The sequence below is a fragment of the Drosophila innubila genome (genome assembly GCF_004354385.1).
Source record: "Drosophila innubila isolate TH190305 chromosome 2L unlocalized genomic scaffold, UK_Dinn_1.0 4_B_2L, whole genome shotgun sequence".
Lineage (NCBI taxonomy): Eukaryota > Metazoa > Arthropoda > Insecta > Diptera > Drosophilidae > Drosophila > Drosophila innubila.
In genome coordinates, this window is record NW_022995372.1 from 12712827 (window position 1) to 12832468 (window position 119642).

At 35.8% G+C, this 119642-nt stretch overlaps 11 protein-coding genes across 15 annotated transcripts; 3 read left to right on the forward strand and 8 right to left on the reverse strand.

Moving 5' to 3' along the window:
• Positions 1–8806: 8806 nt before the first annotated feature.
• Positions 8807–9628, forward strand: LOC117781104 (cilia- and flagella-associated protein 299-like). The gene is made up of 2 exons (XM_034617819.1): positions 8807–9155; positions 9215–9628. Exons 1-2 carry the CDS (start codon positions 9117–9119, stop codon positions 9596–9598), a joined length of 423 nt encoding a protein of 140 aa, XP_034473710.1. The 5' UTR covers positions 8807–9116; the 3' UTR covers positions 9599–9628.
• A 3644-nt stretch (positions 9629–13272) lies between these two features.
• On the reverse strand, positions 13273–13737 carry LOC117779824 (protein nemuri). The gene has a single exon (XM_034616144.1). It carries the CDS (start codon positions 13735–13737, stop codon positions 13273–13275), a length of 465 nt encoding a protein of 154 aa, XP_034472035.1.
• A 2092-nt stretch (positions 13738–15829) lies between these two features.
• Positions 15830–16927, forward strand: LOC117779827 (cysteine and histidine-rich protein 1-like). The gene has a single exon (XM_034616149.1). It carries the CDS (start codon positions 15830–15832, stop codon positions 16925–16927), a length of 1098 nt encoding a protein of 365 aa, XP_034472040.1.
• A 1081-nt stretch (positions 16928–18008) lies between these two features.
• Positions 18009–18988, reverse strand: LOC117780662 (cilia- and flagella-associated protein 299-like). The gene is made up of 2 exons (XM_034617286.1): positions 18532–18988; positions 18009–18455 (listed from the first exon to the last, which is right to left on the reverse strand). Exons 1-2 carry the CDS (start codon positions 18847–18849, stop codon positions 18066–18068), a joined length of 708 nt encoding a protein of 235 aa, XP_034473177.1. The 5' UTR covers positions 18850–18988; the 3' UTR covers positions 18009–18065.
• A 279-nt stretch (positions 18989–19267) lies between these two features.
• On the reverse strand, positions 19268–20219 carry LOC117780658 (cilia- and flagella-associated protein 299-like). The gene is made up of 2 exons (XM_034617283.1): positions 19752–20219; positions 19268–19689 (listed from the first exon to the last, which is right to left on the reverse strand). Exons 1-2 carry the CDS (start codon positions 20064–20066, stop codon positions 19297–19299), a joined length of 708 nt encoding a protein of 235 aa, XP_034473174.1. The 5' UTR covers positions 20067–20219; the 3' UTR covers positions 19268–19296.
• Positions 20220–20657: 438 nt separating this feature from the next.
• Positions 20658–21512, reverse strand: LOC117780858 (cilia- and flagella-associated protein 299-like). The gene is made up of 2 exons (XM_034617533.1): positions 21140–21512; positions 20658–21082 (listed from the first exon to the last, which is right to left on the reverse strand). The coding sequence occupies exons 1-2, from the start codon at positions 21452–21454 to the stop codon at positions 20690–20692; spliced, it is 708 nt and encodes a 235-aa protein (XP_034473424.1). The 5' UTR covers positions 21455–21512; the 3' UTR covers positions 20658–20689.
• A 13407-nt stretch (positions 21513–34919) lies between these two features.
• Positions 34920–36253, reverse strand: LOC117780189 (E3 ubiquitin-protein ligase NRDP1). Its single transcript, XM_034616618.1, has 2 exons — positions 36101–36253; positions 34920–36040 (listed from the first exon to the last, which is right to left on the reverse strand). Exon 2 carries the CDS (start codon positions 36002–36004, stop codon positions 35000–35002), a length of 1005 nt encoding a protein of 334 aa, XP_034472509.1. The 5' UTR covers positions 36005–36040; positions 36101–36253; the 3' UTR covers positions 34920–34999.
• Positions 36254–47676: 11423 nt separating this feature from the next.
• LOC117779828 (Down syndrome cell adhesion molecule-like protein 1 homolog) lies at positions 47677–96566 on the forward strand. Its single transcript, XM_034616150.1, has 13 exons — positions 47677–47821; positions 81930–81971; positions 82307–82512; positions 82718–82783; positions 82852–82891; positions 82963–83118; positions 83187–83315; positions 84827–84964; positions 88789–88953; positions 89358–89417; positions 90457–90543; positions 95710–96148; positions 96512–96566. The coding sequence occupies exons 1-13, from the start codon at positions 47677–47679 to the stop codon at positions 96564–96566; spliced, it is 1728 nt and encodes a 575-aa protein (XP_034472041.1).
• LOC117779488 (glycerol-3-phosphate dehydrogenase, mitochondrial) lies at positions 49210–55850 on the reverse strand. Its single transcript, XM_034615704.1, has 2 exons — positions 53268–55850; positions 49210–49340 (listed from the first exon to the last, which is right to left on the reverse strand). Exons 1-2 carry the CDS (start codon positions 55843–55845, stop codon positions 49210–49212), a joined length of 2709 nt encoding a protein of 902 aa, XP_034471595.1. The 5' UTR covers positions 55846–55850.
• A 4864-nt stretch (positions 96567–101430) lies between the features above and the next one.
• Positions 101431–102801, reverse strand: LOC117780727 (angiopoietin-related protein 1-like). The gene is made up of 3 exons (XM_034617366.1): positions 102724–102801; positions 101623–102665; positions 101431–101563 (listed from the first exon to the last, which is right to left on the reverse strand). Exons 2-3 carry the CDS (start codon positions 102165–102167, stop codon positions 101437–101439), a joined length of 672 nt encoding a protein of 223 aa, XP_034473257.1. The 5' UTR covers positions 102168–102665; positions 102724–102801; the 3' UTR covers positions 101431–101436.
• Positions 102802–108154: 5353 nt separating this feature from the next.
• On the reverse strand, positions 108155–115960 carry LOC117780779 (uncharacterized protein YMR317W). 5 transcript variants are annotated; one of them, XM_034617433.1, is made up of 6 exons: positions 115169–115960; positions 112553–112958; positions 111813–111928; positions 111220–111741; positions 110185–110344; positions 108155–108380 (listed from the first exon to the last, which is right to left on the reverse strand). In XM_034617433.1, exons 1-6 carry the CDS (start codon positions 115520–115522, stop codon positions 108355–108357), a joined length of 1584 nt encoding a protein of 527 aa, XP_034473324.1. In that variant the 5' UTR covers positions 115523–115960; the 3' UTR covers positions 108155–108354. The 5 variants fall into 5 exon arrangements, with proteins under 5 accessions (XP_034473324.1, XP_034473321.1, XP_034473323.1 ...); XM_034617430.1 differs by lacking the exon at positions 108155–108380 and adding an exon at positions 109043–109270; XM_034617432.1 differs by lacking the exon at positions 108155–108380 and adding an exon at positions 109378–109657.
• Between the last annotated feature and the right edge of the window lie 3682 nt (positions 115961–119642).

A 119642-nucleotide genomic window follows, 5' to 3' on the forward strand; every position in this document is an offset into this window, starting at 1 on the left:
AATAAGTCACTGTGTAACATTCGTTATCTTATCTGCAGTATTCAATAACTTTACCATTGAAAATATTGCAAAATTTTCTAAAATAATACTACATATATAAAATTTCATTTAAACAGAAACTTATATTTAATGCGAAGAAAAAAATCTATATTTAAATCTGCAAGTCAAAAGTAATTTTAGCTGAACTAAGCTTCCAAATCAAAAATGCTATTTTTCAATTTACAAAAATTATACAGTCAGTCAGAACTTTGACATAGACAAAAAAAGAGCTGTCAACGGATCTGTAAAAAAAGGCATAGTAAATAAACACAACTGGCGGTATAATAAACAGAATAAATATTATAACTTCATCAAGTGTCAACAGTCGAAAACACTCTGTCAGTCCCAAAAAATTGGAAGCAAGTGTTGAAGCGCAAAGATTGATGATAAAAATGAAAACGAAAATGAAAATGTGGCCCATAATAACTTTGCTCATTTAGGTCTAAAATATTTTGACCGGCAAAGGCTCTTTTTCCTTTTCCTTTTGCTTTGCTCCTGCTGCTTGACATCATCATAATGCGTAGCTAATGTTGACATTTTTCCAACGGTTCAATGGGCATTAGAATTCCAACGTGTTTGGGTTCTTATCTACGCCCACGGCCACGCCCACCAGCTGGCAGCAAAACTGAGGAAACTGACCAGTTGTTGTTGTTGTTACTGCTGGTGCTGCTTCTGCTGCTGCTGTCCCATTGTTTGATTGACTTGACTTGGCCTTTGTTTCAATGACTCAAAACATCTTCATGATAACTTGTCAAAACAGTCGGAGCAAACAGAGACTGAGATAATGCCGAAATGGAAAGAGGGAGTCGAGTCGTCGTTTGGAACGTGCTGTTTGATTTGTTGGGTCTCTTTCATTTGCTGGTTCACTGCATGGAAAAGTAGTTCAATATTTTCAACGTCATTTACTTGTCATTAAACGAATATTGAGAGAAAAATTTCATTGGCTGTCAGCCCATTTTGTGTTCTTATCGCGCCGTCACATCATTAGGTATCGCCCCCCGCAATCCGCAATCCGCAGTCCGCAGTCTGCAGTCCACCGTAAGACCCTCAGACAATGGAAAAACTGTCAAGTACGGGTGCTTTTCTTTTTCTCTGCTTCTGTCTGTGGGTTTGTTTGCCCGGCAATTATTGTCCTTATCATTGACACAAATCGTCATTTAATTAGTCCAATGCTTTGGGTGTCTTATTTGTGCTTCTCATTGATTTGTTGACATTGTCCTTGTCCCTATTTCTATACATTTAGATTTTAGTGTACTGACAGCTTAGACTTCTGAGCCTGACAGTTAAGCAGAATAATCGCAAATTATTTGCATTGCTTCCAAAAGTTATAGAAGCTCATAAGTTGCTTACGATTATATTTATAGTTTAAAGTATATATCATAATATCGGTAACATTATATCTGCATCTATCTCAGCTTCTTTTTTGTATTCTGCTGTTAAAGCTAGTGCTGAAAATTAATCTCAACAGGATATAAATTAGTAAAGAATAAAGAAATTAATGTAATGTTAATGTAATTAATGTAATTCCTTATTATGTTAAATTCCTTTTATGATTTGATGATACAATTGCCAATATAATTTTATATGAGCCACATTCTAATTGATTGAAGTTCGAAAAATGATTTCACATTTAATTATATCCTTCAGATGCCAAGTGCCAAAGTGAGTTACTATTGCTGACCAGCTATTCACATACTCGAACACTACCAACTGTGTTAATAAATCACAGAAGCCTGAAGCAAAAACATAAATTACAATTAAAACTAAAGGTATAATTATGTTATCTCTGTTTTGCAGACGGAGAGACAGAGAAGCATAGAAAACATTTCACACATACAATGCCCTTGTCGATTCGCTCTCTCTCTCTCTCCCTCTCTTTCTCTCTCTATTTGGTTATGTAACCTTTATGTTTCACCTTTTGCATCTATTAATTATGTGAGAGTGTGTATTAATACGACTGTAGATACCATATAATAGAAACTATACTTTTAGCAAAGTTTTGCTGTAGTTGCAGCTCCATATATGAGTATAAAATATAATTTAAATGCCCCATGCCAAGGCCAAAAGTCCAACTGGTTGTCTTTTGTTGTCGCTTGTCGACTTAATTAACATCATGTGTGGCACAAATAATTTATCCCACCTGTCGAGTGCCATGCACCCTTCATCTGGTTAATTTCAATGCAATTACATTAGCTTGCTGTATGTATGTATCTTTAAGATACAACTTTTTACGGGTAGTCGTATCTAAGCCGCTTAAAGTGGCGCCAATGCGATTAGCAGACATCGTCGACTTTTAGCACTTAAAATGCAGTTGCCATACTCCTAAACCCAAAGCAAGTCAAGCATATGGTCAACGGGATACATTCATGTCCCCATTTCCATTTCCATCTCCATTTACCATCCACATCCGTATCCGCCTCCGTTTTCGTATCTGTTGTATGTGTCGCCGTATTTTATAGTTAAACTTTCGCCTGGACACGCCCAGTTTAGAGTGTATGTTGTTGTTTTGTTATCTCCTTTGACATTCCCTGCCACAGTTCATTTTGTTTTCACTGCAATTTCTTCCTTGTTGTACACAATTAACAGCTATTGCTGCTGTGGCACTTGCTGCTCCTCCTCCTTCGTCCCTCATCCGACGTCTGTTTGCTTTTGAGAGGAGCGGAAAGAGGGGACTATGTTTGCGTACTCAGTTGCTTTAGTGGGCGTGGGTGTGGGCGTGGGCGTGTCCCACTGTAATATGCGCATTCGCTAGCAACCAGTCAACCAGACCAGCCCCAATTGTTGCCCTGAGCCTGTTGAGTTTTGATCCTTTCGATGCTCCTTGCTGAGACTTGCATAATGAGTTACATGTTTGTTGTGGTTTCGGTTGCTTTGAGGTCTTCTGTTGCCTTTGTTACTATGTAGGACTAACGATTTGAACGATTAGCCGCAATCTCAATGCGCCCAATTTAATGCCAAATTCGAATTATATAAATTATTTAAAATTAAATTAATAAACATTAAAAATCAATTGAGTGATTTTGTTATAATTTTTTTTTTTTTAGCATAATTAAAGGTGCATTGAGATTGCCCTTTTTGGTAATTATAGTTATTATAATTTATTAAAAATATTAAATTTGATTGAGTAATTTAAATATAAAATTTCAATCCCTTTTACAATAAAATAAATCGAACTATTTTGACCCACTTTAAGTGTATTTAAATACTTATAAATATAAATGTTATTTATAAGAAATTTTCCTATGAAATTTTATGTAAGTATTATTATCTATAATCTATTATTTCTTAAATTCTTTAAAATTGATTTGTTTATCTTTAAAAATAATTTTTATAATTATCAAAATTATTTTAGCAGTAATAAAAATAAAAATATTTTTTGCATTTTTTACAGTTTATATTATTTTTAATATAAACGAATAAATACAGATTCTCGTCGACGGCCCTAGAAGCTAGTGACACATAAGCTTGAGTATTTTTTTTAAATTTTCTAATCAGTTTCTTTTTCATACATGATAAATATAAATTTCTTATGCTTTGTTTGTTTTATAAATTAAAAGTAAGGCAACTAAATCACAAAAATATCACATAAGTTTATTTTAATCAAAAATAGTTTAGCATATGACTGCATTCTCTTTGGGGACGGAAATATTTTAAATCAAAAACGTTATCAGTCAGAGAACAGTTCTGAGCAGAGCCGATTCAAGCTGGGGGCTATCAAGATCTATTGCAAGTGACAACTGGCAACAAATGATTTAGAAAATGATTTATGGCACATTCATCTAATTACCACAACGCCCGCAGAGCAGGACAGAGCAGGGAGCCGAGAATTTGGACTCTGGACTGGTGGACTCTGCTACTGACCATGAACGATACATGGATAGAACTCAGGCAAAAAGGCAAACCAAACAATGCTGATGACAATTGTGAACGTTTTGTTGTGCGTAACTGTGACTGTATCCTTGAATGTGTATATGTGTTGGTGGTGCAATATGTGTACAACACCATTGCTGACATTAATGACGCATGCCATCAGTCAGTATATGGAGGAGGAACAAGTGGAAAGTGGCATGTGGCATGTGGAAAGCCTGTTGCTAAGCCTTTTTCCGCGAATGCAGCGCATCAATCTCAACATCAGCTGTCTGTTCCGGGGGACTGAGACAGCTAAGGGATTGAGGAACAAATTCCGGTCCTAGCACCCGTATTAATATCGCATCAATTATAATTTTCATCTGGCAGCAAACTACGTTGACAACCAAATGCGTTTTAGTTATGTGATTTGTTGCAATTTTTGCTCCCATTTTCCCCAAACTGTTGATTGTTGTTGATATGCTTCTGCTTTCCATTTTCATCCAGATCATGTATCAATTTTGCACTGACAATTTAGCCTTTATTGATATTTCATTTTGGTTTGTTGGAAAAACAATATCGAAATGAAATAAAAGTAACATGCTTTTCTATTGATTTATCATTATGGTCGTCGTGTTTGTTTGACATTTGTTTTGGCCCAACCATTGCAATGGTATTGACAGTTTTGGCTAATGATTTCTTGTCAACTACACCGTATTGTGTGTCCTGTGTTCTTTGTGCAATTGTTAATAGTTTTGATTGAAGTGCTTAATTGGCTTCAAATCCAAGCAATAACTTAAATTTGTTCAACTTTAAGTTGATGCAACAATAAATACCCAGTACTTTGTTAGTATCTGTGATACCATAAAACATATTAACACAGATTAAAAATGGGGGACACAAGCAAGGTAACTTTTGTGTTTCTTATCAGAGACTGTTGAAACTTTTAGAATAGTTGTGATGCACATTTTCAATTAGCACTGGATCAAACAAAATGACTAAATCAGAGTTTCCTTCTTAGTTTGCAAACGAAACAATTTTCATAAATCTGAGCTAAGGCAAGGAATATTTAATAATAATACATTAAAAAAAAAAAAAATATAATAACAAATATCAACTTGGTATAATGCAATAATGTAATTATTAGTTTTTCTTTTGTTATCAATCTAAAATTAAACTTGAAATTAAGTTCTTGGCACTGATGTTAAGTGTAAAGTATAAAGCCGCTTTTCCTTTCGAACTGCGCCTGACAACTGCTTAGCGTATCAGACGCAGAAATAAATTCAAAATTTAATTCAAATCAAAACTTCTCATAGCGTGGAGAGGAAGAGCAGAGTTTCAAAGCTTTTCAATGCTGTTTTTCCAGCATCTGTCAGAAAAATAAACAAAACTGCAAATTTTATCGTGCTGAACGTTTATGCGCAAATTGCTTCCAGGTTTCCGTCGCGTTGTCTGTCCGCTTGTCGCCTTATCGAATTTCAGGCAACGATGCGGCGAACAGTGTGAGGAGGATGATGCCAGGACTCAGGACTCAGGACTCAGGACGAGAGTGGAGACTTGAAGGCACCAGTCGCTGGATATAGAGACGCCGTGTTGTTGCCAGTTGACAATGGGCACCGATTTCTTCATGGCGTGCTCCCTAGCATAGTAAAGAAGTTTCTCTGCTCAAGGCGTGAAATGAAATCGACAGTAATTTGTGTTTATCTCTCTTTATGTGTATGAGTTTGTGTTTGTGTGTGTGTTAAAATAACAATTGTCACAACTTTTGCTTGGGTTTTGCAATGTGAAAAGTTCTACGACGCGAAATTACTTTAATTTGTGAACTTGACTTTATCAAACTATAAGATCCAACGACTTGTGTTAATGTAACCAACAAATATTTCATCTTTGACTTTGATTTGAAGTCAATAAGCCAGCTTTATCATATCGCCATATGTCTATTTGGGCAGAGGTAGGGCAAGGAAAGGAAGTGGAAATGGAGCTCCCAATGTCGCTTTGATGGCGCATAAGTAAGTGCCTATGAATAATTCATGTCCTATTTATACAAAATCGAAATGATAATCGTGCACTTTAGCATTTAAATCAGAGACGCTGACTAGAAACGGGACAGGGAACTTTTGCAGGGTGTCCCTGAGAAGAAGGGGTAAAAGGGAGTGAAAAAACAAACAAATTTACATAGATGCGGTGTGAGTGAATTGTAAAATGGTTAAGCTATTGTAGATTGTAGACTTGACGATTGGTTAAGACTTTTTTTTAAGCTTGCAAATCGCTAACAAAACACAATAATCGACTCTTGGTTTACGAGGGATAAATTATTTATTGAGTCTTAATAGGAGAGTCAATTTGAAATTAATATGACACTGCAATTAATGTTTTAAGTGAACTACACAGAATTTTAGACAATTCAACAGAGTATTCATTAAAACTTACTTTAATGAATAGGTAGACGTATAATTTTGAATGATTAATCCACAGTGATAAAAATTATTTCCTTATATATTTTTATACTATTTAAAATTATTTGGTCATGTTTCTTTTCTTTGTCATGTTGCTGCTGCTGTTCATATTTAGATTGTTTAATGGTATACGACCATAATTAAAATACCAAGCATAAATCAAGTTCATCAAATTGATAAGCTTTTAATTATTTGAAATAGACTGTAAAATTGTTTCGTTATGCCTTTATAGAGCACAAGTAATTCACATGCAATGTCGTTTGATTTGGCAATTTGCAAAGTGTCTCAGCATGAAATTGATTAACCATATCAAGTCATATGAAGTGATAACCATCTGTAATTATGATACTGCAAGCAGCTGCAACCGCTATTCATTTCCTTGCCATTACCGTTACCCAACCAGACTTGTTGCCGCTTGCCGCTTGCCGCTTGCCGCTTGCCGCTTGCCACTTGCCACTTGCGTGGGGCCAATTGACATTTATGGCTTGTGCGGGCATGCAAACCCGGCGATAACACGCCTCACTGAGCCCCAAGGAAAACTCGCACTGAACTCATGTTCAAAATGCCCGCTGCAGATGCGAGGCGAGTGTTCAATATGTTTTCAAGAGTTCAAGTTTCACTACCTCCAGATACAAGTACCTATTTATTCATAACTGTAGTGGCGTTTAACCCGTTTTGCCACGCCCACGCCACCCTCGGAGCGCCCTGCAGCACTTACGCACTGGCAGCCTGTCAAGCATGCATTTTTGCATTAAATTGTCTTGTTGAAGGGGAAATCGCATACACTTAATGCCATAGTAAGACCGATTTGCATGGGACTTCAGTACGGTCTGGATGAATGATAAGGGATACGGGAAGAGAAAGAAGCAGGAGAAATTCACTTGGCATTGTTGTCAGCAGCTCTTGAAATGCATTTCGCCTGACAGTTGATAAACGACATGAGCACTGAAGGACTGAGTGCTTACATATGTATGTACTATATAGTATATAGTCGAGTTTACTTTGCCTTTGCCGAATCCGAAATTCTAAAATACATTCACACATTTTTCTATTCGTGAATCTTTCAAGTGCCCAACTGAGTGATGATTGTCAGACGTTTCCATCTTCATCTTCATTTTCATTTCTTTTTTTTATTTTTTTGTTGGCGGCTTATCGCACACTTGTTGCAGGGGCTTTGCATAATTTATGATCTTTAGTGTAATTGCCCTATTTTATGTCGGCATCCAAAGATTTAACGACCCTCCCATATTTTTAGGCGTCGTCGTCGTCGTCGTCGTCTTCTTATCATGTACCACATTATGTGGACCAGGGCCCAAACCAAAAGGAAAGGGTTGTGGCACTTAAGCCCTTTAAAATTTATGTCAAATGCATTTGTAAAATATGCCAAACGAACGAGTGGCAATACCGATTTCTACGCCATTTAAACTAACTCAGTGCTTAGCACAGTGGGACAAACTTAGACAAAGTATTCTAATTAACGGAATTTATTTAAATCGTTTTATTTGATACATGATTTATTTTAATTTATTTAATTATTAATAAATTATTAATGTGGAAACCTTCTCAACTATATAGCTTACAAGATATTCTGAAATCTGTGTTTTTAAAGATACTAATCAAGATATTTATTCTACATATATTATAATACAAATTACTACAAAATATTGTATATTAAAAGACTATGTTATACGTTTATGGGACACTTTTAAATTAAAGTTAATCAAAGTTGGAAATATATTCACTTCAAATTTTATATATTCATAATATTATTATGTTTTCAGTAAGACATTTTCACAAGATAAGGACAATTTATCCTTAAGTATGTTATTATAATTATTGCTAGTAATATACTTGACGTTTAAGCCATAATTTACCATTGTACAGGAAAATCCTCCAACCGCCAATGTCGCTGCCAATGGAAAACGTTTTCTGCCAACATTCGAGTAAAAACAAAGCACGATAAAAAAATAAAAAAATCTTTGTGCATTTTCGTGCAGTTGTTGGTTGTGGCAAATGTTCGTGCAAGGAAAATGTAATTTTTACTGCACGTTTGAGTTTGGAAGTGGCAATGTTCCTACACATATGTATATACCATACATACTCATATGTATGAATGTATGTGTACACTGTACACGTATATGCATATAAGTCGCAAATGCAACAAAATGGCGACAAGCGACCACGTTCCTTGTCTTTCAGTGTGTGTTGTCTTTATCAGCATCGTCCTCATCGTCGTAGTTTTTGTGTTTTTGTATGTTTCTTGGCTTTTATAGGAAATACATTTTCACTATTTTCCCTGTAAGCACTCGCCAGCGTCTTGGGTTGTGTATACTCTGTTGCTCATACGTAGGATATTTTAATTTGAAATATTTAAATATCTAAGCATATTAAGTCAGAAATATATTGTACATCAACGAATACACATCACCGTAAAATATATAACTCTAATTCGACTCAAATATATATTTATATACTCGATTATAAAAAGAGCATATTAACCATGTCGGCCAATTTGGATCTTAGCCTATTGAATTTTTCAAGCTACAGCGATTACTTGAATTCCTTTATAAAGGCCGATGACTATCTTTATTTGGGCAGTATGTCAACTGTAAGAAGATTTGTAAAACTTGGTTATCGCAGCTCCGGAAGGTGTGTGAGGAGATTGAATTCGACAAGATAAGAAGCCAGCTAGCTGCTATTCTTAATCCGAGGGTCTCATCTGATATCCTTTATGGAAGATACTTCAAAGGAACTGATGCTGCTTTAAAAGCCTTAATGGAACGCGAGGAACCAAATTTGCTTCTGAAATTATCAGTAAGCTGTTGGCATGGATAATTACAATGATTGATTTATTGACTCCTTTATCTTTCTAGACCATTATATTCTTACAGGTACGACAACGTAGTGGCTTCGACATATCGGGCTATATTGACTTTGAGAAGAGTCTGCGTGACTGTCATTTTAAAAAAGCAGATAGAACCAATTGGAAAGCCGTTTTTGAGGGTAAAACCCTTTTACGACCAAAACCAACAGACTTAAGTTATTATGACTGGCACAAGGGACACGTATACCACAATAATACTGACAACTTCCATGCCGTTAATGGAGGAGAAAGTCTAGTATTTATGCATAAAGCGGATCATAAGCTTATTCCGGTTACCGATAAACCCAGTATGTATTCACAAAATGTTGACCGTTTTATGATAAAATCTGAATTGTACGGATTTATGACTTTATATGATCACGTTGTTAGATGAGTTCTAAATAAATTGAAAACTTGGGGAAGATTTTCTTTTTTTAAACTATGTTTTTTTGATCGAATAATATCAATATTTTTGGATTTCCATTACGACAATTTAATAATTTAATCTTTAACTTCGCTTGCTGAGTATCTTTCCGTTGAGCATCAAATTATTATGCATTTTTGGTTATTTTATTCTTTTATCCTTTTGCAAATAATGCATGCAGAATGCGAAAATTTCCTACCATAGCTTATGGCAGGCTGACTGGATGGCTGACTGGATAGGCAGGTGAGTGTGGCATTTACACACGTGATAGTGTGCTCTAAATTTGGTCACGAAATGCCAAAAATGTTTTTGGCGTTAAAGAAGTGCAAACGATGTTGCTCAGACAACCAACAACAAATTTAAAGATCCATCCATCCTTTTTGTCCTAACTAAAGTTCGGTCTTAAATTTGATTTTTAAAATTAAAAGGATGATAAAGTCGAGAAAAATTAAAATAAGGAATTCAGTTGTGCATATAAATCAATACGCACTTCTGTGCAAATACTCGTACTCGTATGCTTGTGCGTGCATGCGTGCTCAATATATATTGCGCAAATAAAATGACGCCAACAAGCACGCACCATATTGTATTTATGTAAATTTATTTCCGTTACATTTCCGCCGTTCAATTGAAAATCGTCGTGTGATTTTCCTTCTCTCTTTTTAAGCTTGTGTGTATATTTGTTTTGCTGTTCACGCTGAAGACTGAATGCTGCCCCCAAAAATCACTTCGGCGTGGAAATCACAGCAGCCTGCCAAAATATATATTAACACAAAGCGAAAGAAAACAAAAATTTTCTCGAAAAAAAACTACAAATATGCATCATTTATTTATAATATATTCGTTTGGGTAGCCTCGGTTCGAAGGTCTCATTACGAGGCTGTTCACTCGGGCATGTAAAACTGTAACAAGAAAATTATTTTTTAAATTTATGTATAAGCAAAATAAAATGTTGAAATGTACGACAAAATGCTGCGAAATATTTTAAAATAGTATTTTTAAATTGAAAAAATTATATTCACGAAATATTATTATTGCTTTAAAGAAAAATCACACTTAAAAAATTAAAATTTCAATTTCTATTCGGTTTAATAAACTATAAATTGATTGTATACCATTATAAGACACTAGCTTAATAACTTTTTTTAACGACACAAAAATTCAACAACAATTTCTATTTCATAATAAAGTGTTTAAAATGTTTTCTGAAAGAAAATAAAATCATTTTAATCCATTATAATACTTAAATAACTTGAGATTTGACTTACATAAGAATAAAATTATGCATTATTACTGGTCAAAAATGTATTCTGAACTTAATTATGTGAATAGAGTACTTGGTATAATTTTTTTATTAAACAATATTTATATAGATGATGATGATTTCAAAACTGTGTAAAAGGTAGAACGTTATTGTAACATCGGCACAAAATAAATACATGACCTATAGAGACCTTTAGTGAAGAAAGCAATTGATTCAGCTGCCAAGAAAGTGCTTAAGCTTCGATTGCTCTATTTTGAAATGTTTTCTTCAGCTATATAAAAATGTTGATCATAAGAGGCTGCCTGAATATTCATGCAATATCTTTTACAATTCAACAGCTTTCTTTGCACACTTTAGACGATAAGTTCTTCAGACTCGACCACATAAAATGGCAGCCAAATTCAATTTATTTACCTTATTGTCATATCTAAATTGTTTGACTTTGGCTTTTGTTGTTGCTCAAAAAGGCAAACAATGGGATAGCTTATTGTTTTTCAAACAGATGCACACAACGGCAGACTTTTGTTACACATACACACACACACACACACTTATACACATACACAAGTAAATACATGAATATGTGAGAGCAACATTTCTTTGTCTATTCATCAGAGCAAAAGGCCGATAAGCACAAACGTTGAGCTGATGAATAGGAAATTACAAAATTCTCAATGCATATTGTGCGCTTAATTAAACGTCGAGAAAGAACTTGTGCCTTCTCTCTCCAAAATCGTAGTAACGAGTAGCGATTTTCAAGTAACGAGTACTGAATAACGATGAATTATGAGCAGCGAGGCATCAGCTCAGATGAAGCTCTCAATGCGAGTATCGTTCTGATTATTTTTGGGACCTGTCTAGGTCCTGAACCATATCGAGTTGATGTCCCCTCCTGATGCCTATAAAACAATAACAATAGAAATGCTCATCAATGCGGTTGGCTGCTCATCAAAATGTTGATGTTGCAGCTGCCTCAACACATGGATTTAATTTCCTGCAATGTCCCGGTCCCTGTCTATGCCCCTCATCAGATGCATCTACAAACTTTTTGAAGTTTAGTGTGCGTGTGGAAGTTTAGAGGCCTGACAAACTCATTTACCATTTTCCATTTATGCAACGGATCGTCTCATCTGGTTCAACCAGAAGAACTTTTCTGTTGATATACTTGCAGCATAATGGCCTGACTGGTTTGCCTGCAACGCGGTTTGGTTGTATGCGAATGTTGCGCCAAGTGTTGCCTAATAATCCAAAAATGGACCATCTTGGCGGCCGCAAAACTTTTGTCCGCCAAGTGTATACACTGACAAAGAAGTTTCCTAGAGTGTATAGCCAGGATAAGTTGAGACAGCTCGACTGCTGCTGCTGCTGTTGCTGTTGTTCCTTTAGCAGCTGCAGGCCAGAAACATTGGCACATTCATCATTTTTGAGGCCGGGCAGAAGGCAGCAGAGTGTGACAACAACAACCACAGCAGCAACAACGGCAACGGCAACAGCAACAGCAACAGATGTTGCAGGCAGCCGCGGCAATTTCTTGTCACACGTCACGTCGCCTGCTTCAATCAGAGAAAGAGGAGCTGGTGCTGACGAGAGAACAGGCTTCCAGCATTTTCACCACAGGCATTTTTCGCATACTGCTGAAAAGTTTTCCATGTTGGCCAAAGAATTTTAGCATGCTGTGTATTAACAAACGATTTAAAGTTGCTTTCATTTTAAACGTATGCGACAACTGCTTGAAAGCCACTTTAATGGGGATTGCGAAATAGCAAGTTGTTAAAATGCATAAATTGGTTCAAACGTAGAAAAGAAAAAGCATTTAAATCTTAAAGGGTAAGGTTCAAAACTCATTTTTAAAGATATTAGTTAAAATAAATTTAGGCATTAAGTTCCAAACTTAAATTTTTATGTTAATAATTTTACACTCAATTATTTAATTTGAAACTCACTCTTAAAACATTTATTAATTTCATTTTATATTTAAATCAGTAAATAATAAAAAATTCAAGATTAAAAAAGTATAAATTCTGAAAACGAATTGGAAATATTTTATCCTGTGAAGCTGTCCAAAATTTGCATAAATCTGAGCTCTAGCTAAATGCATTTTACAGACTTCCTAACTGTTATTTAATTCATTTAAATCATTGTTCAAGAAATAAAGAAGTATTTTATTAAGTTAAAATGTGAAAATATATTTTGACAATTTTTTTTTTACAGATGTACAGTATAGGGTGAAATAAATATAACACAAATCATTACACAAGTCAGTTCGGTGTTTAAATGTTTTACATGTATGTGTGTGTGTGTATTTGTGTGCCTGTGTCGGTGTGTCTTTGTTTATCTCCATGTGTGTGTGTGTGTGTGGTCTTTGAGTCTGGGCAATTGCTTAACCGCGGAGGGGTCTGCCACCACGTCTCCTGATCGTGCTACGACGACGGTTGCGGTTGCCACCACGACGCCTGCGGTTGCCACCACGACGTCTGCGGTTGCCGCCACGACGACGACGACGGGAGTTGCGGCTGCGACGAGGACCACGACGACGACGCACAACACGACGGGCACGGGCATCATCCTTATTGGAGCGCACAACGGTCTCCCTCACATTATCCTGTTTGCTGACAGCCGCATTGTGATTCTCATTCAGTTGCAGCTGATTGTTGTCACCTGCATCTTGATCCTGCTCCTGCTCCTCCTCCGGTTCTCGCTTCACCTCAACATCACTGGAATCCTTGGTGTCCCTCGACTCCTCTGATGACAGTACGGCGCCGTTGCGACGTTGGGCAGCTGCCTCGGTGGCCACCAGGCAGCAAAGTGCCGCTAGGACAAAGATCAGTGCGTACTTGGATGACATGCTCAGTCCGTTGGTTGCTTGGGGAACAACGGAAGTGTTTGTGATGCTTTCTCTGCGCCATGATGGGCGTTTTATAGTGGGCTTCATCTGGTTTTTCGGATGCAGCCAACTGCTTAAATATTTGTCCACTGCAAGTGACGATCCCCCGCACTCTTCACCCATTTGGTAACTTGCCTTCAGCTGTGTTTGATGTTTGTGTCTGTTCTTAGCCAAAGTTGTTGGTCATGTTATTAATTTGATCTTTTGTTTGGTGTTGCCTCTCAGCTGCCAGATATTTATTTTCTTTTCAATGCATTTCCCCTTCCCCATCTCGCGCTCTGCCTTCGCTTTATTTCCTTGCAAATCGCTTGTGGCCTTTACCAGGCTCTGCTCCTTGTTCCAGATAATTGGTTTCTCCAGCTCCATTGCAGTTCAAACACGCTAACCCGTTTGCCAACGGAAAATATCATTTAAAAAGAATAACGTAAATAATCGAATTGTGCACAAAAGCGATTTGAGTTGCGCTTTCCTTCTCCTATTTTCCGATGCTCTTTGCTCCCTGCGCCTTAACCCTCGTGGTGGCCCATTGTTTCCTGATTGTCGTCCTGCGAATATGGGAGATAAAAGACTGTGAAAAAAACAAGTGCAAATATAATTTATTTCTATGGCTTATATAGATGAAATATTAAATGTGTAACAGGAAACAAAGTTAGAAAAGTTTTCCTCTATTTTTGAGAAATTAAATACCATTCTAAAGTTTTATAATGCATTTTAAAAAATGTTTCAGTAAGTAAGATATATATTTAAATATATTTTAGGAATATATATATATTTTTATTATATTATTCAGTTTCTTAATGGGTGATTATTGAAATTCTATCTTAGTTTCTGCTTGGTTCTCATATCTTATATTTAATTTCGAGTTTTACTCTGCGACAGTATAACATTAAGAAAACGCTAAGAAAAAATATTTACAGAAGTGTGGAATACTATGTCATTCTAATAAAGTAGCCTATAAATTAATAGAATCGATTATTAAGTTTTGTAACAGAATCTACAGCTAAAGTGAAGAGTGAGAAGATGAATGGCTGTTAGCTCACTCGATCTCTATTTCCAGGGTATTTCTCTGTCGAGCATTTTCAACTAAACCGTCGCGCTGCATACCATTTGAAAAGCAGTTGGGTTGCAGATTGGAATCACCGCCTATTAAAAACTGCAGAGCAAACAGCATGCAGCGATTTACTTGTGACTTCAAATGAACTACAAATTGACGGCAGGATATAGACGATATGAACATAAAGGAGATTGCAGGACACACCGAATGCTGAATGTACTCGCCTCTCTTTTTGGCCAGCTGCCAGTAATCAAGCGTATTTATTGCGCTTAAGCGAGTTGCCAATAATTTCTGCTTTGGCAGCTGCTGGCATTAAGGCGTGTGGGCAAGTGGGCGTGACAACACGGGCAATGCCGGCGCCAATGTTGTGGCACGTACAGCAAGCGGAAATCACGTGGCGAGCATTTGTTGAAATGATTTAGCACTGTTTATTATTTAGCCAAAATAAGTTTATTTTTCGTTGCCTTTGTCTCTTCAGTTTTTACTACTTTTTGGTAGTTTGTCAAACAGTGAAGTTTTGAGTGAAAACAAAACTACTTTTACCAAGGCAAAACTAATTTAAATAACTTATGTATGTGTTCTAATTGGCAGTGAGCTAAGTTGTGCCACTTTGGTCAAACTCTAAAAGTTGAAAATTAAAAAAAAAAAACATTTTTAAAATAACAATATTGTATATTTGATATTTTATTCACAATCGCAGAAAGTTTACATATGTATTTCAATGCAAAAATACGCTTACTAAAGCGGGAAAAGCCGCTCTGGCGCCATCTAGCGCCTACAATTTTATTTATTTTATTATTTTTATGAGATGTGAGATAAGGTCTCGTAGGGTGCTTCGTCGAGCACATTCAAATAGTTCGATATACTTGTTATCTAAGTGGGAGCTGTCTTAGTCAACATATAACTTACGATTAAATTGTAAGGTTGATCCTAGACCTGAACACATTCTCAGAAATCTTTTGATAATCATTGCCTAAATATATTTTTGTTACAATCAACATGTCGTCTGAGGATTTCCACTTCGTTCAGGTACGCGGGACAAGTCCTCAATGGCCCACTGAAGAAATCAATCAACCATCCATAAATCGCGATGTGGTGATCGACACAGATGATGAGGTGAACAATGTGCCGGCAGGGAACGGGTTGTTCATAAATGGAGGAGAAGATCCCGCAGATCTAGATATCTTCCGTTGTATTGTGTGCGACACATTGCCATTTGTCGAGGTGCTTCACTGCCAACAAGGACATCCCATTTGTGCCGGCTGCTATCAGATTCGCGTGCTGGACAAGATGCTGGGCGCCCAGTTGGGCACCTGTCCACTGTGCGGAGTGCGGATCTATCGTCATCAGCCGTTTCGTCACCTGATTGCTGAACGTAGACTGTATGATGCTGTTGTGGCCTGTGAGAGATGCGAGATGCATTTGCCACGTGGTCGGCTGCGTCTTCATGGAATCAAGGAATGCCCCAAGAGACTGATCACATGCAAATACAAGCGCATAGGCTGCAAGTGGAAAGGCGAATTGGGTGTGCTAGAAGAAGCACATAGGGAGAACTGCGAGTATCGTCATAAGACAGGCTTAGAATTGTTGGATGAACTGCGTCAGATTCAAGAGAAGCGCGATGCCAAGCGCTGTCAACTGGTTAATATTATGAAGTTGTTGCAGCTGCCACATATCACTGCACGCCTGCTACACCAGCTGCCCCACTTGGAAACCTTTCCACGCAACCACTTTGTTACTGGCCCCATCTTTAAGGCTTTCGGTCAAAGCTGGTCAGTTAAACTCAAGTGGCAGGCACCCAACAACTCCGATGAACCATATGACCAGCAATCCGACAATTGCTCCTTGCTCTTCCAACTGTGCCTGGAGGAATCCGACTGCCTGCAACTGCGAACTCCTCTTGGTCTTACATACACTTTGATCAGTGGCGTCTACTCGGATGTACGATTCCAGCCGAATCTCTGCGAGAAGTACGATTTCACTACGGATAACATGGATGGTCCACCGACTCTTCTCTATGAAAACTCTTGGCAGAATCTCGCCATTCTTCTAAATAAGCGTGGTTTTTACGCCCGTCTACTGATGGCTCGTCTCTAATACCTACAGACCATAAATGATATGCATGCTGTTTGATACACATATACTTAAACATAAGGTTTTCCTATTGCATGTGTTATATGATCAAGAGTTTCGTTAGGAAATATATCGTTAGCCAAGACTAAGATTGAAATAAAAAACTCAAAGTTATCTTATATTTAGTCAACTTATTCACAGATAAAAAATTGGATTTTTAAAATCAGACAGTTTTAATAGGCTATTTCCATGAGCACTCACATTTGCCACATTTGCTCACATTTGAATGTGTCAGATTTTTGGCTTTTCACGACCAAATGTGAAACTGTTAAAACATTTTCCATTCAAACGAAATGAATCAGCAGTTCGATTTCTGTGCAAAAATTATAAAAAGCTGAAAATAATTACATTTTCATTATTATTTTGCAGTTATAATTCGCACAAATTTTATGCTGACTTATATTTATTGAGCAGAACAGCTGGTAAAAGTGTTAATACCTTTTTTTTCACGATTTTATCGATAAACATCGCGTGTTCGATAAAAAAATACTAAAATTCACCGGGGTGAATGGCAAAAAATCTTAACATTCATTATGAATGAGTCATAATGATCATTCGGATTTTGTACTGAAATGAATTCCACATTCGGCCGGAATGATGAACATGGATTCGCATGTGTCAAATGTGCTGTCGTGGAAATAGGCTATAAAACAAACACTTTATTACAATTAGGATGTGGAATTTTTGCCTATAAATGCGTCTGGAGCCAAACTTAAGAAAATGGATTTACTAAACTATTGTATTAAAAAAAAAATTGTTTTTTTATACCAATTTGCTGTTACACATTTTCAACCAAAAATATGCTTCTCCGATTCTAGGAAATGGAACTGGAAAAGCTTATTTTAGTTTAATCCTTGATATAGTCACCCCTAAAGCTATACATAAAGTGATTCAAAAACAGGTTTCAATAAATCATTTAAATATCTAAAATTCTAATATAAACAACTTTCTGTAACTCAATCCAAATGCAAGCAATTTAATTAGTAGACAGTTGCCACCTATAAACTCATTAAAAATGTTACTTAAAATAAGGATTAACTTTGAAGATTTCTGATACTCAACTTTATCTGCTAGTCATCATATACACTCAAGTGATTATTTCTTACACAGGTTTTCGTACAATGTGATCGTATAATATTATAGTACCCAAAACTGGAGACAAAAACATTGTTCGCTTGGCAGTTGTTTGGAGAGATGGTTTTTGCTCTGGCACAATCATCTTGTGATCACCCTTGTGCAGGAATAATAACGAATGTCCTATTGACAACGTATGATAATTATCACTGTCATTATAGGTGACATATTTTTTTTGCGTATCGTAGAAGCTCAAGTCGCTTGGCCTGGGACGCAATTTATGGGTTCCCTGAAAAACTCCCTTCCAATTTGTTGACCCACGAGTGCTCATATCGAATTGCCGCAAACTGTGCTCATAATCCTTGTAACTGGATACATCAAACCCGCTTGGCAGTCGTACAACTATGAAGATAATGGTCTTGAATGAACGAGAAAAAGAGAATTGTTCTTGAAAATTTGATAGTTATTAAATATTCGTTATGTGTAGTGTTTACCGAAAGTTTTTTCAATAAGTTGGGTTTTTCACGTTCCGCCAATGCCAATAAAGCTGGATCATCTCCTTTTACCAGATGGCCACTCGTCAGACACAGCTTAATTTTTGGATTAATCACTTCGAGTGTCATTTCTTTGCATTTTTTAAACTCATCCTCCTCGTAGATTCTGCCAGCATTGCTGTATCCAAGCTTTACCAAAGCATTTATGGTTTTCTCATCATCGATATATCGTTGATCCTTGATGCTTTGGAATGATTTAAGATATTCGGAATACGTATTAAAATTAAGTAAAGTGAAGTCTGGTCGTAAGGCAGCCATTTTCTTCCTATTTTTTTTTGGTGTTCTTAAGATTATAATTTTTTTTAATGTATTTTTCGTATTTTTATTTATTTTTTTTTTTTAAATATTTTTAGTGTGTGTATGTTAGAGGTTCCAATGTAGAATTGTAACTGTAATAATTTTTTGGCTTTAGCCTGCTAAGTTGACGTTCGGAAAAAATCTACACAAAAAATTTCCGTTTCAAATTGACAGAAGATCGAAGAATGATTCAACATAAGATCGATCTAGATTAGCGTACATATCAAATTTGCTGCTTTTAGCATCGAGGATCTCATTATTTAAAGAACCAATCGATATTTTAAAATCGCACAACCGATTATTGCTATTAAAAAATAGATATAATTAAGAACAGATTCTAACACGTTAAAAAAAATGTCAAAGCCCATTAAAACAATAATTCATCCTAAATATGCGGTTTAATTATCTTTAGCTAGGTTTCCTAACAATATGATCATAAAAGACTATATAACCATACAATGGCGAGTAAAGAAATGTACGCTTGACAAAGTCATTGTCGGGAAAATCAGAGGGATTCACAGATATAATCTTGTGGTCACCAATGTGCTTGAACATTAAAGAAGTGCCAACATGCATAACTTCAAAGTTGTCAGTGTTATTAAAGTGAATGTTTCCCGATTCCCAGTCATAGAAGCTCAGGTCATTACGATTGGGACACAACAATTTTCGACCTTCAAAGACAGCCCTCCAGTTGGTTGCCCCAAGTCTATGAACGGCACAACCGAGCAGACTATCCGCATAGTCAATATAGCCCGATATGTCGAAGCCAGTTCTCTTTCGTTTTTGCATGAAGATTATTGTCTAAGAAACGGAAAGTATTACTTAGAGACTACAACTTAAAGATTTATAATCATATAGCTTACTGATAACTTCTTATGCGCGTTGCGTTCCTCACGCTCTGCCAATGCTCTTAAAGCTGGATCATCTCCCACAAGGTACTGACTGTACAGCTTACTTACTATGGACTTTGGATTGATCAATTCCTGCAGGTGTTTCTTTGCTTCATAGAACTCTTGCTCTTCGTATATTACAGCATTACTGCAATATCCAAGTTTCACAAGGGATTTAATCACATTCATGCTTGACAAGTATCGATACTCCTCAATCTTAGTGAAGGATCGCAGATAAGCGGAATATGTATCGAACTTAAGCAGGTTAAAATCGCCTCGTCCCGCCATTGTACTTAAGTTTAGTTATGTAATGTATGAGTATGGGTGAAAAATGTTATATTTTTTATTTTATTTTGTGTAGTATTATTAGTGTTGTCTGTGTAGTTATTTGTTTATGAATAAATAGAGCGTACGAACATCTTTCTAGGATATGTGTACAAAGCTTACTAGATTATTAAAAATTACATTATTATAATCAAGTAAAAAATATTAACGAACAAAATTTGGAAGTAATGAATGTTTTTAATGTCGATTGAACATTGATTGAAATTTCAGTGTGATTTGTCTCGACCGAATGTTGACTTTTCCACGTTTCTATTTATTTTTGACATAGATCTATAAATTATTGTTCCTTCTCTTTTGACATGGCGTTACTTTTATCTAAGAAGAGTGCCCATTTGTAATGAGCCAATCCGTTTAAAATAAACTATTAAGCAACCAGAAATAAAGCATAACAACTCTGCTTGAAACTCCTCTGCATACCAGATATATTCCTCTATACACACGAGTACTAAACTCGCGTACCTTCTGGTATTTGACTGTGATATAATTTCCACTATGATCAACCAATTAGAAAAGAAGAAAAACAAAATATATTTCTTATAATTACTATTATGTTTAATAATGATATGCTAGGAAGCTTTCCTAACAATGTGATCGTAAATTGCCACACAACCATACATTGGCGATTGAATAAATGTGCGCTTTACGTTATCCTTAAAGAGAGAGTCCGCAGTTGTTACAGGAATGATCTTGTGGTCTCCAATGTGCTTGAACATTAATGAGGATCCGTAATTCACTATCTCAAAATTATTACTATTATTAAAACTAACGGCTCCCGTGTGCCAATCATAGAAACTTAAGTGATTGCGATTCGGTCGTAGCAGAATTCGACCTTCAAAAACAGCCTTCCAGTTGGTGGCTCCAAGACTGCGGGTTGTACATTTTTGCAGACTGTCGGCATAGTCTATATAGCCGGATATGTCGAAGCCATTACGCCGTCGTATTTGAAGAAATATAATTGACTAAGGGTAGAGTATTTGATTTGATTTGTAATTTAAATAAATAATCACAGTGCTTACTGCTAACTTTTTCTGCACATTGCGCTCCTCTCGATCTGCAAATGCAACTAGAGCAGGATCATCTCCCACAAGGTGTCGGCTAAAGAGCTGACTTCGTATGCTTTTAGGATTAATCAATTCCAATAAACGTTTCCTTATTTTATGAAAGTCATCCTCGTCGTATATTGTTGCGCTTGTACGATATCCAAGTTTCACAAAGGAATTGATTACCTTCATGCTTCCTAAATATCGATATTCATCAACCTTTGTAAAGGATTTCAGGTAATCCGAATAGCTATCGAATTTCAGCAAATTGAAGTCACCTCTTGTTGCCATTGTTATTGATGTATTTTAATGTTTCAATTGTTTCCTGATTGTAAGATTGTAGTATTTATTATAGATGTGGTTAGTAGTCTGTTTGGGAGTGTAATGAAGTAATCGAGCTAGAATTATTCCAGTACAAGCATACAAACCTACTTAGATTTAAAGTGTAAATCTAATAAAAATTCTTAAAGTATTGATATTTATTTAAGGCTCGTTCACACATCATTATGTAGTTCTTTTTGGCAAAATAAATTAAAGTACTCGTATATCCGAGACACAAATGAGACTCACGCACTTCGCCTTTGTCTCGCAACGTAAATTACGCGCATAAAATGAACATTAGATTCATATTTTAATGTGCCAATGCGACATTCACACACACATAGACAGGCACACACTCATGGGCACATTCGTAGTCATAAATAAAAGTAGGCTAACTGCACACACATGGAGCCCTATTCCTGAAAATGGCAACGACAGCTACAAAAAAGGTTATGCCAAATAACCTGCAGCTATTACAAACACAAACAAGCTTCCCACACACACGTCTAAATAAGTATATAAATGTCTGAGTGTGTGTGTCTACTTATTTCCTTTACAAATGAGCTTATTATGCGCCCGAGTCACAAAGTCATTGCGACTTAAAAGGATTTGCATGTGATTAGCAGCACGAAATGTAAACAAAATTCTTACGCCAAAAGACAAAAGCCAGCAAGTAATAAAGGACTTTTAATTTTAGTTATACGTTCTTTGGTTACTCTTCCATAATTAATTAAAAACGTATTAATTTGTTTGAAACAATTTTACGATGCTGTACATCTTATATGCAATTTTTTTTCATAAACATTCACACTTACGCACATTACGAATTTAGAAAACAAATGTTCAAGTAGTGTATTGTCAACTTAGGCAAAGTTACTGTGTTGAAACTTAATGATTATATAAAGCCCCAATATAAATTCATCAGATAATTTCAATATTTTATGTAGAAGATAAGCGACATGAAGAAACGGGAGAAGAATTCAATAAATAAAAGGATAAGTAAATCGAAGATGGTAAATAACCAGTAAAATAAATTAAATTTAATTGTATTAAATAAGTGTAATCCAGCTTCTTCTTCACTCAGTATTACAAAAGCCTTGATCTAGTTGATGTAGCCAGACAAAGGATACTTCCAAACAAAAGACGATTTGTAAACGCTTGAGAAGTTGAGCACCCAAAGAAAGGTCTCTTATGCTTTTGTGTGTGCTTTTGTAGGTACTTGATATTTGTGTTTGTATTGCGTATTTGGCAAATTGCCTTTCGGCGTCAGGAGGTATTAAAACAATGAACACATCATAATCATAATTTGTCTTGCCTAATTTCAGGAGCAGAACATATTTAACGTATACTTCTTTAAGAGAAAGAGTGAAAAAATATATGTATGTGTCTGAGTGTTGAAATACAATGCATAATTTAGCCATGCTTTAGGCCCGACTCAAACCAACTTAACTCAAGCTGGCAATATTAAATCGAAATTCTAAAACTCAATTGACTGACGCCTTGAAATTGACTTTGAGTGGCGCTGTGCGCTTCGATTGTCCTGCATAATGGAGACTGATTTAGCTTAAGCCGTGAACATCTGCACAAAAGCATCACAGAACAAATAGAAAAACCACTTTGCATTTTAGCCAAGCTGCTGACGTCTAATTGAAGCTGACTTAAAATAAAAGTGCTGCCGATGGACAGCAAAAGAATTGCTCAAAAAATCACTATCGATTAGCTGGGCATGTTGATAAACTTTAGACTGAAAAATAGATGATAAACTAAATCTGTATACGAAGAAATGGAAAGAATTTGTGCAGCTTAAACTGTGACTTCATCATTGCAACTTTGGGTAAGCTGTTGTGCGAATACATATTTAAAATGTGTATGTGTCTACTTATAATGACGTCAAATGCTCTGTCATACTTGTACAAAATATAACGGCAATGACTTGCTCTTCACACACAAATACAACATTTACTTTATGTGAGCATTCATTCAACCTCTGTGCAGACATCCATAAAAAAGCAAACAAACCAAAAAAAAAGAGGAACGAATCCAGACAGCCCATGAATGCAGCCCATTGAATTGGCATTTGTCAGAAAAGACTAGACTCCAAGTTTAGCTAAAAGTCAAATATGTAAATATATGAAAAAGTTGTTGTGCTTTTGAATAAATAAATCGCAGCGCAAATAAAGGTGAATGGCAAAAATAAAGAAGGAGATAAAATACTCAACATACTCTCTTCATCTAACTGAGAATGATGACGTCAAAGTTCAAGTTGGTTCAGCACTTGGCCAAGTTTATGATGAAGCGAGTTTTTGGTGGCAATATTTTAAATTGAATGCTGGCAATTTAAGGCACTGAAAGAACTTCAAAAGGTTTCAAAGTTTATCAACGTAGCGTCACTTAAATTAAGCATGTATGCCACGTGGCTTAAGGCCGACGGCTATTAGGCGACACGGGAACGCGGGAGCAAGGGAGAGTAAACTGTGCATAAAACTCAATCAAGTCGAGACAAGAAAGGAGAACAACAACAACAACAACACACACATATACATCAATGGCCTTAAGATACCTCAACACTCCGCCTGCTCGGTAGCATTGTGTCCTGGCATTGTCCCTGCAGGCATGTCAGCTCTAATGCCAACACTGACACGCTCTTCGTATTCCCTAGCTGCCTTGCTTATAAAATCGGAATCAGTGTGCAAGACAAAAACACAATCCATGTCCCGAAAATTCCACTGTTTTGGCAACACAACAAAATGTAACCCAGTGTGTCTGTCGAGTGTGTGTTGCAACAGCATCTTTTGCCCTTTTGCTGCTCGGGGCCTTTGCGAATACTGCAAAAAAATAACACAAAAACAAAAATAAGAGAAAAAGTCAAATAACTTAAGTAAATGTGCGAGGGCCTTAAGAGCTGAACTTAAGTGTTGGAACAGCCAGGCAAGCCCTCTCCTCTCCCCTCACAATACCCTGAAGCATTTGTTGTCCCCTTGTTGAGAGCCTTAAATAAACATGTGCAACTTTCTTATGTTAATTTCATTTAGTTTCCGCTTTTGCCTAAGCCGAGGACTTAAATGTATTTAATTCGTTGTAGTTGGGCGTTAAATTCGTAAGTCCTGAATATCTGGGTGAGAAATTATGTAAGTGAGAACGATAGTAGTTTCCAAACAAGGGATGTGCATTATTAAGAAATTTAAATATATTAAAATTGTTTTAGATTAAACAATTTCTAATAAAATCGAAAATCTAATATTGTTTTCTTACAGTAATAAATATATAATATATAAGCTATAATGTAATATTGTGAACTCCAAACACACTGAAATAAAAATGGCTAAACTGTAAGTTTGAACGATGTAAATAAATTAAAAAGTAATTAACAAATTGTGAGCAACATTACACCCGACCAAGTATAAAGATTTCTAAACCACAGCAAGTGGTTAAAGATATCGTAGTCACAGCATATTAAAAAACAAAAAAAAGATTCTAAATTAAAGCTTATCTCTCTCACATATATAATAAGTAAAAACTGTTTGTTGTTTGTCAGTGGAAATTGATCATTTCGTTCATAAACAATTATTGAAACCCTCTTAAATTAAATGCCACGATTGAATGATTTATTTGCCGTGTGTTGTCCTCGACTGCAGCCATCCACATATGTTTCCAATGCGAATTTTCCATTTTAAATGTGAGCTAATTTATTTGCCAGCATCGACGAACAACAAACGTAGAACAATCGAAGGCAGCACCTTAAAATTTGTAATAAATGTCACACATGCCGTGGCAGACCAAAGTTATTGCCACACATTTGTCACACGCATTTCGCAGTAGCTAAAACAGAGACAAAAAAAATGCATATAAAGAAAAATGGAAACGTTCGAAAAAAAAACGATATATTTGAAAGTGTTTTTAATTAAAACTTCACAAAAACACAAACGTATTGTAGTTTTGACATTAAATAAAAATATTAATATTTTCGTTTTCTGCAAAAAATACTTTACGCTACTACTTATTTCGACAATTTTCCAATTCAGTTAGTTAAATATAAATATTAATTAAATTTGTATTTGTTATTATTGAATTTTTGTTTTTCGTTCAACCTGATTTACAGATAAGGCAGATAAGTATGCTATACAAGTTTAAAGTTCTTTGAAGAAGATTCCTGTTATGAATTTGTTTTGTTTTTATCAAAAATAAATATATGTGTGTATGACAATTATCAAGAGAAACTGAAGCTTTTTAAGCTTATAGCCCATGTTAAATGAAATGCGAAATACGTAGCATTTTCATTGTCACGTTTCCATTTCGTAACGTGTCGGAATTGAAATATGTGTTGCCTTATTTCTTCGATGGTTGCAGCAGCTGTTGCATTTTTAACGCCTGATTATATAGTTTTCATTTTATACGCCCACTCGGACCGTTGTCATAAAAGTCAATATGAGCAAACGCCTTGACCCTTTCTGGAGCTCACATGTGGCATGCCACGCATATGCCGCATACAGGAATTGTATACAACTTAATCGCAGCATTTTCATAAAATTTTATTGAATTTAAAGCCGATGCCTAACCAGTCAGCCCTGGCAGCCACTTGGGCAAATATCATTTATTTTATTGTTCAATTCCGGAGACCGTAACGGACGACTGGCGATTTCAGTTACATTCCCACTGCGTCTCCTTGTTACAAGACTCTTAAGATATTGTGTATGTGCGTGGCCATCAGTATGTCTGTGTCTGTGTGTGCGTGTGTGTGTGTGTGAAAGTGTGTGCATTGCTCTGATTTCCTGACTGTCTGCTGGCAAGTGGCAGCTGTGCCATAAAAACTAAGGCATAGCGATTTCCTTCGTTTCCTCAATGCTGAGAATCCGAGAATGTGTTGTTGCCCGTCTCTGTTTGTGGCATGCGACCATACGTAATGAATGTTTATTGCACCGGACATGGACATGTTTTGCTCAGTGCTCGTCTTTTGTTGGGCTGCCCAACAAGTCTGCGTAATTGCTTTTGGTTTTTGTGTACACATTTTCCATCTTAACGATTCTTCAATGTAAACAACAAGGCTAACGGGACACGGTTCTTCTACAACTAGACAATCAGATAAGGTTTATTTAATTATGTAGATTTACCGTTTACTATTCCCATGACAGTCTAGAGAATCAACTATCAATTTCGGAAGATCGAACATTTAGTTAGCTTCTTAAAATATTGAATAGATTGCCCTGAAGATTCTTAATGAAAAAGTCTGTCTGCTTTAAAACTTATTTTAATTTTAGTTTAGTTTATATATAAAAAACTGACTGACTGTCTGACTGGCCTTTGTGCAAGCCAAATGTTATTTGCTAGGATTCTGGAATTTTGGCACAACAAAAATATATTAATATATTTTAAAGGTTTGTTAAAATCCAGAATATTATTTTTAGTAATAAATTGCTTTCAATAACTTATTTTTGTGAATTTTTTATCGAAGAAAAATTCAGATTAAATAATTAAACCTATACAAATTAATTAAGAGAAGATGAATATGATTAATATATGATATACAACCTTCACAAGTTCATTTAAAATTATTAAATTTCCGCTTAATTTCGATTTAAAGTGAATACAATTTCATAATATTTGCGTAAAATCGCCTAGGAAATATTGTCGACGAACTTAATGCGCCCAAGATACGCATAAAACATATGTGTGTAACATTTTAATAATCATAAAAGCAAACAACAAAAGCCAAAATGCCAGCCCACAAGGAGAATTTAGAGAATCTAGCTTGTTATGGAAAGAAGGAGACAAACGTTTACACATACACACACGAACACACACACATACACACACGCATACACACATACACACACACACACTTATCCTCATACTCATATTAAAATGGCTGAAACTTGAAAACTCAGTGGCAGGCATCGACAACGTGGCTAAGAAGTTGGCTTCTCTCACACACAAGTCATTGTTATGCATGACGCCAACTGGCAAAGCCAAAGCCAAGCTGGTTAGCTTGGCTGGCAACTCGAGATACTTCTGTCATTTCCATAAACAGCAACAACAAGCTGTCGAAGCAACAAGAAAAAAAATATTAAAGATTCTCAAAACCATAATCTTATTGACGTGATAGGATTACACTTTGCTAAGTGAATTAATAAAGTATGTGTTGTTGCTGCTGTTGCTGTTGTTATTGTTGTTGGAGTTGCCTCCTTGCCGCCGCGTTGGTGGCAAAAAGTGTGTGGCCAACTACTTAGGGAGACCACTCAATATGAGATGCACACAAAATTATGCTCGACAATGAGGTGACAGGGTAGATGAGAATTCAGAGGGGCAACTGAACGTGGCCTGATTCTTGACAAGCGCTGGGGATGAGCTGCTTGCAATGCTTTGAGCAAACTTTTGTAGTGCTCAACTTTTGTGGCAAGTTTCCCGGACGAACATTATTAACATAATTTATCACGACAGCGACAAAAGTGCGCTAAGCAGCTCAATAAGGTAACACTTTTGTCGCTCCCTCCATCCGAAAAGTTTGCCGCAGAAAAAACTTTGCAACAGCCGAAAGTAAAACATATTCATTACATAATCATTATTGAGAATCAAAAATTTCTCTATTGAGCTCTCCTTCAACCTGTCAATGGGTTTCATTAAGTTGCTGCCAGAAATAATTATGTCATGCTGTCAATGATTAATCATTGTTCGTTTTGCCTGCCTTCAAATAAATTGGCACTTCGGCACATTTTGTATAGACCAAACAATTCGATGGCTTAGGTCAAAGTATCCAGCAACCTATTGCACCCCAGAGACCACTTGGATATTTATTGACAAATTTTTGTTTTATAAATGTGTTAAAACTTGTCAATTTGTTGTATCCTGCTGTCTTATTTATTTCAATTGAAATATATATGGGGATATAATATCAGAGCAAAGTTGCAATTAGGCGTGGGTGCCTTAGCAAAGTTAGAAAGATTTGAAGAGAGAAAAGTTTCGAAACGAAATCAACAAAAATCAAAAGAAACTAATTTTAATTTAAAATAATTTGCAATAACGATAAATTTATATTTTAAATATTTAATAATTGTTAATTATCCACATTATAATATTGGAAAATTTTGTTATTCAGATTGTTTTGAGTTAAGAATAATAATAATATGCTTTTTATTTATAAAGAGATATTACCAAAAAAAAATTATTCAATAACATTAAACTATATTTGACAGTTTAATTACATGCTTAAAAGGAAAAAAAATTGAAGCCGTTTTCAAGCTACAACTCCCAATGTACTGTGACCTTGAAAAAAGGGCTATAAAATCGTTGACAAAACTTAGGAAGTTCCAGTGCGACAGTCATAATTCGAAAAGTTTTTACAACTGGCCAAAAGAAGTCCAGAAATCTTGAAGTTCCTCAAGTTCTGGCTATTAAAAAGTTACACTTTTCATTTGACAATTGTAAAAGTCGGCCGGTCCAAGTTGCAAGTTGCAAGCTGGAACAAATTACAGAACTACTCGTTGAAAATTTTACAGTTGGCCACCGAATGCCAAAACCATGAACGACATTGGCCCTTCGACATGGCGTTAAAAGTGCTGCGCCAATTTTAGTGATTGTTGGCAACAGAAGTTGGCCAAGAAGTTAGCTGCCAATAAATGTGAATGCAAATTGCTAGCCAATTAGTTGCAAGTGCAAATCGCAATAATGTTTATTAATTGGCCAGCAAAGACTACAACTCGCATAAAGCCCTCTGATATTTAGTTAACAAAAAATAAAAGCCCTCGAAGATGATTTCTAGTTTTTTGTTGGCACTCTTAATTAATGCAAATTAGATATGCAGCAGCATTTTAGCATTTTGTTAGCAGCTGGCAGCGAAGCGCTCCAAATGAGTTTTTCATCAAGTATAACAACTTAATTAGCTCATAAAAATGACGCCCCGAAGCTGTTAACCCGGCCAACGATATCACAGCCCCCCTCCTGCCTCTTGCCAAACCGCCTACTGCGTGTTGTGGCCACTTAAACGCTGCACAGATTGACTCCGAATCCGGCAGGAAGTGCCGGGCCGCCAGGTCGTAGGTCACAACGTAGGCGCAAAGCTAATTAGTATTAAGTGCTCTTGTGGCACTTGAAACCGACCGCACAACTCCCTTACCATGTTATTATTATTCTTGTTGCTGTTACTGTTCTCATTGTGGTCTTCTTTGTTGTTGTTGTTGGCCGCGCGTCGCCTCGGGTGTGGCAAAATATTTTTGTGTGTGCGGTCACTTGTGAAATTCCAGCAAAACGGTCGCTTCCCTCAAATAAAAAAAAGAAAAAGAAAAATCAAATAATCCAATGAATCTGGTATACGCTTCCATGCCATGATTGCAAAATATTAAAATTAATACTATATACTATATATATATAATAATTATTATTATTTATTTCTGTACATTTGTGTGTGATATTCAGATTTTAGTTTATAATTTTACAATATCCAAAGTTTGGTTAATAACTATATAAATTATTTAAATCAGGCAATTACACCTTAACCGGTATCGGAAACTAACCGTTTTATTTTTTGTACCGGAACTGAAACTGTAACATTGAAATTGATTCTCTTTTAAGAATCGAAAACCGAAACGCTTGTACCGGTACAGTTGTGGTAAGATTGCTAGGTTAAAGAGTTGACAAACTTCCAACTGTCATAACTTGAAGACAACTAGCCCGATTTTAAATCGGAATGCCAATTTGATCATGATTCGGTCTCTTAATTCATTCTGCATTTAGAAAATTTTATTATTTTTCGACCATCATAGACATGGTTCCACGTTAATGGTAAGGGTCTCCCCTTTGTAATAAAGAATATTCAAAATTTTAAATCTCAAGTTTTTACTTTTAATAAACTCCTTATTTCGTAATTAATACAAAACAACAGTTTAAATTTGTTTCTGAAACTTTTAATTTTCTTGTCAAAGATCACGGAAAATTGAACGAAAAATTTGACTTGTAAAGTGCTAGATCCGAAGCCTGACCAAAGTCAAACAGTCATAACTTTGTCAAATCGATTTTCAAGCGGAATGTCATTGTGATAGTGGTTTGGCATCTTTATTTATTCTGCATTCAAATTTTATATAATTCGCTAAAAAAAAATGTATTCCTCTGGATCTAGAATTTTACTTCGGTGTCGTAATTATTATGAAACGACACGTTAACTTTAACTGACTCTAGAAAATGTATCAATATTTCCTGTACATAGTTTTAACAAAATCAGAAATAAACAAATTTATATAATTTTATACAACACAATTTGTTCTAAAATGTCTAAATAAGTTTATTATTTTTTTTTAAAGAAATGCCTTCCGAACGGTCGCGATCTGTATGACAAATTAATGTTACCCAGTCGAAGTAAATTCAAATAAATTTCGTGCATAAAGTCCATTTCCGAGGCGTACTTGTAAATACAAGCGATTTAATGCCGGTTGAGTGAGCAATGATCCAGCACCAAGTCGAGTTGGCTTTTTGCCTAATTTGTGTGCTGTTCTTTTTTCCTGCTTCCTTTTTTTTTGGGAACCTCCAATTGGCCGGCCTCGCAGGTCAGAGAAAAGGTCAGTTAAAATATGTTTGATGTTTTTGGACGCAATTGTTTGTGGCGCTGACACATTTTAAAGTGAATGTCAAATTAACGTTTAAATAAGAGTTTAAAACAAAATTATTTTTCTTCAAAATATACGCTAGAGTTTAATATTTACTAGAAGTCTCCATCCAAACTTACTTTTGTCGCTCATATTTATTTCAAACCTTCAACTACTGTTTGTCTCACTTCTTAAATTATATCACCATCGTAAATGACGTTAAGCTTATCCGCAATTTAACAAGCACTTACATCAATCCGCAAACAAGTCAATTATCTTATTAGAATCCATTTCAGTACCTCTCCATCCTCCATACTCCTGGGTCCACTTGCCATCTTCATTCCCGTCTCAGTCTTCATCTCTGTCTGCCTGGCACGTAACGTTTTACTTTAGTTCAACTCATTTCCGCTGCTCACATGACTTTATGCAATAACAGCCAAATAAAATTATCTTATCAGCGAGTGAAGGAGCATTCTATTGCGTGTCTTGTGCGTTTTTCCGTTTGGCTAATTTTATTGCATAAAACTTGTGCTTATTGGGCTGGCATCTGTCCTCAATGCTTGCCCTTTGGTCCAGACTTGTGTCCAGCTAAAAATTGCACGTTTCGGTCATACAATATGAACGTGACCGCTTGGTCAGAGTACTGATGTGAACTGACATGTGCTCCCCCTCTCCACCCCTGCATTTCTCGTGGCATTTCATTTCTCCCGTGATGATGTGCTGTGGACTATATTCACATGCACGTTCCCATGTAATGTGCACGACTTAGAACAAACAAACAAAAACGCAAAATGACAGTTATTCATGGTAATTTTTGTACTAGGAGCAAAATTTAGTTAGTTTTGAGCATAAACGTAACCAGATACGCTACGAAATGAAGTTTAGAAAATAGGTTTCTTATTTTAAAAAAATATAGTTTTTTACAAACGAGTTGCATACGTACAATAAAATCGTGGTTAAGATCTTAAGTGAATTTAATTAAGTAAACATATATTAGTTTTTAGTAGAATGAAGATTGTTATGTTTTAATTCTTTTTATGTAGAATTTATTTAATAGAAATTATGGTTTTGTACTTGTAAGCAAATGCACTGATTACAGTATTCTTGCTTAATATTGATTAAATATTTATAGATCGGAAGTCTTTTTAGGCAAACTTCAAAAATTGTATTAATATAGATTTTTAAAACTCTCTTAAGATTAAGTTTTTTCTTTTTTATTGTAAGTGATAAAGATGGTTTTTACATTTTTCACTATTGATATTAGTTCAGTTCAAAATCTTATCATGAAATACATTAATGATTTATATAATACATTTACTTAAACTTTTTTATGAAATTATTTCTTATATCTCAATATCGTTAAACATTTATTTAATTACATTGTCCGCTAAATGTTTGAATTTATTTTTTCCCTTCTCACACACTCAGTTCAGAATGAAAAGACAGGATAATCGTGAGATAAGAGTGCAGGGAACAAGTCGACATCGCTGACAACTTGAAGCAAATGTGTCACGTTCACTTTTTGCAATAAAATGACAACACGACGAGTACAACAAATATAAATGCAAATATACATTTTGCGGTAAACATTTGTAGCTCGTTACACTAATACACAAACACACGCACACATCCATAGACGTATGTTGGTTGTGGCGTTTGTCCTTCGTCCTTTGGCGTTGATGTCTAGCAAACCGGAAGTGTTGATTAGCATTATATGGCGTTAGTTCAATTGGAAAAATATTGCTCTAGGTCCTTAAACATGTGTATGTGTGTGTGTGTGCTCGTATGTATATTGTTGTGTTTGACTTATTAAATTAGCCTGGTTCATTGGGTGTGTTTTTGATTGTCTATTTCAGTTTGCTTTATTAAAACGAAGTCAATCGAAAATTGTTGATAATGTTTAAATACGCATCACCAACTACAAATGACAGATCTTAAAACGTAGCTTTGGCAATATATAATTATTTCGGCGATTTAAAGAAACCAGCATTCAATAAGTGTGTATTTCCCAAGCTTAAGCTTTCAAATGCATCATTTTTTTTTAAGCTGTCATGATTACTTGTCAATAGTAATATATCGCAATCGGCTTAAGATTATGATTTAAGTTTAAAATTATTTTAAAAGTTACGCAACATATCAATCTTTAGTTTTTATATGCCTTTAAAACTCAGTGTTTTTTTTAATGTATTTAGTTATGATTAAAATTCTTTTAAAGCCCATGCAACTGAATTATCTTATCTTGAGATTTAAGCAACTGTTGTGTAGTTTTTTTAATTCATTCGTATTTAAATTGAAAACTCTTGCCAACTGCATAATAATGTTTGTTCAGAAGTGAAATTCAAATCAAACATTCCAAGAAATCCCATAAACCTATTGTGAGGTCCAGTAGCAGCTGTTCTCAAAGATAAGCAACTGGGAGACTTCTCACTTCACACGCTTTGAATGCATAGCAAAAGTGGAATTGCAATTCAACGAAGCTTAGAAGTTTGACAGAAGTCCAAGCGAATAACGAAAGATAGTTATGTACAGTTGTCACAAAAATTGTGCGCACAATGAAAAATGCCAACTGAGGGAAACATGAAAATTTATACCCGAACGGATGGCAAACCGAAATGAAATTTAATACCAAATTCAGACTTACATACAGAAAATGTCATTGTCAGTCTTGCGAGTGTGTATGAGTGTGTATCTGTGTGAACGTGTTTGCATATATAGTTGATATAGTGTAAATATTTGGACATAACAATATGTTGTTGCAAGCATGCTTGTGTGTTCTTGAGTGTTTGTGCAAAATTTACTATTCATACGATACTCAATGGCGAAGCATTTGGTACTGGCAAAAGGGACAGGGATGGACGAGGAAGCCCTGGATGGTTTATTTGTATGTTTTGTGGCTTTTCCATTCGCAGTTAATTTGTTAAAATTTCACTTTATAAATAAAATTTGGTAAATTATTATTTGGCCAACAATAACAACGAGCATGATGACAAGAGTGCAGTGTAAGGAGCCTTCTGTTTAAGCCACAAACAAGTTTGCAGACTTACATTTAGATTTAATTCCAACACTTCACAAATATGCAAAAATAATTCCGGAAATAACTCAGAAATAACTTAGAGATGTGATGTGTTATACCCTGTAAAGAAAGCCAAGCAAGCAATCATTACTAGGTGTCAATATTTTTTTAAATACAAATTTTGACGGCAAAAGCAAACGCCAAAATCTTTTCAAATCCAAATATTAACACAAATAATTATGGATTATAAATTTATGTTATAACGGCTGGATACAAACTAAGAATTTTATTTAATTTAATCTTTTTCAGGGTATTTTGCTTATCGATTTCATATTATTTGAGAGTTACCGGACAATGTGTTTTATCACACTTGCTACATTTACACATAGATATTTGGCTGCAATTATTGTCAGCTTAAAATTCTTGAATAATTTTCAAAATAAATGTAATTTCCATATCTCTATTTAAAAACTAGATAAATATTACTTAAGTCTTTTAAGAAAATCGATCACTTAAGCATGCATATGGATTTATGCCGAGACATTTAAGGTATTTAAAAAGTTCAAAGTTATCAATTGAAGCACAGGTTTTTTTTTGTTCGACTGGAGCTAAGATTATTTTAATAAAATTAATCAAATTTATAAATTGTATAAAGTTTAACCGCAAATGGCCATAATGAATTTTCGATTCTTACATTAATAAATTTTTGCTTATCAAAGGGTCTGTGTTCCTCCCACTCAACTGAAAACTGACAGTGAAAACGTTTTCTTAATTTAGATTATTAAACTACTATCACAAGCACCATTGCACAAGTGCCTATCCCAATATTAATAAGAAGCAAAACTCAAAGCAACAACTGTCAGAAAATTTGTTTATCCAAATATAATTTTGACCGACCTAACACGAGGAAACTGCACAGATCCCAAGGTAGACTCACAGGTAGTCGCTATCTGGCAGCGGTGCTGGCTCCGAATGTGTCTCATCGACGCCATCAACAAAGATCATGATGATTCCCAAGGTCGGACGCAGATTCTCAGGCATGTGCGCATTGTCGCCGCCGAGGATGACGACGCACGGTTTGCCTGTCATCAGGATAGGCAGAAGCCGTGTTACAAACTGCGCCAGTCGATGCAGATTCAAGCGACGCATCTCCAGCGTGGTCAATCCCTCTGGCCAGCTGTCCTCATAGCAGCAGTCCATCAACGTATTGATCAGATGCAAGGGACATCCGCTGGCCCGCAATCCCTCACGCACCATCATGTGCATGGGCGTGTCCGGAGTGGAGATCAGGCTGCCCCAAGTGCGGACCGAAGCCAGAGGCAGGCCACGGCCCCAGCGCATCAGCGAGTAGCGGTCCAGCTGGTCGCCGACATTACGTATTACGGGATTGGTTGAACGCAGTGCCGATATGTAATATTGAACAAGTTCCAGCTCACGCCGATGCTCGCTGAGACGCCTCTCCTGGTGTGCCTGCAGATCTCGCAGCTCGGTTATCTCTGTGATCTGATCCTTCAGCTGTTCCCGCAACTCGAATACGCAATTGTGCTTGGACAGCTCATCCTTGGGTACCTTCATGCCACAGCCCTTGGTGCACATGATCACCACCTTGGGATTGTTCTGGCAATGCGCCACATGATTGCGAAACTCATCTAACGAAAGAACCGCCGTGCATCCATTCTCGGCAAAGCTACACTTGATCTTCAGGCGACCGAGCATGTTGCGCATCAGCCGGGATACGGGCACTAGGTGGATGGGCAATAGATCCGACCGATCCACTGGACAGATCTGCTTCTCCTGCATCCACTTCTCAATGCAGTAACGACAGAAAGCGTGCTCACAGCTGGACGACTGCATCGGCTCCTCCAGCACATCGGCGCAAATGGGGCAAAGAAGCTCCTCATCCACATGGCCAATGATCAGAGATAGATCGTAGCCCATGATAGTTTTTATTTGATTGTTTCAATACTATGATATCTAAACGGATCGAGAGCTACAAATATTATATGGATTCGATTGTGCAGCTGTGCTCTTTACCCTTGTCACTTATATTTTACTGATGGCAGCCGAAATATTCGTTTTTTCATAAATTCCGTTTCGAAATGTGAAAGTTGCTTTCCAGCCGGCAGTTGACTAGATCTGAGATTAATTTTTACGAAACTGATGTGAAGTTCCTTCATTTTCATTGCTGTCCCTAATACATTTTTATTGACTTTTAAAGCAAAACGTATTTGAAATCAGTCATGACCATAACTATAATTATTACTAATACCGAATTAAAATTATCAATAGTACCCAACAGACAATAAAGTTTTTATGTAATCAAATTAATTATTTAGGACTCATTTCCATATTGGGCATAAAAGTTTCGGAAAATTAATTTAAAATTAGGCTCAATCAGTAAATTGACATTGTTTTATATATAGTAAATTAAGTGTCACTTAGTAGACTCGGTTAAGATTATTCTATTTTTATGAAACGTTTCCGCAAATTATGTAGATGCTCAAGCTTGAATTGAGGTTACATTGCATGGATGAGATTTGAGTGCAAGTTGTAATGAAAATGCGAAAAGTTTCCGTTTCCATTACGGTTTCAGTTCGCGGCAGTTGGCGACACCATTTGGTACTTAAAGTTTTACAAATTGCATTTGTAGTCGGTATAATTTTTATAGTCGTTTGAAACTTTTGCACTAAACTGACGCACAAATTGAATTGAAGCTCTCGAATTGGACAAATAGTTTCAATAAAGGCAATATTAACAAAGTTCTACTATTGAAGTTTACATAAATGCCATTTACCATTTTGATATTATATTGTAGAACACAAAAACTAAGTCGAATTTTTAATTAAATGCTTATTAATTGTCTAGGCATTTGAGTATAAGTTCAGAAATATATTATTATTCTGAGTACTGACTTACACGTTTTAGAAAAAACTCCAAGTAAATAAAATTAAAATTATGTAACAAAGCAATTTATATTGGATGATTTTTCAATATGTGTAATGCGTATAAAAATTAATTTAGTTACCCGATTTATGTGTAATGTATGATATGTATTCTATAAATCAATATTTGTAAAATAATATTTCATTGGCATATTTGAAATCAAATAAACTAAATTTACAAATTTCAATTCTTAAGAACAGCAAAACTTTTGTGGTTGATTTTATTTATTTTTTTATTACTCAGTTTACGATTACATAAAGGGTGAACGTTATCATGCATATTTAATAATATTTTTTTTAGCACTCAAGCGAAACACAAATATATTAAATTAAAATAAACTTTCAATCTGGTAATTGAGTTAAGCCAAAGTGTAAAACATTCATCTACTCAAAATGTAGTAAATTAATTTACTTATAAGCTTGAAACAAAGTCACTTTAAAGTGATAACTTATTTATTTGCATTTCTACAGTGTCTGCCGTAAGTCAACAACCAAGATTGCGAGCAACCACAACAGCAAGGAGAAGACGACCAAGAGCAATAATAACAACAACAAATAGGTATATATAAAGCAAATTAGTGTCAAATTAAATGAAACTCTTTGTCAACTAATTGAATGAAATGATATTCCCCAAGAAACACATGCTGCAGATACTTTGAACCAACCTGAGTTAGTTGATTAAACAAAGGCTAAAGGTTGCAGTTAACTAAGCAACTAATATTGCTGATAACACAGATGCTTACACCTGCAACAGGATAGAGTCCAACTTGCTCATGTCCTGTCTGCAACAAACACATAAGCCAAAACTTAATTAATATTTACATGAACACTTGTTACATGAAGTTGTTGCAAACATGAAGGCTAAAAGGGCTCTGACTTGCGGCCAATTGTTGCAGCTGCTGCTGTTGTTGTTGCAACTGTTGTTGTTGCAGCTGTTGTTGTTGTTGTTATCTTTGGGCTGACATGTTTGCATATGGTTGGGGCACAAGCATCCTACGTATCCTACGAGCATGTGGCATGCTTGCCTTGAAATCAATTCGCATTGTTAACCCATGATTGGATATTATTGATTCAATTTGCTGCCACTGTGCCGAGACATGTTTTATGCATATATGTAGCTGCGTGTTTATGTGTATGTGTGTGTGTGTTTGTCAAGGCTCTGATAATGTCTAACTGTATCTATAAAAGGGAACATGCACGCTTGAGCAACAACACCAACAGTTAACTTGCCACCTGCCACCACCACATGCCACATGCCACATTTCCATCCCCATTCATCCAATTGCCCGACTCTCCATACGCTTAATTTATGCATGTGTTGCACTTGTCTTATGCGTACAGTGGGATCTGCAAGTCATTTTTCATCAGACTCACTCATGATATTTTGTTTTTGGGAACTTATGGGAATTTAATAAAAGCTTATTATGCTAAACAAATTCAAGTAATAAAATCTATTAAACTGTAAAGTAAAAGTGAGTATAGATGTTTTTATATTGAATATTTATATCTATCTACAAAAATTGTATTGAATTATACAGCACATGTTTTCCTCCAAGATCTCAATCTAAGTCAGCAAACACACATTTCAGTTATATTTTAACATTTTAAGCTAAATCTGAAAAAATTGCACAGTAGTATTATGCTTTTTAAGAAAAGATTAATAGAGATCTTAGTTAATGTTCCCTCCCAAGTAATTGTATTCCTGAATTATTGGAAACTAAAAAAATAACTCAAAATGATTTCAAAATTATTTCTCTGCTTGAATACATTTAGATCTACAAATGAGGGCGTGGCAGTGTACCGATGTCCTATTAGCAACATCTCGAAGTGAATACGAGACGGGCCATAAATTGTCGGTGAATTGAAATTTTCGAAAATATTTGTTGTTGGCAATGCATTGTTGGTCATGTTCGTGTTGTTGTTGCTGCTGTTGCTGCTACAGCTACACTTGTTGTTACTATCGTTGACAATGACAACGATAACAATGGAAACACACGCTGCTAATAGTACGTTATGTCTACGTCTGTTGCATGCCACACAACTGCCACTTGAGCATATTGTTTTTGTATAGTCTGAAGTGTTTGAAGTTTCCTGTTGCTCTGGCGGCATTGATTTTCAGATCGGACACAATTATGGCTGCCTTCCATAGAAGGCCACTAATCACCAATTCATAAATCACGTAGCAACAAACCAAAAACACAAAGCTTGGCATGGAAAATTCGCGAAGTTCAACGGAATGCAACAGTACTAGTACGAGTTCGACAACAACATGAAAAGCAGCGGTAAAACCCCTGAAAATTGGTTGCGATTAAATTGAAAAACACACAGAAGCTGCGCGCTCGATTTATTCAGAAATAACGGAGGAAGTTGGAGTGTCGAGTTGTTAAAACCAAAAACAGGAAATTCCTGACTGCATTCACCGGGCAATGCCACAAATGTATTGGCCACGTCTAAACTAGGATCTAGTTTTGGGTTTTACTTTATTTCCTTTACCTACATGATTTTAAAGTTACAGATAAGCTTGGCACAATGGTGAAACTATCCACTTTAAATTTTAAATTTTAGAAATACTTAATTTAAAATTCCCAAAAATTCTGGTCATATTTATATCTTGAATTGAAATAACGTTATTTATTCTACCCCCAAAAGTATGCTACAAATATATGTATTTCCTTTATAATTTTCACATTTACACAGCAGACAATTTATTCAACTTTCTTTTCATCTGAAAGAAATCCTTCCTTTGGAATAGTAAGGAATTATGGGTATACAAAACCGTTTATTTGATCGCAACCAATTGACATATTTTATTTGGGTTTAACGGGTTTTCCGATTTATGTACCTGTTCGGCATCTACTGAGTGTGCGTGTGTGCGGTTATGTGTGTATGTGTGGCTCGGGGAAGTGTAATAAAAACTTAATGGCAGATATTAAGTACACATTAATCTGATTTATTTAAGTGTCGACCTGTGTCCGACACACAAAAACTGCTCCGAGATTTATTTTTATTCGAGTTTGAAGATTCCGAACTTTTCTTTCATAGAATGAAATATGCAATTCAATATCCATTTCATTGAATCTGTGGTGAATATAATAAGAGTATTATTGCGAAAATAATCAAAGTATTTTAATTTAATACGAAATTGTTCAGTCTTATTGGTAATACTGTAAAAATATATTTTATTTGAAAGATTTGTATTGTTTTAAACGAAGGGGTAAAGAATAAACACTCTCATTGTAGAATTGGAAAGTAAATAAAAAGCTATATGATACTTACATTTTGAGTTAGTAAGAAAAATCATATTTGATTTTAACCAAATCACATTATATGTATATTATAAATGTAATAAACTAATTCATTCCTTAATTAAAGGACGGTAAGATATATGATGAGCTTAAGGCGTTCTTGAGAATCTTAAACTCTACTTCAAAGTCAACTTTAATTAAGAACCATTTCGTTTCAGTAAAAAGTACCTTGTGGTCAGAAAGCTTACGTTAGTATAAGATGAGAACAATACGAGTCATTTGGCTAGCGCTTTGCTAAGACTCGTATTTTTACTTTGACCTGAGCACAAATCTGCTTGTGTTTCAAATTTTACAAAAGCCAGAAAAAAATTGGCAATATATTGGATCTATACGGTGTTAAAGTGGGATAAAGAGACGGGTATGGGGGAGGGACATAATCAACTTCAGTTTGCCTAAGTACCTTGACAGACTTTAGAGCTGTATAAGTTGTTCAACTGTTCTGAAAATGTGTGCATTTTGCTTTTGTGTTTGTCTCACATTTTGGTAAGCTGGCTAAGGCTTTAGCCATTTTTTTGTTTTTGATATTTCCTTGCATATTTGTCTAGCTTTTGAATTTTAGCAGCTATTTGCGCTTTTAATGCAATCAGCGCTCTTTCTTGTTGTTGTTTCTGCTAATGCGCTTTAATAACAAGCACACACATATACACACACATGCACAGAGTGCCACGGCCAGTGCCACATCCCTGGAAATCAATTGACACTTGCCACTTGGGTGCTGTTTTGCCAAAGGCAGCAACAGAAAGGATTGCATTACCCCTCCATTTTCGCCTCCTCCCCTACTTATGACTTTTTATGTGCTTGAAGTTTACGCCAATTTGAGAAGAAAAGAAATGGAACAGGGCAAAGGAAACGGAAAACGAAAAGCAAGTGCAACTTTCATTTAATGCCCGCACTTTTGGGTATCGTTTCTTATACGAGAGCAGAAGCGACACCGTTCAAATGCAGCTAAATGTCGTACCAGGGGTGTACCCCTTAAGGAGTGGAGTAAAAGCAATGTGAATGCAAGGAGTAGGATAAACACGTACTACTGCCAAAAGGATTGGTTCTATGTCGCAATTCCAAAGAGTTCTTTGAGCTTGGCTTAAAATTTAAGCCATATAAAAAGGCAATCAAAATAAGTTAAACAAATTTGTCAAATTTACTTATTTAATAACAATTTTTAAATAAAACAATTATAAAACTGAAGCTCTCCTTCTATTTAAAAAATGTAGTAAGGGTACAGTATTTATTTAAAATTTAAAAACTTATATAAATTTAAGTTTTGTTTGCATGTAAATGCAAGGAGCAGTTGTTTCAAGAGTCGCCAATCTCGATCATCAGTATCGTTCTGCAGACTCGATTTATTATGCAGTATTATATTTTAATAATATTTATATGTTATTATTAAGGACTACATTTTCTTTATTTGTCGGGCACTTAATTAGATTATTTAATCAGTTTAGATAACTATTATTTAAAATGATTAAAAAGAGATATCCAAATTTCCATACTAAAAGTTGCTCTTAATGATTTTACATTATAATGCAAATTATTTATTATTTGGCTTTAAATTTCAGCTTTCTAGCACTATTTTCGAGTACAAACTGCGAAATCGTTTTGTTTTTGATGGACAGTTTAAAAATGTGTAGACCTTGCGCTAAGCCTCTTAATACGTTATAATGCGCTTTGAAATGGATTCGACGGGCAGACACACACAAAGCCAAGCAATGCCCAAAAATATTATCAAGGGAGGTTGGGAGATAGAGGAAGATTCAGAGCCCTGTCTAACCTCGACACCCCAAGTTGTGACGTTGCCGTTTGTCAAAGTTGTTGGTTGCCATCATCATCGTCGTCATCAACGTTGCCTCGTTATTCTGTTGTTGGTCCCTTTTTCTTTGTATTGTTTTTTTGTTATTTCTTTTTATGGTGAAAAATGATGCCTGGCCGAGGAAAACTGTTGCCGCTTTGCTGTGATAAAATGCTGGTCAAGCTTTCGCAACAGACGCTGCTTTAAATATTTTCCATAGAATTGACTTGAAACAAAGGCATTTTTATTTAGTTTAATTTTCCTGATATAGTTTGCGTTGGGAAACTAGCTTCAGGATTCTAGTTTACCGAGTTGTGTTTATCTAAATAACTCCAGTCCACGCTGCGTATGTGGAATACTTTTATTGTGGTTGCCACTTTTGCCACTAGCTTGTCACCAGTTGTTATTGCCACACAACATTTTGTGTGTGCGTTGCAGATAAGCCAATTTATGTAGTTAAACGAGTATTTTAAATCCGCTTACTAATTTGACTACATGAAACGAGTTGTATATAGTTTGTTAACATTCAAGATAAATAATTAAGTGTATCTAAATAAGTAAATTGATAAGATTGTTTAATCCAGACAAGTAAAATTATAAAACTCTTGAAAATATTCAAATTTTCAACTTTTCATCATTCGCAAGTTCAGTAAAATTAATTTTTTAAATAACAATAAAGGAAATGAAAGTCTTGCAAAACAAATGCTTCGTTTACGTATTATCGTTGATATGTCTAATAATGTAAAATTGTCATTATATTTAATTTTTGTATTGCTAGTGAAAATTCATATCATGAGCACTACTATGAACAATGCATTTGCATTTATCTTTTAATGCCAATGAAGTCAACAATGCATTAAAAAACTAGTTGTTAAGGTAATGCACTGGTTTCAATTATATAAAATACATATTAAATTAAAGTTATACTTATTTGAATGAATATGTAAGTATCATGCAAAGCTCGAAGACATTATAAGTGAAATATTATTATTTTTTTTAGAATAGGATTTAAGAAATAATTAATGCCATAGTATGGAATTGTAGTTTGCAGCACATTTGATAGTCTCTATTATTAAAGAATGAAATTAAATTTGTATTTAGAATTATTTTATTGTTATGCAGAAAATAAGTTGAGTTTGCTAAAAATTCGCAAAGAGTATAAATATGTGGTTATGGGAAGCGTTAAAGCCTAACCCGAGGTAACCAATCAACTGCCGTATCAGAATGCTGAGAGCACAGTGCGCCTATCAATGCACTAAGCAACTAAGGCAAATATTTAAAAGTCTTACGGGCAACCTCTCCTCTCCTCTCCACCTGCCTCTCACTCTCTCGCTAACAAGGAATGTTGTAAATCCTTCCAGTGTAAGCTCTTCATTTCGATACGAAAAGGTCTCTTACTGTCGCAGTTTCGAAGTTCGAAAAGCCGAGTGCGACACGAGTACGGCACGAAGTGAAACGATGTGCACTGTTTGTTCGTTTTGAGACTTCCGCATTTCCACCAATCGAGTCAACGCCATTGACGTTCAGTCGTGCATCGGGTTTCCATCTGAACGGACGGTTATGTGTTCTTTGGATTCAAAGTTAAACCAAATATTTCTGTGTAACTGTAACGCGGGTTTTTAGCGAGCTTACGCGAATTGTTTACGTCTTTACGCTTACGTTAAGCAACGTTATCAAACGATTTAACACGAAATGTTGCTCGTCGCACTATTGTCGCAGTTCTCGGTCTCGTTGTCGTTGTCGCTGCCGCTGTCGTTGTTGTCAGTGTTGCCATTAATTGTCAGCTTCTGGCAGCCCTCGCAAAAGTTTTGAACGCATCAAGTGAAAGTTTTGCCCGTGCATTTGTCGTGTGCAACCGGAACCCGTTACTCAACTTCACAACTTGCAACGTGTGTGTTCTTAATTTGATGTAATTAGAAATTGTTTTCTGTTTCTGTCTGCTGCAACTACACTCACATACATATACATACATATACATATGTATTTTGTAGTTGGCTAAATACATTTGCCGACATCTAGGTTTGTTTGTTTGTTTACGTTAAAACTTTTGCTCGAAACAATTGGAAAAGTCTAGGGAAGACAATTGATTTGCAGAACGTGATAAGAGAGAAAGGTTTTTAAGGAGATGAGGTGCAAAATAAAATTTTTACTTTTTTTTTTTAATTTTAACTTTATTATTTTCTTATTTTTAACAATAGGTATATATATTATTTTTAAGTTGCCAAAAAAATAAAAAGATTCCAGAAATCTGATTTATTCCAAATTGAACATTTACTTTAAATGTGTATTTATATTCACCTATTTATATTAGTTAAATTTTTTATAATTTAATATAGATATTATTATTATCTATTACAAACTATATGACGAGTTTATTACTTATGGATAAAAGCAAGACCATACCAAAGAAATATGTTTCAAATGGCACCATTTAACAGTTTTATTTAATATCAATTTAAATGCCCGTATTTTTGTAATAACCTAATTTGTTGGCAATTGTTGCAAAAAGTTGCAAAACGTAACTCAACTTAAAATCCTGGTGCTGCAATGAAACAAACTAAATGGCCATAAAAACCACTCAAATACAATGGGAAGGAATAGACAGAGGGAGGGAGAGGATAGAGGAGTCAGGAGACATGTAACCAGCAAAATAATTTGTTGCAATAAATATTTGAAAATCCAGTTAAGCGAAACATTTTCGTCACGAAGGGGTCCAAAAGCCAGCGGGCCATGGAAGCTACCAATGAATCCCAGTTCTAGCGTCAGAAGAATATAGTCAGCACCAGCACCAGGACCAGCACACTCCATAGAGCACTACCTGCCTGCCGTGTTATGGAATGTCTTCCATTTTTTTTTTTCCTTTCACTTTGCCTACACTTTTTGTCCCTGTATTTTCAGGCATTCGCGGCATTTTGCATGCACCGCATGCCTACCGATTGTTGTTATGCTAGTTGTTGTTTTTATAGTTTCTGCCGTGTTGCATTTTGTTGGCTGTTCCACCTCCGGTGGCAACATTGGGCTGAGCCTCTGCCTCTGTCCCTTTGTGTCTTTCTATCCCAAAGCTTTAATATTAAAAGCGTTTTAAAATTTTTGTACGTTTCGTCGCCATTTTTCATGTCTGGACCACTGCCCACACCCAAAGGCATTTGCTTTTATACCCTTCCAACGCTAAATAAGGTTTAAACAGATAATTTTTTCTGCAGTACAGTTACTGAAGCTTAGAAAAAAATTATGTTTACCCTTATCTATGTTTTCTTAGAATTTGAAATAAATAATTTTTAATTTCAAATTGTATAACTTACTTTGACTAATATTTTGATACGTTTAGATTTATTCTGATAATATCTTTGGAAGATTGAGACTGCGAAGAGTTAAGTATAGTAACTCGATTAAGAGTTATCATCAAAATATTTTTATTTTTCATGAGCTGTGTATATAAAATATTTATATTACCTCAAAGATACTAAATGATTTAAGCATTCGATTATCCATCATTATTTCCATGATTTTGTCGAATGTAATTTTATTGAGATATTTTACAAGATTTTCCCTATTTTCTTTGAAGTTTATTTAAATTATTATTTTTATTTATGGTTGATCGCTATCTTATAAAAGTAACAGATTGTTATAATCTTATAGTTTTAATTTAATATCTATTTATTGAGCTGTTTTTAGTTATATACACGTACATATATGTGGGGTATTTGCTAGTTTATCAAACTGGCACAAGAAATTCCAAAAATTGTTCACATTCTCTTTGCTGTTGTTGTTGTCAGCGCTTTGGGGACGAACACTAACAAGCTTTGTTATGTTTTGGGTTCGTCTGTCGGCGCTGCCTTTGAGTTTGCTTAACGTTTTGCCAACTGTGCGATGACGCCTGCAGCGCCGGAAGCGGAAGTGTTGCCATTGCCATTTTGCAGGCATGCATTTTCAGTGTGGTGTGGTGCGGTGCGATGTTCTGCGGTGCGCTGGGGTTCGTTTCGGTTTTGGCATTTTGCTGTCGGCTATCGTTGTTGTTGCTTATAATATTCCTTTGGCTTTCCGCTTGTAAAATGTTGCCATGTTCTCAGCTGCCGCTTTCTTTCCTTTTACCCCAATCCGTTAGCCGTTTTCCCATTTCAGGATTTCACTTCTTTCCCTTTAACCACTACATTTTCGTTTAGGTTTTTGTTTGGCTTTTGGGCAAGTTTTTTGTGCAGGCAGCAGCTCCTCTCTCTGACAGGTGGTTTTGTGTTTACTTTGTGTAATCATTTCATTTGTCAAACTTGATTTGCTCGCAAACACAGCGACGACAGCTTGACATCACAAATTTCAGTGAAAAGAAATTGAGCCGCAAGCAATTCTGCAGATGTACTGCATTTTTAGCTAAAACTAAAAAAAAATACTTACTCAAAGCGTCAGTACTTTCATATATTTTGATTGTTAAAGTACAATATTTTAATATGTTTATGAAAAGAAATTAGTTTTTCAAATTAATGCATTTGCTTTCGAAATTTCTGGATAAAAAACTTAAAGTTATCTTTAAAAAAAACGAAACTTTAAAAATGAAATGAAACTATTTAGTTAAATAATTTAATATTCTTGTAAACATTGTAGAATACTTTAATATTTAAATATTTAGTATTTAAAAAAGTATTAAAAATACAATGCAGTTAAACTATTGTCGAAATTATTGTTCTATAGTTGCTTTTATAGTCAATCCGTTAAAGCAAATAAAACGTCATTTATTAAAGTCGACAGCTCAGTCAATAAACTCAGTCATAATTCAGTAAACCTTAAATCGTTTGCCAAAAGTTGGTCGTCACAATGAAATCAAGTTACAAAATCAAATTACTGTCTAAATGCTGTCTAAGTATATTTCATTTAATTGTCTCAACTTAATCTAGACGGCAGGAACAACAACAAAGACAGGCTGAATCGCGTCAAAACAACGCCTCAAAATGTACTTGGCTAACTCGACTACAGCCTTACAAACCAACCTCCACCCAGCAACCTCTCCTCAATACACACACACACACACACACACACACACACACACAGGCAAGCAAACAAACGTTGGCAGAGTCAAAAAGCTAAAGCTGAACTATGTAGAAACAGCCGATAGTAAGGGCACAAACAACAACATCAACAACAACAACAACACTGTATTTAGACTTTTGCTTGAAAACGAAACGCTACGCATCCGTATCCGGATCCGGGCTGGGTCGCCATTGACGTTGCCATTGCCGCCTCCATTTCACCGTTAAGTGCTGGCAAACCCGCACGTCATCATCCTTGCCATCATGACGCTCAATTTCAATGCTGTCGGCGACGCTTGGTGTTGATTGCAATGCTCTCGTTGTTGTTCTTGTTGTAGTTGTTGTTTTTGCTGTTGATTACGCGCCATTTAAGTGATTAAAGGTGAAAACGTTTGCTGCCTCTGCGAGAGCCTGCAGTAACGGCACCTACTCGTTATCCACCCATTACCCTATGAACCACTTTACACCACTCGTATATATTTTGTGTGCCTCTCGCATTTTCGTGTACAATTTTTGCCCATTGCCCATTGCAGAGATTTATCGAAACTTGACTCCGAACATGCGACCACGACCACGACAACGGCCACGCCCACGGGCCCATGCCAATGGGCGTTTAGCTGCTTGCGCTCTCATTATCAACGCCATATCCGCTGTGCTGCTAATGATGACTGTGTCGCCCACTCTGGCAGAGATACCTTCAAAGGGTAAGTGCTTTGATAATTTAATGAGCTCTTTTTAATGGGCTTCTTAAGGATTAATTGATTGAACACTAAACACTGTGGTCTGGCGCCCAACCGGATGAAATGTTACGTTTAATTATGACATAAGTATATAAGCACTTTATTTAAACTCCACATAATCGGATTCTGAAGTTTCTCTCAAGATTACATGGATTTATGAAACGTCTGTTGTCCAAAATGAACATGAATATGCGTTTCTATAAAAGTATGATAGACCCAATTAAATATTTATTTATTTTATTTTACTCATTTTTTCGATTACAATAATTACAATATTTATAACAAAATATCAATTGGAAGAATTGTTATTCTTTTTAAGTATTCATATATTCAATAAATAATTATTTAAATAAATTTCCAAATGCAGTACAATATACTTGATAAAAAAAATCCTGTTAATATTGGTCATATAATTGACCTAATTTCTTCATAATTGCTTATATAATTTTTTGTAATTCATAACAGAAATGGTATGAATGCAAACAATTTACAAACCACAAATTACGTAAAAATTTACTAAAAATAATAATACAGAAATGATAAACGAACAATATGAACATTCACACAGTTTAAACACATTGTTAGTCAATTTTTGAATTTCTTTATTGATTCTCGTACGAGAATCTAATAAAATTTCATCAACAAATATGAAAACAATCAGAAGCTACAAAGAAAATTATTTATTTTTTCTATTAGGAAAAATTAAGAGGAAAAATTTATTGCAGCTCTATCAGTCCCTGCGAACTTCAATTGGTTTGTCCATATACATTTATTGATTCCTTATGTAAACAGGAAAAGAGTCTAAATTTTTCATATTAAAAAAAAATGAAGAAATTTATGAAAATAATTTTCAGCAGGAAAATAAATTGGAAATGTTTTGATGGGTTGACTGAAGTGTATTTGCATATTTCCTCAATTTATATTTTGCCTGGCAAACAGAGGGCCTACATCGTTAAACATATTTTATGACATAATCAAATATGCTTTAAGCCAAAGCCAACAACAACAACAACCCTTTTGAAGTCTTCGGGTCTTTTGGCCAGAAAGACAACGGATACCGAAGTGAACTGCAGATAAAGTATGTTCCTTTTCGCTGTTGCTGTCTTTTGCTTTAGTTATTTATTTATTTTGAGCAAATTTGCTTTTATCATGCTCACACAAGAGGTTGAGTATCTTTTATTTTTTCGTTGTGTACAAATGCAAATGCTTACAAGACGTTTAGCTTGTCACCTGCGGGCAAAGATGCTCTGCAAAATGCTCTCCGCACTTATCTGACAGTTGTGCATCTCAGATGCCCCTCAGTCATGTCATCTGTATAAAATATACATTTGCTTGCCTTACATGTTTGTCACTTATCGTTTTGGCCCAATGTGCCAGTCCTTGGATCTTACTCGCTGTTTTACTGCCACCTCTGGCCACCACTCCCACACTACCAGACCATTGCCAAGTCCTGTTTTGTAGATACTCGTACTGCTACTTGTATCTGAAGATATATTATAATTTTATGCATGGTAAAGCGAAAAAATATATTTACAGTGTGTGCATACAAAAGAATAGTTATAGTTATTTCTCAGTTGTGTGGCGAATTTCGTGAAAAATATTGTATTTATGTATCCATTTAAAAGGTATGATAATGTTAAGGTTTTAAGATTCATTCCAATTGTGGTCAATTCTGAAACAAATTAAGAAAATAAGATTTTTGACTTACTCATTATTTGAATACCATTATTTGAATACCTAAAGAGCAACGACAAATTTAAAAAAAAAAAACCTAGGATTAAAATTGACTAATACAGCCCAAATACGAATAGATTAGTTATATAAATTTATTAAATTTTTGGAAATCACTGTTCAATTTATAAATATCTCTCAAGAATATAAAGAATATTCTTTATAGAAAATATCTGAATCAAATCATGATTAAATCATTAGCAAAATTTAAAACTTGTCCTTTAAAAACTATTTCAAAAATGATTAAAGACCCAATTAAGCTCATTAATCTTCAATTTATACTCATACATATATATTAGTGTTACTTATAAAATACCATGACAACTCACATTGTCTAATAACTTTCATACCTTCACATACACAAACTATAACATAATTTAAAGCACACATGACACACACACGCCGATTTCTATTACTTTTCTAAGGGCCCCGTCTTGAGAGTACAGAGAAACACATTTTATTGCATACTATTTTCTTGTTATTTCCGTTTGAAGTTTAAATATTTGTTGCTTCTCTTCCCATTTTGTGCGATACTTCCTGTCAGGGAAATGTTTGTGTTTCTGATTTTTTTGTTTTATTATTTTTTTTTAAAGCATTCTTTTTCCGCCTCTTCTAAATGTCCTTGACTGCATTATAACAAGCACTACATACAAGGGACTAAGTATGCGTGTCTGTGTGTATTTTTTAATAGTTGCGGTTCGCTGGCGAGAAAGAATTTTCTCAATATTACAAACTCGCGTGCGTTCCGCGTGCATTCTTCTATATTAAGAGTACGTAGCACTTCCTCAAACAGCGCGCGGCAAAGCTTATTAAAATTATTTTACTGACTCCGAGCGTTTCCCAACACTGGCGTAGACCATTTGTGGCCCGGCCCGGCCAGGCCCGGCCCGACTTCAAGTTGAAATTGTTGAAATAGTTTCGCGTGCTGCAAATTGTTAACGAAGCTAATCAGCATAAAAATTCTAACCGATAGCAGAGCTTTCTTAAATTTTCAGCCGGAGAAAGGAGTGAGATTGAAAGTGAAAGTGTTTCACATTAGACCATTCCAAATAGGTTTGTTTATGACCTATAGTGCGCCTGTACGTCTACCCAGGCACTGCAGGCGAAATAGCATTATATTGGTAATGAATGCGTGTTAAGGTTAAATTTAAAGTGAATGCAATATTTCAAGTGCTCGTAATTTAAATTCATTTTACATTTTAGCACTATGAAAATTGATGTAATTTTTGTATCAAGATTTTATACAATAAGAAACTTCAAATTTTTATAAATAAGGGGCAGTTGATTGAAAGTGTTTATTCTCTATAAACCTAATTTTCAATACAATCTTTTCCTAGTTACAGCGTTTTTAGCTTCACAGTCGTTTCATTTTAAAATTATAAAAAAATTATAGATTTATTGAATTAAATTGAGCATATTTTCATTTATATTTTTAAGCACTTTTACTAACAGATCAATAAGATACACATATGTATGTTGACAAATACATGATGTTGTCTGGCAACTTAATTGGCAATTTGTGCCTCAATCTGCAAACGAAAACAGCGACAAAAATGTCAAAAAACACTAGCTCCATATTTGGTTTCGATTTTCCATTGAAAGTCGTTAAGATATTTTTTTCTTCTATTTTTGAGCCGTTGTTCAATTGGCGTTACTTTGGCAATTTGCTGCTGTCATTGTTATTTCTATTTGTTTTTAATAAATTAGCCAAATTTGCTTGCTGGGGAATATTGAGACCCGAAGGATGCAGATGTTATACGGAAGCGATTTTTGTTTTTTTCCATTTTAAATTATTGTTATGGGCATGAGTGAAGGCGTTTCTGAACATGCTTATCGGTCATATATTGCCTTATTTATTGGCTGATTTGGCGGTATGTTTTTAAAGAATTGCGTCTGTGCCGTGTCTGATGAGTTTAAGTGCCTCTCATTTTGACTAATGGCTGCTCGTTAGCTACGCAAATGACTTTCTTTTATAGCAAATTGTGAATAAATATTGCTTTATATATTTTTTGTATTATTCCTTTAAATTTGTTATTACCTAAAATGTTGTTAAATTTAAATTTAATGGAGCAAGATTTGAATTATATTTGATCTTGACTTGTATGGCCCTTGATATGTTTTAATCCAAGTAATGTTTTCCATTGATAATTTTGAAAAGTTTTAATTACCTTCTATTGCATTTTATAAATACTTAAGCTATTTTTGACATATTTGATATCTATTTTTATTATTATTATTAAAAAAAATGTATTCCTATCGATTTGATATTCTCTTGCTCCAAACATAAAGACACTTGATCATGATACAAGTGTTTCAAAGTGTCTGAGCACGAGATATTAAACAATAGGCATATTTCTGGACTCTACAGACTTAACTTAACCTTCTGATTCAAAATAGAAATTTATGCTTAATTTTGCGATATATTATTGGGGTCAACTCAACTTTGGCTTTTCGTCAGATCTATTGAAGGTGTTACTCGTGGGTCGATCCTTGCTTTCCTTGACTTGAATTCTGCCCTTGAAAAGCTCTTTTCGATGGTGCACTGAAGATGTTCCTCTGCTCGATGATTCTTGTATTTTTGATTTACTTTCAACAGGGCCTTTGATGTTTGGATCTTCGCTCCGTATTTCGAAATGTTTGTCCTTATAAAATAACGACTGCAGCCGCATTGCTGGTGCTTTTGTAACCCAGGGAGAGTTGCCAGTTCTTCTTTTGTTCATGCTAATGCGTTTTTGATTATTGGCATTGAAAAATCTATTACTGCTTGTGTCTGAGTAGCTTAAATTAACGTCGAGAGTACTTCTAGTACTCTGCGGATACTTAGTTTTCTTTATGAAAAGTTTTCGCTTGCTGATCTGGGCCTCCGATGGCTGTCGTTGTGTTGTTGGTTTTGACCTTGAGGTAGCCACTTCCATATAGTTTCTGTCTGAGGTATTTGGTTTTTGGTGGTGAATTAAATCAGTACCTCTTCTAAATGTGTTTAAGCCGATTGTTGAACTTTTAACGTTTGGAACCTTATTTCCCCTTACGAAATGACTATCCTTAAGCGGCTGTACTTCAGTAGGTTGTTCTAGTGGCGCTTTCGTTTTTGAGGGGGAAATTTCCAAACAGTTCTTATTTGAGCAGTTATTTTTGGAACTTTGAACTGAAGTAAAAACTCTGTTATCTGTTTCTGGAATGACTAAAGTATTTTTGACATTTGGAGTCTCATTTTCGCGTACAAAATGTCTTTCCTTTCGCAGCTGTTCGTCAGTATCTTGTCCCCATAGCGATTTTGTCTTTGATGGGCATTTTTTAATGCGCCTTTGTATCGTGATCGTACTTCTTGGATGTTGAGCTGGAGCACTACCTCTGTTAGATGAATCTGGAATGCCTTCACTACAGCTTGAGGTTTTTGAATCGAAAGTACCGACAATATCGTCATTGAATTGACCGAAATCGACATCATTGTGTCTGTAATTGTGGGTCGACGGTTCTTTAGTTGCCAAATTGGTTTCCCAAATGTAGGCTGTGTTAGTTTCTCTTTCAAAAGGAGTTGAGTTTGTTTTTGGGGTAGTGTCTTTCTTAAACGTATTGGAAGTATTAAATTTATCCACTCTACTTTTGAGATATTTAGTTGTGCTGTTTTGGTTTACCTTTCTGATAACATCAGTTCCTGTTATGATGTGTGTCGCAATACGTTTTGGATGCTGGTTTGGAGTACTGATATTGCCAACAGTTTTGGAGAGACTGGGACCACCCGGCAGAGTATTATTATTAACTGCTTGGTTTGTCACTGTGGTCTTCTTTTTGGCAACTGGAATTTCATTATCACTCACTTTGTATGACTGGGCAGCTTGGGAGCTAGAAAAATAGCCAGGGTTGTCATTAGAAACCGTGTCGACAGTTTGTTGTTGGTGAGTTACTCCAGCTTTGTTGTTAATGGGTTTGATACTATTTAGTTTATCTATTTTTCCGGTAGTTCCCATGGTTTGGTCCAGATCATTCTGTCTTGTTGGCTGAGCTTCGCACTTAAGACTTGAGGTTTTCAATGGAGCTCTATCCCTACTTTGGAATCGTGAGATACGACCAGCTAGAGAATCAGGGTGACGACTATTCATCATATCAGAGGTACTACCACTGAAGGGTTGCATCTCATCGGATAGTGATGTGATAGTATTATTAAGGACAGGAACAACCACTCGTTTGGGATCCATGTTATTTCGATACACAGGTCCAGAAGTTGTAATCTCTGAAGTCTCAGTGGTGTTTGCCCTCGTTTCCTCAACAGTATCTGCGATTGCTGTGATGGGATGATAGGCAATGTCCGTCTGGTTGTTGCTTCCAATGTCAGTACTTGTGCTGGCTTTTGTTAAGGTTCTTCTGTATTCACGGGAGTTAGAGTCGGACTTTGCAACACTCTCTTGACTTTTGGATGCCTTGATGTCTTCCTTTTGGTCCGTAAAAAGCGGGTTGTACTTTACAACAGAGCCGAGACCCATTTGCTGCATGAGGAACTGCTTGGCAGCCTTAAGCTGTAGCTCTTGTGCATGCTCATCCCAGGCGAGGGGCTTGGACATGATCTCCAGCACGGTGGGCAGCATCTGGTAAGCCGCCGAGGCATCCACAAAAGCCACACGTAGACGACGAGCAATCACATCGACCAGTTGACAGGCGTACTCCCTTCGGCAGGCATAGTCCACTTCGGCTTTGATGTAGGGGAAATGGGGATGCAGTCTTTGTCTATCACATTGCGTGGTCTTCATGAGCAGCTGAAAGGCATTGCAGCCATAGGATTCGGACAGATGTTGTGCCACATCCATGGGCAGATCGTAGTGCTGTACCAAATCCAGGGGCAACATGCTGTAATAATCTTCGGCTCCATCGAGCAACAAATTCTGCGTGGAACTCACATCAATTTGTGGCTCCAGACAGCAATGCTCAATGGCCGCATCGATGGCATCGGAGGCCATTACACGGTAGGAGCTCCAACGTCCTCCTGCCAAGGTAATCATCTGGTTGCCGCTCACCTCGATGAGGAAGTTGGGCACCAGCTCTATGTCGGACTCCTCGCCCTCATTACGATTGGATGTGGGGCACATTATGGAGGGCATTACACCCGTCCAGGCGCTGAGCACATGATCCGGCCGAAGAAGAGCGCAATCATCTAAGACCTCCCTCGTTTGTGCTAGCAGACAATCGATCTGTTCGATCTTTGGGGCTGTTGTAAAGCACTTGGACTCTTCCGGCTCAACATAGACACTTCCAACAAGGACACGATTTTCAAAGGGAAGCATGAACATAGTTTCCTCCCCCAACTGTTGGCTGGGAAAGAGTAGACCACAGTGGGACGAACCAAAGTGACCGGGCAGGGCGATGTGGGTGCCCACTTTGGGCAGAGCTATGGAATTGACTTTGCAGTCATCCAGTTTTCTCACCACATCCGTTCCCGCACCAGTCGCATTGATCAGACACCGACTGCTGATCATAAATGGGGATTTGGTTAGCGTATCTTCGACTACAGCTTTCCTGCAGCCTTGATTGTCCTCAGGCGGCATAAGTTTCTGCAACTTAACATAGTTCGCCACTGTTGCATTATTTTTAGCAGCTGTCATGGCCAACGCCAGACACATACGAGCATCGTCCATCTGCCCGTCGTAGTACACCAACGAGCCGAGAAGCCCCTGACGACGCAGCAGAGGGAACTCATTGAGGGTATCCTCCTGGGACAGAAAGTGAGAGGCACGCACATTGGCCATGCCGGCCATGGCGTCGTAGACCTTTAGGCCCAGCCAATAGAATGGCAGTCGCAACGGGCTGTAGATGGGCATCAGCATTGGCTGCACTCGATTCAGATGGGGCGCGATCCTCAGCATTGTGGCACGTTCGGTCAGCACCTGTTGCAACATGTAGATCTGCTGTAGATCTGCCCCTTGAATTGCAGCCTGAAGATACGAGCTGCCACCTTCCACAAGTTTGCTTGACTTGCAACTTGCCCCATTCCCAAAGTCTCCTGCCTCAATCAGCGCCGTCTTGAGACCTCTTGTTGCTGCCTCCAAGGCACAGCCGCAGCCAATGGCGCCTCCTCCGATCACCAACACATCGAAGTCCTCCTGCCTAAGTGAACTCAACTGTTGTCGTCGTGTCGGAATTCGTGTCCAGTTCACCTCACACTCATCACTTTGATTTCTGCAAAAAATGTTGCCCAACGAAGAAAACATTCCTTTTGGATGCGCCTGGAAGCATCGTTTCAGTCCCATCTGGATTCTTGGTATCATCTTGTTGTCCTGGTAAATGCATCAGCTAAATAGTTGACATCGAGTCAAATCAAAAGAACATTCCAAAAAGCGTCCTACAACTTTAAAATTTTTAATTAAATTGATGCGAAATTTTTGAAATATTTTTAATATTTTTGATAGACATTGCAAAGAAAACTCCTGGTTGTCATCCCTCAAGAGGGAGTGCGTCAACAACGACAGAATATCAAGGAGGGTATCAAAATCGAATAATCATTTATTTGACGTTCAATTTTTTTTTTGAAGATTGTGAATAATTTTTAATTAATTAAGTCATTAATCGCACAACACTCAAATGTGACAGGACAAAGTAGGCAGATTACAAGCAACGAAAAGCATACCCGACTTTAAAATACACTAGCTCTGATAAGTGCTTATTCGACATAATTATTGTATTATCATGTAATTAACTTTGATTTAAGGAAGCATATAAATATGAAGTAAGTCAAGAAGTGACTAATTCAAAATTTTACACACTTTGTTTAGCATAAATATATATATACATTTTGTATTGATACTTATCTTATTTAATATTTTGAGATATGATCCATAAAACAAGCAAAAAGAAAGAAACATTATTTTTATTATATATAACCTATTCAATTGTAAAAAAAAAATGAAAATAAAATGACTGTGATTTTTTAATTTTGTCAAAACACATTTATGAGGTCGGAGTGTATAAATTGCGTATACGTATTAATTATAATTATAATTAAACAAAAACACAATTAAAGCGATTGCTCAGACTTAATAAAAAACAGATTATGAAGTAAATATTATTTGCATTATTTCTTAAAATCGCTTTAAAATGAATATAATCAATTCAGGTGGATTGCACAACCAACAACGATTTACCTTTCAACTTTGCAGGCGACATAACACTTTAACAACTTTTGTAACTATGCCAATTAAAATTAATGAAAATTATAGATATGCGGGCTGTCAGCTAAATCAATTATTCACCTGCCCGTCTGCCGTTCTGTACTCCTTTCCACCCACTGTCATTCCTAGTTACAGGTCAATCTTCATTGATGTCAGGTGGACAGACTACCCGTCACATTTATGTCAATTGAAAGTAAGGCTGTGGAAGTTGAGCAAGGCTACGTAAATGTGGCACAAAATTACTATGCTTAACTCATGAAGGTTGGAAAATTTAATTACATGCAGTGGGGCAAGGAAAAAAGTGGGTGCTATTCAATGGACATGGGAGGCGAGCAAAGAACAATCGTCGAGGCGTTGCTCGAATATTTAGACGAGGTAATAATTTCAAAACGCTAAAACTGCTGCCAACCCTTGCAATTTTGGGCTGTCCTATATAGACCAGTCACCTGACTCGCCCCTTGGGCTTTATTTTAATTTCCACAGGGAGCAGGGAGTTCGGGAAGGGAGGACACGGCCAAACAATTGGTGTCAACAATGTGCGGGCAGTTTGATGAACGCCTTTGACTTTAACACGCTAATGAGTTTGTTTAAGTAATTTCCATTCATTTGTTAATTTTCAACTATTGTCTTTCTATGGACTCTATTAATGCGTACGCCGACTGCCACTCCGTCACTCCGTCATTTGTTTGGCCTTTGAGTCCCTCAGAGCGTCAACTTGTCAGAGGTTGCGTGCTCATAAATATCGCACCATTTGCCCATTTGTCTATTTGTGTCCTTTTGTCATTGTCCTTGGCGACATTGTATCATTAAGAGTACTCCCAGTGCACCATTGTGTAAAGCTACCGATCCAATTGATGATTAAATTAATCTATATTTGATATTTATTCAAGGCTACTAAAGCGCAACCCATACAATACTCATGTTCAAAATCCCATCATAAATAAAAAATTGTAAATTAACTTAAGTTACAAATATTTATTTAATTTTATTTACTTATTTTTATTAATAAGTAAAAAACGCAGCGTAAGCGGAAATGATAATTTCTTCTGAAAATAATTATTTAATACTTAATCTGTATTTTTTCTTCAAAAATATAATTATTTTCAAAGCTGTATAGGCAGCAAAATCACATTTTATTTTAATGAAATATGCTTTAAATTTATCATATTTATAATATTTCTCAAATGAAATAGAAAATTAAGATGATAATCAATTTTTTGCAAACATTTATGTCTATTTATCGTTTTTGTTTGTCTGTTTCCTGTTGTCTGTTGTTGTAAAATACATAAAAACTTGAAAGACAAACAATGTTGGAAAATTAAAACTCGCTTTTAAATTAAAATACACTTGAAAGGAAACAATGTTATAATAAATTCCTTCTCTGTTAATTTAATTTTAATAAAGAATTTGTTCTTCTGGTTTACAGTGCAATAAAATGGGGTTTGTGTTGTGCCTAACTAAGATTTTGTTAAAAGCACAGCATATTGTCCGTCTGGTTGACTCATGACTGAACTGACCCAGACCTCTCAGGCACAGATTACACTGGCCAACTGGCGATAACCTGCAGTGGACGGAGTAAAATAGAGAAAAAACAGCAGAACTGCCGCCTAAATACAAATTTCCGGCGTAAGCCACATAACAAACCAGGCCCGTTAGCGACATGGACACGGACACGGACACGGGCATGGACACGGTAACGGCCAGTTGTCCGGACAATAGACCCGGAGAGCAGACGACTGCGCCTGGCACTTTGTTACATTTCGTTAGCTCGCGAAAGTGCCTCAACACGTTTCCTCTGTCCGCCGTTCCCTTCTCCCCTTGTCTCTGCTGCCCCTGAGTCTGTCACGCTGCAACTCGGCGGCTTCGCTTTGTTTTTTGGCTCTTGGCATGTGGCTCACCTTTTCCACAGCAAATTCTCCCCCGCGGGTCTGGCTTTCCCCTTTCCCCTTCCCCCTTTCCCAGTTTGTGGCATTATTGCAGCTATAAAGTCAGTGCCTTGAACTTTTGGCCAGTTGTTCTTTTGGTCCGACATTATGTTTTTGCCTCTTGCTCTTGCTGTTGTTTTCGCTTTTCGCCCATTTTTTGTCGCCTTATTGCTATTGAAGTTTGTTTTTTATGGTCTGGCCGAGCTTGACAATAAGCACGTTGGCGGCAAAACTTTTCCACTTCTCATTTATTATTACGCGTTCAGTTTTTCCTTTTTTCTCCCTCTGCTGTGAGTTGTTTTATTTCCTCCTGTTGTTATTGTCCTGACAACCCAGCGACACAAGTTGTCGTCTGTTTCTGTCCAGCTTAAAAAAACAAATCCCGATCCATCTTATATTATTCTTATTTTTATTTATTTCAAGCGTGACAAAAAACCTAAAAATTAATATAATTCAAATAAACGATTTACTGCGCTTCGTCGGGCATTCAGCGAGGTGTTAACTTGAAGTGGCATAAATTGTTCCTGCCACAGGGCAATTCCAAATCTGTAGAGTCTGCCACATTTTGGGGGCATATTAAAAATGTTGACACACTTCTCATTTGAGGTAGCAAATTTGTTACAAATTTCTCTTGTTTATTGCCAAAAAGTTGTGTGATTTATTGTTTACTTCGACTTGCATCACAGCAGTTTTTGAAGCTTTTCCATGCAACAGTTGAGCCTAACGACTTTGATTTAATTACCCCAACTCCATTTGAAATGGAAATAATTTTTGAAATTGATTAGTCAATATTTAATATGTATATTTTTTTTGTATTATTTAAATATAAGATAATTTAATCAAATGTCGGTATTTCAATTACGTAGTATGTCTAATAAATGTAGAAATACTTTGTGTGCTTTTTAAGAAACAACTTAAATAAATAAATTAAAGTCATTCAACGACGGAAATGTCTGTCTCATATTTGTTGTTATTTATATTGAAACACATCCATTAAACCAAATAAATTTTTAAATTAAATTTATTATAAAAATTATATAAAATACAATTATGTTATTATATTGTCACTTAACATTTGAATACTCAATATATGTCAAATAGTTCTGTCGGCGCAGTAGGAAAGTAATGTTTTATCATTTTGATAAAATACGCCTCCTTGAAATTGACATTGAAATGCAAATGTCCTTACATTAAATATCTCATTCATACAATTATAGTCTACAAGTATTGTGTGTGGAAACAGGACACAATTGGGCGGCACACGCAACGAACAAGTTGAGTTCGGCTCAGAATCTAACTGAAGCGTCAGGTAATGTTCAGTTAGCCATTACCAAGCCCCAGTTGTCTTAGCATAAAGGCGCTAATTTGTAGCAATTAGTTTGCCACGTGATGGGTCGGTGTGTGTGTGTCTGTGTCTGCGTGTAAATTGTGTGTATGTGTGTGTGTAAGTTTGAGTAGAGATAAAGGAAAGACGACAAACGATGTGTCAATGTGGCAAACATAAGCGAACATTGTTACTCATACAGAATGACACCGACTAAGAAACTTTATATTTAATTTGATCTTAATAAATTGCAATGAAACTTATTTGAAGTTGCAACTTACAAAGGTATGAAAAGGTAATACAAAATGTCTCAACAAAATTCGCACTTTTCATTTGTTGAAACTCTAACATACCCTATATTTGAAAGAGTATCTCAATATGCGCTTGGCGTGGTCAACAAGAGACATTTGATAACAATTAAATAAACGTGGCAATGTTGCCGCATTTTTTACGACTTGACATCAATTAAATTTCTACCTCTTGGTTGTTGCTTTTATGTTTTTCCCTTCTTTTTTCAACTTGCAAACCTGGCTGGCATATGGTGGCAAACAAACTGTTGGACAATGCCAGCAAATTTTATTTTTTATTACGCTTGTTGTACGTACCTATCGTTGTTGATGTTGTTGTGGTTGTTGTTGTTGTTGTTGTTGTTGTCGCCCAACACTATTTGTGTCATGCAACAATGTAATTGCCACTGTCGTTGTCATTTCCGCTGGACACACGGTTCGCCAGGGCGAGACATTAAAGATATTACCGAGGGCAAGTGCAGGGAACCGACCAGCCCTAAACAATGGGGCACCTCGACAGGGGTTAGGGCCGAGTTGGAGGTAGGAGAGAATAGACGGAGAGTTGCTGCCACAAACGGAAGGAAACAACTTGTAGTATGGCATTTGTGCAGTTTTTAGCGTCGAGTCCAATGTGTCGCCCTTTTTGCTGTTTAAGTTGTGGGCGTGTCCTGTCCTGGCCAATTGTTAAGTTGAAAATAATAGATGTGGACATGACTGTCAGACTGTCAGTGGCACACAATGCGCCCGGGACACTAATCGATGTGGATGCGGACAACACAACTTACCCCCAGTTCCAACTGACATTGCAATACTAAAATTAATGACTCAATGGGGCTAAGGCCAACAAGGCTCAAGGCTCAAGCTTAAACTTAAGCTCAAGCAGTCAGTGCCCATTGTTCTGTGCTCTTGGGCTTTTTAATTGTGGCCTCGATGGCCATTTCGTGGTCAGTCATTATTTGTGTTACTCACCTCTCTATTGTTACATGCACGTATATTGTGTTCATTAGACTCGCCCTTCAGGCCCCTCATTACTCTAGGCTGTGGCTACCAAAAGAGCCTGAGGTTGACCTCAGCCTCTTAACCAGACTACAATATGTTGAACAATTCAGGTGTAAAGTTCGGTTTTAGCTCGAGCTGAAAGAGAAATTCCTTTAAATTTAATAAACCTATTGTATGTATATTATGCAGACAGATTGTTAAATTGGTGGAGCTTTTATAATATATTACTTTTAACTATGATTATTTCTGTATGAAGTATAAAGTCTGACAACTATGTAAATATACCCTTTTATTTTTATTCGAAGAACTGGATTTCAATAAATAATAAAATTTCACTTGAATTCAAAATAATTTCTTATGATTTATATGATTTTTTAGAGTATTTAGATGTTTTAACTTTTAATCTTACGAGTTGCATATTTAATTGGCAATTAAACAAATAACAATATAATTCTGTTATATAAAATACTTATTCTAAAATACATATCACTAGTAGTTTCCCTTTATTCAATTGTGTATAAATGATAATAATAACCAAACGTACTTTTACATTATTTTCAGGTAAGTCATTGCCATCCATATCTCAATCCAGAGATATTAGAGAAAACATATTGGCAGCCCGTAAGTTTTTCAATTTAAACCATTAACTTTCAAGTGCATAGTTCAACTACATTTTATCTATGGTTTAGGAAAAGTTTCACACCTATTTAACGTTTTGACTTTCAGCCGAAAAGCCATAAGTAAATGGGGCATGAAAAAGTTTGTCCTGGCTCTGGTCTCTGCCTCTTTGGCCACTCGAAGACGGAGCTGTAATGCCTTGGTCATTTTGCTGCCACGCCACATTCGACACTTTATCACCTGGTTGGCCATTGGCCATGTTTTCCAGCCTTGGCCATAACATTTAATGGGACTCCGTTTAACGCTTGTGAACACGTGGGTGTTTTTCGTTTACCGAAGGGGCCAATAATCCGAATTTGTCTGTCTGTGTGTCTGTGTTAGTTCTAGGGCCATGACCAGACACGCCCACATGTGCTATGTGTGTGTCTGTGTTTGTTTATCTTCGTCACTTTCTTGGGAAAATTATGCCCAATGGGCATGCTAATTTCACTCAGCTGAAACGCTTTTAAAAGTCTACAATTACCACTAATAGCTGGCAAACTGAAATCAAATGCAGTCCCCTCCACTCATTAATATTAATTGTGGACCACACGGCGTATGCGCAACTTTTGCAGAACAATTATTATTGCAAATTAACAAATCACTTTGTCGACTCGAAATCCGCTCAAAACAAGCGTATTAATTAACTAACTTGTTAAACTTTAACAATTTAGCCCAAAGAATTTTAACGCACATAATTCGAATTTATAACAGAAAAAACGAAAATGAAAAGAAAGGAGAAGAAAATAGAAGGAAATCTCCCAATGGAATTAGGCCTTAACGGTTCGCTTAACTCGTTATTGAAGCCGAAGTTTATTGTTGAAAGTTTTTGAGCTGACGGCGTTCGCTTTCCGAAAGCAATTATCCTAAAGGAAGTATTCGACTTAATTGATTTTGTGCCCAGGACAAGGGTGAAACCCAGGCTACGACTAGGCTTCAAACCGGAGAACCGGCAGTTGTTACAGTTTTAAAAGGATTCTAATAAGCAGGCCTTTTGTCTTTTGGACTTAGCCTCAGCCTTAGCCTCAGCTTTGGCATCCTTGTGTTATCCTTTGGGTTCAAAAGTTCATTGCACATTAAGATAACAACATTTCGTCGGCTTTTTTCACACTTTGCCCCACAGCCGCCGGACGTGCCGGTCAAAGTTGAGGGTTCAAGTGCGACTTGGGGATGTGTGTGTCTGTGTGGGTGTGTATTTGACCGGAAGTTAAGCGTTCACGCTTCCGCTTTCCCATTCCAATTTTCACTCGACACAGCTCAAGCTGTAGCCTGTAGTTTAAATATAATTTGAAAATTGTGTTTATTTAATTGTCTGGAAATCAAACAGTTAAACCTTTTTTTCTGTTTTATTTCGTTACTCTAATTTTTATAGTTGATTGAGTTTTAGTGAAATGTCCGCCACAAAATTTCTTCCAATTGGATTAAGTATGAGTTCCGTGCGATTCTCACAAGAGCAAAAAATAATTTCAATAACAAATATTAAAGATTATATTGACAAGATAAATTGATCGACACTTTCTGTTTACATTTCAAATTAAATGTAATTGATGTTGGTAGCTATTAACTGAGGGTCTGATTATCGTTCCCAAAATCTTGAACGGCCTGCAATTTTTAATATAAGTTCCAATCAGACAAATAAAAAATTTAAAAAAAAAACTTGAATAAGAGTGATTAAAATTACTTCAGATCAAAATATTATCCACAATTACTCAGATCATTATTATTATTTTGATTTTATGTTTTACACTTAATGTTCTTATGGTATTCCATCTTAAATTTAATTAAATTAAATGTTTCCATTTGTATTTCGATTATTATTTCCAGCTCGAAAATTATATTAAGCTTAAAAATATTTCGAGAGCTGTGATTTTAGACGTGATAGCTCTTTATAGTGTATTTACGTAGTTATTTACTATTTTATAAATAGTTTTATTTATGTTTCAATATATTATAAATACATATTAAAGCTAAGCTTAACTAAACTATCCAGTCAGATCTAAATAATTTCTTGTGCAATCCCCTTTTTCCATTTTCTGTTCAGTTGGTGTTAGTTCCGTTGAAGCTTACGAATGCGCATTGGTATTGAAGCGATAGCATTTTCATTAGTTTGCTGCACTTCTGTGCCACGCCCACTAGCCGGCAATTTACACCGCCTACTTGTTTTCCCGGCTCACGCTGTATGTTAATTTTACAGCGCTCTCATGTTTTTTGATGATGAAGAGTTTCTGGCGTGGCCAACAAAAACCAAATAAAAATTACAGGCATCATTTTCCTTTTTTTTTTTTTTTTTTTGTTTTTCAACTGCTGCATGGGCTTTTCGGGGCGTTTCTGGACAAAAGCAATAACAATAACGCGCACATGTAGTTGTCTATGTGTGCGTTGTTGCTACATTCATACCAGAGAACTGCAACGGGTATGTTCGAGTATGATTGAGCACCAGAGCGACAAGTTCGATCAAATCAACTCAGAGACTCGGTCGCAACGGGTTCGATCGAGTCACGGGTCTCTTTGTTTACGATCAAGTCGCGGGTATGATTTTTTTGCTTTCGAACAATTCGGGTCGAGTAGCGTTCGAGTCATACGATCTGATTTGATTGTGATTGTTTGTGAGCGTTCGTTTCGATCCGATCACGTTCGAGTAGCAGCGATCGTCATGGATCGTGATCGTTTGTGAGCGTTCGTTTCGATCCAATCACGTTCGAGTAGCAATGATCGAAATGATTTTTGAGCGTTTGTGAGCGTTCGTTTCGATCGAGTCAAGAGTCATGATCGAACTTGCTGACTGATTTGATTTGATTGTGATTGTTCGAGTACGATCGAAAACGACACTGTTGATTTTGTATTTTTTTTCCTGCTTCTTCTTCTAAGTAAATGTGCGCATATATGTACATACATTTATATTTATGTAATTATATTATATTTATGTAAATGCATATTTATATGAACGCAATTATGTACACACATTTTATTAAAACTATTATTTATAATTTATTTATTTATTATTAATTATTTATTTAGTTTTAAATATTTTTTTATTTATTTAATGTCAAAATGTCTGTTAAAAATTTAAATTTTAAATTAAAAGTAAAATGAAAAAATTAAATTAATTAATATTATAAAAGTACAATTTATTTTAAATAATTTAAAGTTTGATAGTTTTTCCAGTCTTTAAAAAAATTAAAATAGTATTATTTTATTATGGGCATGTGTAATTGCATGTATGTATGTATACGCATATGTATGTACGTATGTATACGCAGCCCGTAATAAATTTTACAATAAACGTCTTAAGCATAAATACTATTGCATTTATATATGTACATACATATGTATTTACGCGCATAAATACATATCATTGCAAGCGCAAACGCTGCCACGTGCGCGCTCTGCCTCGCACATTTTCTGAACGAGTCAACTCGAGTATGACTCGATGATTGATCCGATCGTTTGAACAAAACGGGTATGAATCAAATCAAATCAACCAGCAAGTTCGATCATGACTCGTGACTCGATCGAAACGAACGCTCACAAACGCTCAAAAATCATTTCGATCATTGCTACTCGAACGTGATTGGATCGAAACGAACGCTCACAAACGATCAGCATGATTGCGGACGAATTGATTCGAACTGACCGTTCGAATCAAACGCTCAGTTCGAACGATCCGCTCCGATCGCTTGAACAAAGTGAAAAAATCACAACGAGTTCGAGTCAATGTTCGAGTCTGATCGAACATCTCTTACCCGTTGCAGTTCTCTGATTCATACATACATAGTTGAAGCTAGCTCTTCTCCCTTCTCGATTGCCATTGCTTTTTTGCAGAACAGTTTGATGAACTTCCAGGCCAACTCTCGTACAACCGACTATTTCCGCTGCCCGGTTTTGATTGTTTTTGTAGATGATGCGCTTCTCGTTCAGCTCCTGCTCCTGCTCCTCCTCTTTCAATTCCTCATGCTGCTTGTTGATTTTGATGATGATGATGGGGTTGGCACTGGGATGGCAATCGCAATCGCAATTGCAATCGCAATCATGATGATGTTGTTTTGCAGACTGTCTGTCTGTATTTTTTGAGGCTCCGTTGTTGTTATCATCGTTGTCTCGCACCGCTCCGCCCCGCCCCTCCCCCGCCATACCACATTTGCCACAGTTGATTTCGTTAATAGAAAATTTAATTGCTTTTATTGAAATATTCTGAAGCGAGCAAACGACTCGCAGTGATTGTAATTGGGATTACACGAATGCAGATGCAACGAGCAGTGAATTTTATTGATTGCCAAAAACATTGTTGACAAGCAAGCAATCGACAATATTAAAGCTCGTATTAAATCAACATTATTAAAAGATACATTTAAAACTGCTGTTATTTACAACTCATCTTATATAGGATACATCGGTTTAAAGATCAAATAAATTAATATGATCAAGTTTGAACTAATTCAGACGAATAATGTTAAGAATATAAATATAATCTTGAACAGACTTGGTGCACAATAATATGATAATGAGTATTTATAAAATCGATTGATTGAACGAAAACAAAGTTTTCTATATAACATCAGTATTAATTTTAGTTTCTTTTTTTTTAAACAAACTAGAAAAAAAAGAAACTGTAACTAAATTTAATTGCTGTCCATCAGTATTTCGCTTTGTTGAGATCAGAAATTGCAATCGACTCGACTCGATTCGAAATATGTCTGAGCACAGGGATACCAAAATCGTTGATATATTTAGATTAAGTTTCAGATTTGAATTAACGTGAATTCCATGCACTAATTACTCAAAATTAGTCATAATCGAATATCATAAATAATTCGTGGTGCCATTCGTATGGTAGGTTGATCAATGACCGGTGACCCACACAAACAACAACGACAAGAAATCAAGTTTTTCGAGAGTTGAAAATGACACGAAAATCGAGCATACGATATGGGAAAGGGAAAACTTCTTCACAAAGGCAAGGTAGTCAGACGAGTGTCAGTCAAGTCAAATGGAAGTGAGGGGAGGGGGAAGAAGGTGAGTTGTGGCAGGCAGACAGGCCACTTGGCATGATACCAACACACACACACACTTGTAAACAAATCAATCTTAATTAAGATTTCACTTCTCTTTCGCTGAAGTGCCTAGCACATTTTGGGATTGCAGTCCATAGTGTAGGGAGGATAGATTCTTGTTAAAGTCGCAGTAGAAAATAGCGTTTTTGTTTTGATTTTTGCGCTGTTGCTACTTTTGTTGCTATTATTCACTCAGTGGCAAATGTTGATGGCAGACTTGAACTTTATTACTTACTTCAATCAAATGCTTAACTAATTGCAGTTGATGTTTTATTTCATTCTATTTTGGGTTGAAACACTTCAATCCTTCAATTGGATTTTTACAGCTCTTACCTTAAGTAAGTAAATACTTTTCTGGCTTGCTTTAAAAGTTCAAAAGTTAAGCATATATGATTGTGGCTAGGATAGTTTCTGAATTGGTTGGTTAGTTGTGGCTATTTCGGATTATTGTGTCAAGTTTGAAGTTAGAACGTGTTAATAGATTGACAGGACTGCGAATAAAAGCATAAACAAATTTAAAAAAAAAAAGAAAAATCATTGAATATATTTTGAATAGATTGTTGTTATTTTAAAAAGGTAATTTATTCTTTTATAAGCCATGTGTGTATTAACGATCTTCTCCATCTTTATAACAAAGCTAATAGAATGTTTACTAATTTATTTATAATTTATTTTATTAGCAAAAAGTACTGTTTGCTTAAAAAAGATAAATTATTACTCTAAAAAAACTTTCTTATTTTATTATGGTTGCTCTGGATTTTCTTAGAACAATTAAATTGAAAATATACATATCCATTTGTTTAACTATTTTCAAGTGAAAATATAAAATAAATTTCCAATTATCATTTTCTGTTTTATTTTATATATTTTCTTTATTTAATTTGTTTTATTTTTTTAGTACAATTTGAAAATCAATTCTAATGCATATAGTTAAATGCAAGGAAAATTGTTGCAAATAAACCATTTGCCCACATGCAACACGAATTGTGCGAGTTGAAGCTACCGCAAAAGAACATGGAGCTTGTTGTGCCCAGGAAATGAAGTGCAACCACAAGACACACACACACACACACACACACATACACACACACACACACACGCACAGACAAATACATGCATCGCTTACTCAGGCACAAATATAAATTGAGACTAGAAAACCAGATAGGAGAAGGGGAGACTCGTTTAAGGCTGTTGCAGCTGCCTAACAGAACAGATGAGCAGATGCCAAGACTTTTAACACTCCAGGGATAAAGTTTCATTAAGAGCAGTCTAACATGACCGGGACGAAGTCCAAAACTTAGTAAAGCCACAAGGCGAGAGTGTGAATTGTTGGGTTACTCATATCCACACTCAAACTATCATACTTCATACTACTCGTAGTACAGAGACACATCACTTCAAATTGCACTTCGGGCTTATGAAGCACACTCCCCCCCTTAACAGAGTTGCCCCACTTCACTTCAAGTGCATGTGAAACCGCAGTTGAAAGGCATTTATTGTACTTGTCATTGTTGTTGGGGAGTTCAACTGGGGATTGCGATGGGAAGTGGGAAGTGGGAAGTGGGCGTGGCAGCTCAGCCAGGCCAGACTCTGTGCGGTTGCCATCCAAATCCGTCGTCTAGAAAAATGTGTTCTCCCTCTTATGAATGCCAATGCAGTGCGCTCATAAAAACTCATTCTGTGCCTGTATATGTGTATTCATGAGAGAATGTCTGTATGTATGTGTGCGTGAGCTTGGTCTTTTTGTATATTAGGCATTTGCTAAACGACCCTAGTTAACCTCCAGGCCAAATAATTTGCATCAAGCACTTGCACTCTTCACCAACTCTTAGGCAAGAACTTTGCTCTGAATCTGTTACGCCCTTTGGGTCCTATGAGTCTCCTTCCTCCTTCCCCCATCTTTCGCCTGCTCTGTCTAGCTCTTCCGACTTGTAGGCGCTTTGTCTATGCCGCTGCTTATTTTAGTTATGCCATTTCAAGCATTTTTGCCAAGTTTACAAGATTATGCGCTTAGTGTTTTGGTTGGCAGTTCGAGTACCAGGACACAACTTCCAGCCAGCCATCGTATTCAAAAGTTTTTTGTTCAAGGTGCAAATGAACGGGTCTGTGTCCGTATTCATGTCCTTATGTGGCCTGAGGTGTAATTAAATTGGTGCCGTTTTGAGGGCTGTCTGCTCTCCTCCAAGTATATGAAATGGCCAATGAAGCTTTTACTTTAAGTTAGGAATTTTCAAGCGATTTCCTTTATATTCCGCTCACTCATTTTGGTAGCATTGATGTGGTAAGTAAGAGTACAAACGGATTTAGCTCAATATACATATGATGGATTAACGAAGGGCTCTCCATTGCATCAATTTGCTAAAACTTGATTAAAAATTAAATATATGTCATGGATAGTTGAAATTTTGGCAGCTTTATATAATATGTTTAGTTAACTATTTTGTAATACATTACATTAGTCAGGTTATTATCTATAGAAATCATCATAAGTACTTAGTATTGCTTATTCATATGTTAATATAAGTAAAGAGTAGATAAATATTTTAAAGTTTTTTGATAGTAATAATTAAAGCATAGTTGAATTCCAAAGTATTTTAATTATCTCAAAAGTATTTAACTATAAGTGACTTCAAATAATAATATTATTTACAAAAATAATTTAATTATAATTATTATCATTTTTAATAATTATTTATTATACCATAACTATGATTATTGTAACACATATTGTTAATAGGACTTAAATTTGTGTATATTTAATATAATGATATACCATCGACCTTTGGAATATGTAATTTATAATGTTTAACTTTTTTATTCAATTACTATTTTTTTATGTAAAGATCTTAATTTCATGGAGAATATGAATCGTATCATAGCTTTTTTTAAGAGAAACACATCATCTGTCTCCCTCAGCCTCTCTTTCTTTCACTTAATCCCTCTCTCTTTCTCTCTTGCATTCGCTCTTCTCTGTGCGCACACATGTTTAGGCCCGAAGCCCTCTCGAGCACCGGCAAAAGAATGCAACACTTTTTGAAGTCAACAGTTGTTTGTGTTGTTTATATGTTGTAGTTGTTGTTGATCCCAATGTTTGTGACATTATGCGCACTTAAGGTCCCCTTGCTTGACTCGTCATGTAAACAAAGAGATGCTCAAACACGGATATAAGTTACAACAACCTAAGCCCTTGAACATCATGCACATACTCACACTTCAAGTCAGGGCTAAATATAAACAATTTATGGAATTTATTAAATTGGCCAAGAGGCGCTCATTGTTGTTGTTTTTGTGCACGCTGCCAAAAAGCGTTATAAAAGCCCTTGAGAAAACACAGGCAAACAGTAAGGGAGGGGCAAAAGGAAAACATTTCCCACACAGCCGACAAAATCTTCGGTTTTTTCTATTTTGATTTTTTTTTGTTTGCGATGGAGAAGACCACTGGGCAAACACTTGAAGAAATTTATGACAATGAGCCAACAGCTCTGAGTGCTCATAATATAAATAACAAGTGGGGCAGCGTGCAAATGGGCGATGAGTGGGCGCGGCCAAAGTAGGCAAAGAAGCCTAACTGACCGTGGTTAAATGTGTTTTATGCTCAGCAGCTGTGTGAGCCATTGTGCCTGATTGAAGGGGGCGTAACACAGTGTGTGGTATCCGAATGGGAGTCAGAATCGGAGTCTGAGCGGAAGTTGTCTGCGCCACATGTGCCTGCAATTGCAAAATTATGCCCAACTGGCCAAGGCAGAAGTGAAAAGGCAGGAGTTGACTTTTTGGCCTCTACCGTTTAGCTCTCGTATCGACTGAAAACTATAACTATAATAATAAATAAGTTAGTATAACAGCATATTTTAAAACGTTAAAATATAAGACTTATAAAAAAGATATCGCAAATTAAAATTACTCTTTCAACCATTTCGACTGCTTGAATTTCAAACTATATATTAAAGCAACATTTTTACCCACAAAAAATATTAAATTCTACTTATATAAAGAGTTTAAGTGTTTAAGTGATAATACATTTTGTTGAAATTGCGTTAAAACATGCCTGCGTCACCTCTATATAAATTAGTTTGAATTATTAAAGTGAAGTTTAAACTTGTGACTTGATGAAAATTAAATAAATATATAATTAAACTGAGTGAATTTTTGCAGTTAAAGAGCTTCTCAGCACTTGAAATGCTGTTGAAATGGTTTTACCTCAAATTAATGTTGAAATACCAGCATATTAATAATCTTTGAGTATGAAATGTTTGAATATCAATATTTGTAAAGGTAAAAAGAGAAAATTAATTTAAATATTTTGAATTTCATTAATTTACGGATGTGTTTTTATTTAACTACAAAAATAAAGATAAAATAAGGGTCATTATATAATAAATAAATATGTCAGCATATTGTACACTCAAAAACAATCATTAATCAAAAATTGGAAAGTTATTTTATATTTTATTATAAATTCCAGCACGTGCCGAAATCCCAAAAAGTGGTAAATCAACAGCAAAGAAGGCGACTTCGAGATGTTTGTTGATTTTTAATTACTCGAGCACCTAGACATTCCAAAAGACATTGAAACCGCAATGGGACAAGGCAACAGAAAGAGAGCCAAGAAATTTACATTTGCTTGCCACAAAAGGCAACTGGCCGCAAATAAATACAAGAAGATAGAGAAAGAAAAGTAATGAAAAAGAGTTGCCAACATTTGACCAGAAGTTGCTGAATAATTCAACGAATGTCCTGCCAACATTTTAATTTAAGTTTGCGCTTCGTCGGTCGCTAAGATAAGAAACTGTTTTGGCCGTATTTATTTACACTTTACTGCCGCTTCCCGTCCAAATGACAACCGGCTGGTCTGGCCCAAAAATTAATAGAAAACTTTCTGTGGCGACATTGTGCAAACACAAATAAAAATGCGGAAAGTACAAATTATGCAGCAATTTCATTTTGATATTTTGCGCCCAAAAACTGAAACTGGATGAAAGGCTGTTAATGTAAATGACACGCCAACAGAAAAGTAGCCAACGGAAAAGGAGGAAAAACGCAAAAGAAAACTTTTAATAACGTCTCTCAAAAGACATATTTTGGCGGGTCTTTCTGTTGTCCCACACACCCACACAACAAAAAACTCTTGTTCACACTTCATTTGCAATTCTGAGTGCGGTTTCTTTTGTTCTAGAGGGACAAAAAGGAAGCGAGAAGGGAGCTCGACTGGGCCTAATTATTATTTTCATGAATTCAAGTTTGTGATTTGCGCGCGAAGGACTTTCAGCATGTCCTTGCTTTGATGGTCGTCACTTGATGTAAATTATGTTTATGCTTGCATACTGTTAGGAGTATCCTTTGCCTTTGAAAACACCCCCGAACCTTCCCTTCTCCATTCAATGCAGCACCATTAATTTTTATGTGCAGTCTGCTCGCTCCTGGCTGTGCTTTGGCTTCTTCAAACTATACTCTCTGGCTATTGGATAGGCTTTATGGTCCAGTTAAGACAGTTATGGAGAAAGTTGCAGTCATCATTTGACAGTAATGTGCTACAACTTGCCGGACATTTTCAAGGTTGACTAGGATTAAGAGAGAGCTGTATGTACTAGAAAATAATGTAGAGTAATTAACAGGGAATAAGACCGTAACCGGTAACGGAACCGTCAACCGAAATTATCCCTTTCATTTTTAGTACCGGAACTGAAATCGTAACCGAAATTAAATCTCTATCAAGAACCAAAAACCGAAAGTTTTCTAAGTCAAAGAGTTGACCAACTTTAGACTGTCATAGCTTGAAGAAAACTGACCCGACTTTCAATCGGAATGCCATTTTGATCATGATTCGGTCTCTCAATTTATACTGCATTTAAATTTTTTGCATTTAGAAATTTTTTGACCATCATAGCCATGAATCCACGTTAATGGTAAGGGTCCTTCCTTTGAAATTATGAAAACTCAAAGTTTTATATATCAAGTTTTTACTTTTAATCAACTCCTCATATCGAATTTAGTATAAAACGACACTTTAAACTTGATTCTGAGGCCTTTCATTTTCTTGTAAAAAATCATGTCAAAATTAAGAAATATTTTGACTTGTAAAGTTGCTAGGTCAGAGGCTTAAGAAACTTCGAACAGTCATAACTTTGGCAAAACTACCGATTTTCAAGCGGAATGTTATTTTGATCATCTTTATTTAGCATCTTTATTTATTCTGCATTTAAATTTTATTTATTTCGTTACAAAAATTTGATTCCTCTGTATCTAAAATCTAGATATTTACTTCGATGTCATATATATTATAAAACGTTTCAAAATTGATTGTAACGGTGTACCGTTACTGTTACCGATACCGAAAGAAGAAAACTGAAATTTTACCAAAATAGTTGTTTTGGAACGTGCCGGATCCGAAACCGTAACCTTTATTGGCTTCGGTTTGATTCTTTGGAAATTAAAAAACCAATTTGAACAACTATACAAAACAACTATTATATCTAAGTAATAAAAATAATTCTGAAGATAAATTATGGCCGAATTTATAAGCGAAAAACGTTTAATTGCCTGTATAAATGCTACTTTATTCAAAGATAAAAATATATCATTAGTTTTAGAATTCCTACAATGAAATTTCAAACAAAAAATTAAAAAAAATATTTCAAATGTGTGCCTTTTTTTATCATGAAAGCCATTAAGGGGTTTCCGAATTAAATAAATAGAAAGGCGCTACATTATACTAGTATTGCTACCATTGAGGGTTAAATAAAAAGTACTTTTAATGCCATAAATAGTCATAGTATGAGTCAAAAGTCAAGACGATATGCATTGTTAACTTAAGAGACAAATCCAATTTATTTTCAGTTTTCGATGTTACATGTACATATCAAGAAATACTTACTTACTTTGAATAAAATCATATCTAATTTTTGTTCCAATTATATTCTAATTATCTATTGTATGTATGTAATTATAATGTATATATTAAATTTACGAAATTGTAGAACCATAAACTGTTGGTAACTTTTATATAAATTGTAAACAATTTAAAGGAATCCAAGCCAAATTTATAATGCCTCAATCGCAAACTTAAATAAATTAGTCAAAAAAAAGAGAAATAAAACAAAAACACGATATGGCTAACAAGTTCATAAGAGTGATAAAAGAACAAGCACACATATGTTAAGCAGGTTTACGTGTTATAGCTGAAAACGACGCAATGTCATGTCCGACTGTCTGTGTGTCTGTCTGGGAGATTGTCTGGCTGTCGACATATCTTAATTCCCATAACCAGCAAAAGTCTGCATGAATTTCAAATTCAATTTGGCGCATTTTACATAATTTATTAAACAAAAGGCACGACAGCAACAACACGAAAAACAACAACACACAAAACGTTTTATTGCCCGAGCGACGCGTCGCTTTTAGCCTCGGTATGAGCTTTCATGTGTGTGTGTTTGGGTGTGTGTGTATGCTGAGCAGGCTTTTTACATAAATAATTTAGGTGTGAAGATTATATGGTCGCGATATGGTTAAAATTGTTGACAACTTAATTTGTGAAGTGGTTGCGGTGGCCGGAAATGGTGGCAGCAAATGGCCTCAAAGTGAGCGTAGGTGCTGCTCGCCACAGGATACTTGGCCAGACCTGGAGAGAGATGGTGATATTTGGAGAGAGAGTGAGAGTGAGAGAGACAGGCATCCGAGTGCTCGCATTACAAATTGTAATTTAAATGCGCGTTGAAAATAATTTATGAGCGAGCTGGCAAACAAAAGAGTCACGCAACGCATACGGCGCACACGGCGCATACTTAATCTGAAAGACAACTGGAAATGGATAAACGCGGCAATCAAACGACAGCCACTTGGCACAAACTGAAATTGAATTATTGAAAAATTAAAATACTTAAAATGCTTGCAATACCTGCACTGCAGCTTATGGCTTACTCGACTCCAGCGAAAAGCGAAAGGCTGTGCAATATCGTATGAATAATGCACGGCACGCAGTGCAATTATCCGCCCCTTGACTCGACCCTCCTTTGCCTTCGTTTAATTGCTGGCATCGGTTTGTTAATTGCTACATAATTGTTTGGAATAAATTAACTTACCTTACGAGTACACTGCGCGTTAAAAGACATCGCTGCCAAGCGTTGACATGGCGTATGAGTAATGTCCTATAATAAGGCACCCTCCGTCTGCTTTCCCCCATTTCATGCAATCTACATTCTGCATTTTGAGCAATTGAGCATTTAATGGAGATTGAACATTGCTGATTGTTCAACGGGCTGTGCAAATGCATGTGTGTGTGTCAAGTGATAGAGCGACTATTGCATGATTAATTCAGCCATCGAACGCATTGGGAATTGGGTGTCTTGCAGCTTGAAGATGTCAGAGATTGAGTCGTGAGAGTGCTGTGACAAATGACTTTATGAATAAATTGTGCATGTGTGTGAGTGTGTGTGAGATGTGGCAATTTGACATGCCTGACTTTGTGCCGTCTATAAACATAGAAAGGGGCTACTGAACACTTTGCCCAAAGAATAATGTATTTAGTAATAAAACTCAAAAGTTAAATTTAAAGCTTGCATCGCCTTTAAGAAATAACCGAATACTGAATGCTGAACACGAAGCTGGCCATAGAATCACATTTACAGCATTTACAGATATGCAGGCGTTGTGCATTTGTCACAATCATTTATTAATATGTTAAACACAGTCTAAACGAAGCCGCAGCAACAGCTTTCACCTGCCAGTTGCCAGTTTCCAGTTGCCAGTTTGCAGTTGCACCTTCGAGTTCTTCAGCCACTGCAGAGTGTTCAACAGGAGCTAACCGTTGCAGGAGGACTCAAGTTGAAGCTGACAGGCACGTAGCATAATTCATGAAAGTGAGAAAGTGTCGAGCAGCAGCTGCCGTCCTCATCTCTCAATTCCCACCCAATTCACCCATCTTTGGTCATGTTGCCATGTTTTATGTTTTCGCTCACTTTCTGACACATTTCGCACATATTTTGTCTTAATACTCTGTATTAAAGTTTTGTTGGGTGTATTTGCTGATATTTTTTAATGAAACAATTACTAAAATTTGAAAAATAAATGAAATTATTTTATTCTCATTCCAGTATAACATTTTTCAATTTATGTTTTCTAAAATTGGATAAATATTGAATGTTTAATAAATTAAATCGTGAGACATCAAAATTTGTATAGACTAATGTACATAAATAATTAAAATATATCCGTTTTTCATTGGCTTTTATTGATTTAAAAATTAAAAAAAAAAAAAATTTTCTTAACGCAAAATAGTTTTTAATTGATCACAGAGTAACTCATTGAACTATTAAAAGTTTACATTGATACTGTTGCCAGTTAGCAAAAACTGACGCGGATTTTGGTGTTTAATATTATACGTTATGAATAATGAGTTATGTTTTTTGTTGGCTAATTTTGGTTAAACATTTTGTAGCAATGACGTTGGCTCAATTTAATTAAAATTTGTAATGAGTTCTTCAACGCAGCTCAATCAATCAATCAAGATCCGTGAATTGAGCCATTAAATGTAAGCTGGCTTTGTCCTGCAAGCGATTACATTGTCAGAGCCAAAAGATACGACAGAGCTGGGCAACCTGCCAGCAATTTCTTCACCGATGAAGTTCGAAATACTTGAAGCGCAAAAAAAGACAGCCACACAGTTGTCCAACTGCTGAGATTGCAACTGCAGCTTGTAAAACAAAAGCAGAAACAGTCTCTGTCTCTACTTATACGTGTATAGTATGTGCAACAGCTCTGAATCTGGGCTCTGAGTCCCTTAGTTCGAGTTCGAGTTCATTTGTTTGCCAAGCTGCCAACTTGGCAAAGTGCATTTTGCCGCAGCCAAAATTTGTTTTGCGGTTTTGCATATAAATATCTGAGCATCCACACACGCGATGGATACCGTTTCCTCTCTCCTTGTCCCTACTTCCCGTTTCTTCTCTTTTGTGTTATCTTCTCTTTTGCTTGCATTTAATATTATCTGGTAAGCATTTACTCTGGACCTGGTTCTTGGTCCCATGTATGTCTGCTTCTCTTTCTTTCTGTTTGCGACACGTGTGCATGCTGTGAAAAGAATTTCATTGCATTCTTTTGGACTGCTCTCCCTTTTTTACTCCCTCTTGGTTGTACAATGTACATGTTATTATTATTATTATTGTGGCTGCTGTGAGCTTGGCAAAAGTAAACAATTTGCATAAAGCATTTCATATGCTGCATCCTTTTTATGACTGCCTTGTAAATTATGTTAATAGTTTCCTGCTGAATAGCTTCCTGCCTTAGAACTTAAGTAAATCTCTTAACTTGTTTGCTATAGCACTTTATAAGCATATATACTTTGATTTAACTTGCTTTACAATTTAGAGCATTCCCCTAAAAACTGTCAATTTTTTGGTCAAAAATGTTATCAAAATTAAAAAATAAATTTTATATTTAAGCGACCAAAATTTGTTTAAAATATCTACATGGTTAATTGTTGCTTAGATTATGTAATAAATTTTTATATATTGCTATATTGCTAGACATATTTGAAAAAACTTTTCGTTACTTAATATGAGCATACTAACCATCGATGAAATCTGTATTAAGCAGAAATACAAGATTTACTTTCATAATTGCTTAGACTTAGTGATGAATTTATTAAATCAAATCAATTTGCTATTTGTATATTTAATTAATAATTTAAAAGCGAGTTCTCTTAGCTATTGTATATTTTAGCTAATATTGAATAATAATTATTAATAATTAACTAATTGATATTGGACTTAAAAGCAGTTACATTACACTCATCACACGTCCGTTTTAAGAGCAGTGTGTAAGCTCAAATGTAAATAAGCGTTGCGTTGAATGCGCTCAATGTGGACATGTCTGGACAGGTTGCCAATAAAGCAGTGTCCACAGAGCCCCGAAGTCATTTAATTGCATAATGACCCAGAGCTGGCATTTAATCAGCTCGTTTGTCAACAAAGTGCATGTATAATAGACAGCTAAGAGAGAGAGAGAGAGAGAAAGAGAGAGAAATGCAGAGAGGAAAATAGAGATAAATAGGAGTAGGAAGAGCAAATCGTATCAAAGCAGGGGACATCAATGCTAAACTAATTACCTATACGCAATGTAATTATGAGTTGCAGCTGATTAAGCAAATGACAATCGTCAGCATCATGTGCTGAGTTTGAGCTAAGCAGAACTCTATAGAGGTCACTGTCCTATTAAGTAGGCAACACTTGAAGGCATCCCCCTGAGTTTTAAGGATAATAATGACCACTCCAAAAGCCATAACGAGCTGCACATTTGGCAAATGAAACCCGAAAAGCTGGCCCAAATATTTGTTGACATATTGCGGATTTAAAATGATTTGTGCGTGGCCCAGGCGACCAATCCCCGAAAATTAAACAAATACATTTGAATAATGGCAAGCAATCAGCAAACAAAACAGAAGACTGATTGCTGGCAATAAAAATGGACCATAAAAAGCGATAACATCATATTTATAAGCGGCCAAGACTCAACAAGCAGCCGTAGCCACAATCCGATGCCGAAGCAAAACAAAAGACGCACTCGGCCGCAGTCTGGCCACCATCCTTATCCCCATACTCTCCGGGCTTCCCAGTGTTCCCCAGACTCACCAGGCAGCAAGCGTTGAAAGCGATTATATGCGTAAATATAAAAATGGCGAAAAGACAAATAAACGACAATAAACGGGCAGGCGTGCAAAGCGAACAAACCGAAAGTAGCTCCACCCAAAAAATATAGGCCCATAAAAAAGAAAACCAAAAAAAGCCAACAAGGGTCAAGGCGCCAATGTACAGTGGGCAAAACAAATGTATGCGCTCATAAAAGCATTTGATAACTGCAAGAATACAAGTAGTTTTTAATTTTCAATATTTATTGTGAGTTAGGAAATTGAATGTATTACCTTTACTTATTTTTCAAATATTCTTATCATAGATATAATATCCAAATTAGGAATTAGATAAAACAAGAAAGCTTACCTACCCCCAACTTATTCCTCTCTTTTTAGATTAAAGGTCTTTAATTCCTGCATAAAAAATATCAATATTTTTAAAATCTTTTCCCACTGTACATTGCTTAAGGCAACCTGAAAGGGGGCAGAAAAGGCGGCACGTTTACTTGGCTCTTATTTTTTTTTTATTTGTTTGTGAGCGTTTTCTTTATGGCGTCCATTTGGTTTGTGCAAGACGCCGAGATTAGATCCTGGTCTTAGCAAGGTGGACATCGAAATGGCTGTGTATGTCCTTGCTGTGGCAGACTACAATGATTTTTCTATTGTGGGCAGTCGCGTAAATGTTGACGACTCACTTGAATGACGACAAAGACGTGCAGATTTACATTTGCATGTGCAGTTGATGTTTAGCTCCTCATGTTTAGACATTCAAATGTTAAGCGGCCCATGAATTTGCCATAAAACTGGAGCTGCGCTTTAAATGTCCCATCGAGGCACCTAAAAGTATGCCGACAATTTGTGTTTACTCGCTTGAAAAAAATTTAAAAAAAACACAAAAACTGCGCAGTCAAATTTGCATTGCCTACGTTTTTTTATAGCTACTTTTTTAACTCACTCCAAACGAGGCAGCTCATTGAAACTGGCTGGCACTTTTCAGCGCATTTTGTGTTTGCACAAAGACGAAAGGCAACGCGATGTGAAGCCGTCATCGTCGAGCCTGATAAATTGAATGGTCAGCTGCGTTCGCATAAAGAGGCCAATTCAGGACCTGACCTGAGCTCTAAGCCCCCATCCTCCATCGCCAGATCATGGACAAGTTGTTGACGTACTGCTGACTGATTGCCAGACTAAAGTCCTTCCACGTGTGGAGTTTTTCGAGAGCTTTGCGAGATTGGGGCCTGACAATGTACGAGGTCTTTATTCTTCAGCTTTGCGAGCATGGGCAACCAAAATTATGAGTATTATTTTACTTATAACATGTATTTTTTAAAATAATTTAATATTAATTAAGTTTCTTTCGATATTTATGTACTTACATAATACATTTGAATATATTTCTTAAATATTATTATATTATTATAAATTTTTATATATATAATGTATTAAAATTTCCATTATTTCTATAATAACATATACATATTTTTTTATGTGCATATTTTAAAATATATTTTTTTAATATTCCTAGAACAAATACAAAATGATTGCTATTGACTATTTCAACATATTAATTATTCCCTAGAAAAGTAAAATAATTGAATATGCGGCAGGGCCTCGTTTATCATATTGTATGAATGTCATTAAGATGTACATCCAAATTTATAAATAGTTGATGATATTAATTTTTTAATTTTATAATATTTGTTTTAAAATTCTCATTATTAAGGAATGACTTGTGTTCTAATAATGTATTGATAAGGTCTCTATTTTTTATTTTAAATTGGAAAATATCTCTCAAATAAAATGTAACTAGACATTTACAAAAACGGCCTTAAGAATACAATAGAGCTGGAGTATTTATTCGTTGAGAGACAACATATATATCTGTCAGCTGCTGTCGCCATCTGGAATTACGCAAATAGAATCACAGACAAATCGGCGTGCCAAGCTAAAAAGCTGATGAAAATCTGCTCATTAAATTGCAGCTCGACGCGCGAAAAACAACTTTTGAATGGCAGAAAGCTGCAAATGCAACCGTGACAGGTGAAATTGAAAGAAGGGTCGCTGTCCCATGCCAAAGAAAATAGGGAAAACTGAGCACCAAAACTATACGAAAAACGTGCTAAAACGTAAATCAACAGCGAAAATCGTGTTGAGCATTTTTCGTTGTCCAGAAAGCGCAAAAAAAATGAGAAGAGAAGGGAAAACACAGGCAAACGGTGAAAAGCATAAACAGTAGTTGCTGAAATGAATAGGGGAAGGGAGTTTGGGGGAGGGTTGAAAGTTGAAAAGTCCAGAGGGGATTGAAAAGTGGACACGGCTTTGCTGATGGCCAGTGGCAAGGGGGAGCACAGGAAAGTAGGAAAATGGGAAAGTACGGGCAACTTTTAAGCGCCTTTGCAGTTGTCTTGCTGCCGGATTGAGAGCAGGTCCTGCCACCTGCTGCCTGCCACCTAACTGCTGACACCCCGATGTCCGACGCTCGACTTTGCGAACGTAATTCAATATGCAATACCGTGTTAAAAGCTGTAAAAATGCTTAAGCGTTTTTCAATTTAGCAGTTTTATTTTACGAACATTCTACACATTGACCGAAATCAGATTTGCAGCAAACTCAAATTTCTTAAATGCTTTTGAAACATTTGGCAGTGGAGTTGAAGCTTTGGACACCGAAGCGTTTGGTTGGCGATAAAGCGAACACGGAAAAGCAAGCTGAGGTTGATGTCCTGCAAATTGTGAGAGCTATTGAGTATTTCATTACAGATTATAGTATATGACGAAAAAAAATAAATACAAATTCATTCGAAATTCACTCCCAATTTTTTTTCATATTAATTATTAATTAGTTGACTCAGTGAAATTTGAAAACACTTATATCATATTTTTTAATTCTTATAAATTTTTTAATAACAATTATTTTCCCACATTGCCCGGATTCCAAAATATTTTCTCTGTAGTATACGAGATTTTTTGTATTTTTCGCCAGGGGAAAACTGCAAACGTTGGCATTTTCTAGGAAAAACAATTAAACTTGAACTTTTGTAATAAAAACGAAGCAGCAAAAACTAAAAACACAGTGTGAAAATCGTCGTATCAGCAAAAATAAGGCGACAGCAACGGAGTCCACAGTTGGGAATGGGAATGGGAATGCGAACCAGGACACATGGCGCAAAGTTTTTGTCCAAGTTTTCGCTAATTAATTTTTATTTATTACGTATACGAAAGGGCAGCCAAAATGTTTTCCCAATGAAATTATTTGTCAAAAAAAAGAATTAAATAGAGAAAATAATTAAATTTTCTAACTGTTTGCCACTTTCTCTACCCGCAGGAAAACACTCTCGCGTAGAAACACAGCAAACGGCACAGGAAGGTAATTAATACGGTGACTTTTAGTATAACTTTTCAGTTTTATTTGTATTATATTTTTTTTTTTGGAGATTTTCCACATCGGGTCACTGCATTTTCACTGGGCTCACTGTATGTATGCGCAATATGGCGCAGTGCACCAGGGAGACCCAGTAAAAGTGGAAAGTGCGACAAAGTAATGTCAAAAGAATGCTCTGAAAATGTGCATTCCTTTTGCCATCGCTTTTGCTTTTATGAATGGGTACCACAAAGTCAAATGTGGGGCAAGCAAACTTTTAAGCAAATTAACTTTCCATTCCCATACCGATTAACTGACTACTCTCCTCTCGCTTGCCACAGATGCCGACATGCCACGCTTTGCTGAACCCATTGCCAATGTCACTGTGTCCATTGGACGGGACGCTCTGCTCGCCTGCGTCGTAGAGAATCTGAAGGGTTACAAGGTGGCCTGGGTGCGTGTGGATACCCAGACAATACTCTCCATACATCACAATGTCATATCGCAGAATAACCGTATTAGCTTAACTTACAATGATCATCGATCGGTAAGAACTATTTAATTATTAAGTTGCGTTTAAATAATAAATCAAATAAATAAGAAAGCTAAAAATTCATTCAAGGATACACAATATATTATTTTATTTTTAAAATAATATAAATTAAAGTCGTAATTAAAAAAAAAACACAAATTGATTAACGTTTTATTTCAACTCAATTAATCAATTGTAAATTTATTAAATGTAACTTTAGTGGTATTTGCATATCAAAGAGGTGGAGGAAACGGATCGTGGCTGGTATATGTGCCAGGTCAATACGGTATGTTTTTATTGCCATACCAACTTTAAGATATTTAACTTAATCCCGTATACTGTCACCCCTTTCAGGATCCCATGCGTTCAAGGAAAGGATACCTTCAGGTGGTCGGTAAGTACTTGCTCGACTTTGTGTGTTTGTCTCCCTTTTTTTACTTTTCTTTTCGCGCACTTAACTTACAGTGCCTCCCATGATTGTTGAGGGCATGACCAGCAACGATATGGTTGTGCGAGAGGGTCAAAATGTCTCATTGATGTGCAAGGCGCGTGGTTATCCAGAACCCTACGTTATGTGGCGTCGTGAGGATGGAGAGGAAATGTTAATAGGCGGGGAGCATGGTAAGTTGACAGTCCTCGATATTATTTTGTATCCCCTTCCATACTCACTAATCCAACCACACCAACAGTCAATGTCGTTGACGGCGAACTGCTGCACATCACCAAAGTAAGTCGACTCCATATGGCGGCATATCTGTGTGTGGCATCCAATGGAGTACCGCCATCGATTAGCAAACGGGTGCACCTTCGTGTTCAATGTGAGTAAACAACAATCGAAATTTCTTATAGACAATAAGTCTTCGATTAATCGACAATTATGAACAGGGACTTCATCTTATCATACACATTTTTACATAATATACTTATACGCTCAGATCGGAGATAAAATTGTTAAGAAAAGTGGAAGGGAATAAACTATCTTAACAGACAACTGACAGAATATTTATTTCATGACAGAAAATTTGTCTATTGCAATATAGTCATCCAGACAGTCTAACCATCTATTGAAGCTTTTTAATCTCTGATTTTTGGCAAATCGATCAAATGGATAAGCTAAATACTTTGGAATAAAGAATTAGAAAATAAACAAAAAAACTAATTGAGAAATGCAATAAAGCAAATGGTTTAATTAGTTCCTATTAAATATATATTTAAGGCAAACATTTTTATGTCTGATTTGATGTGAGATTGCAAATACTTAATTCTCTAAAAAGGGATCAATATTGAAGCTCAACAGTATTCGACTTTTAAGTAAACGTAAACACTTACAAGGTAAAGGTCAAGTAAAGGTCAGTCATAAGGTAAATCGATATGCAATTAAAAGCAAAACGAGTACCGATTTTAATGCAACAATCGCATAACGAATTCCACGTGCCAAGTTATACAATCCGTTTAGGGGCAAAAGTTTTATGCAATATTTATGTGCCATTTGGTCAAAGAGTGGAAATCCAGTTGGCCCATTTGTTTATTGCGTAAGATACACAAAAATAGAGCAGTCAACGTGTTCTTTGTCCCTCCCGTTTTACCCCAACCATACTGTTGCAGTTACGGGGCAATAACCGCAGCGTGTCCTCAACATTGGTACACAAAAGAAGGCCTAAAGGGGTTTGGCAGGTCCACGCACTTGTCCGAAAATCGACCATAGCTGCAGTCACGTTAAATTAATTTACCAGCTTGTGATTGTGTGTGCATACCTTTGTATGTGTGTGTGCTCATTTCGACTTGTTTGCGGGGGTGTTGTTTGTTTGTTTGTCTGTCAGTAGGTGTTATTTCGAGACCCAGCGCTGTGTACGTGGCGAAAATGCGTTGCCATTGCCGTCACAGCTATTGTTGTTACTGTCACACACTCACAGACACAATCACACACACAACACACACACACACACACACACACGCAGACACAATCACACACCTCAGTTGCTGTTGCAGAAACAAAAGCTATTTACACATACAGGCAGCACAATCTCACGCTTACAGGCGCACTTTTAATGACCGAATGCATTTTAATCCAAAAACAGTTTGCAAACTCACGTAAAATGCATGAGAAAGATGCTAGAAATGAAAATTGAATTGGGTCGGTATAGCTCGATGAAACATTTGACTTTATGACATACCGATCGAAATTATTTTTAAATGAAAATCAAATTTGCTCTGGAAATACTGAAAATCTATTATTAAATTATGTTTTCATTTATACACGTGTTTGCATTAAGCTTAATATATTCTTTGAATAATATTGAAATATACCAAATATTATATTTACTTTCAGTTCCTCCCATGCTCTCCATACCAAATCAATTGGAAGGTGCGTATTTGGGACAGGATGTGATGCTCGAGTGCCATACAGAGGCCTATCCAGCCTCGATTAACTATTGGACCACTGAACGTGGCGATATGATCATTTCAGGTAACTGAAACTTAAGTTACTTTAATTAAATCGATGTTGACCATATGTATGCTGTTTGCTGCTGCTCAAACAATAAACTTCAATAAAAATGTACTCTTAACCAAAATGAAATCCCACCCCGTCGGAACACTGTCAAGCATGAAACGGCTGTTCATTGTAGCCACGTTTATTATCCGAATAGCGATTGTAAATGAGCTTACAATGTAATCAAATTGACGCCCTGCCATGACCGTGGTCAAAACCCTGCCGCGGCTCAGCAGGCATTCAGAAAACAGTCATGTAAAATGGCAAAATTAAAAAATGAAAAAAAGTTAAGCTGCTGCCATTGGAGCTGCAATCACAGCTGAATTTGCTTTTGCAGCAACAACTATAAAGAAGCAAGAAAAAATTATCAAGCTATGATTGTGTAACTAAAATATACCCTGCAATAAATTTCACATTTCATATCTATATTTATTAATTTGAAATTGTGCGCATTACCCATACAAGTTCAGAGTAATAAAAAGTTGTTTTCATTACAATATTCATACAATAAACCTGTATACCCATTTATACAACATTTTAAATACAGGATATAAAAACAGCGAAGTCTATAAAATGGGCGCTTTCCTTTGTTTTTTGCATTACTCATACGCACTGAGTGACAGGCATTCAAAAAACTCGTCCTTTCATTCCATCACAAACTGTTGAGCTGTTAATGTCACATTGCATGGCTTTAAAGTACTATATTTATCTTTATTGTCCAAGATTTAACAATTGGTTCTTTAACAAAAACAATGTTTAAGATACATTTCAAGTTAATTAAACAACGCAGTCTTTAATTCAAATCAAAAAAGTCTGTAATTTCATTACCTTTATAACGAATTATCAATTTAAGGACTTCTCTCGTGTCTATTTAATTAAACAGTCCTACTTATAAGAGCATATATTATTAAAAGTTATATGACATACATTTCAATGTGGCTACCACAAGGGATTAGCCCCTTTCAATGACACTGAGTATTTTTGGGGAGCACTTCGATATGATATTCCTCTTAAATTCCAGAAATTACAAATTGAGCTGATTAAATTTAAAAATGGCCGACGATCAAACGCACACAATGCATTTAATTAACCACTGAGATCGAAATGCAACATAAATTAAGTATTATTAAAATTTAAGCGACCAATATTAATAAATAACATTGTGTTATGCTGACAAATTGACAAAAACACAATTGAAATAAATATAAGAAAATGCAACAAATGCGTTGGTATGAAATCGCTGAAATATTGTTTGACCGCGCATTGCGATGAAAATGTCCAAAATATTATTTTGTAGCGGAAATTATATTAACATAATCACATTGGCAAATATACGCAGAGATAGGCCCACATTTTAAAATGGGGAAACGGAGTTTCCCTCTCTAATTTCGTATGTATGCAAAAGTGCGTTATGCAAAAGGCGCCTAAAAGCATGCAACAGCAGGCAATGCAATCAACAGTACGATCAAACGGGCCGACACTGTATAATCCACACATTTCGACCAAATTGAAAACCAAAATAATTACCATGAACTCTTTGAGCCGCTTGGAAACTATGAAATCAATATTTATACGCGTTGTGTTTAGAAATGGAAAGCAAAAACCACAATATCACTGCGGACGGCAGTTCGCGTTAGTGACGAAAGCAGCACGAAGGGTGCGAAAGGCGACTAACAATATATACAGCTAAGTTGGAAAATTTGCTACGACTGTCCGATCAGATCAAGTTATATATTGATCGAAAGGTTCAGTCCTAACTTACAAAATGGCATACTAAAACTTTTTCTAATTCACCTGGGTCATGAGATACGGGGGTGTAAGTGGGAGGGGAAAAATTTAAATGATGGCATAAAATTGGCATTCGGCACTGTGCAAAAAGTAATTTTTATGTACAAATAAACTTACCCTTTTTGCCCACAGTGCACAATGCCAATTTTTGCTTTTTTTATTAATTTATATTTTTATTTAAAATTTTTATATTAAACTTAATTTTGTTCGTCAAAAAATTGGATATCAGAAATTTTGGGGATGAAATTGCTTTCGTCACTAGACTTTTACCTCGTGTAGAGGTTTTATTTGTGGGATACTTTTTAACGCCAAACACAAAAATAGTATTATAGAAAAGAATAGCTGAGCAATCTGAGTAGACGAAAGACAGTTAAATAGCATCTAATAAGCATATTTATCGCGGTAACATTGGAAATGAGTCATCAAATTTAGACTGAGACTAACATTCCTTTTTATGCTTAAGTGTCATTTGTTTGTTCGATATGGCGTAGAGGGAAGAGCTCATATGCCAAATTACGGTCAGGTATTAGGTTCGGAGAGACATTTCATATATACACACGCACAAGTAGATACAGAGACATAGGCAAACAAAACGCGAACTCAGATATCAGATATCGCCGACGAGCATGATGCATGGCAAACAGACGCCAAAAGTTTGGGTAATAAATTTTAAGCGATTTCTGAGCGAAACGCATAGAACTATTATACTATGTGGGTTTATGGGATATATGAAGAGAGGGTGGCCCGAAGAGAATGGAAAGTAAACTGAACACTTCTGAAAGCTATCTTTGACAAGTGACAATTTAAGATGAGTTTAATAATAATTTCGAATATGTTAATCATTTCATTATATTTAAAACACAATTTGTATTAACCTAATTAAGCTTGACATTTAGTACAAATATTACACATCAACTTGTCGGACAGCCCTCGGTACAACTGTCGCTAGCACATGCCATTTATCACAGGCATAGGCAAGCCAGGACAAGTATTTCTCACACACTGCAGCGAAAAAAAAAAAAATAAAGTAAAATAGAATAATAATACAAAGAAAACCAAGTTCTGTTTTATGTCCCAACATCGACGGCGGCATATTAAAAGTATAAAGTTGCTGCCAAGCTTCGTAGAAATCGCATATGTCGAGGTCGTTGCTGCTGCTGCTGCTGTTGATTATGAGTTAAATTATATATTTGCGTGTCAGAGGGGCTTATAAGGTTAGCATGAAAAGTATCTGGGGAAACTGCCTCGTCACAAAAGGTGACTGACTATACTATGATATGCCTGCATGTTTAGCGCCGTTGCCAAAAAGAATCTGAGAACCAAAGACATTTGTCACACACACACACACACACACACGAAGAGAACATCAATTGAAGCACAACATGGCGTATGAGTAACATGCGATATCGCCTTACACTGCGCCAAACAATCAAAGTGAAATTAAGTTTATATATTTATATTTAATGCTACTTACACGAGGCAATGCCAGCATTGGTATTTGTAATCGTAGCCTGTGCTAGACTGGCCTAGTCTGGATCTAAAAGTAGGCAGCACAAAAACAAACTTAAAGCCAAAAAAAAAAAAGAAAAAACGAAGGGAACATTGAACAAAAGTTTTTCTTTTAGATTTTCACTGATTAATGAGAAAAGTTGTAGTTCTTGTGGATAAAGAACTGGCGCAGTTTTAATTACACATACACGCAGCGCTAGAAACCAGGGACGGAGCACAATGAATCTAGGGAGAGACACAGGGTGTAATTAGTTTGAGTCGCCATTGAAAAGACAACTCGCTTTAATGCTCACACACACACACACACACACATAAAATGCAGGTGACATTAATTAATTGATTTTTCCTTTTTTGTACTTTTGTTTCCTACTTTGGATCTGCAGACTTTCGATCAAATGAACCGTTAGTTGGGATATTTTCCGCAACGAATTTAATGCTGCTTTAAATAAAATATATATATTTGCAACAATATAGTATGTCGCTCCTTCCTGTCGTACTTGCAGACACTTCCCGAGCTGGCGATAAATACGAGACCACATCAACCGTCAGTGGCTATACGAAATATATGAAGTTAAAAATTCGCGCCGTTGGACCAAATGATTTTGGCACCTATCGCTGTGTGGCAAAAAATTCACTGGGCGAAACGGATGGCAACATTAAGCTCGACGGTGAGTGACACTCCGACAGAACATTTTATATTCATTTTTTTAATCCTATTTTATTATTAATTGTTTAATTTATTGCAATTTATTTGAATGCATGCAAGTGCACAATATGTGTAAAAAATTCCAGCACTTTTTGTTCATTTCATTCGTCACTTTTAAAGTAGACTTGCATTGTACAGTTTTTAATTTGTTGCTCATTTTTCTTAACTGTCGTTTGAACAATAAAATGTTGTAAATAGGTTTTATATTCCATAGGAATATTGGTCAAGAAAAAATGGAAGAATCAATCGCCTTTTTTACAAACAATTATTGTTAAATTTTACTATAAATTATTCCAATATTTATTTAATATAATCCCAACTAGATAAATTTCTACATAAATCTAATATTGTTATCTTCTTTCTCAGAAATGCCCACACCAACGACTGCAATTATATCAGAAATGGCCATGCTAAATCGCAGTTATGGTGAGTTTAACTAGATTAAACAAGATAAATATATTGAATATGTTAAGAATTCATTTTCATTTGTATTTATAATTCGATAAGCACTAGCTCACTCACTCAACCTCGTATGCGTTCAATAGTTGAATACTCTGATAATGATCATTTTATAACTTTCTGCACCGCAATCATCATCAACAGCACCTAAAGAATGCCTTAAATCTCAAAAAATATTAAGAAAATCATCAAACTCATCAAGCTTAAGGAATTGATATTAAATATTGTTAGTTTATCTGCTACAGCAACTGCTCGTAACGTCTTTAAATGAATGCTTGAGAGCTTAAAGTGTGTCTCTACTGTATCCGATACTTTCGTTCCACCAGAAAGTGACTATAATCAACGCGAATAGCACGAAATACTCGTACTTAACAGAAACTGACCGACAAACTTGAAATTCTGACGGTTAGTTAAACAGTCTTCAGGGGTCTGAAGTTCCCCTCTATTACCACGATGACTCCTCTCATCGTACAAGACAGCTTGCATGCAATTTCTGTGTACATTTTTGCTTGTTTTGCCATATTTATGTTCTCTCTTTCTCTCTGTGTGTTCTTTGTTTTTGTTGCCGCTCCACAGACGGCTATTAAATGCAAATAAATGCAAAAATTAAATAAAAATACCTAGAAAACCATTACGTATATATGTATATTCATTTTTCTATGGTTTCTCTCTCTCTCTCTCTCTATCTCTCTCTTATTTGTTTTTTTTTTTCGGTTTTCTCCTTTTCAACGCTCTCAACATTCTTTTGAATATTTCTTTCATGTTACGCCTTTCTTGAAAAAAATATAAATAAATAAATAAAAATAATAAACAAAACTCCAACAAAACAACCAACAATAACAAACCGCCATTATTCATGTACCGTCTTGTCGATGTGCTAAACCCGCTCTACAATTTTCCCTTTCTCCTTCTCTCTTTGACTGACTCTTGCTGCATAAAATTATTCGCAAAATATAAATAATAAAACAACAACTACAACGACAACGACAACTTCACATTGCAAAAGATGGCAAGAGACGTCATAGAAATAAATTTGAGTCGGCTAACGCTTTGCCTGATTACGGGGTTGAGGAGTGGCGTGACGGTGCTCAAGGTAAGTATCCGCTACGAGTATACCCTGCCCTTACCCTTTTCACTTTTCACTCCACATCTTGCATCTTTAGACGAGTTACCACTGTATCTACTGTGCGCCTTTTTATGCCCCTCTGTGCACTTTTTCATAATTTGCACATTGCATAGCTCCTCTCATCGTTTTCATCTATAGTAGTTCTCGTGTCGCTCTCATCGTGTTGCAGTTTCTTTTCATCCACTTGTGGAAAATTTTCATATTTCAAGTGCGTCGCCTTTGGCTTTCCCGCGTATTGCCAGTTGCCTTACGAGAAATACTAAACTTATAATAGTAATAAGCATTTGCACTGTGGATCCTCTTGGCCTTTTGTTTGGCGCCAAGTGTTTAGCGCAAACGTTAAAAATTAATTAAATTTCCTCTTGCAAAATGACGTTTCCATTTATCACTGTTGTTTTCGTATTTTGTATTTCACAATTTCTCTATTCTATTTCCTTGCCTCGTGGCTGCCACGGTCACAGCTTCTCAGTTGTTGTCACCATCGTCTTGACATCTTTTATTTAAAAAGAAGCACAGAAAAGACAAGAAAAATGAGTTGATAAAAGGAGGCTCAGAAAGAGTTCGACTACTAATTAAAGTAACATTCGCAAGCACTTCCCTATACTGTAAATAAATTTCTGTGTCATAATCTCGACTTACAGCTGAGTTGAAAAGATTTATAGAGTATCGCCATTATGCTTTGTTGCACTCACAAAATTTACAATGTAGCTTTAGTCAATGTATTCATTGAAATTATGTAAAAAAAAAAAAACCGTAGTGCAAAAACCTTTAATAATATCCAGCTTTAAAAGAACTTGTCAAAAAGAACAAAAAAGATATGTTAAAGAAATACATATCCAGTTAAACGCAGCAGAAGAGAAATGACACAAACAATGCAAAAAGTGAACAAGATGACAGCCCGCATGCTTCACATCAAACCGACCACAAAAGCTAACCAACAAATTGTGGGGGAAATGGGAAGCGGAGTGGAAGCAGGCAGGAGGGAATGTGGGGATGTGGGTGTGAGGTGGCAACTCACCCAGAAAACTGCAACCACAAAACACAACCTAGCAACAATTTATTTTTGTATTTCTATTTTCATTTCAAATGCACGCCAGGCACTCGAACCGAGAAATTTGTCGAGTTTGTGAATGTTTCACACCCAAAAGCATATGTGTGTGTGTTCGATGTGTGTGTGTGTGTGTGTGAGATTCTCTTTTAGCCAGTCAAATAAATCTGCAGCAATAAAAATGCCATCAATCGCAAAATGCAACAACAACAAGGGCAAAGCAGCTTAAATGTTGATTGACAGTGACATTGTGACGTTGTCAATACCAATAACCTCGTTCAGTTAGCCAGACTGACTGGCTGACAGACAGGCAGTCAGCCATAGAGCACGCGTATCCTGTGCACGTGTTCCACACAAAATTCCTGAACTGCACAACAAATGTTGTCACAAATAAGTTGAAAAGAACTCGCAACAAATTAGCCATAACAAGCGTGTTATTCTATTGTGGCTTTTCATATTTTTGGTGCACCACTTTAATCTCTATCCAGAGAATCGCTGCACAGCCAAACATTTTCACTGGCAAAAATGTTGATTGCATTTAAAATGCAATTATTTAAGGCACGCGTCCGTAAAATGCCGTTCAACCGACTGCACTAATGAACTGGATACGCATTGTGCGGGACAGAAGTGAAGAGGACAGAAGTGAAAAGCCAGGCTGGTTGTCTGGGAAAAAGTCTGTCTATGCAGAGTCGATGATCCAAATGGGAAGACTCACAGACAAAGAGACGGAGAGACAGACAGACGCAGTCGTGCATTCCAAGTGCCTTTACAATGAAAACACAAAAGGATAACACACATTCTTTGAATATATTAGATCCTAAGGTGTGTGCGTGTGAGTCTGTCTATCTGTCTGTCTTTGAATATGTGACTGAATGTGTGTGTTATCAGAATCAATTTTATTGATTCAGTTTTTACGTTGGCTTTAAGAAGCATTGAATTCTAAAAAGTAAAGTACTCACATTAGAAGGGTGTGCTCGACTATGATTTACCCTGTGTCCAGTCCTAAAATACGCTAAGGTCGAATGGGTAAATATTTTCTTGACCAAGCGGTTGTCAAAATCCATACAAATTGATCCACTTTAATACATATAAATATGTACATAAATACATATTAAAATTCATTCAAAACTCAAAAATTAACAAATGCATCTTGCAAGCTTCGAGCACTAGATGGCGACAATGTTAGTTTCCCTGAATCAAAATGTGGTGATTAGATCCTTGAATAAGTTATATGTTTATTACCCCTTTATAATAAAATTATCAGAATAAATCAAAATATATATATTTTTATATATAAATACCTGTTACAATGAAAGCTGGTTTGGTATGTCATTTACATACATTTTCATAACCTTATAATACCTATATTCAATTGCTGCAGGGTATAAATTACAAAAATCGTTGTTCAGAATATTGGTTTTTTTTCAGCAATTGTAGACGGGGTTGCGAAAAATTTAAATTCAAATAAAACAAACGATTTTGATTTAAGCCTCGACAAAAAAAATAAAGCCAAAAGAAAGCGTTGCCACAAAATAGAGCACAAAATGCCTTTCTGATTGATTTGCGATTGACAGTTTTGACGTTGAGATATCAACGCTTTGTTTTTGGCTTTTCTTTTATTATTTTTTTTTGCAACGTCGCAGCTTATAAATAAAATATCAAACACAATGAGTGTAGGGTACGGCAACGGCAGATCAGAGATGAGGCTAAAGGCGAAGCTGACAATCGAAGCGAGAAATGCGTACAATATAGACGAGATTTATTTATTGCCTAGCATTGGCACTGGAATGAAATATGTCATCAAAAATTGACTAAATGTCATATTGACACCTTTTTGAATGTGTTCTCAATCAAGTGTAAATGCGGGTATTCACAAAGACACCCACATGAACTCTTACACTCGCCCTTAAACCCATTCCTTATATTTATGTCGGTAACATTAATCAAAGGGCAATGAGTATTTCCGTTTATACTCGTATTGTGCTTAGAGCATAAAAACAAACAGTCCATAAAGATGTGGAAATACTCAAAGAAGTATAAGTGGGTGTGTGTGGGTGTGGCTGAGTGTGTGTGTCTATTCACTTGATGCTCTGAAAAAGCCTTTAAGTTTGGTTTATTGGAAATGCTTGGGGTATTTCAAGTAACTTTATTTGGGCTGCGGCACATCCATCACTTTATATTTATGACTTTGACTGTGGTAAGAACAACAACTACAACAATTGTCCAGTAACACAAGAGCCAATAAGACAAACAACATCAAAAAGAGCCACACAGGAAAATCAATGCAATGTGCGCTTAAATACCACTTTGTTGTTATTTATGACGCCAGTTGATGAAAGTCAAATGCCAAAGATTAAAAGCAGATAAAATATATTTAATAGCCCCCATATGTACATCTACCAACAAGCAGTAGTGAGTGTATGAGAGTGTGAGTGTCCTGCACTGTGTTCAACTGGTGATTGAATTCAGATCAAACAAGACTATGAATGGTAACAGTGAAGTGTTGGTTAAATGTTGATGGGAAACCAAAGGATGCTTTATGTTTTAAAATTAAATTTAAAGCCAGTTGGTACCCCCAATTAATTTGTATCTCTATACTCATTTTAACTTTGGAAAGTGCACTGGGCGTTATTATATGCAGCCTTTTCAAATCACTACAAATCAATTCAACTGAAAATTTTGAAAGATTAGAATAATAAAGTATATTTTGCTGTTAATACTTAAAAAAATAATTAATAGGGTATATGGTATCTTAAAATAATATTAAATATTATAAATAACATTAAAAATATAAAATATTATACCAAGAACTAAAAGAAACTAAATCACAGATGATGATTGTAAGACGGATAATGGATAAACTTTTATCGAGCCTAAGATTAAAAGAAAATGTGAGCTTTGCACACATTTTGTAATAAATTGAAAATCGATTTTTAAACATTTGAAGTGTATAATCATTGAGGGAACTTTTAATCACTTTGGAATCACTGTAGATGCCACACATATATCAAACATTGACATGCGGTCAACAGAGTGCGTTCAATGACGTGCATATAAGCCAAAAACAACAACAGCAAAAGCAAAATCATCAAAGAATTACCAGTGGAACAGAAAGCAGGAGAAAAGGGACAGCACTCAATCAACCCTGGGACAGCGAGAAACGCTGTCCATGCTTGGGTACATTGACTGGCAGCCCTATAAAGACTCACAGAAGCACCCAACTTGATAAAAAATGTTGTCAAGTAATCGCTGTCGAAATGCTCTTCGAATGCATTGAAGATGTAAAGACGCAGACAATGATGTTGTAAAAAAAAGACAGAGAAAGAGAACTGGAAGGATAATGTGTTTATAGATAGGGTCGTGTGGCAAGTAAAAGATGTCAACAGGGAGCACAGCGAGGGGCAGATATTGTTAGAATTTACTTAAGTGGGGAAGACCTATAAATAAAGCCATAAGCCATAAAGATTGTCAAAAGCCGGAAAGAACATGGATGGTGTATGATGTCAACTGAAGTTATTTCTTTGTCAGCGAGAAAAAAGTAAATTTCATTTAAAAACATCACTCAGCAAATTTTATGTCGATTAAGTCACTAATTAGAATGAGTAACTTTACCTATTATCTCTTCATTTTCTCTTATACAAATATAATAGACTCTTGTGACGAAAAAGCGTATACACTCCCATTAAATGCACACATTTTATTTTATTGATATTTGCAATTAAGCATCAAAGCATTATCTAAAATTCTACAGTCTGTTTTGGGGTTTATAAGTTAAATATTTTCGTGCAAGCATCACTTGGCCAAACCGCAATGGAAAATCAATAAATTAAGAAGCAATACTCGTATAGCCAGTCAAAGCAAAAGGAACTATTAAATGCACAGCACACTTTTCGTCCGCCGGTAGCAATTTATTTTTATGCCCCCTTGATGTATCCAATGTATTCTGATGCCAAATGCCACATTTTGGCTTTGTTAAACGCGCAGAATAAATGAAAATCTAAACCCGACTAACCAGAAACTGATTACTACTAAGCCCATACTCATACTCTCTCACCAACTTTGTCCCCTTCTTTTTCGATTTGCAGGCAACCATCATGCTGGCAACAGTGGCGATAACAATCAAACGCCCGTACGTAATCCGCCCGGAGCATTTCACAATTCTGCAGGCTCACTGGCACAGCATAATCTACTTGGTAAAATAATGCGCGGCATTAAAACGCAATCATTTGGGATTTTCAAACGTTTATCGAGTTATTTGCCAGCGGCGCTGCTAACGTCGCTGCCACAGTTGCCATCGCTGCCACAACTGCCAACATTGCCAATTCGGTGGCGTATGAGTAATATGAAAAACCAGGCCCAGCCACAGTATACACCGGAGACTGTTGTCATCGCGCAGCCAACAAACATAACCAACAGCATCTGCCAAAGGACAGCCGACTCCTGTAACACCAACAACAGCAGTAATAAATGGTCTTGGCAACAAGAGCTACGCATATTTCACATTGCTCATACGCCGCGTGTGGCGTCAGTGCAAAAGCAATGCCAATGGCCGATGCTCATTTGCATAGTAATATTAGCTGGCATTTTTGTTGCCACCGATGTTATGCCAAAGTTGTTGTCGTTGCTACTGTTGTTGTCGTTGTTGCTACTATTGCTACATTTTATCGGCAGCCGCATCGCATTTTCTATTAGTGCGACGCATAGGCAACATTTAGTGTTAACGTTTTGGGCCGTTGGTAATAAGCTTGCCGCATTGTTGCCGCAAATTTATACAAGTAGAGCTACACCAACAACAGCGCTAACAGCAGCCCAGCCAAACACGTTCTCTGTACTTTGCCTTCAAAGGTATTTAAGATGAAATCAAATAATTGCAAAAAACTCATTTAGAGCACAACAGTATCAAGAACAACAACAAGAGCGTGGAAAACAGAATCAAACATAGACGAGTAAGAAACACTATAAAGTAGAGAATGAAATGCCAATAGAATCACTGCATACCCAAATCAACCCATAGCCAATATTGTACTTGCTTGTAAGAACTCCTCCATATCGCACATAAATAAATGTATAGATAAGATGTGTTTATGACAGAGCGTAAATTGAAAGTCCTGTAATATATATATATATATATGTATTCTCATTTGTATCATTCACTTTACGTGGTCTACTGTTAATTAAACTAACAGTGAGTGCAATTGGCATTACAAGTTTTCTAAATTTGTAATTGCCAATCAGAAAACTAAATGGATGCAACTTGATTTTCATGTCGTCCTCTAAGTGCATTCGCTTTGCGCCAAAGTGAGCTAAAGTGATCAATTGTATGATTAAAAAAATTAATTGATTTTCTAAATTAACATTTGATTCTGAATTTCTAATAAATATTATTATAATATATTTAAAAATTGATTAATCAAATCAAAATTTTTTGTAAAGATTCAAAATACAAAAAATTTCAGCTTTGATAAATTTGAAAATATATCACAGACTAATTCCATAAACAGTGAAAATGTTCAATCACCCGCATCCAGAATCCAGTCTTAAGATATTCTGCCGTAGTTGGTAAAATATTTTGATCAACGCATTAACAGTTTCTTTAAAATATTTACAACTTTTTTTAATTATTTCAAAAACCTTTGTACGCATTTCCTAACTTTGAATTCAATTTTAGTAAATGTAAAACCCGAAGTTCGATCATCTTAATAAAATTATGCTTCTCTTTAAATTCTCAAAATTACGAGCATTTTAATACTTATTTACCTCTTACGAATTGCCCAACGCCAATTTCTGATGAAATATTGAACCAATTACAGAAAAATTATTGTTTGACCAGCAAACATTTAATTTTCCCAATCAAAATCAAATATGTTCGAGCGAAAAATGTTTAATTATGTAAAATTATTAAATATTCATAATCCCAACAATGGATATATAAATAAATAATAAAAACAAAACAGCAATCTATGAATGAGTCACTCAAACTATGCAACAAGTGCAATCCAAATAAAAAGATTGTCCCATTACATGAACTTAAAATAGTTGTAAAAATTTAATCATTAAAAAAAAAAATTACAAGTAGATTACTAAAGAATGTTAATCAAGTTTGCATTTAGATGAACGTAAAAAAATATACAAATACATTGCGAATTTACGTAGTAAATTTAGCGTTAAATCAAATGAAAAAAAAATACAAGAAACAGAAAAACTGCGGTAAAAAAAATGTTAAACTTAGTCAAATAATAGCTAGTGATACGATGTATAATAACACGAAAAAAACATTGTTTACATATATTGATTAAAATTATCAAACAAATATTGTTAATAACGTGCTTTATATTTTAATTAAATAAAGCCGCATTTTATTTAACTTTATGTGGAATTATTTGTTGCAAAATTAAAGTTTTTAAGTATTTATTGTTTTCTTTTCAACTGTAAATATGAAACTATAATTAAATTTGTTTCTTCCTGAAGAATTATTATTTAACAGCGCTGTAAATATGAGAGCGAATATTCAAACCCTATTAATTTATAAAAAATGTGAGGCGAATACAGACAAAAATTTTAAGAATTTCAAACAAAATTTAAAAGTTTAAGCTATATCTAATAATATATGTAAATATAAATTTGAAAGTTAAAATGAATGTTAAAATGTTGAATAAAAACTTATACAAATTATATATATGGAAAATTAAATGATAATTAAGTAGACCGTAAAAACCCAATCAGCATTTAGTATTTATAGATACTAGACTAATTGCTGTTGAGTATAAATTATATAGGAGTAAAAAGCATAAAGAAGCTCAGCTAAATGTATGTCTAAAGAGAACACTATACACATACCTAACTATAACTATATATATCATACATTCAGTTATATTGCTAGTTATTACTATGATTTTAATAAAGAAAATAAACTATTATAAAGAGCTCTACGATAAGTTGTGACATATCTAACTTATATGTAACACATATTTGGATGTAAATGTATGCAACAGTTTACAACAAAATAAAAAAAACTGTGTAAAAAATTACAACAAAAAAGTTTTTTTGTAGGTGTAGCTAATTTTGTAGGCGTCTCAAAAAGGGGTGTGGAAACTGCCTCGCCTCAGATAGCCGAGGAGGAAACTTTGTGAAACTCTAGCAAATGTAATCACATTAAGAGCAACGCCAGCGAAAGGACACAAGTTTCAAGGACACAACGCAATGAGCAGCCAACTGTGGGCATTGCCCGTATTGTGACAATACGTATGTGGTAACAAGAAAGCAGCCGGCCAGAAAGCAATTGTGCAGTTTGCTAAAAGAAAGGAAGCAACAATAGAGCGAACTGAAACAAAACAAGCCAGGCAAGCAATAAAATGATCGACCGCGTAATACTTCGCACTTAAGATTAACATAAATATTTGTAAATTATAACTGATACTGCATCTATCAGCTTTCTTCGTTTTGTCTGGGTAATATACCCCTTAAGTGTAACTACAGGGTATGTGAAAACAAAGCATTGCAACTGAGGACATAATCGTTGGCACAAGCAGTACAATTACCAAAAACCCACAATCAACAAAAAAAAGAAAATACAGAGGAAAAGGATGAAAAGTAAAAGCTGGCAACAGTCTCGTCTTTATTTAAAACCGGGCCAAAAGATTTTCCCCCCTTGCTCTTGGCTCACATTCAGAATATTGCCCTTTTAAACATGTTGCAATTTTTACAGCCGACTCTCTCTCAGATGAAATTGTTGCGGCTGCCATTGAAATGTTGTCGTGTGGAAGTGAGCATATTTTCCAAGCAATTAGTGGTAGGAAAAGACCATGCCGAATGGACGACAAAGTCGAACACTCGGTTAAGTGAGCTACATACAGTTAAATATACGTTGTATATATAAATGCGTCAACACACATATATAGACTTATATATGCGTGTAAAGCGGACAGTACTGGAATTCAATTTGAAGAGTGTCTTAAATTGTAAAGCATTTAAAATCAGTGATGTGCCTATAAGCATTAGCATTCCTTTTTAAATAGCTTTGACAAATTTAGTGCTAACGAAAATTTTATTTTAAATTATAATCAATAGTAGTGTGTGTGTATGGAAAATATTCTGATTTATAAGATTTAGTTAAAAAGTTTTAGATATGCCTGCCCATTAAAAATGAACAGTGATTTAGGAGAAAAAGACTGGAGATTTTTCAAGGAATAATAATTATGTTCCTTTGATAAGAGGGTATTAATCACTACGGACGACAGTCCGAACTAGTGACGAACGCAGCACCAAAAATTTGCTACGACTGTCCGATCAGATCGAGTTGTATGCCGATCGAAATGTATAGTCTTAACTTATAAAATTGCATACTTAGGGAAAGGGGGTGTAAGTGAAAGGGAAACAATTTAAATTATGGCAGCTAATGGGGGCGTTTTGGTTAAAAATTTTATTTTTTAAGCTTACAAAAATTCCGATTTTTTTTTTTTATTATTATTTTTTGTATTATTAATTAAATAAATAAGTTCAATTAGAATATTAAACAAATTTTACATAGTTCAGCATCTTCAACTAATATATTAAAAGGTAAAAGCATTTAAATATGCTTTATTTTATGAATTCTCCGACAAATATAACTTTTGCTGTCAATTCAATCATTTATTTAGCATACGATTTTAAAGTAAAACATTTAATTAACTGTTGGTTAGAATTTCCCTGATGTATTTAACAACTTGTTTATTTGCTTTGAAATGATGTCGGTGTATTACTTAGCAAGTGCAAACAAATACTCCTTAATCCAAGTACAAAAAGTCAAAGACTGAGAAACGAAAATGGCATTCGACGGCTGCATTTCTCTTCGGCAAGCAGGAAGGCAGGACCTATGTTTATCTCATCCTTTTCATAAGGCAAGTGCTCGCTGCGTATGCGAGTGGAAAATTCAATTTGCAAAGTGCATAAAAGTGGCAGACGACAGACGACGGCGATGGAGATGGAGATGAAAATGAGAATCAGAACGCCACGTGTGAGATTTCTCTCTGCGCGCGGCATGTTTGTTGTTAAACAAAAGCGGCAGCTACTATCCTCAGTTAGAGGCAGATGCAGAACCCAACCCAAACCCAAACCCAACAGCCCCAAGCAGAGGCTCAGAATGGATCTACTGATGCCTACATACATGCTGCAACGACAATGCTCCGTTAGGATCAGGGGCAGGTGTAGATGACTGCAACAAACAAGTGGCGCAGTAGCATAAACGCAAACGTAAACGTAGTGCCTGAGTGGCGCAAACATTGTAATTAAATCTACGTCAACATAAACGACGAATGCGAATGGTGATGGCTCTGGGGATAACACTAGGAATAGGAATGGAAAGAGGTAATATACATACCATACATAGAAGTGTATACATAAATTGTAGCTACGAGTACGTATATGAAATAGTGTGTTCACGTCAATACCCTGTACAACAGTGTGGTAAATACAACTTTAACCTATGGAATACATTTTAATAGATACATTTTTTAAACGTCAAAAATTTAAGGCTTTAGAACATTTTAAATTTTTCTTTTAAAAATTTAATAAAGTTTTAATTAACGTAGGTTACGCTATCCTGATGATTTTATTTTCGTTACTATATTATTGTATACTTTTACTCAACAATTTATTTAAAAAAATACTTGTTTCGCTTTGAAGAGAATTTAGATGCGACCAAAGGATTTACCAAAATTCCCCAGATAGTCCAGATTCCATGGGGAGTCGATTTCGATGAAAGCTAAGTAAATTAATAAGCATTATAGGATAACATTATATTGTACATAATTGTTTCTATTTTTTGTATATTTTACCTAGCTAGACTTTGGTTTGATCATCACTTGAGTAAATTTCAGAGGGCGGTCCGTTTTCCAATCTCTCCATTCAATTATAGCGTTAATCTTATTAGTGTCTTCATTAACGTAAGGTCCATTAAGATTACTAAAAATGCGTATTTATATTAATTTAAATTTTAACTAAGCTTACATTTCAGTTGTTACCAATGATAACATTTGTTATACCACCAACCAGACTTAAATGTTTTAGCGCAATTTCCCGAATGTATATCCTGATCTCTATCTGATGTTGAAAATTTTGAATTTATATGATGTTTTAATGAATCACCAGCATTTCCAGAATACGATCCAAGTATTTTCAAATTATAGGCTTCTTCCTCACTACCAATGACAAAGTCACTATATCTGGCATATCGTCTCTCACTTGCAAAGTCCGTAAGGGAGATATACAATTCATGGGGCTGCGATCGTGTCAGTAAATAAAGCTTTTCAAGTCCAATAAAAAACTCTCCCTGCAAATCACCAAATCCCTGACGATAATCTGTCCAATTGCGATTAAAGTTCACAGATCCATCCATACGCCGTTGAATGACAGTCCATCCAGATCCAGCTAAACTCGAGTCACAGGACACAGAAAAGGCCTCCATTCCGGGAACTTTTATCTCATAAATATCATTTAATTTACCGATGCAGCTGGAAGCTAGAGTGCTCTCCACTGTTACTATTAGTTTTTGAAGCTTATCCTTCATTTGAGATTGTAATTCATTCCTTGACGCAATAATGTTGTTCTTATCAATTGTTTCATTTTTACACGTTTCAGAAGCTAAGAGCTGTTGTGACAACTGAAGGTCTTTATTCTTTATGGTCTCTTCACAAATTCCAAGCTTAAGTACAATTTCATTTTTACTTATTTCAGATGTTAGGAGTTGTTGTGCCAATTGAAGGTCTTTATTCCTTATGACCTCTTCACAATTTTTTACCCTATCTGTAGTTTCATTCTTACTCTTTTCAAAGGCTAGAATCTCTTGTGCCAATTGAAGATCCTTATTCTTTATGGCCTCTTCATAAATTCCAACCTTTGCCTGCAAATCTGCTAACTGTTTCTCTAAACTCTTTAAAATGATGCTTTGTTCTTGAATCTGTTTTTCTTTCTCCTGTATGCTCACTGTATGCTCTAGTACAGGTTGTATTATATTAAAACAGTAAGCATAGCACTGATCCTCAATCTCTTGAAAAGGTACCAATTTCTGAAATAATAATTTTAATAATATTTTAAATGTTTCACATTTGTAAATTTCAACTCACAGATTTTTCCACTTCATTGCCGATTGTGGATTGTCCAATGGCAATATTTGCTTTAATTAACACGAGAACGGATAACAAATTTAAATGTATTAAAAAGATTTTCATTTTAATACGAAATTTTTACAAACGTCGCCGAATCAATTGAAATTTGAAACTGATTCAGCTGAATCTTTAATGCTTAGTCTGAAGCTCTCATTTAAGTATTTGCTTATCAGCTGTATAATAAAAGAGAGTTTTTTGCCTTTAGTAAGACTAGAGCCTACACATACATTATGTTTTTAATTGTATCTCTCTTTCTCTCTCTCTTTCTCTATTTCTCTCTCTCTCTCTCTCTTTCTCTCTCTCTCTCTCTATCATATATAAATTTTTGTACATACACTAGCTTCTACGTTAACAACCCCGAGTTGAAATTAAGCAGACCTGGAAACAGAAAGAAAACATTTTTCTTCTACACTTTGCAGTAATTTCTTAAATTATGCATTTACATATGTATGTAGCATTGAGTGGATGAGCGTTTATTAAGATCGAAAGTTGTTATTTTTATGTTAAATATTAACACATTTGTGCACTTACTGAAAAATGGGAAAACTTTGAGGCTGAATTACACAGAATTTAATCCTGATTGGAAATACTTTGACATTCTTAATCTTTAAAGAATTCTCTATTGAATACATCTAGTATTACATTCTACAAACGCTTAAGTAAAAATAAATTATTTTTGTCACGATTTTCGCACTGAGGTCCCAGTGTGCGACTCTCTCTCGACCAACATCAAGTATTATAGCTTACTTAAGCGGCAACGCAGCTTCTTAGTGATAAGCTATTTTTTTTAAAAGGGCTAGAATGGCATTTTAATAATTAATCAATGAAAGAAAAAAACCACACGAGCGGAGACGCTCGGTTCGTGACCACATCACTTAAAGCGATCGGGCGAGAGAATATCGCTCTCTGCGTGTCGAGCCATTAGTCATTCATATGCTTTGTATGAGAATATTATTTATTTGCGAAATTATGTATTATAAGTAAACAATGGTAAGTGGAATACAAAATAAACTTGTCACAACTATAATATAATAAAATTATTACAGTTTATATACTAATTGATTAACGTTTTCATAATCATGCATTTGAATCATTGCATTGTAATTCATTTAATTGTTGCACCTTGGCTCCGCACGCAATGTGCATATTCCCGACAGAGGAAAGTGACTTAGTACATATGACAGACGTAGATATAAAGACGTGTACAGACTGACGTGTATATAAATCTGAATATATTCAGACTTCTAAGGCAATAGAAAGTTGTCAGTGCTCCTGTTGTTGTTCTTGTTTACATGGCTTTACGAGGCTGATGCTTAAGAGGCAAGAATATTTGCTTAGCGTAATGAATTCATGATCAAATATATTTTTAAATATTAGTTATCTGTGATATTTTGCTCTTTAGCTGGCCGTTTTCGTATCACGTATGTGTATCACGATAGTCCAATTTGTCTTTTGGGATCCCTTTTTAAAGTCGCTTTTAATTACAAGTACACTTCAAAATGCAGAGATACGTTTGTTTGTACCTTTGTGACGTGTGTTTGTTTCTGCACTTGACACTTATCAATTGTTTTTCTGATTTGAGAAACGTAAAAGTTAAATTACATTTGACACAAGCTGCAAGTAAACAGAAAAAGTCAGTGAAAGTTTATAACGAGTCGGAGACTAAATAAAATCCAGTTGTTGAGTCTATAAAACTTTAATATTAAATTAAATCATGTTTAAATTCCAGAACTGAAAACAAAATATTGCTTTTTTATTAATACTATTATTAATAGTAAGTTGCTTGGTGAGCTGAGAAATCACAAATGTATATTATTAATCAGAATTTAATGAATTATAAATTGTTATTTTAGTTGTTGTAAATTTCAGACAGTTGAGATACCTATAAGTTTCTCTATTAACATTTAACTAGTTAAATATTCTATAAACTTAATTTATTGCTTCAAGAAATGGTTCTGTTAAATGCGATTTACTTTTCCTCCACTTAATATTTAAGTCGTATGCAATATCCATTATACTGCATGCCTATCTGCAGCAATTAAGTCATAGCTAAAATGCATAAATCAAGTATACGCCCCATTGAGCCCGTTTTTGTGCAGCCCATAAAAAAAGGAAAAATATACGCAATACAATTTAAGCGTGCTTTCAAATATACATATACTTGAATGACCTAAGTGTTTGTTGTCAAGAAAGGGTTATATTAAGTTGCAGCCTTTGGCTTTGATAAAGGTCAAAAGCTGTCCGGCAATTATAAGACCAAGTAATATGATGCCAAAGTCAAACACACAAACAGGCACCACTTATGCTTAATAGCCAAGCTGTGGGTCAAGGAGGGGTGGAAGGATGAGCCAATAAAGCAATAACTTAGTGCGTGTTGACGCTGATATCCTATGTCGTTGGCCACTTATCATAACGCATTCGCGTTGATGGCTCTCCACAGTGAATTGAACTGAACTGAACTGAACCTTAATGCTGTAAGTCCTTCGTCCTTAGGTACACGCACATGCTCCTGCAATTATGCTAAAAGCGTAAAATTTATAGTTTCCCACACTCGACACTACCGACTGACTGCCATTTTTAACATGGCTCGGCTTGTCTGCCTCCAAATAAATGGCTTTTAGAGCACGCGTTAATGATGTTGATTGCAGCCCTGGGAGCCGCAACTCCAACTCCGCCCCACCCCTCGACCCAGGACAGTTGCCCACCTTTACAGGCACTATTATTCCATGTTTAATGTTTTTTGACTAATGTTTTATAGCTGCGCCGAGTCGACAGCCGGTTTCAGTATCTACCTGTTTTCCTGTTCTCTCTGGATCCCAGTTCGGTTTATTATTATGATGATATATGGTCAGCATTTGCTGTTTCATATTGCCCACTCGATGCTGCCTGTTGTAAAGGATTTAGCGTCATATTTATTACGGCGGAGTAAACTCTTTACGATCTCCGAAAAGGTGCAGTACCGCTCCAAATAACATCGTCACATAAACATAAGATACATTTTTAAAAATGAAACTTTAAAGCAAATGCCTTACAGCCATATTCAATTTTGTTTAATTGTATTCTTCTTCACGATCTATAGATGAAATTAGCATAAACACTATTATTTTCAATACTTTCTAGACATTTCAGGAGTGAGAAATTGAATTTTTAATGACATTAAAGTATTTTAATAGCTTGCGTGGTATTTGGGTATATAAAAAGCAAACTTTGTATAACTATTTCACTTACCGTTCGGGTATCAACAAGGTTTCTCTACAAACTCCACATAATATACAAAACTTTCATCACACATCCGCCCTGTTGCCAACAATAAAACAAAGAAAAAAAGCACTGAAATGCGCTTAGTATGCAACTTTTTGTGCCAACGCCCAAAATAACATTAGCAAAAATCACTTAAATGGCAGTAATTTGTTTGGCGCACGGGGCGTATGCGCTACCTATGGGATCGCAGCTTTTTCAACAAGCAGCCATACTTAAAACAACAAATTTGTGTGCAATTTGGGTGTTAAAACAACGCGCATTGGAAAATTTAAAGTGCAACCAAAGCAAAACCGCCCAGAGAACTCCATAGGGAATCGCCAAAATAGAAAAATTCTCATTCGCAGAAAAACTCATCACTCAAGCGAAACACACGAAATAAGTGCAAGGCCCATGTCCAATACCAACAAGAGGAGCAACAACAGCAGCGGCAGCTGGAGCAACAGCAGTCCCCATCAAACAACGCCGTACTTTTTTAACAAGCACATCTACAAATGCACAAGTATAAACAATTCTCCGTACGGCGTTGGCCATACCAGCAAAATGGTTTAAAACTCAATTAAAGTTTTAGCCGCAAAATAAATGTAAAAACGACGGCGGCGGCAACGTCGACAACAGCTACAGAAACAATAAAGCTGCCCCAAAAAGGTGGCACTATTTGGAAGAAATTAAAGTCCCAACATGAAGACTACAGATGTACCCTCTCTGAATTGTACAACTCCATATAAGGGGAAGCAAATAATATTTGAAGAGTAATACTTCCGTATATTTTAAGTTTTGCTGTCTGCATATCAAAATTAATTGCAATTTAGTAAATTGTATTAAATTATTGCATTCATCAAATATGTAAGGTTAATATTTTTTTTCCAATTCTAGCAATTTTTCTGCAAAATAAATAATGAGACAATAACTATATACAACTTTGTATTATTAGAAATTGTTATTTATTTTAAATTTAATTTAACTTTAGATAATAATGTTTGTTTTTGTGAATACTTGTTAGGGTGTCTTGGACTCAGTGCAGGATACCATGTATTTATTACTCTCTATAGTTCAATGCTTGCAGCTGAAGCAAAGTCCTCTTCGATTTTCCTACCCTCGAAGTGCCCTCATTCGACAGTCAAGGCGCAATTTGATGACTGTAATTCAAATCAAAATCACACAATTGAATTGAATTCCCTAAAAATGCAGCTGCAGCGAAAGCAACGATTGCCAAAACTTTGACGAGCCTCCAGTTTTTAACTAAGTAAGTGTGAGATGTGATTGCGAGCAGTAAGTGTATTTGTGTGTGTTTGTTTGTGATTAGTTTATATGTTGTGGTATTGGTGTCTGCATTCGTTTGTTTTATGTGCTTTGCTTCATTTCGAAGTCAATTTTTCACTATTTGCTTTTGCCTTCCCTTTTGAAGTACAGTTGGTAAAACACAAATCGCTTGCAGTTCTGCCCACCAGTTAATGAAGTTTAACAACGTTTAATGGTGCTTTACTTTTAACACGTTCTCCACAAAAGGTTTTCATTCATTTTATTAGAGCGTAAAATCGTATTTGGGAAATATTTTAATCAACTTTATTTAGATATGTTAACGATTTGTTTATTCTTTTTATCCTATCATTCTAAAAAAATTTGATGATGAAGAGAAATCCAGGATTAAAAGTAATTTTCTTTGAATTTAATTTATTTGGAATTTTCTACCTGCGTTGTTAAAAAATTAAATTTTCGACTCAGTTGTTTTAGACACCTTAATATTTTTCAATAGTGTTGGCAGATCTTGATTTTTATTAGTAATTTCTCATAGCATTCAGCATACTTGATCAAGCAGCATTTTTCAGCAATATTATTATTAAAATATTAAATAAGTTTTCGTAAAAATTAATAAAAAAAAATATATTTAGTTTATATTTGGGATTTGTTTACATATCAATAAAAATTGTTAATGTTATTTTAAAATATATATAAAATATATGGCTGCAAACTAATAAATTTACATCACAATTTAATACCAATTGTCAGCAGTTTTTGCAATAATTGGATCTTAAATTTAATTTACACATTTTCTAAATATATCAAATGTAATTTTACTTATTAAAATAAGTTATATAATTTATGTGCTTATAGCATCAATATCAATTTCTTTATTTTCGTCAGATTTTTTATTGCGTTAGTTTTCCATTCATTTGTTTCCATTTGGGTAATAAAACTTTAATTACATCAATTACTCACCCTGATGAGACTTACGACCAAAGACTTAATATTTTTACAGCCATTAAAATTGTTGTTCGCAGTTTCTTGTGGTTTATGGCCAACATTTTTGGTAGAGAAGGAAAAATTAAATCAACATAAATAAAATCTCCTGGCACCTAATTTGAATGCAAAAATAATAATAATAATATTAAAGTATTTGTTTTTGTGAAAAACTTTTTTGTACCATGTTAATGACTCATTACACATGCAACCCAAACCGAGGCAAACAACAACAACAGCAAGAGCAAGAACAAACTTTTTACAATTTGTTAGCAACATGAACGTAACTAAAATGCGGCAAACATAAAGTTGAATTATGCAATAAAAAATAATGCAATAATTGTGGAAATTGTGAAAACTGTGAAAATGGCACATACATACACCAAGCTGTCCAAAATTTGTCCAAATTCAAACAAACTCCATCCAAAATGTGCAACAAAGAAAAGTTTTTGTTTTTGTTCTGCACAACATGGGAAACAGCATTTAATTGTTATTTTCCAAATTAAGCAAGGGTTATTATGATTGTTATCATATATTTTTGTTTTGCTTTCCTATTCATACAACCAAGCTTAAAGATGAAAAATAAAAACTATTGATTTTATATGACCCAGCCTACATATTAGCTTCACATGAAATCAATAATAGTATTCTTAAATTATAGTCAAATATTAAAAAGCAAATTAAATATTATATTTGATATGTCAATGATATTATAATTCTTTATTTATTATTGTTAAAAATGGTAAGTACATCTCTTTCCCTTTAAGTTAACACTTAATTTTCACATCAAATTAAGTATATTTATAAACTTTATTAAAAGCTAACATTGCAAATAAAAAATAATAAAATTTCACAGTAATAGCACTGGGATTAAATAATGTTGTTTTATATGTGAGTAAGATGATGAGTTGTCAATCGAGACACAGAGAGATATGATGAGAACATAACTAGTAACGATATTGAAAACTGGGATCCGAACCATAGACAATGCAAGAACATGGATAACCTGTAAAAGGCGTTCGATAAAAAACACCAGAAAATAAGAATCATAATAATAATAAACATTCAAAACAAATAATTAAACTTGTACAACATAATAACAAACGACAATTAATGACATAAATAAGATATATTTATTTAAAATAACACCAGAAAAATGCATACACTTTAAATTCGTTAAGGACATTTACAAAACATTATACAATTTTGTTATAAATTTATTGAAGAAATTGCAAAATCTAAATTGCTTAGTGAATATGAGTTTTTAATAATTTCTCCAAAACGGAATTTTGTTAATTCATTATTTTTATTTATTTTTTAAAAAAAAAAAAGCATTAGCCACCGAAAAGGGGAAAACGTGTCCAAACTACTTGGCCCATGCTGTTTATGGCAACTGTAATTGTTGTGTAATTCGTTGAGGATTGGCATAAAAAGAAATATCATGGAACAAGATATTAAGTAACTAAACTAATAAAATAATTTTTTGAATAGTTATACAGAAAAATAATGTAGTATATGTATGAAAAAGGAATTAGCTGACACACATTCATACCAAAAACTACCAATTTTACCTTGACTATGGACTAACATCTGAAATGAAAGAAAATTTAATGTTTCTTTTTTTGTTATATATATATAGAAACTTTAGCTAGTTTGGTATTTTTTGGTATTTGTATGGATAAAGATATATAGAATCAAAAGTTGGAAAAATAATTCTTGAACTACAAATCATAGATTCGACTGTAATTCATGTGGTATTCACTGTTTCCATAAATTCATTTAGTAAAGCTTAGGGACATTAGAACATGCTTAGTAGTATGTACACATGTCGATCAAAATTATGTGAAAGAGTTCGATTTTAGTAATCATAGCGCTCACATGCCAACACCCAATGCACTAAATTGCAACACTTGAACTTGCCTCGGGGTTTGCACTGCAAATGCTCCTTAATATACTGGCAGGGGCACTGAAATTGGCCACAATGGCGACCCGGCTCCAAAGGCGTTACATCGACCAAACCGCGTAATGCCTCCATGCCCCAGCGGGATCCATAGCGAAGGAACAGCTGAAGACCGCGTTCCTAGGAAGCAGATAGATGTAAGTATTAAATTGAAATGAGAAATGGGAAATAAAAGAGTTCAGTTAGGATGAGAGAGTTAGTCAAAGAGTAGTATATTGTGATAGTGGTAACACAGTGCGTATGAGTAACCCAGAGATGAGATGGCAAAAATATGCAGCATACTTTTCGGCTTTTGTAGGAAATAAAATTAAAATGATTATAATTATGTCAAATGTATGGGGAATAAATTCAAAATAATTCTGGTTGGTTTTCAACAGCTTTTAATCGTTCAATTCACAATGGGCACACAAAAAAAACATACAATTACAAATAGTATTGTCAACAGAAGAGCAAAAGCAAGGAAGTATATTGGCCACGCCTACAGCCAGCAGCCCATGCAGTTGATGCCACAGCATTGGCGATGTTGCAAGCTGATTTTGATTTTGTTACGCAACAGCTCCTCCTCGTATTGGCATGGGCAAATGGACGATTGCAGATGTCGTGGTGTTTCATGGACTCCTGCCTCCTGCACGGTCCAGTCGAGGCGCCGACGCAGAAAGTCCTTGCCCCAGCGCTGCAGATAGCTAAGAAACAGCTCCTGGGCAATAGCCTAAAGAGAGTTCAGTGAGTTTTGTGTGAAGAGCGCGTCGGGTGTGAGAGACAAAAGACAAATAGAGAATGCGTGAGCAATGCGATGATCAATGTTGAGATTCAGAGAGAGAGAGAGAGATAGAGAGAGAGCGAGCGAGAAAAAAGTGTTTATCGATGAGCGAGGAATGCAACTACAACTACAACTACAATTATTAGTGCGCCTGTATTTGTTAAAACTGCCAGCTTAACTGATGCATATATATGAGTATGTGTATGTATCTGTGTGAAAGCCGCAATCAACTCACCTGCTTGCGAGAGAGACGCACTGGCTGACTGCCCTGGATGACAATATCATTCACATCGATGTCCAATTTCGCCTCCCAGCCTGCCTTGATGGCTTCGCCGCCATTTTGCTCCGTGTGCTCCAGGAATTCATTCAGAAAGCTCACACACTGGGTGGCATCGAAGTACATGAAACACAAGTTGACCTTGTGGCACGAAATGCGTCCTCGATCGTCGAGCACCAGCAGAATCTTGTGCCTCATCAGCTGTTTGTTCACCCGCGCCAGACACTTCTCCAATCCGCGTGACAACCGCAACTTCACCCACATGCACAGAAATATGGCCGACGCATTGAGGAACAACCAACCCACTCCGAGAGCGAACAGTGCCACGCCCTGCAATCCAGAGAAGAGCAACGCCAGCAGCACGGCAAAGGCGAAGAGAATCCAGCAGACAAGGATACGCTTATAGCAAATATTGTACACTGTGAAGCGATAGTCATTGACCAACGTCTCCATTGCATTCACATAGTCCTCCACAGTTAGCTGAGCAAAAAGGATTAGATGTTTATGTGTGTATTAGTGTCAGCACTGGCTGTTTGATTGACCTCTCTTACCGTCAATCCCTGCGCCATCAACTCCTCCGGTACGAGCTCGGGTCGAAATATCGCCGGAGTTATCCAAGGCCATTTCGTGTTGGCCGGCAGCAGTGTGACAATCACATCTCCGTTAGCTGTGGGTGGCATGTTTCAATTAACAATATGAGTTGCAGTTTCTGTTATAGGCTATATAAATAATTCATGAAAGCTTCTGAGGACAAACTAATTGTGAGAATAAACTATAAGTATACTCACAGAAAACTTAATGCCTAATTGGAAAAATAAAAAAAAACGTTTAAAGCAAATTAAAGCTCAAAGCAGTTTTGGTTATACTATTTTATCAAGTCAAGGTGAATATAGATACTAATTATATACCGATCTTAAACTTTTTTAAAGTCTAAAGGACTTGTGAAATTATTCTACTCTACTATATAACAGTTTTTAGCTCTGAGTTTTTTTGAGAACAGTTTTTAAAGAAAAATGTGTGGGGTTCCTTAGCTCTCTAATAAGAGTTGCCGACCTGCAACAAAGAAAACGTCAGCTTGTAGAAGACTAAGTTTTTAAAATATATTGGTGTTCACTTTATCGGACTTAAATTCTCAAACTCGAATAATTTAAATCAAAATTTCAGCTTTTCATCACTTCCATAGACCTTAAAAGAGATTTTGCTACTTTTAATCTTATTTAGTGATACTATTGAATCAGTCCTAGACCACTGCTTTCCACGTACTGTTGGCCCAGTTAATTTAGTTACTTACCAAAACCTTCGCGTATGCGTCCCGTTGATAGTTCAATTGTGCGCATTCCAGCTGCCTGATCCATCGGAATGCTGATGCTCTTGCCGTTGTTGGTGCCACTGCCATTTGGATGAGTGGACGAGGAGTGGGATGAACCAGCCGGCGTTGACGTGGATGGGACTGAGGCTGAGACTGATGTTGAGGTTGATGCGGCCGATGTGGTCGATGTTGCAGTTGCTTTTTGGTTTATTAGCTGCTGTGGGTGACGAGAGGGACTGCTGCTGCTGGTGCCACTGCCACTGCCACTGCCGGATGCATTGAGATTAACGTGCGTGCTCTCAGTTGTCAAAACAGCGGGCGTCACATCCGGCAACGACGATGACGACGACGATGATGTGGCAGCTGTTGTGGAGGAAACTGCAGCACGCTGCAAAATATGACAACAATGGGTTAATGCTCTTGGCCTTAGGTCACAGCCAAAGCCAAAGTCGAGACAGTATCGCCGACTCAGTGTAGGAAAGAATGCACAAGGAATTATGCAAATGTGTGAAAAAAAAATCAATTTTTATTGATTTGACTTTTACAATGTCGCCAAAATCGTAAAAAAAATAAGGTGAGAGTCTGCTTCTTGCCACATCAGGTGCAACTGCAATAAATGAGAACCATTTGTCATTTTGCACGTACACAGCTTAGCCTCAAAGCAATCAGCTTTAAAACTACAACAAAGAGAATCGAGAGTCTCACCTGTCTCTATAGTCTTTTTAACTGATCTATAACGTGCTATAAATATTTATTGCACTTTAAGCGAAAACGTACAAAGCTAATTTGGGAAGGTAAATACAATTAATGTATTTATTATTTATAGTCACTATTTTGGCTTGACGTAAAATCGCAAATTGTATCACAAGATCATAAAATATAGTAAAAGACGTTGCTCTCAATCCGAATATAATAATTACAGAAGGTTGTTTAAGTAATTTTTATCTAAGGTCTATATTCACTTGTGTTAATTGGTAAGAGTGTTCCGAGATATATGTAACTTTTCTGTCTGGAGATAAGATCTGTTACAGCCTTGCAAATTAGGTAGAGTTTTTAGCTTCAAAGATAATAATTTTATTAAATCAAAACACTTTCACTATTTTTAAGTCTTATCTGAAAATTGCTACTAGTATTAGTTTCCTGTTTTAAAAGATAATAATAACAAATACAGAAATGAATGATTTAAATTGTAGTTTAAAGAATTTGAATTTCTTTAATAAATAAATTTTTAATCTAATCAAAATCAAACACACTTTAGGTTTATCTCTTTCTAAGTATTTGGAAAACTCTAAAAGTATCTGAATATATCAATCAACGTTGACAGAAAGTGTCTTTTTATGACTTTAAGCTAGTAGACAACTTACGAAATGAACAAAAATAAGCGTCAAGAAAATATTGACTTCATTTAATCAAAATGAAAATAAATATTGAAACAAATGCGACTCGTAGCAAAGAAATGCTGTTTGTTATTTTTATCTCTCACTTTCTGTCTCTCCGTCAATAACAATCAACAGAAGCGGCTGAGAGTCCAGATAAATACTTGTATAAGTATAAAATACTCCATTTGTATTGTACACCTTTTATTTGTTTATATGCATGAGTGTTCACTTTAAATAGAATATTATCGTAGAAAGACCCTCAATTATGATACACAAATATTATAATTAAAATTTCCAGTTCATCACATCAAGACAATGCTTAACAAAATAATCATTACAAAATGGAATTGAACCTCAGAATATTCTTTGCACGGAGTGCGGACTGCTGAGAGAGAAGAATTTCAATTCAAATTTCAGGGTGTGGTTAATAAACGTCTTTTATACTCAACTACAGTTGACATTTTTATTTACAGTACGAAGTTCAAATATCAAACGGACTAGAATTTACAGCAATAAGTTTAGGTGATTTGCTGTAAACTCATAAACAAATATTTTTAAACCTATTAAATTATTTAAGAGTACAATCGGTTGCACTGAGCATTAACTGACTGCATAACGAATCATTATAATGAACACTCTTATGTACATGTATGTGTACAAATTATCATGTTTTCATATCTAACTTTTAAGTAAATTGAAGTTCGTTCGTTTTGAAGTTGTTATTCGAGAAGTTTGACTGTATGTCTATTTAGAACAATCTAAAATTTGAACCATGCTCAATTCTCGTAATGCATTCAAAATATCTCATCTCCACTCATGCATGCACTCGAACAAATCGGACAATCCCTTTCGACATGCGATGCATTATGACTTCTGGCTTGTCCCCAATGAGTAATCAAAGTTTATCGCCGACGATTCCACTGTCCCAAAACGCAGTACTTCACTTGCAACTTCATTTGTCATGCGTGGAGTGTAAGAAGAAGAAGTGGAAGCAGAAGCTAACAACTCCATTAGGCAGTGGAAAAAGAAAAAAGCGATAACGCACCGGGGAATGATGTGGATTTCGAGAAAGAGAGAGAGAGAGATAAAGGGAGAGGCACGCATTGGAATGCGTTACGATGGGTCAGCAACAGCACGCGAGAGTTGCATGCAAAGAGATCCCGATGCCAGAAGAGCGTAAGACGCAAAGAGAGGGAGAGTGACAGTGAGAGAGACTAACCTGCGCAGGTATTGGAGTTGCTGCTGACTGGTCGTTCGGACTGCGCGAGCGCGCACGTCTCTTGTTGTTGCTGCTCACCACGGACGGCGGCGGTGGCGGCAGCGCCAACTTGTTTTGTTGCTGTTGCTGTGGGGCATCGCCACTGTTACTGTTATTATTTGTTTTACTGCTGTCCGTCTCGTCGTCGAATTTAACCCAATTTTTGGGCGTCAGTTGTACGTCATCAGCTGCAGGCCCATCGTTGTTGTTCCCATTCAGTGGAACATCCTGCAATGGATGCGTTGGCATCGACGCTGACGTTGACGTCGACGCTGACGTCTGCGCCTGCGCCTGCGCTGTGGCCTCGTGCTCCATTGCCTTAGGAATGTGGGAATGTGCGAGTTGTGTGCGAGGCTAACGCGAGTTTCAAATTGTTTTCAATGAACGTGTTTTGCTTGGCAAAGCGACTAAGATTTGCTGTTGCTTTTGCTTTTGCTTTTGCTTTGCTTTGCGTTTGCGTTAACGTTAAGTTTGCTTGCCGCTTACATAACCTCAATAGCAATTCACACTTGAGTTGTTGCGTCGTGATTGTTTTTGCTATTGCTGTTCTTTTAACTGATTTTAGTTGAGTCAGCGCACAACGCGTCTCATACGTGTTGGCCGCTCACGCGTTCTCGTCGCACTGACGAGTCACACCCAAAGAAAAAGCGCAGCTTAGCTTGGCTCAAAGGCGTGCTCCGCTCAGCTAAAGCCCTTTTACCGTTTCTGCTATGTACGTTCCGTTCCCACACGTTCCCTGCACGACTGCAAACGCTCAACTGAGCCACATAAACTTTAGCTCTATCTCTTGTTGCTCACCTGTTGGCCAAAGCTTTGCCGCTGCTGCGGCTGCTGCTGCGGCTTCTGTGTCTGTGTCTCTCCCGTTCTCTGCCGCTCTCTTCTCTTTCTCTCTTTGCACTCCCGCTCGCTTAGCTCATTCATTAATGTTTTTATTTTGCGTTTTAGTTGTTGCTTTTTTCTCACATGACAAGTTTTTGCTTTTTTTTAAGTCGTTGTTTTTCGTATGGCCAAACAAGTTGCGCTCACTCTCCCCCACCCCCTGTCAAAACTTTAATGTCTCTGACTCACAATTTGTTGTTGGCTGCGTCGCCTGATCTTGCGTCGCTTCTCTCCATCTCTCCATCTCTCTCTCTCTCTCACACCCTGCCTCTTTCTCCATAATAATTTTTATCTTTTTATTTATTTGTTTGCTTGTTTGAAGATCTTCGGAGTAGAAAATTTCGCAAAGTGAACAGCTTGTTTAACCAGCACTTGTATTCTGTGTACGCGTATGTGTCTGTGTGTGTGTGTTTGTCTGTGTATGTTTGTGTGTCTCACGATTAGCTTCGCCACGCTGCTTCAATTTCATTTTCAGCAACAACAATGACGAAACAGATAAATAAATAAAAAACAATGGCAGTTGGCATTGCTTATCAGCACTGCAGCAACTCGTGGAAGGGTGGGGGTGGTTCGTGTATTCCGACAGTCTATCGGCTATCGGGAAGACCTTACGAACGTGTGGGAGTTTAAATATTTACAACATTTGCAACACTGGATAAGTATTCAGGTGTTTAAATACAGAAATAAGTAAATAATTCAATCTTGACGAAAATACGGTTACGCAAGAAGAGTGAAATCTCTTTTTAGACTCGTAGCAAAACGAACGTGATATGAAAAGCTCTATTTATCAAAAAGATATTTTTAAATTTGACATTAATTTCGGTACATTAAAGTTTAAATATCTCTGATATAGTTATCAAACCCCTTAGCTAGACTTTGATTCAGTTGAACTATAATTTCAGAATTAATTTCGATTTGATCTGAACTATAACAGTGAAGTAACATTTACATTTTTAACATTTTTTTCGCATTGCATTATTAAAGTGCTAATGCAACTCAAACATATTGACTAAATAAAATCCCAGTCGTCATTATTGAAAATGTTGCAATAATCTTAGACATTTTCGCTTGAAATCCTCTATTTATTTGGATTTTTATTAAATTAAGTTTATAAAATAGCAAGTAGTAAATGACAAATGAAATGAAATGACAAATGAAAATATTCATAATTATAAGAAACTTATGCAATTTTGTGCAGCTACTTTAATTTAATTTTCAACGAATTTTCAGTGTGTTCTCGTTTTTCTCCTCTCGAATTGCAAATAACGAAAAATGCAATTTAAAATCAATTTGACGTTTGCTATGCCACTCGCTTAAAAAGCGGTCCAGTTTTCCATGTTCTCTCGATAAGCGGACGAACATTTAATAACAAATTTATGACGCTATGGTGCATAGTTTTGACCATGGCAACAACAGCATTTTTGGCATGTGGCCGGCGGAATAAAATGTTAAATGCCTGGGACGACATTACTCCTTATATAGTGGCAATTGTGCGGCTGGGCTGCCACAAGAAAACTTTTCCCAGCAATAAATTATGACACAAAATTATTATATAAACGGCTAGTGTCGAATGGCAGGCTGCAAAAAGGAATTGGCCAAGTGCCAAGCAACCGAGCAGTCGAGCAGCCGAGCACCCAAAACTGCCTGCGAGCCAAGCCAATGCATTGGCCAAAAGTTGTTAAGCAAATTATGGCCTGGCACAAAAATATCTGAAACTCTTACGTTATATGAAAGACTGGAGACAGCGACAGAGACTGAACTGCAATCGTGGCCGGAGAAGCGGAAGAAGAAATGCAGATGGCCAAAACTATCAGTGGCCATTGAGTTTCACAATTGGTGTGGATTTGTTGGTGCTGCTTCTGGTATTTAACCCACTAAAAAAATCTTAAAAGTATCTTAAAGATTGAAAAATGTCATGAATGCAATTCAGCTCAACTATTGTTTGTAATGTAAGCCTTGTCAGGTTTATTATGGATCTGAGCTTAAGAATAGTTTTATATAAAATATTTATTTTATCTCGAATTTCAATTATTTGTAATTTTTTATGCACACTATTTCAGAACAACAGCCGCACTATATTAAATAACTTTATTATTTTACTTTATTAAATAAATAAATTAATTTTCACATTGTCATTGTTCCACTAGATATTTTTTGTATTTTTAATATCTACTTAGTTCAGGTCATAAATCAAGAAATGGTAGCCCTTTTGTGGGATCTCTGAGTCTATATGTATTTGCAAATTTGGCCAACTTAATAAACTGACTAAGCCATAAATCGTTCAGCATGCGAGAAGCAACCATTGTTCGTGGCTACTATTCGACTTGGCTAAGGCTTTTGACAAGCCACAAAAATTGCACTCTCAGCCACAAGTCAGCCGAGCAGTCAACCAAGAGTCTAATTAGGCCAAATTAATTGTCTGCGCTTTTGACACTTTCAAAGACTGAACTGTTTTCCCGCAATCCGCTCTCGACTCGTTGCAAAGTCAACAAAACAAGCAAACCAAGTACAACACTCAAAAGTCTATTTGCAGGCAGCTTTCTTGTTCATGGCCAACTCCTCCTGTACATCCTTTTGGGCGCAAAAGAGTAATGTTGGTAATTTGTTGGCCGCCGTCGTCGTCGTCGTCTTCGTCTTCGTCTTCTTATTAACCCGCAACAGGAATCGGAGACGCGCCACGTCGACTTGGCAAAAACTTGTGGCAACTTTTTGGCCGCCTCGAGAATGTCCAACGGGCATATAAATTAGCCAGGCTGGAAGCCAAGACAGTACCATCTGCTCCACCTCCTCCTATCTGTCTACTGGCAAGTGCCAAACTTTTGGCATCAAAAAATGTTTTCAAATTAAGCTAATTTATATTATATAAACACACTAAAGACGCTTAATGAGTGGCCCATTGAGAAAGGTGCGGCGTTGTGGGTGTGGCCACATAACTAGTAAACAACATGCATATTTATACCCTGTAATTAGTATAAATGACATGAACACAAGAAGGTAGATTGACTTTTGTAAGATTCCTTAAGAAATTTAAAATAGTATTTAGATGAAAAACTGTCTTATTTTATGGTCTTTTATAACTCACATGAATATTGAATATATCCTGTAATAAATAAGGTATACCATGTCACTGGAAATAAATTGCCATCATTATTATGGTACGGCAATCATTTCCTTTTAATAACTCAAGAGTTATGTTCTGTTAAATAATAAATAGTACTGTAATAAACATAACAGAAATGTTGTCAGCATGTTTCTGTACCATTTATAAAAACCGTATTTGCATTATGCAATCTTTCAGTCGATCATCCTACATTCAGTTATTTGATTTTCTGTAATATTCTGAGTTGAAACTCTTTTGATTTGCGGAGAGGATCCCAAAGCTGAATACAAGTCCACCTATAAGCCCTTTGAAAATGGCAAAAGTTTTGCAACAACAATAACAGCAACAGAGCGCAGCAGCAACTTGTTGTTTTTGTTTTGCTTCACAGTTCGCTGGCGAAATTAACGTGACTTGCATAACGCCCCGAAAGTATGCAACGCGGCTCTAAAGTGTCGC

Excerpts from the sequence above, each read along its gene's own strand:
- LOC117780779 (XM_034617429.1), bottom strand. The coding sequence starts at position 115,522 with ATGGAGCACGAGGCCACAGCGCAGGCGCAGGCGCAGACGTCAGCGTCG. Across the intron at positions 111,929-112,552 it reads ACGCATACGCGAAGGTTTTG|CTAACGGAGATGTGATTGTC; the intron begins GTAAGTAACTAA and ends TGCCACCCACAG. Across the intron at positions 110,934-111,219 it reads TGCGTCTCTCTCGCAAGCAG|GCTATTGCCCAGGAGCTGTT; the intron begins GTGAGTTGATTG and ends AACTCTCTTTAG.
- LOC117780658 (XM_034617283.1), bottom strand. The coding sequence starts at position 20,066 with ATGGCGGGACGAGGCGATTTTAACCTGCTTAAGTTCGATACATATTCC. Across the intron at positions 19,690-19,751 it reads ACGCGCATAAGAAGTTATCA|ACAATAATCTTCATGCAAAA; the intron begins GTAAGCTATATG and ends TCCGTTTCTTAG.
- LOC117780858 (XM_034617533.1), bottom strand. The coding sequence starts at position 21,454 with ATGGCAACAAGAGGTGACTTCAATTTGCTGAAATTCGATAGCTATTCG. Across the intron at positions 21,083-21,139 it reads ATGTGCAGAAAAAGTTAGCA|TCAATTATATTTCTTCAAAT; the intron begins GTAAGCACTGTG and ends CTCTACCCTTAG.
- LOC117779488 (XM_034615704.1), bottom strand. The coding sequence starts at position 55,845 with ATGATACCAAGAATCCAGATGGGACTGAAACGATGCTTCCAGGCGCAT. Across the intron at positions 49,341-53,267 it reads TCCAAACCAGCATCCAAAAC|ATACAAGTAGCAGTACGAGT; the intron begins GTATTGCGACAC and ends ATATATCTTCAG.
- LOC117779827 (XM_034616149.1), top strand. The coding sequence starts at position 15,830 with ATGTCGTCTGAGGATTTCCACTTCGTTCAGGTACGCGGGACAAGTCCT.
- LOC117780662 (XM_034617286.1), bottom strand. The coding sequence starts at position 18,849 with ATGGCTGCCTTACGACCAGACTTCACTTTACTTAATTTTAATACGTAT. Across the intron at positions 18,456-18,531 it reads ACTTATTGAAAAAACTTTCG|ACCATTATCTTCATAGTTGT; the intron begins GTAAACACTACA and ends CGTTCATTCAAG.
- LOC117781104 (XM_034617819.1), top strand. The coding sequence starts at position 9,117 with ATGGAACGCGAGGAACCAAATTTGCTTCTGAAATTATCA. Across the intron at positions 9,156-9,214 it reads ATTTGCTTCTGAAATTATCA|ACCATTATATTCTTACAGGT; the intron begins GTAAGCTGTTGG and ends TTATCTTTCTAG.
- LOC117779828 (XM_034616150.1), top strand. The coding sequence starts at position 47,677 with ATGCGACCACGACCACGACAACGGCCACGCCCACGGGCCCATGCCAAT. Across the intron at positions 82,784-82,851 it reads ATATGTGCCAGGTCAATACG|GATCCCATGCGTTCAAGGAA; the intron begins GTATGTTTTTAT and ends CACCCCTTTCAG. Across the intron at positions 96,149-96,511 it reads GCTCATACGCCGCGTGTGGC|AGCACAACAGTATCAAGAAC; the intron begins GTCAGTGCAAAA and ends AAACTCATTTAG.
- LOC117779824 (XM_034616144.1), bottom strand. The coding sequence starts at position 13,737 with ATGTCATCCAAGTACGCACTGATCTTTGTCCTAGCGGCACTTTGCTGC.
- LOC117780727 (XM_034617366.1), bottom strand. The coding sequence starts at position 102,167 with ATGAAGGATAAGCTTCAAAAACTAATAGTAACAGTGGAGAGCACTCTA. Across the intron at positions 101,564-101,622 it reads TATAACAAATGTTATCATTG|TAATCTTAATGGACCTTACG; the intron begins GTAACAACTGAA and ends ACGCATTTTTAG.
- LOC117780189 (XM_034616618.1), bottom strand. The coding sequence starts at position 36,004 with ATGGGCTACGATCTATCTCTGATCATTGGCCATGTGGATGAGGAGCTT.